The 119,914-nt window shown below is 33.6% G+C and overlaps 12 protein-coding genes and 2 non-coding genes across 21 annotated transcripts; 8 read left to right on the top strand and 6 right to left on the bottom strand.

Moving 5' to 3' along the window:
• The first annotated feature begins 5,327 nt into the window (after window positions 1-5,327).
• LOC129899181 (rop guanine nucleotide exchange factor 12-like) lies at window positions 5,328-8,575 on the top strand. Its single transcript, XM_055974030.1, has 7 exons — window positions 5,328-5,669; window positions 6,441-6,557; window positions 6,642-6,796; window positions 6,892-6,966; window positions 7,069-7,338; window positions 7,433-7,753; window positions 7,937-8,575. The coding sequence occupies exons 1-7, from the start codon at window positions 5,585-5,587 to the stop codon at window positions 8,321-8,323; spliced, it is 1,410 nt and encodes a 469-aa protein (XP_055830005.1). The 5' UTR covers window positions 5,328-5,584; the 3' UTR covers window positions 8,324-8,575.
• A 158-nt stretch (window positions 8,576-8,733) lies between these two features.
• LOC129899182 (photosystem I reaction center subunit VI-1, chloroplastic-like) lies at window positions 8,734-13,660 on the bottom strand. The gene is made up of 3 exons (XM_055974031.1): window positions 13,471-13,660; window positions 12,766-12,892; window positions 8,734-9,164 (listed from the first exon to the last, which is right to left on the bottom strand). Exons 1-3 carry the CDS (start codon window positions 13,590-13,592, stop codon window positions 8,985-8,987), a joined length of 429 nt encoding a protein of 142 aa, XP_055830006.1. The 5' UTR covers window positions 13,593-13,660; the 3' UTR covers window positions 8,734-8,984.
• A 3,296-nt stretch (window positions 13,661-16,956) lies between these two features.
• LOC129900120 (long-chain-alcohol O-fatty-acyltransferase-like) lies at window positions 16,957-18,015 on the bottom strand. The gene has a single exon (XM_055975074.1). The coding sequence runs from the start codon at window positions 18,013-18,015 to the stop codon at window positions 16,957-16,959; it is 1,059 nt and encodes a 352-aa protein (XP_055831049.1).
• Window positions 18,016-25,394: 7,379 nt separating this feature from the next.
• On the top strand, window positions 25,395-29,089 carry LOC129900335 (protein CURVATURE THYLAKOID 1C, chloroplastic-like). The gene is made up of 6 exons (XM_055975297.1): window positions 25,395-25,684; window positions 27,466-27,560; window positions 27,928-28,014; window positions 28,361-28,423; window positions 28,588-28,625; window positions 28,915-29,089. Exons 1-6 carry the CDS (start codon window positions 25,579-25,581, stop codon window positions 28,967-28,969), a joined length of 444 nt encoding a protein of 147 aa, XP_055831272.1. The 5' UTR covers window positions 25,395-25,578; the 3' UTR covers window positions 28,970-29,089.
• Window positions 29,090-33,473: 4,384 nt separating this feature from the next.
• LOC129899449 (long-chain-alcohol O-fatty-acyltransferase-like) lies at window positions 33,474-34,843 on the bottom strand. Its single transcript, XM_055974422.1, has one exon. It carries the CDS (start codon window positions 34,811-34,813, stop codon window positions 33,755-33,757), a length of 1,059 nt encoding a protein of 352 aa, XP_055830397.1. The 5' UTR covers window positions 34,814-34,843; the 3' UTR covers window positions 33,474-33,754.
• A 1,863-nt stretch (window positions 34,844-36,706) lies between these two features.
• On the top strand, window positions 36,707-39,083 carry LOC129901089 (protein CURVATURE THYLAKOID 1C, chloroplastic-like). The gene is made up of 5 exons (XM_055976206.1): window positions 36,707-37,554; window positions 37,922-38,008; window positions 38,355-38,417; window positions 38,582-38,619; window positions 38,909-39,083. Exons 1-5 carry the CDS (start codon window positions 37,363-37,365, stop codon window positions 38,961-38,963), a joined length of 435 nt encoding a protein of 144 aa, XP_055832181.1. The 5' UTR covers window positions 36,707-37,362; the 3' UTR covers window positions 38,964-39,083.
• A 5,046-nt stretch (window positions 39,084-44,129) lies between these two features.
• LOC129898581 (golgin candidate 5) lies at window positions 44,130-61,345 on the top strand. 3 transcript variants are annotated; one of them, XM_055973170.1, is made up of 20 exons: window positions 44,130-44,263; window positions 44,476-44,671; window positions 46,677-47,758; window positions 48,545-48,616; window positions 49,623-49,697; window positions 50,798-50,912; window positions 53,930-53,991; window positions 54,077-54,124; window positions 56,228-56,512; window positions 56,590-56,649; window positions 56,733-56,816; window positions 56,920-56,985; window positions 57,057-57,155; window positions 57,233-57,451; window positions 58,178-58,289; window positions 58,579-58,790; window positions 59,031-59,090; window positions 59,213-59,326; window positions 60,876-60,950; window positions 61,038-61,345. In XM_055973170.1, exons 2-20 carry the CDS (start codon window positions 44,524-44,526, stop codon window positions 61,071-61,073), a joined length of 3,024 nt encoding a protein of 1,007 aa, XP_055829145.1. In that variant the 5' UTR covers window positions 44,130-44,263; window positions 44,476-44,523; the 3' UTR covers window positions 61,074-61,345. The 3 variants fall into 3 exon arrangements, with proteins under 3 accessions (XP_055829145.1, XP_055829147.1, XP_055829144.1); XM_055973172.1 differs by lacking the exon at window positions 44,130-44,263 and adding an exon at window positions 44,284-44,390 and having other exon boundaries at window positions 58,585-58,790; XM_055973169.1 differs by lacking the exon at window positions 44,130-44,263 and adding an exon at window positions 44,285-44,390.
• A 4,667-nt stretch (window positions 61,346-66,012) lies between these two features.
• Window positions 66,013-74,128, top strand: LOC129899490 (probable plastidic glucose transporter 3). 4 transcript variants are annotated; one of them, XM_055974478.1, is made up of 14 exons: window positions 66,013-66,077; window positions 66,536-66,687; window positions 67,142-67,253; window positions 67,373-67,440; window positions 67,786-67,918; window positions 68,332-68,431; window positions 68,496-68,608; window positions 68,872-68,965; window positions 71,082-71,235; window positions 71,324-71,467; window positions 71,558-71,631; window positions 71,781-71,869; window positions 72,273-72,387; window positions 73,428-74,128. In XM_055974478.1, the coding sequence occupies exons 2-14, from the start codon at window positions 66,591-66,593 to the stop codon at window positions 73,608-73,610; spliced, it is 1,476 nt and encodes a 491-aa protein (XP_055830453.1). In that variant the 5' UTR covers window positions 66,013-66,077; window positions 66,536-66,590; the 3' UTR covers window positions 73,611-74,128. The 4 variants fall into 4 exon arrangements, with proteins under 4 accessions (XP_055830453.1, XP_055830454.1, XP_055830451.1 ...); XM_055974479.1 differs by having other exon boundaries at window positions 66,045-66,062; XM_055974476.1 differs by lacking the exon at window positions 66,013-66,077 and adding an exon at window positions 66,086-66,341.
• Window positions 74,129-75,143: 1,015 nt separating this feature from the next.
• LOC129899542 (protein PLANT CADMIUM RESISTANCE 8-like) lies at window positions 75,144-76,767 on the top strand. The gene is made up of 4 exons (XM_055974544.1): window positions 75,144-75,514; window positions 75,936-76,007; window positions 76,169-76,381; window positions 76,506-76,767. Exons 1-4 carry the CDS (start codon window positions 75,334-75,336, stop codon window positions 76,586-76,588), a joined length of 549 nt encoding a protein of 182 aa, XP_055830519.1. The 5' UTR covers window positions 75,144-75,333; the 3' UTR covers window positions 76,589-76,767.
• Window positions 76,768-86,523: 9,756 nt separating this feature from the next.
• Window positions 86,524-90,725, bottom strand: LOC129901481 (transcription factor bHLH68-like). Of its 2 annotated transcripts, XM_055976675.1 has the most exons (8): window positions 90,345-90,725; window positions 89,473-89,863; window positions 89,139-89,213; window positions 88,919-88,984; window positions 88,299-88,364; window positions 87,895-87,963; window positions 87,198-87,242; window positions 86,524-86,989 (listed from the first exon to the last, which is right to left on the bottom strand). In XM_055976675.1, exons 1-8 carry the CDS (start codon window positions 90,521-90,523, stop codon window positions 86,861-86,863), a joined length of 1,020 nt encoding a protein of 339 aa, XP_055832650.1. In that variant the 5' UTR covers window positions 90,524-90,725; the 3' UTR covers window positions 86,524-86,860. The 2 variants fall into 2 exon arrangements, with proteins under 2 accessions (XP_055832650.1, XP_055832651.1); XM_055976676.1 differs by lacking the exon at window positions 87,198-87,242.
• A 6,916-nt stretch (window positions 90,726-97,641) lies between these two features.
• Window positions 97,642-97,756, top strand: LOC129901933 (U5 spliceosomal RNA). The gene has a single exon (XR_008770012.1). It is a non-coding gene; the product is annotated as a U5 spliceosomal RNA (small nuclear RNA).
• A 2,278-nt stretch (window positions 97,757-100,034) lies between these two features.
• On the top strand, window positions 100,035-101,308 carry LOC129900315 (aquaporin TIP2-1-like). The gene is made up of 3 exons (XM_055975265.1): window positions 100,035-100,210; window positions 100,423-100,673; window positions 100,881-101,308. Exons 1-3 carry the CDS (start codon window positions 100,084-100,086, stop codon window positions 101,250-101,252), a joined length of 750 nt encoding a protein of 249 aa, XP_055831240.1. The 5' UTR covers window positions 100,035-100,083; the 3' UTR covers window positions 101,253-101,308.
• A 615-nt stretch (window positions 101,309-101,923) lies between these two features.
• Window positions 101,924-101,997, bottom strand: TRNAN-GUU (transfer RNA asparagine (anticodon GUU)). The gene has a single exon. It is a non-coding gene; the product is annotated as a tRNA-Asn (tRNA).
• A 449-nt stretch (window positions 101,998-102,446) lies between these two features.
• LOC129900631 (uncharacterized) lies at window positions 102,447-109,990 on the bottom strand. 2 transcript variants are annotated; one of them, XM_055975645.1, is made up of 14 exons: window positions 109,779-109,989; window positions 107,205-107,625; window positions 106,495-106,586; window positions 106,081-106,239; window positions 105,595-105,931; window positions 104,785-104,903; window positions 104,621-104,693; window positions 104,333-104,553; window positions 104,191-104,247; window positions 103,977-104,112; window positions 103,606-103,728; window positions 103,356-103,526; window positions 102,918-102,977; window positions 102,447-102,842 (listed from the first exon to the last, which is right to left on the bottom strand). In XM_055975645.1, exons 1-14 carry the CDS (start codon window positions 109,820-109,822, stop codon window positions 102,723-102,725), a joined length of 2,133 nt encoding a protein of 710 aa, XP_055831620.1. In that variant the 5' UTR covers window positions 109,823-109,989; the 3' UTR covers window positions 102,447-102,722. The 2 variants fall into 2 exon arrangements, with proteins under 2 accessions (XP_055831620.1, XP_055831622.1); XM_055975647.1 differs by lacking the exon at window positions 102,918-102,977 and having other exon boundaries at window positions 109,779-109,990.
• Window positions 109,991-119,914: the final 9,924 nt, after the last annotated feature.

Below are 119,914 nucleotides of genomic sequence, written 5' to 3'. Positions count from 1 at the left end.
TACACATGCCTTTTTGCTAAATTGATTAGTAATGGTATTTCTGATATTTTCAAAGTTGCCATTGATCTAAAATACCATCGCCAAAGATATGGTATGATTTTGTGGTATTATGGAACAACCAAGATAATCGATGGTGCAATCAGCGAGAGCGAGGTAACAGGAACGGTTGAAACGATTGCCAACAGATCTGGTGGATCACGCGTATCAAAAAAGCAGGCCCCTGACACCACCAATTTTCCTATGCCAAGGTCAAGGCGATCAGTTTTCAGATGAAGGATGTTAACCATTACTTTTGTTTTTTAGTTTTACGTTTTTGATATAAACAATCAATTGTCACACTTTTGTTTTCTAGATTAGTAACTTTTCCTTCATTCGTATTATGATTTTGAGGCTAAACATTCAGCTGTTACGTATGCTTTTCAGCTATAATTTAAATGATTTATTGAAATTATAAATTTCTCTTCAAGATATTTGCTTATCCACCATAATATTACTATAATTCATTTTTCATTCAAGTTTAATACTATATTACATATCATCTATATTGTAGGATACAAAAATCCAAATTTTATTATATTTCAGTTTTTCCACAAATTTCACACAATATTTTCAGTACAATTATATTTTAAGATAACTTATTTTATTAGAATTCAGTTTTTATACAATATTATAGATCAATTAGAATAATTCGAATTTTATTTGCATTCAGTTTTAATATAAATTTCATAAAATATTTCGATATATTTATTTTATAGATAACCATATTTGAGTAGAATTCGTTTATCATTCAAATATCATATGAAATTCAGGCAATTTATACCATTTATATTTCAATAGGGCACCAACCATGTATATAGTAATAAACAAAAACAATAGAATGGATATGCCAATAATATGTCAACAATTTTATTGACATACCATTTATATTCCAATAAATTTCATTTAGTAACAATTTTTATCTCACATACCATTTATATTCCAATAGGACACCAAAGATTATTACATTTAAGATTTTCTACAATTTTCATATAATTTTTCAACACAGTTCCTTTATCGGATAACTTATTTTATTATAATTCATTTTTCATTCACATTTCATATAATATTATAGCTCAGTTATATCAGAATTTGTCAACTCGTATGTCAATGATATACAAATTTAAGTTCACACCAAATTATATACGTTCAACAATCACTAAATAATACGATACACAAGAGACCAAACAAGTTTCATACACAAAAATAATTTAACATGACATATTGTTATAAATTCATTATCAAAAGAGCACCAAAACATGCAAACGACTGATTGTCAAAATAAAAATAATAATATAAACTTAATAATTATTAACTAACTTTTAGGAACATAAAAATCCCACACGTCTACCTGTTATGACCCTCTCGATGACATTGACTGCAGTTAACCTTACTTTTCTTAGATTTAAAATTACCAACTCCCTTCCAACGTACTATAGATGGCTTGTCTACCTTTCTCCTAAAATCAGACAACATCAATTTAGTTTCCACCAAGTATCTTGTATATCCCATGTACTTTCGCACGGAAGAGGCTTCAATGGGATTGCGTATGCATCTTGAAAATTCTTATTGCTATAATACTGAGAGCAATAATCTTCTTCATGCAAACGTCTGTATCTAAGAACAGCAATGGCATGACTGCAAGGCATCTTATCTTTTTGAAAGCGACCACAACTACACTTCTTGGTACGTACACACACAATATACTGCATAGCTCCATCGGCAACGGCATGTAAATGTTGTGTTCGCAGACTCACCTAAAAAATTTCGTAAAGTCAAATAAATGTTAAATAATACTATACAAACGAGATTAGACAGTTCATACCTTCATTCTGGTAGACAACTCAATGTTTTCTTTCAGTTTGAGGTCATATTTAGTCGTTAGTTTTGATGTGATTTTTGCAGCCTCTTCAGTGTGCTTCGCATTTCATGCTTGTATGGTTATCCTCATGAAATCAAGCAGGAATACAATAGGGAGTCTACTAGCCAACCTGTTAACGTTATTTACGGACTCCGCTATGTTCGAAGTCATCGTTCATGTTCTGTTAATCGTGGAATGAGCCCTTGACCATTTATGATATCCGACCTCAAACAAATAACCTCTTATCCTCCTATCTATCATGTCTACTCTTCCCATTAATTCCTCAAGCTCCTGCAGTGTGTAAGCCTTCGTCATGGCAAAAAAAATCTTCTTTAATTCCTTTATATTTTTATGAAAGTTATTTAGAACATTACACCAAAGATGCCAAATGTAGGCATGATGATCTAATGCAGGATACACTTTTTCAATAGCCTTCCATAAGCTTTCATTCCCATCGGACATGAAACACATATTCGCTCTCCCTCCAAATACTTCTCTAAACTTCTCAAAAAATCAAGTCCAAAATGCATCATTCTCTGAATCCACTACAGCGTACACTAGTGGTAGGATGTGACCTGTCAATATAACAAAAAGTATCACTCAAAAAATATACAAAACAGAATACAAACTATACACCAACAATATACCATATTAACTATAAATTACAACAAATTACATACCTCCTAGATTCATAGTACTTGCAGTTAGAATTGTCCCACCATATGCTCCTTTCATTCCGACCCCATCAACAGCCACTACCAATCTACAATATTCCCATGCCCTTATAGAAGCTTCCAACGCAACAAATGCATACAAAAATGCATCACCTTCCTTTCTCTTCAAATTTACAACTCACCCTTGGTAGATTTCCTCCAAAATATATAAATAACCTGGAAGTTTTGCGTAAGATTCAGTAGGGTCATCTCACAGCATTTTTATTGCTTTTTCTTTAGCTCTCCATGGCTGCATATATGTCAATGAAACACCGTGTAACTTCATCATATCCTCGATAATGCCCTTGGGTGTATATGTTGTCTTTGGATCAACAAATTTATCCAATATAAAAACAACCACGGCGTCTGTTATTCCTTGATGCCTTGCTTAAATCCTATCTCTAGCCAAACACGTGTGATTACCACAAAAAAATTGGATTTTGAAGAGTCCAGATTGATTCAAACAGGGCGCATTCATATACTATGAAAAATGTTCAGTTGGACACCTAATGTAATAGTTGTTTAATCAAAAAAAATTATGAATATAATTAGAACCCTAATTATATACAAAATATAAATTTAAAAATATAAAATCTTTACTTGTATGACTTAGATGTCTCGTATTTCTCGAAAAAGTGATTCGATTGATGGGATTTGGTATGAGATCAATGATCTCGATGAGATTGATAGTTCATTAAAATCTAACCAAGCCGCACTGGAATGTATCACAAGGAATCGAAATTTATGGACTACTATGTAGTGCCTCATCACCTCCATAAGTGTACTCTTATTTTTGTACACTTGTTTTGCTTCCACCGACAAATTTGAAATATAACTAATTATAGCAGAACCATCTTCAGTCAATCCCTCAAATTCTTGCACGGGGTTCATACCTACCAAATGAATCGACTTATTTGAGTATAAATTTATGTTGCTTTGTCGTTCTGCATTTGAACTTTCCACTCGCTCCAACATTAAACCACATTCTGGCATATCCAAAGCCCTGTTTTTTAAAATAACACACAAAGGAAATTTGGCAAAGAAATCATTGTTAACTTTTCTTTGGTCCAAATACACACGTACACCCACATATTACGTATCATTATTGGCGGACACCTCTCACTCACGAGATACTTGATCTTCAATCCATCCACAGATGTGTCCACTCCTAATTGTGACAATATTGCATTAACAAGGCCATCGTACAAAGTATTAGCATCATATATAACATCCTCCATTTGAAATCCAACATATTTACCCGTATACAAAATATATACATAACTTATACAGAACACATACAAACTAAGATCACATACCCAAAAAAACAAAAAAAATTACATTATATTCAATTTTTATACAAAATTTGTGCATAACTTATACAACATGGATATCACTTGTTCAAAACTTATGCATAATATATTCAATACTCATACCAACGTCTACAACACATCTGTTGATATATTCCTCAAATTTAACTACAACAAATTCATACAACTTTTACTATCACCAAAAAATTATCCACCATGCACATTTTCAAACTATATAAAAAAAAAGAAATTTCCACAAAAGATATACAAAAAACTTTATACTACAAAATGTATATTAAAATCTTACAAATAATGAACGTCATATCAAACCAGATTTACAAAACTCTCACATACAACTTATTATTTAATCAAATTTTATACATTATTCATACAACATATATTCACATAAATTCAATCATATATTGCTACAAGTAAACTTAACCCAGATTTTCAACATTTCGAATCAACAAACAAAAATTTGGCTACTAATAAAGTTATGCTGAAAATGAAATTTCGTTATTCAATCTTAAGTCCACTGAATTTGTCATTTCATTAATTACAAATTCATACAAATATTATTTAATCTGAATGTATTTTAGGCATAACGTTATTAATAGCCAAAATTTGTGTTCATTCAAAATGTTGAATATTTTACCATCACTACAAGTAAACAATAAAAAATGTAAATTTTTCATCACAACCTCCATTTATAATGAAAACGGAAACCAAATTACTGATACCTGAACAATCCCATCTTCCACTATCTTGAACAAGTATTGATAAAAATCTTTTAATTTCCATGATAAATAAAATGAAATTACTTTCAAAATGTTGGAAAGTCGTTGAATGAAGGAGAGAGAGAAACGTTGGAGACAAACATTCAAATAAAAATTTCAGTTTTTAAATATATCTTACCAGATTTGAAACTAATTGAGAAAATAAAGAAATTTAATATAAAAATCAGTTGTTAGAGTCCTAATTGAATGTTGATTCTGTATTACCATTAATATATTCATTAACATTTTCGTTTCTTTATTACTTTTTTTTATTTTGCATTATTAATAATCTAATTAATGTATAATATTATCTAATATGTTACAACTTAAAAGTTTTTTAATGCTAGAAAGTTATAATCTAATGTCACAATTCAAAATTTCTTATATTAAATATGACATTTACTAAATTTTCACTTGAACTTGTCTTTTTTAGCTTTTAATCAAGTTGGGTGGCCTGACTTTTAAAGCAAAATAGAGCCATTCATTGGCTTATAACACCAACCCAATAGCAAACAAACAAATGTACAACCCAATTACACACACACATAATTGCATTGTATAATTAGTCAAAGCAGAGGACACTGACAATTACATCCTTTTTCCATCATTCTTAAAAACAAACATGCACCCACGTTCTTCCAACCATTCACTTAAACTAAGAATTAAACACCAAAAGTTCCTCCCCACAATTATCCGAAAACACTTTGCCTCTATCCCTTTCTCTCTGTATCTGTAGAAACATAACCTTTTTCTTCTCCCACTCCATAACTTCACACAAATTTTCATTCCTTTTCACCTAACAAACAACCCCATTTCATTAACTTTCTTGTAATATGGTCACAAGCTCCATTTTTTAAGATACATTTTTATGGAATGTGTGAAAAGTGAAACATGATTCTTGAAATGAACAATAATTCAATGGCTGGATTCAAGTCACGTTTGGCCAACGATTCAGGGGTCACTAGCCCTCGTTCAGGTAAGTCATTTTCTTCGCTTTTTAGAAAATTCACAATCTCTTTTTTTTTTTGGTGTGTGTGGATGGATTCTTGATTTTGTTCATTCTCCATGAAACACAAAACTTTAGTCAATTGTTAAAGCTTCTGAGGTCTCTAATAATGACTAATTTTCAAAAAGATCTATATTTTTCCAATATTTCCTTTCTGTTACCCTGTGACAATGTCAGGATTTTCACTAAGGTTATTCACAATATAAGGAAATACATGTATGAAGAAGCCAAACGGATTAACATCTAATATAGGTATAAAAAATAATCTTAACCTTCTATGTATTAAGTGTAATTTTCGATTAAAAAAGGGGGGGCCCTAGCTCCGCCCCTGCTGTCACCCTTAATGCTTTACTTTTGAAAAGTAAAAATTGTGATATGCTTGAGGGTCTTAAATGATTGAACATGTCTTAAAACATTAATTAAGGTTGTCTAGCCAAAGCTAACAAAATGTTCCATTTATCCTTTAGGGGTAATTAACCAGAAAATTTTCATTTTTGGGTGAAAATTACTTAGTCAATGAATCGATATATAGGATCTTGATATATTGTAGTCAAAAGATGTGGTTTGCATGTTGTATGCATTCAGGGGCGGAAGCAGAGGAGTGCAAGGGTTTCAAATTATATGAACTATATATATTAATAGGGAAAAAATGATTTTTCCCCTTATATGTAAGTTGTTGAATCCCCTGACATAAAACATTTACCACATTGCTGAAACACCAACTCTTTTGGTCCTATTTAGATATGGAGTTGATGAAGGAAAAGTTTGCAAAATTGCTCCTTGGTGAGGATATGTCTGGTGGAGGAAAGGGTGTCTCGTCTGCGCTGGCTTTGTCAAATGCAATCACAAATCTAGCAGGTAATCATCAGTATATAACTAAAACTTGTTGTTTGTTACTAATCTGAGAAGTCAACTTTTCTTATCAATGTCTGGTATGTGCAGCTTCTGTTTTTGGAGAGATGAAAAGATTAGAGCCAATGCCAGCTGAGAGAAAAGCCAAATGGAGAAAAGAAATTGGTTGGCTTTTATCTATCACGAATCACATTGTTGAATTTGTTCCTTGTAAACAAATATCAAAAGCTGGAACAAACATGGAGGTACCTTTACCTCTCTCCCTCGAATTCTTTGTTGCATATTTCATATATCTAACGTACAACAAGAGTGATCGATCAGACGTTCATTTCTCTATCAGATTATGGTGACAAAGCAGCGGTCAGATCTTCAAATGAACATCCCAGCACTACGCAAGTTAGATACAATGCTTATTGTAAGAGATATGAAGTTCCTTTGTTTTCGTTTTCCGTATGTCATTGTAGAATGATCTAAAATTATCCTGATTGATGCTTATGCCTGGTTTAATGACCAACAGGATTGTTTAGATGACCTTTACGATCAAAGTGAGTTCTCCTATGCATCAAAAGATGATGAATCACAGGAAGGAAAGGACAGCAGGAAAGATGACAAATGGTGGATACCTACTCCTAAGGTTTCTTCAAACGGCTTGTCTGATTCTATGAGGAAATGGCTGCGATTTCAGAAGGATTCAGTAAACCAAGTTCATAAAGCAGCCATGGCGATAAATGCTCAAGTCCTTTCAGAAATGGAGATCCCAGAAAGTTATATAGAATCCCTACCTAAGGTATGAAAAAGGAAAAAAAGAAATCATGAATCTCACTTTTAACTTACTTCAAGCTTGTGAACTTGAGTTAACATTTTCCTTTTACTATGTTTAGAATGGGAGAGCAAGCCTAGGAGATTCGATCTACAAAAGCATCACCGATGAATACTTTGATCCAGATTACTTCTTCACAACGATGGACATGTCTTCAGAACATAAAATTTTAGACCTCAAGGACAGGATCGAGGCTTCTGTTGTTATTTGGAAAAGAAAGATGAATGCTAAAGATGGAAAATCATCCTGGGGTTCATCTATTAGCTTTGAGAAGAGAGAAATGTTTGAAGAAAGAGCAGAAGTCATCTTGCTAATTCTTAAGCAGCAGTTCCCTGGAATTCCTCAGTCAACACTAGATATTAGTAAAATCCAATACAACAAAGTACGAAGCATGCACATTTTGATTTACTTTCAATTTCATATTCTAGAGAATCTAGACTTGTTTTCTTTGCTTCCATTAGGCGATTTAAGTTCTTTGTCGTTATGCGATCATCCATACACTTGAGGATCTAGTTCTTGGACTTCTTCATGAGTTAATGGGATGAGATTTTCCTTGATTTTGCAGGATGTGGGGCAAGCTATTTTAGAAAGCTATTCTAGAATAATAGAAAGCAGGGCATTCACAATCATTTCACGAATTGAAGACGTTCTCCAAGCAGATGCTATGGCCCAAAATCCTTCCAATGGAGAAGTACAGAGACCACTATCAGATAAAGAAGCAGCTGGGAAGCTTAACTCTGCAGATAATGGAGCTTCAATGACACTTTTGGACTTCATCGGTTGGACACCTGATCAAGAAGACAACAACACAAAGAAAGATTTGAAGGAGGACCCAGCTTATAAAGATATTAACGTGAAGATTAAATGCAACCCTCCTAACATAGTCACCAACAAGAGGTTTTCTTACCTAGAGAACTTAGGTATGTGTAGAAGTCCAACAGCCCGTCACTAATTGATGGCACTGCAGAATTTTAGTTTACTCATGAGGACTGCCAGCAGAATTCATGGAAGTGTGAAAGCTTGTCCTCAGACGTACATATTGCGATGGATTACACCCATCTAGGATTTAACTAAGCCATTCCTTTTGTAAGTAGGGAAAATTTAGTAGACTTATTGGGTCTGTGGCACTTCTTTTGAAGTGATTTACTATGTACAAGATGTCACCTTGTTGAAAAAACGAAGGGAATTTTTGATTTTTTGCAAATAGTACTATGTAGTTTGTATGACCTCTGGTCGTTAGATTTATTGGAAAGGAAGTCTGTAATACATGGTGTCCATACAGTTAAACACTACCATTCCTTTATCAGTATACCTTTCCTTTCATGTTTTCTTAAAGGAAAGAAGCGATTAACAGTTATCTGATCACTGGATGAAAACTAATATAAAGCACTGAATTGACATGCTGAGAACTATCTTGGCAAATTATTGTTTACATCCAAGCAAAGATCAATAAAAATATCATAAGTTACAAAAGTCAGAAAGCAATGCTTTGCCAAAGGATTTAACTTGCTGTAACAAAGGTCTGAGGTAAGCTTCAATTTACACTTACAAGCTGTGACAGATGATGCATCAATTACAAAATGAAGGTCAAGAAATTTTGGATTGGGAAGCAATTAGATCTTGCCACGTGGCCCGAGCTTAGGTGGTAGTTGGGGGCCTTTCTTGATTGGTAGGATATCCCCTGATGCAGTTGAACTGAAGTAAGCAAGAGTTGAGCCACCTCCCAATATCAAGAACTTGAGCAACAGACCTCTCTTTGTGAAAGGAGCAGCAAATGTCTCAAAGAATTTGCTCTACCAAATACAAAATAATAGGAGAAAGACAGTTATAACTCAGCAATGTTCTGGCGAATCGATGCTGCAACTAGCTAGTCAATGATGAGCCAACATACACAAATACAACTACTCAACACAGGCATGACAAGTAAATGAAAAAAAGGGGAAGCTCGGTGCACTAAAGCTTCCGCTTTGCACGGGTCCGGGGAAGGGCCAGACCACTAGGGTCTATTGTTATATGCAACCTTACTCTGCATTTCTATAAGAAGCTGTTTTTATGGTTTGAACCTGTGACCCCTTAGTCACATGACAACAACTTTACTAGTTACGTCTAGCATGTCAAGAAGCATTTTTGCAATAAAGAAATGTGGGATGTTTTTCTAAGGGGAGAAAGACAAATAATATGTAAGACCCCGGAAGTTGAAAAACGAAACGAAGGGAAAATTTTAAGAAAAGGAGACTGACTTCAGGTTTGACGAGTCAACCTACGACCCATAGGAACATCTACAATTCGTAGAAGTTAATCGTATGAGTGGTTCAGGAGGTGGAAAATTGATCAAGTCTAAGGGAAGGTCTACGATTCAAAATGACGACTCGTAACCCAAACGGCGACTCGTAATGATGAGTCGTAAAAGTGATTCAGAGGCTCAAGTTTGCAGGCCTGCAGGACGAGTGGGTTTGACGACTCATAGAAGATTCGATGAGTCGTAAGGTGGACTTGTATGATGGGTCTTGAGGGTTGAATTATAACCAAACATCAGTGGGGTTTGACGATTCATTTGTACGACTCGTAGGAGAGTCGACGACTCATAAGGATGAGTCATAGGGACCAAGTTCCATTACAATAGCCTATGATTTTGGAGCATTACTTTGACGACCCGTAGACCAAATGACGAGTCGTAGAAGACATTTGTAGTGTCGTAAAGGGGTGATTCTTTATTGTGCATAGATGTTAAGGTCAATTCTTAGGTGTGGGAATAGATTTGGATAGGTTTTAAGGTCACAAGAATTCTCTAGCACAAAGTCGAGTTGAAAGTTTCTTTACCAATTGAGTTTTGGTGAAAGATTTTACTTTGGTCAACTTAAAACTATCATATCTCCTATAATATAATGAATTAGGCATTCCATGACCTATATAATTAAAGGTATTTGAGTCCTCTTTCCAACGGCACCAAGTTTGCCTCATTTGGAGTTTGGACTAAAAAGTTATGATCGTTTTACGAAAGACTTCCAAATCAGAAATATTACGACCTCGAGTTACGACTCGTAGGAACAAGTTACGAACCGTAAAAATGTTTACGGTACATAAATATAAATCATAAACAAAGATCAGAGGCTCATTTTTTCTTCTTTTTCCAAGGTTTGACAGGACGAATTGGGTCTACGACCCGTAAATACTTTAACGACTCGTAAAGAGTGATTCATAGGGTCTTCCGATAAGATTTTTATGAGGGGTTGTTTAGCCATTTCCCTATAAGTTCTTCAATGTATTTGGATGTTTTTGGGACTAGGTTCTAAATTATTGACTACCCTAAGTATTCCAAAATTCTCATTCTCTTATTAACTCTCAAAAATCACAAGTGTTCTCTTTCAAGGGCTCCTCTCAAAGGTCTTCTCCCACACTCAAGTTAGGATCTCAAGCTCAACAAGGTTTCTCTTCAATTTCTTAGTAGATTCAATCAAGGTATGTAGGAATTGATTCATGGGTTCGTTTCACCCATGAAGTCCCAAGGTTTTAACAAAATTTCTTTCAATTTCAATTGATTATGAACCTTAGTTTTGATGAATTGTATTGGGCTGATTTAATTCCGTTTTTAGATATTATCAATGATCATTATATGCATGTTTTCATATGAATTTCATGATTTTAAGTTGAATTATGAATGTCCATGCATGAAGCTATTTTCAAGTTAAGATTATAAAGTTAAAGCTAATTTTTATGAATAGATTATGAGTTTAATAATCTTCAAGTAAAGTTTTCATGATTTAAGGTTAAGATTATGATTTTTATGATGAAAGTTATAATGATGATCAAATTTAAGATCAAAGAAGTTATTATGATGTGATAAGTCCATCTATCATGCATGCATGTTTTACCCTAAGTTACAAGTATAAGTTATGATCTTGAGTTCCAAGTTATATGCAACGAAAGTTTTATAAATGTGTTTGACAAGGTCTACAAATGAGTTTAAAGGTGCTTTTTGCAAAGAAGTTTTATGAATGATGATTCTATAATGTCCAAACAATTTAATGATAGGGTGAATTAAGGTCCTAAAGATATTTTACGAATAAAGATATGTGATGATGAAAGGTCTACATTCACATTACATGAGATAAAGTTAAGGAGTTATTCTATGATATATTATGTTCTTATGAAGAGTGAACGGGTAGTAGATATGGCCCCTCCACATGATGATTGAGTTTATGTTTTATGGTTTGTCTATTCTGTTGAGAGTTTACCTAGCACCGAGTGGACCTTAGGATAGGTATTATCTCCCGTAGCAAAGGCAAGAGACCCGTAGAAAGATCTCATTGTTCTATAACTACGTGCCACCATAGGATAAAGGATCACCCGTAGAAGAGGCTTGATTCCTTAGAGGATCACTCGTAGAAGAGGCTTGATTCCTTAGAGGGTTGCCCGTAGTTGAGGCCCGATCCTTCATGTAGCTTAGTGGATCCACTTAGGCATATAGGAGTCTACCTTGGCAAGTAGTCTCCCCTTTTCCTATGATATATGGGTAAACATTGGGACTCCATGGTATAGCTCACATGGTTTATGTCGGTTAACGGTCGCTATCACAAAAGGTATAAGGTCCCTCTTTCAATGTTCAAGGTATTTCTTACTATGGCTAATCTGTCTTTTACAAAGTAAAGTATGAGATTTAAAGATGACTCTCAATATGATTTAAGATCTTTACTACTACTTATAAACTTACAAGATCTTTATGATTTTCCATTATGACTTATAGTACCCATGCATTGTACAAATTTCTTTTTTTTTAAGATTGCATTATGGTTTTAATTGACATTAACCTTACTCATGATGCACTATTACGTATAAATGGTTCACTTATCATGTGTTCTAACCTTAATCATTACATCATCGCTTTTATGTCATGCATTGCATTCCTACATGCTTAATACATTCAAACGTACTAACACATACTTTTGCCTACATTGTGTTATAATGTAGGGCTTGGGACCACCCTACACACTCTCGTGGCTAGATAGAAGATGTTTTCACTTGATTTGGTAAGTCCTCATGCTTCGGGGACTACCTATTGAACTTATTTACTCTCTTGCTACTTTTAGACTATGTTGCTATTTTGAGACGTTCTTTTCTTGTTTGGGGAGTTAGTGGCTTGTTCTATGCCCCCATATATGTTAGTATGATAGAGGCATGTTTAGACATAGAGTTGATGTAGTCCGTTTGGACATATGACTTGAGATTTCGTTTTCAATTCTAGACTTCCATGATTGAGATTATTCTTCCGCTTATTTTTATAATGTTTTATCTTACCTTATGAATGCAATGTATGCTAAAAGGATTGATTAGGATCCTTCAAGATTTCGATCGCCGTATTACGATTAGGCCCTAGGTCGGATCATGACATAATACCTGAAGGGAGTTGTAGGGTGAAGGTGCATCTGATCCATACAAGTCCCACTGACCAGTTGTGTTGCCCAAATCCTCCAAGTCAAAGTATACACTCTTGTCACCATATTTTGCAACCACAGCACCAGCCCTACACGAATTTATCATAATCAATCAAAGCAATAAAGAATGCTTACAGGCACATAACTCATCTTTAATTTCTATCTTTAAAAGCTCAGATGAATATAATAATATTTCTTAACATCCTCAAGATAAATCGGTGCTGGTGAAAGGTAGCAGGTGCTCGGTGGAGTAAATTAAGATACGCGTAAGCTGTATAGACACCATGATTATTAAAAATTAACTAATTATATGTATGCATCTTTTTTTATACATGTACATAGTTTGTAAAAAAGTGCTTAGCCCAGAGAATTGAACTATTTGGCCAAACTTTTAGGAAAAAATAAATACTTTTGAGTAGTAGCAAAAGTCTATTTTTCAAAATTGAAAAATAGTTTTTTCCTAAAAGAACTTCTGAAACTTTAGTTAAATACAATTGTTTCTCTAATATTGACAAATTGCTTTGCAAGTTGATTGTTAAACACAAATTGCTACTCCCCCAAAATACTTCCGATAAAAAAAAATACTTTTTCAAATTAATATGCAGATTTTGAAAACTTGATTAAACAGACTACTAAAATCTGAGACATCAGCCATCCAGTACCTTACCTGGATTTAGATGGCTTCAAATTGAGGCGAGATGATTTAACATTTAGTTTAATACCAGCAATGGAGCTTCCAGGTAGGCCCTTGACACTACTGGTGGGCTGCAGTGCAGTAAGAGTTGCCATTATTGGGACTAGGAAATTAGCTGTATCTAATGTGGTTTAGCAAATCATCTGATTGTGAATATGTTTGGTTTTGTTGAATCTTTTTTTTTTTTTTTTGCATGGATTCCAACATGACACGTTGGAAACTGGATATATTTCTAGAGATTTGGAGTCCCATTTGAGTGGTGACACGTGTGCCCAGGATGGATAATTCTCGTATGCAATCCGATCCTCTTTTAAATAAATTGTAAATTTTGTGCAAGTTTTCTTGAAATTCAAATATGAACATGCGTTTTACGACCATACTCTCTTCATACTTATAAGTTATAACTTGTACTCCCTCTGACAGCAGATTTAAAAGAATATTTAGGGAGTAATTTCATAAAAGGTCACTCAAGTATATGTTCATATTACAAAAGTTATTTTTCTTTATTAACTAAGACTAGTGTATTCCTACGCCTTTCGGGCGGTTGTAAGAACAATTAAAATAAAGTTGAATAGTATGTCATTATTTTTATTTAAAAAGCTAATTTTGATTAATCCAACATATTTTTATAAAATTTAATAAATAAGCTAGAATATGATTAATCCCTCAATTAAGAAAGACAACAGAGATTGTATACAACATTATTTCTGTATATCGAACTGTATACACACAACATTATTTTTTAAATAAGCTAGAATATGATTAATCCCTCAATTAAGAAAGACAGCAGAGGTTGTATACAACATTATTTCTATATATCTAACTGTATACGCACAACATTGTTTTCTTGCATATTAGACTATATAGAAATTATATATCAGTGTATACGACACTGTTTTTCACCTATATTCCGTATATACAGCTCAATATCAATATTCAAACCATGAATATTAGCTTTCTTTCCATGTATCAACTTTTCAGCAATTTGAGCAAGATGATGGGAGACTCAAAACTCAACAATATGCAAGGATGGAGTGCAAAGATGGACTCGAATCGATATCACATGCACCAAAATAAAATGCATAAGCATCTACTCAGTTTAAGCTAAAATTCTTCAAAACTTTTCAATTACAAACAGAAAAAAAGAAAAACATTTTTAGAAACTTATTTTGAAGGGGGAACACAATACTAAGAAGATTTCAAAAAGAAAAAATGAAAAGAAGAAGATAAATATTATTTTAGGCCATAAAAAAATATTATATCACTTTTTTTTATTCCTAACTTTATATTATATATAGATTTTTTTAATATAATTAAACAAAATGGGTAAAAACTACTTTTAGAAACACACAACAAAGAAAGCATGGTCTAATTAAGAGAAAGACGTGACCTTTTAAATTCTTAGAAACGCTGATGCATGAATAAGAAAGAGAGAATTATTTATTTAAAAACAAATTAATAGAAAAAGGTCAAAAAAAGAAAAGAAAAAATATAACACCTTCCTTAATCTATGAGGCATGTTGCATCAACTCTCTTAATCTAGCTTTAATATATATATATAGCGAGATTTGATGTAAATATTGTATGCAAATAACTTATTACCCCATTATAAATCAAAACAGAAAATTTTTCTTATAGGTTCCAAAATAGATGAAACAATTAAAAAAATCACATTATTTGAAAATTATAATCATCTTTCAAAAATAACACATCCATAAATAACCAAAAATGATTAATACAATTACATCTATTGAATTAGAAAAATTTTAAGCAAAAAACAACAGTGAAAAATAATTATCCTCAGGCAAATAACAAATCAATGAATTACATAAAAAAAAATGTGATAAATAAATTGCATCAAAGTACCAATTTTCTAACTAGGCTTAAAAAAAAACTAAGTTGTAAAAGAAAAGAAATGCAAAAAAACTTACCTGCTTCAAAATGAATGACAAATATCATTTGGTAAAATAGGAACTTGTTAGATATTGTACTACTTGGTGGAGTATATATAACTTCCACACTAAGAGATTTTAAAGATTTAATATTATTAATTACTAATTAAAAGTAGTCATAAAGATAAAGATGAAGAGATGTGAGTTATGAAGATGATTTTTTAAAATAGATTATTTAAGAAAAATAAGAAAAAATGTCAAAAATAGAAGAAAAAAATAAATAGGATCCTTGGCTAAAAGAGGTGCCACATCACTTTTTTAATATCTAGCTTTATATTATATATAAATTGTTAAATCTGTAAGAATGTCTGAGTTGGTACAACATATGGTATTTCATAATGGTGGTTAGGGATCGATTCTCCCTATCAACGTCGCTTTCTAAGGCGAGTTGGTCACTCGGAACTTACCTAGTGCAGTTTATATTTCTTGTGTGGTTTGCGAACTATTACACATGAGGATTTCTTTCTGAAAAGCATTGTAACAATTTTGTAACAAGGTGCGATTTATATATTGTGATTCTTCAATGTAGTTAGTGTTTCATAAACATGTGATTGCGCTATTAAACTAGTGAAATAGATTTAATGATCCTACATACACAGGAACAAATTTACCCAGTGCGCACCCGAAGAATAGCAATTACGTGTTTTACTAGAGATTCCGAAAAAAAAAAAGATTGCTATCTATTGAACACTTGATCTTAGCTAAAAAAAAATGTCAATCAGACACAAGTGGCTGGCATGGAGCATGTACCACGCCTCTTTTATTTATTTTTTCCTTATAGCAATTTAATGTAAGAAATTGTTGAGGCCTTAGATTGAGAATACTCCTCTTCCAAAATTTACAGCAAGTCATAGGTAACTCTGGCCAGTTATACAGGTTTCCTTAACACTACTCAATACCATTGTGATGGAATTTAGATAAGTGGAAGCTGCTTTGTTTTCTGATTCTGTAGAATTGGGCTTTCCAGTATACACTTAAAACAAAACATGAATTGGAAATTGACTCAAGATATTAGCAGACCACTCCATGCGATCGACATTAATTAAATAAAATCAACTAGTTTTATGAATCAGTTTTCCACAATTAATCACCAAGAACCTTATTTTTCCGTAAAAATAAAAATCTCTAATTTCGTATAAATGAAACGTAAACTAATAACAAGTTTGTAAGATTTTTGTCATGTTATTTGTCTTTACTCAATCGTATGTTACATTGCCGTGAGAAAATGATGATAAATGTCCTTGTGCAGAATTATTTTGGTGCCTAACATATATACTGCTTGAATAATAATGAGTCTTATATGTATGAAAAGTGTATCATTTTGGTCCTAACGGTAGGCAGGAGTAATTTGCTTAATCACATGACCCGTAAAAACACCAAGCACATAACTAAAATTTGCTTAATCACCAAATAACTAAAATAATGCCGAATTTAAATACAAGGGCGTACCCTATTTCTTAGGAAAAAATGGAGCTAACTCCATCCCAATATAGGGTACTTACAAAATCTAAATTCCCAAAAGTGGCAGCAACCTATATTTGACCAAATCTACCATAACGTAGTACTCATTAATGGCTTTCTGATCTAACTCATTCCTAATAATCTGTGGGAAAAAGAGCCAATCGCCAGTCCAAGCCACAAACGCCAATGTGAGGACGCCGGAAACCACTCTGTTCATCTGCCAGCCGCCATGAAAAAATTTCTTCGCAGTAACTTCAATACACACACAAATCCCTTGCAAGACGAAGAACCAAGTCACTTCCCATGTGGGTCTCGCGCGCGAGAGGTAATAATAGATCAATTCATGCATTAGCCCAGATACTAAAAATGTAGCCAAAATTGCTGGCAAATTAGCCAATTCCTTTCCTAAAGAACAAATTGAAATAGCCCTAACAGGGAAATACACCGCCGGGCGTAAAATCCCCGGCACCATTAAGTTCCATCTACGGCCCCAAAAGTCTTGAAGTGAGGTGGCAAGGTACGGGTCGTTGAACTGGGGCTCAATTTCTAGCCCTAAAAGAGCTCGTACTGGGACAACTGTGATTCCAAGAACCAACTCAACTGCTAAATAAATATGTAAGCAATAAAGAACCAAAATTACATTTGAATGAAAAAGTTCTCTGTAATTGTATGCTCTAATTATAGCTGCCAAAATGATTATTTTCCCCCAAAACAAACCAGATACTCTTTCGGTGCTCTGCACGGACTGAGTTAAATTTTTGAATCCGTCGCTGATAACGTATTTGGGTTTGACAGGGAGAAGAGCAATGGAGAGGAAATGAAGAAGAGGCAAAGAAGAGTAAGAGGATAAAGGTCCTCGATCGAAACAAAAGAGGAGCAGCTTGAAATTGGCGAGCCAAGCGAGGTAGAAAATTGTGGGGGCACCAAGATGGAAGGAAGAGAGGTCAAGAGGGAGGATAAGGAAGAAATAGACAATAGGAAGAACAAAGAGAAGCCTAAGGATGCCGCTAGGAATGCGGGTTACGCAGTAGTAACAATAGCATAATGCTCCAATAGCTGCAAACCATACCCGGATGAAATTTTGGAGTTCAACATTTACATCCATGGCGGCCGATAGCTATTCTGTTTTGATCTGCTTTCTCTCTCTTATTTTTAGCAGCCACAGATTAGGAAAAGTGGATGCTCAAAGACTGCCTAATCTTGGTCTTTAGGTTAATAGGAGTAAAAATGCAAAAAAACATTTTTTAAATAAATATAAAGACTATAGCACTCGTTATTCCAATGATGCACATGTGAATACTGGATTATCTATTTATGTGCATACTATACAGCCATCCTTCACGGATGAAAGCTAGCATACAAAGAAACTCCAATCACTGAAAATCAATAGATATTACTTCCATGCATTTTGTCTTATAATAACATTATTTTTTGAATGCAAGTATTTAATGTAAAAGTTGGGGCTAGAGTTCTCCATCAAGTGTTTAAGAGAGCAAAATAGAGACGTAGATGTTTTGATTATTTAATATTTTTGATGTGACTGAAACGGATACTTTTTAGAAAAATATCTAATTATAATATTAATACAACTGATCAACTATCGGTCCATATTAGTGAAACATTTTATCATTATCAATTTAATTTTTATTTTAAATAGCATACTTAATAAAAAAAAAATTAGTAGCATTAGGAACAATTTAATTATATATATATATATATATATATATATATATATATATATATATATATATATACTGAGTTTTATATATAAGAAATTAAATACTACCAAATTACTACTATTTTACTTATTACGTTTACTAATATATAGAAGGCCAGGGGCTTTTCTTTGTTTTTGTCACACCCCGGGAGTGTACCCTAGACGTAATCGGCACTCAGAAATCATTTCTGGCTCCCAAGCGAACCACATAGCCTGATCACACATCCGTTCATTCAATCATTCAGCGGAAAGAAAAAAAATTAAGAATAATTTAGCGGGCAACTCAAATCACCCATCCAACTCGAAGAATAAAGGTCATGGGTCAACAGATCAACTAAAATACTTGTCATTAAAATAATTTGACAAGAATAACTCAAGGATAAGAATACTCAATCGACTCATCACTATCTAGTCTATGAAGCCTCTATCACTACTATCTAATTGGTGTCAATGACATGTTCATGGCTACCTCAAATCAAAATGAAAAGGGCTAACTCGATGCAAGAATACACAGATGGTGTCCTCCAAATGTAGGGGAGGACTCACCAATACGCTGAGTGTGAAATAGATCCCCAATGATGCTCCTAATTGACGATCTCTTAAACCTGTCTCTGCATCATGAAACGATTCAGGTCCAAATGGACGTCAGTACGTGGAATGTACGAGTATGTAATATGGCAGAATGAAACATACCTCAAGGAAGAGTAGCAACGGTCCAAATATCTCAAATCAGAAAGATAAGAGAGACTCAACAAGGCGTCATAAGTCTAAAGTAATAATACATTTTTAGACAAAGACTAATCATATACCATACAGTCCAATCCAATCATACACAATACAGTTCAATCAAATCATTTACAATTCGATCCCTTTCAATCATGTACAATCTGATTATATACACTCAACTCAACAATCAACTCAATAATCAAATCCAATCTAGTCACATACCATTCTATTCAATCCAATCACAATTCATCTACTCCAATCCGACCATATACAATCTACTCAACATTCAACTCAACAATCAGCTCAAAGGACTCAGCTCAGTAAATATGCAAATCAAATTATGCAACGTTTTACAATTCAACTCAAAGGACTCAACTCAATAAATATGTAACAACTCACTCAAGTGTCCTAAGTCTAACAAAAAATAGTTTAGACAGGACTAACTCATAAGCATATAGCAACTCACTCAACTCAACTGACTCAGAGTACTATCAAGACCTAAATGGGAGTTTCTCTTAACCGACAACCATCACTTATGAGCCAGTAAAAGTACAACAAACTGACGTTGTTGCCGCATCCGTTCATACCTTGCCAGGGTATGAACGAATCAACCAATCATGGATCCAATCCAACCAAGTCCTATAATGTCAAGACAAAACTCTCGGGGAAGCATCCGACTTTAACGGTTCAATCCCCCCTACGTTTGGCAACACAGGTATTGGGTTCGAGTATGGACTTTACTCTTGCCCAATTCGATGCTCGATACTCCTCCCATGACTCCATGCTCATAAAACTCCTTCAATCATCTCAAACAAGCCCTCATAGCTAGTTTCATGTGGAACATTGCCACCTCATCAACTCTGTTCTCATTTCAACTCAATTAACTCATAATGACAAGTCTCATTGGACCTTCTTTCAAATCGACTCATCTCAAATCATCAAACTCTTCTCTTTAAAAATTTATACAATCTCAACTCAATGAATGCAGAAAATATTATGTACATTAAAATATAATTTCAACTCCTCAACTCAAACTCAAAATAGATACTTTAATGTAAAAATACTCAACTCATTTAAAGGCTTCTCATACTCAACTCATACTTAAACTCTTTTCTAAATCAAAGATAAAACTAATAATTCTTTAGACTCAAAATAGTGTGTAAATAGTTTATGAAAAAAGGTTCACAAATAATTTATTTAAAGCTTCTCCTCAAAAGATCATTTATTTTCGAAATATTCCTAAGACTCCAATCAACTCAAATTATGCACATCATATACCACAAAATCACATCAGACTCCAATCCACTTCATCACACAACATCCTCATCAACATAACCTCCTCATTTACGTCATCGTCAAATATCATCATTCACATCGTCATCAAACATCATCATCATATATCATCATTCACATCATCATCAAACATTATCATCACATCATCATCAAATATCATCATCACATCAATCATCAAACATCCACTCCGAAATCCTTATTTTAGTCTTATGTTCATTTTATAGAAAAAAAGGACATTCTTAACTATTCAATTCATTCTTTTCATTCCAATCAATACATACATACACACAACTATCCATCTCAACCTCAAGACATTTATGATAAGAAATCTCATTTTGGGTTCATGTGAATGAAACGTGAACCCATACCCTCAACAAAACTCAACTCAAGAATATCGTCAATGCCTATAAATCTATATACAAAGATACATTCGTAGTTAATAATATGAAAAATAACTATTTAGTAACTCAAGCCATTAAAAATGATCAATCAACCATTTGTATCTAAAAACATTCCATAGTTTAGGAAAAACTTCCAAGAAAACCTTTCTAGAAGGTGCAACTCTTTCACAACTCCTAACCAACACATCTATGGGCATATGGAAGAACTAAAACCATATTTTAGGTTAGCCTTACATACCTTGTTTGAAGACTTTGAAGAAAACCTTGTGGTTGGGTCTTCAATGGAGGACTCAAACCTTGAAGCTCTTGGAACTCATCTTGTTGGAAATGGAGAAGAAGAAGAAGAGAGAGAGAGAGAGAGATTTCTAGGGCTTTTAGAGAGAGAGTGAGGGATTGAAAATGATCCCAAAATGTGTTAGGACTGATACAAATATAATTTGGGTAAGTTCCCAAATTACCCCTCCTCAAAAGTTTTGAAAATAGGCTAAAATGCACCTGGCGGGATAGTGGCGCGTCGCGCCCTTGCAACGCCAGGCTGATTACGCCTAAAACCTGCACACCTCGTAGTGGCGCGCCGCGCCAAGGATCAAACTACTGAGGCACATTCTTTGCGCGATAGTGGCGCTTCGCGCCCTTACAGCGCCAAGGCCAATATTTTCTGGGTTCTGGAAATTGGCTTGAAAGACCCTGTACACCTTTTAGTGGCGTGCCGCGCCAAAGCCCAAACTACTGAGGCATGTTTCTGGCACGATTGTGGCGCATCGCGCCACTGCGGCGCCAAGCCCAGTTTTTCAGCAATTGCAACCCAGGCCTGAAAATCTCTGCTGTGCTAGTTCATCTTAGGATCGTCATATCTTTTGACTCTGAACTTCAAAAATTACATTTTTGGTGGCGTTGGAAAGAAGACTCGACGACCTTTAATTTGGTAGGTCGTGGGCCACCCAGATTGTCGTCTTTCAAAAGATAGGGTCATTAGAAGTCGACCCTATACACGAACTCATCCTAAAACTTAACCACGATGAATCTTTTGGACTTAGCTTGGTCCTAGGGGTCCTCTATGACCCCACATCACCTCCAACACTCTTCAATTACTTAGAAACTCATCCTAACTCATGTGAAAAATTTCAAGTCCTCCAGTCCGAGTCTACATTCACGTGAAGAAATATTCGAGTGTTTGCGGAAAAAAAATCCGGGGTGTCACAGTTTTCGCCTGACTATATTTTGTGTAGCTATACACGTGCCCTAGATTTTGGGTCGCTTAGTGCTCTACTTCACAGATAGAAACGACACATATTCACTCAGCTCAACTTTTCCCTTCCATGTATGTATTTTAAGGAAAACAGTTTGAACACGGTCTTCGAATTTTTTGGATTTTCTTTGTGCGGTTCAGCGAAAACTAAATTACGGGGTTTCTTTTTTGTTATATTAGAAAATTGATTGTTTGGATTCCACGCTGGTAATTCTCTCTGTGTGATTTATCGAGAAAGAAATTATGGGCTTATTTTTTAAAATTCATTGTTTTGTTTTCGTCTCTCCTTAGTTTGGTAAAAAACAAACATTCTTCAGTTTTCAATTGTTAAAATTCTTCTATAATTACTCTTCTTCACTCTATCTCTTAATTGTTCACTACTTGCTTTTTGCTAAACGCTTCACCCTGCCTTTGATTTGCCTATAGGACATAAAAGATGTGTGCATGTTAGTTACCCTTAAAAGCGAAAAGAACCCAAAAAAAACCACCCAAACACCCTCTAATTAGTTATTGTATTACACTTAGGGTTTGAAAGTGGATACATTTGGGATACAACACACAATGGTAAAATCACAGGCAACTAAGATCTACTAACTCGAAAAAGAGAAGGGGTGAAGATCAGAGCGGAGAGCTTATCAAACTAATAGTTGCATTGATAATTATCTTAAGTCTCAAATATCTAGCTATATTCAATAGATTTTGCACTTTATGACACTTGGGTGTGCTATTTATTTTTTATTTTTTTAACTATCTTTTTCTTTATTTACAGAACATAATAGATTTTTTCTCAAAGAACATGGTTCAACAGAGCCATGGAGAAATCTGCAACGCACATGTGATTCATGCTGACCTCAGTGAACTTGGAGCTTTGGATGTGAAGTACCTTAAATTGGCAAAGCTTGCTGCTGTTAGCGTTGATTTCCCCAAAACTGCAAAACCTGTCACCAACCTCATGGTTGTTCAAATAACTTGCCGCAGCTATTAAGTGGATGAATATTATAGCTATTAATTACTTTTCAATAGCACAAAAGCCAATAGTTTGATGCACTGTAGCTAACGTTCGTTATTGTTGGGCCCGTGGCGTCCCTTATCTAGTATGATAATAGATGTGAAATTTAATACATGAATACTTTACTCCTTATACAACACCTGTGTTGTATATGATGTTAAAAGCTTTTTCAGTGCACTAGTTTTTTAAGCGCTTCGTTTTAATAGATGTTTAGAATTATGCATATATATTAATAATATAAAAATTATTTATGAGAGAATATATATATTAGATTAACTATGCATAGTTTAGTTATTCGCGTATAATTAGTTATTTTATTTTTTATGAACTAAATTATTTATATATTAAATGTTGTATAAGTTATACTTATTATGTTTACTCACAATATTCTTCTGCTATGTATAAAATTTAATACAGAAACAATTTAGCTCCTAACAAGCTACCTAATGACTCTAAAGAGGTGTAAGAGCTTATTTGAATGAATTTTTGATTTTGATTTACAAGCCATAAGTCATAAGTTATAAATTTTAATTATGACTTTTGACTTATTTTTATTATTTTAGATTAAAATTAAATATTTATTAATGTTATAAAATAAACTAATTTAGCAAATTAAGGAGAAGAGATAGTGAGAGAGAGAGAAAGCAACAGATGAGAAAGAGAGATTAGAATTCGTATATATTTTTTATTGTCAAAGTATGACATTTTATAGCCAAAAAAGACGAGAAAGACTAGGGGCAACTTGCCCACTTTGAGTGGGCCCTACATAAAAATGACATCCATTTATTATATTATATCATAATACTCTCCCTTGAATGTCCATATAAAAGAAAAACTCTAGTGAAAGAACAAATATATATATATATATATATATATATAGTTATTTTCAATATTCATAAATGTCGTGCCTCATTAAAACCTTACTAGGAAAAACTCAGTGGGAAAAAACCTAGTTAAGAAAAAAGAATATACACATCTGGTAATACGTCTTTGGTGCTGCCTCATTAAAAACCTTACCAGGAAAACTCAGTGGGACAAAACTTTGGTTAAGAAAAAAAAAGTACAACACGTATTTTACACCCCTTGATGAAAACTTCATTTGATATTTTAGAGACGACGCATTCCAATCTTATATCTTAGCTTCTCAAAAATTGATGTTGATAATGCCTTTGTGAATAAATCTGCAAGATTATCACTCGAACGAACTTGTTGTACATCAATATCACTATTCTTCTGGAGATCATATGTGAAGAATAATTTTGGTTAAATATGTTTCGTTTTGTCTTCTTTTATGAAGCCACCTTTCAATTGAGCTATGCACGCGATATTGTCTTCGAATATAACTGTGGGTACTTTGACATTATTTTTCAAGCCGCATCTTTCTTTGATGAACTGTATCATCGATCTCAACCACACACACTCTCTACTTGCTTCATGAATTGATATTATTTCAACATGATTTGAAGAAGTAGCAACAATAGACTACTTCATAGATCGCCATGATATAACAGTCCTCCGTGTGTAAATAAATAGCTTGTTTGCGATCGAGTTATATGTGGATCTGATAAATAACATGCATCTGCGCAACCTTTGTTAGTATAAATCAAACATATATCAATAGTAACTTTTAGATATTGCAAAAATTTGCTTGATATCATTCCAATGTCTTTGCGTTGGGGATAAACTATACATTGCCAGCAAATTAACGGTAAATGTTATATCAGGCCTGTTTGCGTTAGCAAGATACATAAGTGCACTAATAACACTGAGATATGCTATTTCAGGACCAAAAAATTCTTCATTCTCTTCTGGATGTCGAAATGGATTTTTATCCACTTCAAGTAATCGAACAACTATTTGAATAATTAATGAATGTGCTTTGTCCATGTAGAATCGTTTTAATTTTTTTTCAGTGTACACAAATTGGTGGACAAAAACTCCGTCTCTTAAATAGTTATATTATATCATAATAGTTAGAACTTTTTAAATTTAATATTTAAAAATAATTTTTAATTAAAAAATACTTAAAATAAATTAATAGCAAAAGTCACCAAAGTGCTTTCACGGGTTAATTTTGTGAACCAGAGCTGGCCTTCTGATTCCCACATTCGGCTTTGGCTCTTATTATTGTTGTGGCGTACGTGGCTGCGTGTTCGTCACTGCCCAATCTGCTTCGAATATCATTCTTTCCATCAAACTTGGTCTTCGTATATCCTCAATCTCTCCTTTAACTGTTGTTTCCATTTGACAAAAAACGAAGTTGAAATTCTCAGATGGCTTCAATCGTAGTAGTTAAGATGCATCCTCCTCCGCCCTCCATCAATGGAAGACAAACCCTTTTCGGAACTGTTCACTCATCTACTCTTTTCGTCCCCACCAGTAAGTTTAAGTTTTCTTCTTCAACATCCGCAATTACAATTTCATTCTTCTCTTCTGAACTGTGTGGCCTGGAAATTTTTGTTCTGCAATTAGTCTTATTGAAGTATAATTTTGAGGTTGTGTTGCAATTTCACTTCAGTATTATAACCGGGATTGTACCTTTTGGCGAGGGGAAATGACCCGTTTTACTAGGGTAAACCCATCGTCCCTTGACATTCACTATACATTTCCCGAATTTATTCCTTTAATTATACACTTAAGTTTTAGTTCCTTACACTTATCGGTTTTATTTCTTTTAAGTATTTAAATAATTATTAGATTTGGTCTCTTATTCATTTTTTATACAAAGTTAGGTATATATTAATTGAATCTATGCGTTAATAAGATTAAATCTTTAATCTATTTTTTCTGTTGTTTCTCTCTCCTACTACTTTTTTTTTTTTTAAAATACTCTTATGAAAAGAACAATAACCTTAACGATTTAAAATTAAATTAATGAGGAAAGAAAATATAAGTCCTAATTTTATTCAATAGAGGATAAAATGAAGCATATTATTGCTATTAATGAGTTGAATATACTAAAATTTATTATAAAAAGAAAAAAATCATTACCCGTTAGGCGTGAGGAGAGATTTATTTATATTTAATAGAAACGAATTTCTTACAATGAGAATAAAATTAAAAGTTCTATTCTCACATGTTTTGATTTCAAATTTTGTACTCCAACGACTTTCTTGTAGGGAATTTATTTAATTATTTAGAAGTTGAAATTTATAAAATGGTAGATTTGCAACTTTTATTAGATTTTTTAATTTTGAAATAGATCGGTTTTATTATTCTGTTCGTTTTATTTTACGTAGAGAAAGTTGAGTAATAAGGAAACATAGTTTATTCAAGTTAAAAGTCATTAGCAACAATAATATGCTTTATTTTATCCTCCATTGAATAAAATTAGGACTTATATTTTCTTTCCTCATTAATTTAATTTTAAATCGTTGAGGTTATTGTTCTTTTCATTAGAGTATTTGGAAAAAAAAAGTAGCAGGCAGAGAGAAACAACTGAAAAAATGGATTAAAGATTTAATTTCACGAATGCATGAGTTCCGTTAATATAAATCTAAATTATTTGTATAAAAAATGGATAAGAGACCCAACATGATAACTATTTAAATACTTAAAGGACTAAAACTGGTAAGTATATAGTTAAGAGACCAAACATGATAAGTTTTTGAATAGTTCAAGAACTAAATCCGGTAAGTGTATAGTTAAGAGATCATTTTAGACCTATTTCGTGCCTTTTTATGTCATTTTCTCGTCATCTGGAGCACTTCATAATAGGGAGAAAAACATGGGATGATGCTACATTTCACTAGAGATACTCAATGAAAAAGAAATATTGTTATTCCGTATTTACTAATAGATAGAAGTAAATGAGCCTGTGAACGAGGCTATCCTGAATTTGTTATTGACTTTTGGCTGCTATGGAGGTGAATGAGCTTGTAAATAGAACATTCACGAAGATTCATTTGATTGACAAGATACAGGTCTCAATTAACAGTTATAATGATACTGGGAGAATCTTAACCAGGTAAGATTGACATAGAAAGCTTATTGAAGATGCCAAGTCATATTTAAGATTCTTATAGATCACCTTGGCACTTATGATATTCCTCCTGCTCAAGTCATGCCGCGTCTCCTCCTTGGTTTGTTTTCATGCTTTCAGATTCAATCAGTAGTACTGATATTTTACAGATTCCTTCCGACTGTTACTATTTCTATAGCAAGACAAGGTCACCTGGCCATCACAGCAAAGGCTACGAGTGAAAGTTCTGAATCATTATCCTCCCCAAGTGTTGTTAAATCAGTAAAGAATATTGTGAGTGTCCTTTCTGTCCCTTTTCTATTCTCATAGCTTGATTCGTATAGTTCATTGTAGTGAAACTCATAACAAGAAACAGAATCAATCCACTGCTCATTTCTCTTGGGAAAAGACTCCAAAATGGAGCTGTCAATTAATCTTCAGATTGTTCCATTCATGGTTTGCACTTTTGCATTGTTGCATTTTTGGTTGATCGCATAAGGGCAAAGATTCCATGCTACACTCCCCTTCATCCCCCTCCCTCTAGAAAAAAAAAAGAAGAAAAAAGTCTGGACATTGACACTTTAAAGCAACATAGGTCTTATGACCTTTATTTGTTATGCTTAGATTGGTTGAATGGCATCTTGTTTTATTGTGGAAACAGTGGGACAAACCTGAAGACCGGATTGCTGTAATTGGGTTAGGAATTGCTGCTATTGTTGGTTTGTGGGCTTCTTTGAATTTTGTCACGGTAATTTTTGTTGCTTTATTATATATAGATGCTGGAGTTATTATATGTCCATACAACATTGAGAAGTTTAGAATATCACCTCTTTGGTGGTTGACAAAATCTTTATGACCATATCAATCAGCAATACCTATCCAAGAACATATTGAACTCCAATAACCCCTGTTGGAAATGACCTCATACTAGTAGTTTTACATCATCCGTAGGCCCATAATGGATGGTCGTTTTCTTTTCCAGTGTATTCGCAACAAGGATGTAGTGTTGCTCTAAATTATACTGTTGAGAGATTCAAATTTTTGTTTTTGAGAATTGTGAATGTACTGTTTTTTTTTGTTTTTTTTTTGAGTAGGCAATCGACCGCCTGCCTATTGTTCCAAGTGTGTTTGAATTCATCGGGATATTGTTTTCTTCTGTAAGTACTGAAGCACACTTATTTCCTCCTGTATTTATTGACGAACAATAGAAAGATTTCTGTCTCCTTTATTCTTTCAGGTGTCAAATAGTGAGTTCGATATGTTCTTATTCTGATTTCCTCGGCAACCATTGACTTAACGCATTTCCTATTCTCTGTTGTAGTGGTTCATATACAGATACCTCTTATTCAAGCCCGACAGGTAAAGAACTCTATCAAAAAGTACCTTTTCTCTTAGCTAGTGGCTCCAATCTTACTCCCTGATCCGTCCCCTCTCTTAGCTGTGATGTCTGTTTTGCACATATAACAAAGACTAGCGTTATTTGTATGTCCGCATTTTGTTTTCATGCTTCTCCAAATTCTTCATGCAAATGCTAGTAATATTTTTATACTGATGGTCCGACCATACACATTGAATTGTTTGCTTCACTTCGGTCATAATTGATATTATTGTGCTCCACCTCACGTGTTCTTTATTTTTCCAATGACAGGCAAGAATTGTTTCAAGCTATCAATAAATCAATATCAGATATCTTGGGCCAGTGATCTGAAAATAATAGGATGATACAATTCATGTTGTACTTCTGTATCCAAGCATTACCAAAATGCTGAATCATTTTACAAATGAAATGATATTTGCAGAAATGAGCAACCTTTTTTTTTTCATGTACTGCGACTTCTTACACCTATAATTTGTTAATATGCCTTTTGCCAACTGGAAGTAGAGTGCTTTCATCATCCCTCTCTCAACTTCCTTTGGTTTTCTACTGTCTGCCATAATCATTCTGATCCAACAATGGCTTCGCCGGTTCAGCAGAACTTTTGAAAAAAACAACACTAATCTATATACATAATAAAGTTAGATATAGACAAGGTGATGTGATATCTCTCTGTGGCCTCCATTTCTATTTATCTTTTTTCTTCTTTTTTGAGCATTTTTTAGTTTCTCCTCATTTTAATGTAGTTATTATTTATATAATTGTTGAATAATTGATGTTTTGTTGTAAATATGTTATACTAATGTTGATGTCCATAACTTCAAGGTGTAATTCTATCATTATCTTTAATAATACCCACACCTCCACCACCTCCTCATTTATTTTCTATATACACCCCTTGATCTCCCCACATTCTCAAGGATTAATGCCATGTTTATTGTCATCTCTTTGTATGCCTTTATGTAACAATATAAATAGATGTCTTGAAGATTTTGTTATACACTTGAAGATTTGGAAAACACTTGATATTCTTGGAAGAATAAGAAAACTCTCCTTTCTTGTCTCTCTTCATTTTTTGTATACTTGTATTACTTATTATATATTTTTCGTATCTATTGGATATTGTTAGTATTTTTTACTTTTGGTTTAAAGTTTCAATATGTATTTGTACTTTTGTAATAACTTTGAGTAGTGATTGTTTTCTATGTTGAATTGAGACTCTAATGTATGTGTTTTCGTCATACATTTATCATTTTTGTATAGAGAAAAATTTTATATGCTCTTGCTTTGCCTTGATTTTTTTTGTTAAATAATTTCTTTGTAATTTTTCACGGTTATAATTATTTTCTATTAACTCTTCTGAATTTATAAATTTTTCATCAAATAAGTGAGGTAAATTTATAGTAATTAATCTCAAAACGTTTTTTTCTTCAAAATTCTTAGTATCTTTCCATCTTTTCATTCATAATACTTAACAATTTATTTTTTCATTTAAAAAAACTTAATTTTTTCATTTGAGGAAGAAAATTAACAATACAGAAAAGATCAAGAGTCGAATGCTTCCAGGGAGAAAAAAATATGTCAAGACAAAAATAATGACAATTCCATCACCATCTAGATCATCATCATCTTAAAACTTGACTTGTATTAGAAAGGTCATGCCAACACATTCCTATTCAATAAGCTAAATATATGCATTCACAATTTCTAGATATTTTTAAGTTAATACATAATCTTATATAAGTATATACAAGATGATATAATACCTCTTTATAAATTAAAATATCATTACACCCTTCATCCACTTAATACTATAATTTTGAAACAAATTGGTACTTAATATTTATAATAGAAGGTTTAGTTCAATTTATTTTATTAATACGTCATAAAATTGTTCTACTAATTTGGGTTAATAGCTTATATATCGAGTTAATGAAGCACGTATATCTTGCCCATTGCTTTTTCAAAAATTCCTCAAATAGATTGAACATATTATTTTCGTTATACTATTACTTTGTGTATTTATGAATCTTTAAAACAAAATAAACTTCATAACTTGATCAAAATATTTGAACACCGTTATATTTACACCTACCTACTAAATGAATATCCACATTTAATGAAACATGTTCATTTAATCTTATTATGTCATGAATTCATAATATTAGACTAGTGAATATGATTAGAAAACTAATAAAAGTTTGTTGTGTTTTTTTTTAAGGTGATACAATGAGGTGTGTTTTTTGAGAAATTTTTGATATCATGTTTTCATTCAACTATTTCTTGAGTAACAAAGACTAAATAAATAGATAACTTGGGCAGACAAATATATAGTCAAAGATTTTTTAACAAGTTATTTTTACACATATTATTTCATATTTGCTTAAAATAAAATATATATATATATATATATAATATTTTTATGTAAATATTGGTTTAATATTTGAAAACTTAAGGTTCGAAAAAGACATTTGATGGATGTTATGATTTCTTCTGTTTAGATAACACGTTTGAAAGAAATACTTAAAATAAATTGATTCTAATAAAAATATACTTTTTGATAATTTCAATATTCTAGTATTAGAAAGAAAAATAGACCGTGATTTGATGAGCATTGGTCCATTTATAATTAGAAATCAAACATTTTTTACTTTACAAGAAATTTTTAAAATTGAAATTGTGTTTGATTATACTTTTTCACAAATGATAGAAACTAGCATTTTATTTGAAATTCTGAATATGGAGTAGTCGAGAAGTTTTTCAAAATAATATTTTAACTTCAAGTTTAATTTGATTTTTTCATGGTCAAAATTAATTTTCAAATAAAGTAAAAACAATTCCAGAAAGAAAGTTAATTTATATTTTTTTATGACCAAACGGGTGATGTAAATTTTTACTCCACGCAAAGCGCGAATAAGTTCTCTAGTATACATATATATATATATATAGAGAGAGAGAGAGAGTTAAATATACATTTTATATCACACTTTCTTATGTTAGAACTCACTAGTTTACATTTTGGATCCTCCACTGGCCATATCCATGTCAAATTCCAATGAGACTTGTGTGCTTAGGCGAAGAAAGAGAGAATTATTTATTTAAAAACAAATTAATAGAAAAAGGTCAAAAAAAGAAAAGAAAAAATATAACACCTTCCTTAATCTATGAGGCATGTTGCATCAACTCTCTTAATCTAGCTTTAATATATATATATAGCGAGATTTGATGTAAATATTGTATGCAAATAACTTATTACCCCATTATAAATCAAAACAGAAAATTTTTCTTATAGGTTCCAAAATAGATGAAACAATTAAAAAAATCACATTATTTGAAAATTATAATCATCTTTCAAAAATAACACATCCATAAATAACCAAAAATGATTAATACAATTACATCTATTGAATTAGAAAAATTTTAAGCAAAAAACAACAGTGAAAAATAATTATCCTCAGGCAAATAACAAATCAATGAATTACATAAAAAAAAATGTGATAAATAAATTGCATCAAAGTACCAATTTTCTAACTAGGCTTAAAAAAAAACTAAGTTGTAAAAGAAAAGAAATGCAAAAAAACTTACCTGCTTCAAAATGAATGACAAATATCATTTGGTAAAATAGGAACTTGTTAGATATTGTACTACTTGGTGGAGTATATATAACTTCCACACTAAGAGATTTTAAAGATTTAATATTATTAATTACTAATTAAAAGTAGTCATAAAGATAAAGATGAAGAGATGTGAGTTATGAAGATGATTTTTTAAAATAGATTATTTAAGAAAAATAAGAAAAAATGTCAAAAATAGAAGAAAAAAATAAATAGGATCCTTGGCTAAAAGAGGTGCCACATCACTTTTTTAATATCTAGCTTTATATTATATATAAATTGTTAAATCTGTAAGAATGTCTGAGTTGGTACAACATATGGTATTTCATAATGGTGGTTAGGGATCGATTCTCCCTATCAACGTCGCTTTCTAAGGCGAGTTGGTCACTCGGAACTTACCTAGTGCAGTTTATATTTCTTGTGTGGTTTGCGAACTATTACACATGAGGATTTCTTTCTGAAAAGCATTGTAACAATTTTGTAACAAGGTGCGATTTATATATTGTGATTCTTCAATGTAGTTAGTGTTTCATAAACATGTGATTGCGCTATTAAACTAGTGAAATAGATTTAATGATCCTACATACACAGGAACAAATTTACCCAGTGCGCACCCGAAGAATAGCAATTACGTGTTTTACTAGAGATTCCGAAAAAAAAAAAGATTGCTATCTATTGAACACTTGATCTTAGCTAAAAAAAAATGTCAATCAGACACAAGTGGCTGGCATGGAGCATGTACCACGCCTCTTTTATTTATTTTTTCCTTATAGCAATTTAATGTAAGAAATTGTTGAGGCCTTAGATTGAGAATACTCCTCTTCCAAAATTTACAGCAAGTCATAGGTAACTCTGGCCAGTTATACAGGTTTCCTTAACACTACTCAATACCATTGTGATGGAATTTAGATAAGTGGAAGCTGCTTTGTTTTCTGATTCTGTAGAATTGGGCTTTCCAGTATACACTTAAAACAAAACATGAATTGGAAATTGACTCAAGATATTAGCAGACCACTCCATGCGATCGACATTAATTAAATAAAATCAACTAGTTTTATGAATCAGTTTTCCACAATTAATCACCAAGAACCTTATTTTTCCGTAAAAATAAAAATCTCTAATTTCGTATAAATGAAACGTAAACTAATAACAAGTTTGTAAGATTTTTGTCATGTTATTTGTCTTTACTCAATCGTATGTTACATTGCCGTGAGAAAATGATGATAAATGTCCTTGTGCAGAATTATTTTGGTGCCTAACATATATACTGCTTGAATAATAATGAGTCTTATATGTATGAAAAGTGTATCATTTTGGTCCTAACGGTAGGCAGGAGTAATTTGCTTAATCACATGACCCGTAAAAACACCAAGCACATAACTAAAATTTGCTTAATCACCAAATAACTAAAATAATGCCGAATTTAAATACAAGGGCGTACCCTATTTCTTAGGAAAAAATGGAGCTAACTCCATCCCAATATAGGGTACTTACAAAATCTAAATTCCCAAAAGTGGCAGCAACCTATATTTGACCAAATCTACCATAACGTAGTACTCATTAATGGCTTTCTGATCTAACTCATTCCTAATAATCTGTGGGAAAAAGAGCCAATCGCCAGTCCAAGCCACAAACGCCAATGTGAGGACGCCGGAAACCACTCTGTTCATCTGCCAGCCGCCATGAAAAAATTTCTTCGCAGTAACTTCAATACACACACAAATCCCTTGCAAGACGAAGAACCAAGTCACTTCCCATGTGGGTCTCGCGCGCGAGAGGTAATAATAGATCAATTCATGCATTAGCCCAGATACTAAAAATGTAGCCAAAATTGCTGGCAAATTAGCCAATTCCTTTCCTAAAGAACAAATTGAAATAGCCCTAACAGGGAAATACACCGCCGGGCGTAAAATCCCCGGCACCATTAAGTTCCATCTACGGCCCCAAAAGTCTTGAAGTGAGGTGGCAAGGTACGGGTCGTTGAACTGGGGCTCAATTTCTAGCCCTAAAAGAGCTCGTACTGGGACAACTGTGATTCCAAGAACCAACTCAACTGCTAAATAAATATGTAAGCAATAAAGAACCAAAATTACATTTGAATGAAAAAGTTCTCTGTAATTGTATGCTCTAATTATAGCTGCCAAAATGATTATTTTCCCCCAAAACAAACCAGATACTCTTTCGGTGCTCTGCACGGACTGAGTTAAATTTTTGAATCCGTCGCTGATAACGTATTTGGGTTTGACAGGGAGAAGAGCAATGGAGAGGAAATGAAGAAGAGGCAAAGAAGAGTAAGAGGATAAAGGTCCTCGATCGAAACAAAAGAGGAGCAGCTTGAAATTGGCGAGCCAAGCGAGGTAGAAAATTGTGGGGGCACCAAGATGGAAGGAAGAGAGGTCAAGAGGGAGGATAAGGAAGAAATAGACAATAGGAAGAACAAAGAGAAGCCTAAGGATGCCGCTAGGAATGCGGGTTACGCAGTAGTAACAATAGCATAATGCTCCAATAGCTGCAAACCATACCCGGATGAAATTTTGGAGTTCAACATTTACATCCATGGCGGCCGATAGCTATTCTGTTTTGATCTGCTTTCTCTCTCTTATTTTTAGCAGCCACAGATTAGGAAAAGTGGATGCTCAAAGACTGCCTAATCTTGGTCTTTAGGTTAATAGGAGTAAAAATGCAAAAAAACATTTTTTAAATAAATATAAAGACTATAGCACTCGTTATTCCAATGATGCACATGTGAATACTGGATTATCTATTTATGTGCATACTATACAGCCATCCTTCACGGATGAAAGCTAGAATACAAAGAAACTCCAATCACTGAAAATCAATAGATATTACTTCCATGCATTTTGTCTTATAATAACATTATTTTTTGAATGCAAGTATTTAATGTAAAAGTTGGGGATTTTAATTAAAAAAGACTTTTGAGTTATCTATTTGAGGATATAGGACACAAGTTTTAAAAATTGAGTAAAAGGGACTCTAGTATAATTAGGTATTAATGAGTTATGCTAATTTAAAAAAAATATTTTTATACACCCCAAAATTTTGTTATTTACAAATAGGTCCAACATATAAGAGGGTTGTAAAAAACACCTAAACAACTTAGGGTTGTTTAAATATCTTTTGGTTGTTTGAACTAAACAACTTTTGGTTGTTTAAACAACTTCTGATTGTTTGAACTAAACAACTTAGGGTTGTTTAAATATCTTCTGATTGTTTGAACTAAACAATTTTTGGTTGTTTAAATAATTTTTGGTTGTTTAAACAACTTATGTTGTTTGAACTAAACAATTTAGGGTTGTTTAAATATCTTCTGGTTGTTTGAACTAAACAACTTTTGGTTGTTTAAATATCTTCTTGGTTGCTTGAACAACTCATGTTTATATAAACATTTACAACATATCCTCTCTTCTGTTCTCTTCTCTTTTCATCAATTTTTTAATATAATTTTCACAATCAAATCGAAGTAAAGAAAAAAATGAGAATGACAACATCCGAAGAAGAAGATGAAAACACAAAAAGTTTAAAAAGAAAGGGAAAAACGGAGAAGAAAAAAAGTAAAGAAGTTCAGGAAGAAGAAGATGAAAGAAAAAGAAACAAGAGCGTTTAAAAAAATGAAGAAAAGAGAAGAGAAGAGAAGAGAGGAGGAAAATGAAGAACAGAAGAGAGAAGAGAATAGGAAAATGGAGAACATAAGTTTAAAAAAGTGGAGTAAAATGAATGAAAATTAGGGTTTTATTAAAAGTTTTTGATCTTTTAATTTTTACCCTAAACTTTTAAATATTCTAATTCAACCCCATCTCTTCATAATTAACATCTAATTAAAAATTTATAATAAAAAAAAATTAAAAAAAATACAAATCTCCTATCCTTCATTTAACTCTCAAAGGTCCCTTTTACCTTATTTTCTCAAGAAAATATAAGTCCTAATTTTATTCAATAGAGGATAAAATGAAGCATATTATTGCTATTAATGAGTTGAATATACTAAAATTTATTATAAAAAGAAAAAAATCATTACCCGTTAGGCGTGAGGAGAGATTTATTTATATTTAATAGAAACGAATTTCTTACAATGAGAATAAAATTAAAAGTTCTATTCTCACATGTTTTGATTTCAAATTTTGTACTCCAATGACTTTCTTGTAGGGAATTTATTTAATTATTCAGAAGTTGAAATTTATAAAATGGTAGATTTGCAACTTTTATTAGATTTTTTAATTTTGAAATAGATCGGTTTTATTATTCTGTTCGTTTTATTTTACGTAGAGAAAGTTGAGTAATAAGGAAACATAGTTTATTCAAGTTAAAAGTCATTAGCAACAATAATATGCTTTATTTTATCCTCCATTGAATAAAATTAGGACTTATATTTTCTTTCCTCATTAATTTAATTTAAATCGTTGAGGTTATTGTTCTTTTCATTAGAGTATTTGAAAAAAAAAAGTAGCAGGCAGAGAGAAACAACTGAAAAAATGGATTAAAGATTTAATTTCACGAATGCATGAGTTCCGTTAATATAAATCTAAATTATTTGTATAAAAAATGGATAAGAGACCCAACATGATAACTATTTAAATACTTAAAGGACTAAAACTGGTAAGTATATAGTTAAGAGACCAAACATGATAAGTTTTTGAATAGTTCAAGAACTAAATCCGGTAAGTGTATAGTTAAGAGATCATTTTAGACCTATTTCGTGCCTTTTTATGTCATTTTCTCGTCATCTGGAGCACTTCATAATAGGGTGAAAAACATGGGATGATGCTACATTTCACTAGAGATACTCAATGAAAAAGAAATATTGTTATTCCGTATTTACTAATAGATAGAAGTAAATGAGCCTGTGAACGAGGCTATCCTGAATTTGTTATTGACTTTTGGCTGCTATGGAGGTGAATGAGCTTGTAAATAGAACATTCACGAAGATTCATTTGATTGACAAGATACAGGTCTCAATTAACAGTTATAATGATACTGGGAGAATCTTAACCAGGTAAGATTGACATAGAAAGCTTATTGAAGATGCCAAGTCATATTTAAGATTCTTATAGATCACCTTGGCACTTATGATATTCCTCCTGCTCAAGTCATGCCGCGTCTCCTCCTTGGTTTGCTTTCATGCTTTCAGATTCAATCAGTAGTACTGATATTTTACAGATTCCTTCTGACTGTTACTATTTCTATAGCAAGACAAGGTCACCTGGCCATCACAGCAAAGGCTACGAGTGAAAGTTCTGAATCATTATCCTCCCCAAGTGTTGTTAAATCAGTAAAGAATATTGTGAGTGTCCTTTCTGTCCCTTTTCTATTCTCATAGCTTGATTCGTAGAGTTCATTGTAGTGAAACTCATAACAAGAAACAGAATCAATCCACTGCTCATTTCTCTTGGGAAAAGACTCCAAAATGGAGCTGTCAATTAATCTTCAGATTGTTCCATTCATGGTTTGCACTTTTGCATTGTTGCATTTTTGGTTGATCGCATAAGGGCAAAGATTCCATGCTACACTCCCCTTCATCCCCCTCCCTCTAGAAAAAAAAAAGAAGAAAAAAGTCTGGACATTGACACTTTAAAGCAACATAGGTCTTATGACCTTTATTTGTTATGCTTAGATTGGTTGAATGGCATCTTGTTTTATTGTGGAAACAGTGGGACAAACCTGAAGACCGGATTGCTGTAATTGGGTTAGGAATTGCTGCTATTGTTGGTTTGTGGGCTTCTTTGAATTTTGTCACGGTAATTTTTGTTGCTTTATTATATATAGATGCTGGAGTTATTATATGTCCATACAACATTGAGAAGTTTAGAATATCACCTCTTTGGTGGTTGACAAAATCTTTATGACCATATCAATCAGCAATACCTATCCAAGAACATATTGAACTCCAATAACCCCTGTTGGAAATGACCTCATACTAGTAGTTTTACATCATCCGTAGGCCCATAATGGATGGTCGTTTTCTTTTCCAGTGTATTCGCAACAAGGATGTAGTGTTGCTCTAAATTATACTGTTGAGAGATTCAAATTTTTGTTTTTGAGAATTGTGAATGTACTGTTTTTTTTTGTTTTTTTTTTGAGTAGGCAATCGACCGCCTGCCTATTGTTCCAAGTGTGTTTGAATTCATCGGGATATTGTTTTCTTCTGTAAGTACTGAAGCACACTTATTTCCTCCTGTATTTATTGACGAACAATAGAAAGATTTCTGTCTCCTTTATTCTTTCAGGTGTCAAATAGTGAGTTCGATATGTTCTTATTCTGATTTCCTCGGCAACCATTGACTTAACGCATTTCCTATTCTCTGTTGTAGTGGTTCATATACAGATACCTCTTATTCAAGCCCGACAGGTAAAGAACTCTATCAAAAAGTACCTTTTCTCTTAGCTAGTGGCTCCAATCTTACTCCCTGATCCGTCCCCTCTCTTAGCTGTGATGTCTGTTTTGCACATATAACAAAGACTAGCGTTATTTGTATGTCCGCATTTTGTTTTCATGCTTCTCCAAATTCTTCATGCAAATGCTAGTAATATTTTTATACTGATGGTCCGACCATACACATTGAATTGTTTGCTTCACTTCGGTCATAATTGATATTATTGTGCTCCACCTCACGTGTTCTTTATTTTTCCAATGACAGGCAAGAATTGTTTCAAGCTATCAATAAATCAATATCAGATATCTTGGGCCAGTGATCTGAAAATAATAGGATGATACAATTCATGTTGTACTTCTGTATCCAAGCATTACCAAAATGCTGAATCATTTTACAAATGAAATGATATTTGCAGAAATGAGCAACCTTTTTTTTTTCATGTACTGCGACTTCTTACACCTATAATTTGTTAATATGCCTTTTGCCAACTGGAAGTAGAGTGCTTTCATCATCCCTCTCTCAACTTCCTTTGGTTTTCTACTGTCTGCCATAATCATTCTGATCCAACAATGGCTTCGCCGGTTCAGCAGAACTTTTGAAAAAAAAAACACTAATCTATATACATAATATAGTTAGATATAGACAAGGTGATGTGATATCTCTCTGTGGCCTCCATTTCTATTTATCTTTTTTCTTCTTTTTTGAGCATTTTTTAGTTTCTCCTCATTTTAATGTAGTTATTATTTATATAATTGTTGAATAATTGATGTTTTGTTGTAAATATGTTATATTAATGTTGATGTCCATAACTTCAAGGTGTAATTCTATCATTATCTGTAATAATACCCACACCTCCACCACCTCCTCATTTATTTTCTATATACACCCCTTGATCTCCCCACATTCTCAAGGATTAATGCCATATTTATTGTCACTCTTTGTATGCCTTTATGTAACAATATAAATAGATGTCTTGAAGATTTTGTTATACACTTGAAGATTTGGAAAACACTTGATATTCTTGGAAGAATAAGAAAACTCTCCTTTCTTGTCTCTCTTCATTTTTTGTATACTTGTATTACCTATTATATATTTTCCATATCTATTGGATATTGTTAGTATTTTTTACTTTTGGTTTAAAGTTTCAATATGTATTTGTACTTTTGTAATAACTTTGAGTAGTGATTGTTTTTTATGTTGAATTGAGACTCTGATGTATGTGTTTTCGTCATACATTTATCATTTTTGTATAGAGAAAAATTTTATATGCTCTTGCTTTGCCTTGATTTTTTTGTTAAATAATTTCTTTGTAATTTTTCACGGTTATAATTATTTTCTATCAACTCTTCTGAATTTATAAATTTTTCATCAAATAAGTGAGGTAAATTTATAGTAATTAATCTCAAAACGTTTTTTTCTTCAAAATTCTTAGTATCTTTCCATCTTTTCATTCACAATACTTAACAATTTATTTTTTCAATTAAAAAAACTTAATTTTTTCATTTGAGGAAGAAAATTAACAATACAGAAAAGATCAAGAGTCGAATGCTTTCGGGGAGAAAAAAATATGTCAAGACAAAAATAATGACAATTCCATCACCATCTAGATCATCATCATCTTAAAACTTGACTTGTATTAGAAAGGTCATGCCAACACATTCCTATTCAATAAGCTAAATATATGCATTCACAATTTCTAGATATTTTTAAGTTAATACATAATCTTATATAAGTATATACATGATGATATAATACCTCTTTATAAATTAAAATATCATTACACCCTTCATCCACTTAATACTATAATTTTGAAACAAATTGGTACTTAATATTTATAATAGAAGGTTTAGTTCAATTTATTTTATTAATACGCCATAAAATTGTTCTACTAATTTGGGTTAATAGCTTATATATCGTCGAGTTAATGAAGCATGTATATCTTGCCCATTGCTTTTTCAAAAATTCCTCAAATAGATTGAACATATTATTTTCGTTATACTATTACTTTGTGTATTTATGAATCTTTAAAACATAATAAACTTAATAACTTGATCAAAATATTTGAACACCGTTATATTTACACCTACCTACTAAATGAATATCCACATTTAATGAAACATGTTCATTTAATCTGATTATGTCATGAATTCATAATATTATACTTGTGAGTATGATTAGAAAACTAATGAAAGTTTGTTGTGTTTTTTTTTTATGGTGATACAATGAGGTGTGTTTTTTGAGAAATTTTTGATATCATGTTTTCATTCAACTATTTCTTGAGTAACAAAGACTAAATAAATAGATAACTTGGGCAGACAAATATATAGTCAAAGATTTTTTAACAAGTTATTTTTACACATATTATTTCATATTTGCTTAAAATAATATATATATATATATATATATATATATATATATATAATGTTTTTATGTAAATATTGGTTTAATATTTGAAAACTTAAGGTTCGAAAAAGACATTTGATGGATGTTATGATTTCTTCTGTTTAGATAACACGTTTGAAAGAAATATTTAAAATAAATTGATTCTAATAAAAATATACTTTTTGATCATTTTAATATTCGAGTATTAGAAAGAAAAATAGACCGTGATTTGATGAGCATTGGTCCATTTATAATTAGGAGCCCGTTTGGATGAGTTTAAAAAGTAACTTTTATGTATGAAGTGCTTTTAGAACTTTAAAGTGCTGAAAGTTATTTTTATAAATAAGCAGTTGAGTGTTTGGATAAAAGTGCTTAAATAAGAAAAATTATGTGAATTTTAGGGTTAAAAGAATAAAAAGGGTAGTTTGGAAATTTAGTTAAAATATAAGGGATATAAGAGTAATTTTCTTGGTAAAAAAATGACTTTAAGCACTTGGAAAAAAAAAAGTTAGGAATCCTAACTTTTCATTTTTGACTGACTTTAAGAACTTTCTGGTTTAAAGTTAGCCTTAGGCAAACACGTCCAAAAGCTGAAAAGAGGCTTTAAGTTGATTTTGACCAACTTAAAGCCAATCCAAACGGGCTCTAGAAATCAAACATTTTTCACTTTACAAGAAATTTTTAAAATTGAAATTGTGTTTGATTATACTTTTTCACAAATGATAGAAACTAGCATTTTATTTGAAATTCTGAATATGGAGTAGTCGAGAAGTTTTTCAAATTAATATTCTAACTTCAAGTTTAATTTGAATTTTTCATGGTCAAAATTAATTTTCAAATAAAGTAAAAATTATTTCAGAAAGAAAGTTAATTTATAATTTTTTATGATCAAACGGGTGATGTAGTTTTTTTACTCCATGCAAAGCGCGAATAAGTTCTCTAGTATACATATATATATATATAGAGAGAGAGAGAGAGAGTTAAATATACATTTTATATTACACTTTCTTATGTTAGAACTCACGAGTTTACATTTTGGATCCTCCACTGGCCATATTCATGTCAAATTCCAGTGAGACTTGTGTGCTTACGAGAAGAAATCGAACGACAAGAGATTTGTCATTGAGTACTTAATTACAAGTCAATATGACCACTCCAGAGTTGAAATTCTAAGTTGTTTAAGATTTGATATTTATTTAATTTATATATGGTTAGAATTTATTTGTCTTGGTTCATATTGGAACAAGTTTTTTGGTCTAGTAACATAATAGTTTTTAATTTTAGAAAACTTATATAGGATGAATAAATACATCTTGTCTAGTAATATAATAATTGATTAATCATCACAAAGAAAAAACTACCTCATTAAATAGACATACACGCATGCTATATTTAATAATATAATCTATACTATCAAATAATTACCTATTATCTCCTGATTTGGAGTGAGATACATTGAGATACATCCTTAGCCTAAAATAGAGCTCTTAATTATCTGTCAACTTAATTTTCTACATAATTTATGACTTCACTTCAAATCACCACACTCTCTCTCCTAAATTTTTCCTCCCACTATTCTTCACCATTCCCTCTCCCCCTTCCCCCTCACGTGATCTTCTTCTATTAAACCACCTCTATTACTGCACTTTCAAAGCTCGCCAATGGTCATAACTTCGATTCATTGACGAATAAATCCCAAAATCAACTTATTAATACTTAGAGAAATCTAAATCTATATATTTTTCCTTCAAGAATTGTTCGTTATTCGTGTTCGTCCGTCTACTTTAAGGTGAGTTTTGTCAGATACATAAAGTAAGTTATACTCACCTCTAAGACTGCACTTTCAAAGCTCCCTTGTGGCCATGGCTTCAATTTTATCGATGGACAAATCTAATCAATTTATTAATACTTAGAAAAATCTTAATCTAATTATTCTCTTCTTCAATCACTGTTCCTTCTTCGAGTTCGCCGACTTTGAGGTGAGTTTTATTATAATATAGAGTAAACTATATCAAATACATAGAAAAACAATTTAAATATACAAAATGAACAAATCAAATACATCGAGTCATTAAGTACATGTTAGATACATAATTTTTTAATCACATTCATAGAAGAACTGTTTAGATGCACAAGATAAGCAAATTTGATACATCTAATCATTAAGTACATATAATATACATAGAAGAAACTATATCTAATAAAATAGTTCAAATACACAAAAATAAACATATCAGATACATCTAATCATTAAGTACATATTAGGTTAACAGAAAAAACTATATCAGATGCATAAAATAACAATTTAGATACACAAAAATCCATATTTTGAAAAAAAAGAGTGTAAGTTTGGCTGATGCTCGGATTTTTTTGGAAGGATTTCGATTTTATTAGGAGTTGTGGTACGGTAGATGCTCCAAACTTGTTATATGCATGATTTCCTCCTAAATTTATATCTTCCAGTTACATTCCTTATTTATATACACTTAGTTATATGTATTGCAGGTTAACATCTTCTCGACAATGAAGCTTATCCCCCATCGTTTCACTAGCTGACCTTGACCTCTTATATCTGATATATATATGTATCTGAATGCATCAAATACATGTATCACATGTGTGAATTAGATAGAATTAATAATAGAGACAATTTCAATTATATATAATAAACTAATTAGTTTACAACAAATATAGTCATGTTTTATTTACATAAAAAATAGCCAAAATTATATGAAACATACAGTGACTATACAATATAACTTGCCAAAAGTCATAAAAAATATATATTGACTATACAATATAGATTACTTATACATGGTTATACACTGAATATACATTATGATACACTCAAAAACTAAATATACATTGACTATACATGCCTATACAATGAATGATCATTTTTTTTAATAATTACTTTTATCGAATGACCATGTGACGTAATTATCCCTTAATAATATTGCAAATACAATAATTAACTACTAAAGTAACGGATAAGTGTTTGTTGCCCAAAAAAATAACCATGTACGAAATACGAATACAAAAAGTTTCCAACATTATTTAACGGTCAAGATATCACAAGTCAAGAGTTCCAATTTATACGCCGTTAACGTTTACAAGTTTCAAGCGGAAAAACAGAAAAAAGGAAAGAAGAAAGACGGTGACGGTGGACGCTGAAGTTCACCGTTCCTGCAGATTGATTTCTTTTACGCCCTTTACAAATCTCTCCGCTTCCCAAAGGTGGTTTCTTCAATCAATCTAATTTTCAATAATTTCACAATACTGTTTTTTTCTTCTTAGTTTCGTTGCAACTATCTGAATCGGCAATTATTGAATGATGGGATCTGATTGAGACAAAACAAAATTTGTTCGTAAATGTTTTTTTTTTGGGAACAAATTGCTGCTATATGGATGATTACTAGGATTTTGACAATGTATAATTCATTTTATAGGATGAAGGAGCTTGCCATGTGATTTGAGCTTTGGATCGAGTCAAAAAGATGGCGTGGTTTAGTGGGAAACTTGATTTGGGGAACTTGGATCTTGCCGGTGCCGTGAATAAGCTCAGTGAGAGTGTCAAAAACATCGAAAAGAATTTCGACACAGCACTTGGTCTCGAGGATAAATCTGAGTCTAGTAGCAATGAAGGTATCTTTTGGATCGTTATATCATTATTATTACATTCTCAAATTTTTATCTCATACGTTTATGTTAATCCTAAACATTAGTTGTGTTCAGCTATACATATGTATGGTTTTTTATAACCTGTGCGGACTAGCTTTCGCACCTCCATTAATTCCCATAGGACACAATGCATTTTATGAAAATTAGGATTCTTTAAAACTAGAGGAGTTTGTTAAATCTCACACTTATCACTTTACTAATATGAAGTCCGTAACCAGACTAAAAAGTCTTGGCGAACACCCGGTCCTAACGTAAGTGTAATCTCAAGCAGATCATAGATTCTGGAAAGAATTTCATAGCACTTATTGCCTCTATAGCATTCTTGCGCACGTTACCTAAGGTCTGTGAACAATGGTGTGATTGATTTAGTTTGAGGTCACAGCTACATTATTAGAACTGGCTTTAGAAGCTGCCTACGATCTCTCAGATGTATTATGACTTCTCTATTACTGCCCTCATTATTTGGTTGGTGCTTGTGAAATTTGATTCTGATTAGGCCAAGAGTGAATGCATATTTCAGTATGTTTTAACTTCTTATTGCCTACGTGTTTGGGCATCAGTAGTCTTAACTCCTAATAGATCTCGTGTATGCTACAAACACTGATTAATAAATGATGGTGAGATTACATAGTTCAAGTCTTGCAATATCCAAATATGTGAATGGTTTAGTGTAAAGTTGGTCCAATGCTTTCAACTCATATTTGACCCTCTTATTACCCATAACTGACGCATTTTTATACTGTTTAAAAATGGGTTGAACCCATATTTCACCCATTTTTAGTATCACTCACCCAACCCGTTTAAATATGGGCTGGTGGATGAAAAATGGGCTCATTTTGCCAACACTAGTTGGGAGTAAGCTCTGATGTGAGAGTAACAACATCATGTCAGAGTTGGTTTGGGTGGCAACCATAGATCTTGGATTGCAAGACCAAGATAAGAGGTAATTACCGCCTCTCGGATCTCCAACATCAAGAAATTCAGAGATGAGCGAATGAGATGATATATGGGGAGAATATGGAAGTATCAGACCCATTGGTTGTCTGGGGTTATCGTCATTAATAAAATGGTGGCCACGTGACATCTCAATACTGTATTAATGATTGAATTGAGTTCCACAGTTTAGAAATAGTGAATGTCCTTAAAAGGCTGTGACAAACCTGTTAATACATAGAGAAACTTTGGATGACATTGGTTATCACATAGGAGTCGTTTGGTGGAGATAATAAGAATAATGTTGAATATGGTGTATTAGTAATGTTGGTGCTGAGATTATTTCTTATGCAATGTTTAATTTAGTGTATTAAAAATAACATGCATTGCATATTTAAAATTATTTGCTTACAAAAATACCCTGCACAAATACAATGGAAAGGATGTGGAAAAGGTTTGGAGGGGCAATTGTGTCTTTATCCATGCTAATGCATGCACTAAAATCCCTTGCATTGCTAATACTATGGTTTCCCATGTATTAGTTATGCATAGCATAATACCAAATAAAGTGAGTTGAAAAAGTGTACCTAACAAGGTATTAATAATACATAAAGCTAATGCAAATGCATCTTACCAAACGACCCCATAGAGTCATATACAATCCCTTGCATGGTGGAGAGTGCAGTAGCTTGGGAATGGAGTGATGCTTTCTATCTATGATGTTAGAAGATTCCAAATATATGTATGACATAAACTGAAGGCATCCGTTTGTTACTTACACATTCAGACACTTGCACACGTACACACACATATATGTATGCATGTATATTTGTGTGTGTGTTCAAACACCCTCTGCAAATATTAAGCAAATGTTGAATTTCTTTGCTGCTTGTCTTACCATATTCCATGCATTTATTTAAGTCTACTTAAGTATATTAGATTGATGCATTTCTTAGGAAAGTCAAATTTCACAGCTGACTGATTTATTTCAATGCTTCCCTATTTTCTTGTTGGCAATGCTTCGATTACATGCCAGCTTCAGGATTATGGCCTTCAACTATGGATAGGAAGGCCTTATTTGATCCTGTCATGTCTTTTATGGGGCAAAAAAGTGAGGAGACTGCTGAAGAATCTGTAGAGAAAGCTGACTCGTCAAAACCCACCTTGCCCACAGGGGAAGTAGTTGAAGATTCAGCTGAATCTACAACCCAACGTGATGTGGTTTCTAAAGAATCAAAAGAAGAAAAAAGGGACATTATTGAAGAAACTAAATCGGTTGAAGAAGCAAAAGATGCTGATGAGAAACCGAACCAAATGATAGCTGCTGAAGAAGAAACTGAGGAGGCAAGAGCTGTTGATGTCAAACTGGACTCTGCTATGGAAACAAAGTTTGATCGGGAGGAACAAAGAAGTGTTACTGGACCAGATGAAAGAAAATCTGAAATTAATTCATTTTCTGAAGCATCGAAGGTCAATGAGCATGATCAGGAAACATCTCCAGGAATCCTCCAAAAGAATATTCCAGAGGAAGAATCATCTGAAAACCTCGAGTTGGTTGCTTCCCAATCATCAAATGCTTTATCTCAAACTGAAGTTGGTATCCCGCTGCTTGTTGATTCACAGGAAAATACCGGTAATGACAGGGAACAGAAGAAAGAAGTCACTGAGGAATCTCCTCCTGTTCAATCACAGGATGCATCAAATGACCCTGCAGACAGGGAACAGCAGAAAGAACTCACTGAGGAGTCTACTCCAGTTGAATCACAGGATGCATCAAGTGACCGAGCAGATAGTGGAAGACCTTCTGTTTCAGATTCTGTAACAGTCAGTGAAGGTGAAAATTTTGAAGAGCATTCTAACAGGAGCTTCCTTGGTGACCAGCACACAGATGAAGGTCTGAAGAGGGTATCTGATACGGTTTTGCCTGAAAATGAGTTGGTTAGTAGACCTATTGAGGCCACCCAGCGAGGAAATGATCATGAGACTGGCGTGAAAGAACGGTTGAGCTCAGGAAGCAACTGTTCAGATGTTACAGCTTCAGTGGTTGAACTGGAGAAGCTGAAAAAGGAAATGAAAATGATGGAAACTGCATTACAAGGAGCTGCTAGACAAGCTCAGGTATGTCCATATGCTATTTTAACGGGAATTTATGCACCTGTTGTTCCTCAGCCTCAGTGATAAGATATGATAAAATGCTGAACCCAACAGGGCAGTATCAAGGTTCTGAATCTACTGACGTTACTTGAGGATATGAATCTTTTTGTTGTCTGCACCTAAAGTAGGCGAGTCCAATATTTCATGTTGTATTACCTAAAGATTAGCTGAATCCCACTCATCTTCAATTATTTTTCCCAGCTTGTGAGGTCATGGATAAAAGTTGCTTCAATGAGTTGAATTTTCACTAAAAATAGCTTCAATTAAAAAAGTCTTGATTTGAACCTTGTGTGTGTATCATTGACACATTTCATTGATATTTTCTTGTACTTGTCAAATGACATAGTTTACCATCTTGAGGTCTCAAATGTCTGAACAAATGGATATTCTTTCCGTAGTCCGTGGATCCTTTCTAAAGTTGTGGAATTTATTGGCACAAGATGTTGGTATACGCCTAAAGATGAGGCTCAGAGGGAAGCTAAGACCGTGTAGCTTTATAAGTTCAATTGCAATTATCCCTTTATTATTATGCAGGAAGGTTATTCCAAAGCCAATAATAAATATATATTAGGATTTCGGGTGATTCGGACTAGTTTCTCCCATTATGAATGAACTCCTCAATATCCAAACTTCCTGTTATGCCACATACTTGAAAAAAGAATTCAATTGGTGTGTTAGACCCCTGATTTTCAGTTCTTGTTTATAAAATGATGAACATTCAAAGAGATGACATGTCATTGTTCTCCTCAGGCAAAAGCTGATGAAATTGCGAAGTTGATGAACGAGAACGAGCAATTGAAGGCTGTTACTGAGGATCTGAGAGTAAGTTCCCATTATTTTAAAGTTCCTTTCGAGGCTATTAACTCAATTTGGTGCTGTCCGCCAGTTTTTCAAATGGCATGAGTCGAAGACATACTATAGTTCCTGTTGTTTCAGGATGAATTAACCATTTCATAAATTAGATTTCTATGATTTTTCTAGTGTTGTTTTTCTGCTTGTTATTTGATAATATTTCTTTCTCTTCTGCCCTTGCTTGCAATTTTCTTCTAGATAGGTAATTCTGGTATGTGAGCCAGATATTGTGTAAGCTTCTGTGCTTACTGGTCGACTCATCTTAACTACCAGCTAATTTGTTAAGCAATTTTTAATTAGACTTCTCCAGACTAGATGTGTGTAGAGCAGGAAGAATTGCTTCTGTTGCATAGTGTCACATGACTCTCATCATTGATCATTTTGATTAAACTGCTCTCACATCAATAAACGTTGCATTTTCTCTTAGACAAATCCTAGCTTCTCTCCTGTTTGTTAGAGGACTTGTGCTTTGTATGCTCTTACATTCTCTCAGAACTGCTAGGCAGGGATGATTGTTGCCAAAATTTTCTGTACTTAAATTGATACAGGAAACTAGCGGTTCTTTTTTTTTTTCGTTATCAAAAAAAGAACTGCTAGTTTCCTTTATCAATTTAAGTACAGAAAATTTTGGTGACAATCATCCCTGCCAAGCAATTATTCTGTTGTTCATTTTATCTTCCTTTAATATTAATATCATATGTGTAATTGGGTCTTTATTGCTGCTGGTTGGGATCAGCATACCACGTGCCAATGCATGTGTGTTTTGTAATGGATATGGATTGGAATTTTAATTCTTTTGTTAATTTTATTTAAACTGGTGAGTTCCAATGCAGTTTCTAAAACTTTTTTCTAATTCCTCCTCCCCACAGCTTTCCTCTTATGTGTATTTTAGGTTCATCTTTCATCCCTCAAAATTCCCTTCTATGTGAAACTCCACCAATTTTGTATCTCTGCTTACACACACTGTTTTTTACAGAGGAAGTCCAATGATGCAGAAATTGAATCTCTGCGGGAAGAGTACCATCAAAAAGTTTCTTCTCTTGAGAGGAAGGTATGAATGTGTTCACATGAATGTTTCAGCTTTAACTTCCATTGCTAAGTGCTTGCTTTATGACTTGCTCATCAGCCTTTTCACATCACAGCAGTAACATGAATTCTTGAAAGACAGTTTGTTTGAGCTTTCACCTTGTTGCATAGTTTTGCTACTTCATTTAGGCATCACTATATTGTGCAACTTCATTTTATGCCTATAACTTTATATTTTATGCTTGGTGATTCGATAAAATGCTTGTGTGTTGCTTAGACTTTTAGTTTTTAAATGGTTCTAGTAGACTATAAGGATGCAGGATTATCTTGCTGATCTTTAATGGTTCGAACCCCTTTAATGTCAATAAGACCTTATTAACTACAAATATGTATTGGGACCGGGAGCTTGGACCCTCGAAAATCCGCATACTTCCACAGGAGAGCATTTTTTGGAGAAACTCCATACTCTTCTTTTAGAGTGCTTCTTTCTCTTTTAAAAAAAGTAGAAGCAGTTTTTTTATACTGCACAGACATGATATTGGAAGAATAAGAGAAACATTCTGTATTGGCTGGTAATATTCCATCTTTTCCAAGTTAATTGATAATTTTGAAGAAATTACACCATCCTTCCTGAATTTCTATTTTCTGCGGAAACCTCATGTCTATTTTCTAAAATTGCAGTTCCCCAGTTATTTTTTTTTAAAAAACCAAATCCTCCTTTACCATCAAGTTTAATCTGTCCGTAGCAAGCTTGATGGCATGATTGTTATTTGTTCTTTTAATATAACTCAAGGACTAATTAGTATTTCTGTTTCTATTAGATAATTCTTTTTTTTAATGCTATGCACTGGTTTCCTTATTAGTTGTAATGTCTCCTTCATTTCCATATTTCCTTTTTCAAACTACTTTGAAACGCATTGCTTGAGCTGAGGTTTATCAGAAACGACCTTTCTATCTCCATGAGGAAGGGGTAAGGTCTGCGTACACCCCTCCCTAGATCCCACCTCCACTGGTGGTATTACACTCACTGGGTATGTTGTTGTATTAAAAGGGAAAATGGAATGCGTCTTAACATTTTAGTTAAATGTGTTGCTAATGATATTTTTTGATACTCATTTATTTCAGGTTTATGCTCTCACCAAAGAAAGGGATACACTTCGCAGGGAACATAATAAGAAGAGTGATGCTGCAGCTCTTCTCAAAGAGAAGGATGAGATTATTACTCAAGTAATGGCTGAAGGTATGACAAACTCAAACTCTGTCTCTGAAAGTGATTTTAATACATTACACTTTCATTTGCCTTTGTTTCTCATGAAGCTTTCCTATTATATGTGACATATAAGATAATTATTCAGTTAAGAACAAGGTACATTTTCATTAATCTTAGGTGGTATCTTTGTTTCTAACTAGACGAAAGCTTAGATACCATACTTATGCTAGAGCGTCGGTAATACTTGCCGATCAACCAAAAAAAGGGGCAGGTCATACGTGCGGCAATTATGTATGTATAGATGGAAAAATGAGTGGGTTGGACTGAATTTAAGAAAAAGTTGGTTATTGACCCACCCAAAGTTAGCTGAAATGGGCAAAATGCAGATCATAACCCAACCCGCCCAATTCTTACTAAATTTTAATTGCTTTATTTGTTCTTTTTGAATCTTTAGTTCCTTATAAAATTATTATTTTTCTTTTTATGACTATTTATTAATATATATCAAAATTAAATAAATTTCTTTTTAAAAATATTTTGACAAGATTTTTAATGGATCCAAACTTTGATGGGCTGATATGAGCAGAGCTAATAAATGAGCGGGTCAATAATTAGCCCAAACTTGGGCGATCAATAATTTTTCCACCTCTATATGTATGTAGGTTCAAACAAAGATTTGAAACAGGAAGAAGGCTCAATGGCGATGCTGTAAGAAGTTGATGCAGTGTATTAGGAATTAGGATTGAGAAATATTCATTTTACATAATCTTGCTAGATTTGCACACTTACATTTTGTGAAGGGCTTGATAGTTGCATTAGTATTTGAATGCCTTTTGAATTCTATTATGATGTCTGATGATGCAATTTAAGAGTTCCCAATATTGAATCTGAACTAGGGGTGTGCATTGGTCAGTTCGATTTTAAGTATTATCGGTTCTGTTTATCGGTTTGTGGTTTTTAAATACGCTAAACCAATAAAATATTTTTTATCGGTTATTGGTCCTTAACGGTTTGGTTTTCGGTTTAACCAATAAGAAAATACTCATAAAACAAATATATAACTTCTCCAACAATTTGATGCAACAGGACAATAATGTAACTTTACATAATGCTCATAAAATAGAAACAATAGTAACTAACATAAAAAGAATTATACAAGTGCAACACAAATAAAAGAACTAGGACAATAATGTGAATTGAAGGCTAAAGAGCAAAGGTAGTAACCAATAAGCAATTGATATTAATATTTAACATTTATGTAGAGGTAAAGTAGAATTACTATAGTCTTCATGGGTTATCGGTTTATCCAATAGCCCAATATAAAAAACCAAAACTGAACTGATAACCCGATAACTTTTTTATAAAATCATTAAAAATCCGTTAACCCAATAACCCAACAACAATAAACCAATAACATTTTTTTTCGGTTCGGTTTTTGCACACCCCTAATCTGAACGGTTCATTTGTGTGTTTTTACATTTCTTTTCTGAAAGTTGTGATCTATAGGTTCCTCTTGCAATTGTTTTATTTATTTATTTAGGCTTGTAGGTTGGTGGCATCTTAAAAGAGCACAGGACTACAAGCCACCTTAGACTTTGCTATGCCACTTTGAATTATCTCAAAGGTATACTAGAGGTGTAAACTGATTTGGACCAGTTGAAGTGCGGGTTGAGAAAGAAAGAGACAGTAGGCAATGTATTCCTTGGCACTCTGGTTAACTAAATTAAGGTTACTTGGAGAGGTTAGGACACCGGGCCAATACTAGACGGGGCTCACCAGTCCTTAGTTAACCATGACTGTTGAAAGGTGCATGCTAAAAAAGAGATGTGTAAAGACCTAAACCACATGGAAAGAAATTGTTTCAAAAGTTGTACAATCTCGTGGAGCTTAGCAGGTTTTGCGAAGAATAAAACCCAACACAGTAAAAGATCCATATGGGTGATACCAATTAGCTGAGATTGTCTTAAAAAAAAAAATTAGCTGAGATTGAGGCTTGGTCATGTTGGTAATTTTACATTAGGTTCTGTGTGTGATAGTCTTTTTAATCTTGTTAGAAGTTTGTATGTTGTTTGAAAGATTTCTAATGCTCGAGAACCTAACCTTGAATACTCGAATGAAATGGGCTCAAATTGATAGCAGGATTGATATAGCCAACCACAACTAGCTTGGGACTGAGTCATAGTAATAGTAGCTTAGTATTTTGTTTCCACTTACAGGCTTTATGAAAGATTCTGATACATGTATTAGAAATATACATTCCATGTCTTCATGTCATACTTGTATCTTACATGATACTGCTGGATGGTAGATATGATACATATCAGTAGCGTGCTTGACAGCTAGATGTCTGGTGGTTGGAAATGACTGTAAAACCACTTAATTAGGAAAAGGCCACTGCCTAATAAGTTCATTATAGTCGATGGCACTACCTTTTTTCTTTTTGATAAGGTAGGTTTTAACTGTGCTACATTAGCAATTTGGGTTTTATGAGTTCTCCCTTTGTGTCCAGAATTTTATCAGCCATGAGCAGTGATCGTTACATGGGTTTCAAGATTTTACACCTATAGCTGCGTCAAGCATTCTAAAGCTTTTTAACTACATGGTTATTTAGGCTCAGAGGGATTCCATCTGTTCTCCAATTTTATTCCATTAGGAAAACTGAAATTCAAGATGGGTCGAAATGCCTGTTTGGGTGTAGTCTGATGATTGGACAATCTGAAATGCAGTCATGTCCTAAAGTATGGGTTCCATGGAAGAACTCAAGTTTGTGCATGCTGGAAGTTGCATGATATCCAGACTGTGAGGAACTTCCTTCAATTTTGTGCTGCTGTACCTGAACCTTTGGCTAGAGTGTCGTTTTCTTTTTATTGGTAACCGTTGACTTGAGTCTCTTTCGTACACAGTTTAGTCCCTGGTTGACATGTATATCAGACTTTGGAGAAATATCTTGATTCTCTTAAAGTTTGTATAAGCTCTATATTCAATAAGATACATATTTTGGGCTCTTTTTATGCCATTTCAATGTCCAAAACTTATTGTTTCTCCAGGTGAGCAGCTTTCTAAAAAGCAAGCTGCCCAAGAAGCTCAGATGAGAAAATTAAGGGCACAGGTGTGGAATCAGGCATACTCATTATTCCATTTCAGAAAGCATATTTATAAGTTTTAACAAATCTTCCATTTGTTTTGAAAGTTAGATCAGAGAGCTTGAAGAAGAGAAGAAGGGATTACATACCAGGCTTGAGGTCAGTCATTTCTAATTGGCGCAATAATCTGATTGTAGATATTGTAAGGGGTGACAAGAGGTGCCTGAATTACTTCCAGCTCTCTCCTATTATCGTTAATGTGTTCTTTTTATGTTAAAATGTTGAATTTTTTGTTTTCATTGTCACAAAAATGTCATTCTCCGAGTTTTCAGCTAAGTTGTTCTTAGTTTTAACGTGCCTACTATAATAATTTGAGAGTAGAAATATTTTCTAAAACTAATCCTAGCTGCAGCTGAAGTTCATCTGATAAGGGGAGAAGTGTTCAAAATCTGTTTGGTATGAATGAAACTATTTGTGGAAGATAAGTCCCTTTTTGGGGTTTTATTGGCAAATAATATTTTCCATCAAAAGGGGGAAAATGTCTTCCGTTACATATGTATGGAAGTTATTTTCTGTCACAGTTATCACAACTTCTCTACTTCAAATCACTGCTCCGACCAACATTTCCACATTATAATAAATCTTTATACTTAAAAAATTTCATCAACTATCGATTTACTAACATTATTATTAACTCTTTGATAAATGTCTTTTTTATAGAAACTATATTTTATGCATCAATGAACCACCGGGAAGCATTTTTCATAAAGATATTCATCAGAAAATGACTTTATCTACATCATACCAAACACATTTAATATTTTTTGATAGTTCTGCTTGGATAACTTGAGTCCACTTCAGAAAGATATTCTTTTTACCTGGTCTTTATTTTAAGTGAGGTAGCCTTTTGTCTTGGAAGTTGCCTTTTTACCGACTGCTTGAGTAGAATCACACAAGATGAGCCCAACTTTTGAAGGAATACCCTTAATGAAATTTGGGTAACTTGTAATTTTACTGCAATGTTCCCTCATTGGGAAAGAAATAGATCTTGGGGCTAACTCAATCCCAAAAGTTAGTTAAAGAGGGGCAGATTGCCCAAGACCATATAAGGTGACTGCCCATCCCTTTTTCATTCGATGTGGGACTCTTCAACATCCCACCTCACGCCCAGGACTGGACATCTGGAGCATGGGCAATTTAATAAGGGGACCAATAACGGGACACAAAAATTGGGATGGTTTGATACCATGTAAGAAATGGATCTTGGGCCTAACTCAACTCCAAAAAGTTAGCTCAAGAGGGGAGGATTACCCAAAACCATATAAGGAGAGACTCTTCAATAGAGCTGTTTGTATTTTTACTTGGAAAAAAAGACAAATATACCCCCGAACCATCGTAAATGGTATACGTATACCCTTCGTTATACTATTCAGACATCAGTGTCCTTGCCGTCCAAATTGTGGAGCGTATAAACCCTTCACACTAACAGACAGACACGTGTCTAAATTAAAACCCACCCAAATATTTCTAAAAACCCACCCACACCAACACCCTCTAAGATATAACCAAAAACCCACAAATCGAATCAATAGTTGTGAAAAAGAGCCCCAAAACCCTAGGATCTTTTGCGTTCTTCTTAGATCTTTCTCGGCAATCGGATCTAACCTCTGATCATAGGTATCCTTGTTCTCCATCCTCTCACGTTGTTTTCCCGATCCGATTGCCAAGAAAGATCTAAGAAGAACGCAGAAGATCCTAGGGTTGTGGGGCTCTTTCTCACGACTATTGATTTGATTTGGGGGTTTTTGGGTTACATCTTAGAGGGTGTTGGTGTTGGTTGGTATACAAATATTTGGGTGGGTTTTAATTTTATAAATATCGGGTATAAGCATAGGATTATGACACGTGTCTGCCCGATAGTGTGAAGGGTATATACGCTCCACAATTTGGACGGCTAGGACATGATGTCCGAATAGTATAACGAAGGGTATACGTATACCATTTACTATTCTCGGGGTATATTTTTCCTTTTTCCCTTTTTACTTCAATGTCCCTCATTGGATTGTTAAAGGAACTTAAGAGCTATTCTTAAACAGTTTGTAAAGTATTGTCACTTAACAAGCGTTTTTTTTTGATGAAAGTAAAGGATTGTCACTTAACAAGTGTTTAGTTGCGGGTTGATTGCTTTACGTTTCTTATTTATTTTTTGTGGGATCATGGTAGAAGTTATGATTTCAAGTTATATGCTTATGCCTTTCCTAGGTTGAAGAGAACAAAGTAGAGAGTATAAAGAGGGACAAGGCAGCAACAGAAAAGTTGCTTCATGAAACAGTAGAAAAACATCAAGCAGAACTTGCAACTCAAAAAGAATACTATACTAATGCTTTAAATGCCGCAAAAGAAGCAGAAGCTTTATCTGAGGCACGGGCTAACAACGAAGCTAGAACTCAACTAGAGGGTTGTCTCAGAGAGGCTGAAGATCGTGAAGCAATGCTTGTTCAGGCACTTGAAGAATTAAGGCAAACACTTACCAGAACGGAGCAGCAGGTTTATACTTTTGAATAATGTCCTATCGGGTTTTGTCCATCTAATTTCCCAGGGCCTAACATTTTGTTCACCTGCAGGCAGTTTTTAAAGAAGATATGCTGCGCAGAGAAATTGAGGATCTCCAGAAAAGATACCAAGTATAACTTTCTTTTTTTGCAACTATTTCTGCTTGACTACTTAATTATGTTTCCTTTACATATACTTGGTCTTCTGTGTTTAGGCCAGTGAGCGTCGATGTGAGGAGTTGATAACACAAGTTCCCGAATCTACCAGACCTCTTCTCAGGCAGATAGAAGCCATGCAGGTTCGACTGCAGCTGAGATATTATTTTTCATATCCTATAAATGATCATGGTATATGGACCGTTCATTTAATGTCTATGTAATATGCCTCTTCATTGATTACAGGAAACAAACGCCAGAAAGGCTGAAGCTTGGGCTGCTGTTGAGAGAACTTTGAATTCACGTCTTCAGGTTTTAAGAGAAACGTATATATACTTTATTTATAGTTGAAACTCGAAGGGATTCTTAATTTTACTCTGCAGGAAGCCGAGGCAAAAGCTGCAACTTCAGAGGAAAAGGAGCGATCTATTAATGAACGCCTCTCTCAAACCCTATCCCGAATCAATGTTCTTGAGGCTCAGGTTCTGTCACCTATTGCTTTGATGCTGCTTCCATAGAGCTTCTCCCCAGGAATTTGCTTACAAATTTAGTATTGCAGATATCTTGTCTTAGAGCTGAGCAGACACAGCTAACAAGGTCCCTTGACAAAGAGAGACAGAGGGCCGCAGAGAATAGGCAAGAATATCTTGCTCTAAAGGAGGAATCTGAGACTAACGAAGGTCGTGTGAATCAGCTTGAAGAAGAAATTAAAGAACTCAGAAGGAAACACAAGCAGGAATTACAAGAAGCATTAACTCACCAGGAACTCCTGCGGCAGGTAACCATATTATGTTTTACTTTCCTATTAATTTGCTGTGTCAATGCCTTTTTGCATCGATGGTGTTTGTGGTTTTACATGCAGCATAATTTTAATATGATCAAGATGCTTCAATCGAAGAATATGAAAATCTCCTTTTGTCGATTTACTCAATTTTTTTATATTTATCAGCTAATGGTTGGCCTTCTCGGCTTTTGAATTAGTTTATTCTCTTTTAAGTTTTCAGATCTGCTGAAATGGTCTTTTAAGCATGTACCTAATATGTGGCTGTAAATTTCCTGTCACCTGTGCTTTGCCACTACAATTGTCATTGTTCCCCTTTAATCTTGTCTTCAATAGCATCAAAATATAGACAGATAAGGAAATTCTTTTTGTATAAGCAAGGACACAAATTAAAATTGTGTCATTTAGCGTGCCGGTTCAATTACCAACAGTTAGAGCTGCAGGTGAAGCTATTCATCCATGTATGGTAACTTTTTATATGATTTGACTATATTTTTCTCCTATTCTGAAGTCAGTGTTTCTCAACCTTGATGGTGAGGGAAGAGAAATGTTACGTAGGATGGAAGTAGAAGGACATTTATATCACATATGTATTGGTGGAATCTATCTAGACTGGATTAATACATGGAGATAACATAGGGTTGCTTGCAACTTTGTTATTGATGCTTTGATTTTATTAACGAGAAGTGCAGGTCTAAGTCAGTTGTCACCAATGTTTTACAGGAGTTGGAGAGGGAGAAAACTTCTCGTTTGGATCAAGAAAGGGCAGCTCGTTCTACTAATTTTGTGCCTGATCAAAGCCCACTAATGAAGCAGAAATCTGGGATAGAAAATGGTAGCTAATACCAAATTTAGTTTTCAGTATGATGCTTCATACATTTATGTTGTTGCTATTGTTCTCTTCTCCATTATGTATAACATGGTTTCTTCACTACTGTATTCCCCTTTCCATACTTGATTTTCTTATGCTTTACTTAAGCCAAGGGACTATCGGAAACAACCTCCCTACCTTTACAAGGTAAGGTAGGGGTAAGGCTGTGTACACCACCCTTCCCCAGATCCCAGTTGTGGTATTACACCGAGTATGTTTTTCTTGCTGACGATGTTGTTTAACAATCACCTAGTTGCAGGAAGTTTGACACGCAGACTTTCAAGTGCTAGCAGCTTGAGTAGTATGGAGGAAAGCTACTTTCTGCAAGCATCTTTGGATTCGTCTGACAATTTATCTGAGCGTAGAAATGCATTAGAGGGTAATATGAGTCCATACTTTATGAAGAGCATGACACCTGCATTTCGCCAGAAAGATGGGGAACTTGCGTCCTATATGTCTCGACTGGTATGGACCCCCTGACTGATTCTTTTAAATAGCGTATCATCTGAACTCATGTTATAATTTTAAAGTATTAGTTGGCCTCTTTTCGCTGTGTGGTGTTAAGTTTATTCAGTGGTAGCTATAATCTTAGTAACGAACCATAAGAGCTAAAGCTTATAGTGCTCTGTTCTCATGCAAGATATTTTTCCTTTCGACTAGTTTTTTCCATTTGGCCTCCTAGTACTAACTTATTGATTCTTCCAGGCATCTATGGAAGCCATCCGCGACTCCCTTGCTGAGGAGTTGGTTAAAATGACTGCAGAGGTGAACTTTTTTTTCCAGATTCTAACTTCTTTTTTCTTTTTCACTTAGAGCCTTCCCTTAGTGATGTCCCTTTTTTGGATAAGGAAATCTTTATAAATAGAATGTCTTTTGTATTTGTTTAGTGTGAAAAGCTACGTTCAGAAGCTTCAATGTTGCCTGGCATCCGAGCAGAGCTAGATGCACTTAGGAGGAGACACTTTGCAGCTCTTGAATTGATGGGTGAACGTGATGAGGAGGTACAAACTAATTTTTTATATATGATTCATGATTTTTCTCTGGCACTACTATGTTTCTTGATGATCTCAAATTTGGCTTTATAAAGGGAACTTCTCTTTGCTTCTGTATTACTCATTAAAAAGCAACATCTTTATTTGGGAAATCATTATATCAGGATGTGGACACTCTGGAATTTTTTGAAATCCCTCAAAATGTGATGTGGTGTGTAAATCACTTATATGAACTGTATGAATCACCTCAACATAGTGAGTTGTACATTTTGGACGAGTAATTTGTGCACATTCACCTTTCAACGTTTTTGTAACAATTAGTTCCCTTGTGTTTTTTGAAAGGTCTGGTTTCATTTTTAATTACTACTCCTTTTATTTTGGATGATCTGTGCAAATTGCCTCCTAAAATATGACTTATGGTGAAAAGAAATAGTTATACTTCCCTTACCTTTGCCTTTAAAGTCTGCTCTACTAGAGGTCTCGTTTTGCTTCGATTCCCAGGTGTACTGATTAAGAGTATTATGACCCAGTTGATGCAGGATCTTGTCGTCCTTTTCTATATCTTACTCAGTTCTGTTCTTTTCGTTGCATACATGAGTATATTCCTTTATAATCTTTTAGATTTATATTGAATTATACCTTTAAAAAAAGATGTATATTAAATATCAATTGTGCAAGTTATTTCAGTGTTTTCAAGTGCATGTTAGTGTGCAAACACTTGGGCATCAAATAATTACCTGATTTAGTTTATGGGGCATTGTAGCGATGAGTGAATTTACCTGTTTTCTCCATGTCTGGAGATCATTCTTACTTCATTCTAGTTAGATATCATTTCAGTTTCATCTTTCTTTGTAAAATTATCGTATCCTCTGAACACATTGTAAAGAATAGACTACATATTTCTTTTTCACTCATTTTTTTAAAATAAAAATTTACCTTTTTTGTACCACTAAACTCCCCGAAATATAAAGTGCCCTCTTCTCCTCCAGCTTAGCACGATCCACTCGTAGCATCTGCCGCCATATATGCTATTTTTACTCCATTATTGTTGAAAGTGTACCTCATACACTCTCCAGGTGTTATATACTCTAGAAGTTCCTTTTTCTACTCCCCTGTATACACATTTCTATCTCTTCCTTTTCGCTCTTCCTCTATTTGTTGATTTGTGTTCTTCCTCCTCAAGCTAAGCGCAGCCCTCCATTTACAAACCAACACTCCTTAGATAGTGGTGAAAGTTCTTTAAACAATGGAAGTATTATACATGTTATGGGCTTGGCTGATGTCCGCTTGATCATCTTAATTTCTTGTTGTTCAATGTTATTCCATTATACTTGAATTTGACACAGGACTTTGCAATAGTTATTTGGCCTTTCTGCCACGTGCAGTTGTCCAAAGGGAGATTAGTCGTGTTGGGATGCAACTGGTCAAGTATCCCTTATTTTGTTATTTTTTAGATCAACTGTCCATTTGAAATATAATCTATGTCCACAGTGAAGTAATGATTTTTTTCCATAGTGCTCTTTGAATTGCTTATTCACTGTACGTGTACTTGTGATAGTTGGAAGAACTTCGTGCTGATATTATTGATATGAAGGAGATGTACAGAGAGCAAGTAAATTTGCTCGTGAATAAGGTATTATATCATTGCTCAATTATTTAATTCATTCCTTTCCTTTGCGAGTACTGGAAAATCCACATTTTACTGTCGATAATCTTGCAGATCCAGGTGCTTAGCTCATCACTGAGTGCCACCTGACAGAGCTGATTTGTTGATGAGTGGTTTTTCTGGTCTGTTGCATCTTGGAAGGTGCTGCAGTGTACGTGGTGTATCACATTGATTTTGGACACGATAATTCTTATGTCACCGGTTTTTATTATAAATCTATAGAGAAACTACCTTTTACAGGTTTATTATTGTAACTTTAAAGTGAATTGTTGTATAGCATATTCTTTTAACAGTGGCGTATTGGCTTTAAGCTTTGTTCCCAAGTTCAATTAATTGTTAATGAAATTGTTGGCTGCAGCGAACATGTTTTGCTCACGTGCTAGTAGGAATGCACCCTGAGCAACGGTCCGTCTAATTTTCAGATCAATTTTGAATCTGAAAAGAAAAATAAAATTACCTATGTGTTATATTCAAATTTTACAGTGGTCTTTTGATATGAATTCAAAGAAGAGAATATCATAGAAGATACAAGTAAAGAAGAGAAATCAAACAACACAAGTTCGAGAAGGGAATACAATTTTCTTATAAAAAAATTTCTCTGTGGTTAGAATGGATTAGTCACCCAGTTAACAATTTAACACTTATGATTGGTTTTCTGGTCATAATCATTTTGTAAGGGTAATGAAGGAAAATGATTAGGCTATTTAATGAATGATTTAACATTTCTGATTAAATTTTCTCTCAGTTTTTGAAACACTATCATCAGGAGGTTCATTTATTCTTGGTGAATGTCCCTTTTTTACTCTGGTTGTAAATTGTGTAAATGGCGTGGGAAGATTCAAAAGTCTTATCAAATGGTATAAGTTCTTTCTTATTTGGGAAAATTATGGAATTAGGCAAGAATTTCAAACTTATTTAGGAAAAATAGTTATAGTTTAAAAATATTATAATATACCTTTATGTGTTGGCTTTATAGCAAATTATATGTTTATAATTATCCTCTTAAAATATCTCCTATTTTCATTCCCCCTCAACCCTACTCTTTTTTTCTATTCATTCTTGCTTCTCTCTCCTTTCATTATATTTCTTTCCCGCTTCTCTCTCCTTTCAGATTTTTTCTCTTTTTTTTTTCCAAAACGAAAAAAATCATACAAAGAGATTTCAATCAGAATCCCATTGAATTAGGTATCTTCATTTTGGGTATGTATTTATTGAGATTTCATTGGCATTGTTTTTTTAGAAAAAAAAAATACAAAATCAATGTTCCATTTCCTTCTAAATTTTTTTTAAAAAATTAAAATCCTCCCAAAATCGATTTTCATTTTTAATTTGAATCTCCAACAAATTTAGAATCTCCTTGAATCAAGTAACTTCCTATTGGGTATGTATTCATTGAGTTAATATCGACATTGTTTTCTTTTGGGTTTGTATTTTTGTGTTTAAATTTATTCAATTTCAGAAGAAATTTTCTGCTGGATAGGTATTTTTTGAGTTAATCTCGCTATTATTTAGGGTTGATTTTGTATTCATATTTATATTGTATTTGTACTCATTAGATTATATGTATTCAGCCGAAGGTCTCCTCACACCCTACTTGTAGGATTCCACTGGGTTGTTGTTGTTGGTAATATGTATTCATATTCATATTGTATTTGTACTCATTAGGTTTTGTAGTTCTGTAGTTGATTACATGCTTAACTCATATGTATTCATATTTATATTGTATTTGTATTTATATTCATATTTTGTATTCATTAGTATTTTCATACTTCATTTTTTCATATGTAAGTTGTATTTTTATATGTCAGTTATATTTTTATATGTTAATTGTATTTTTCAAAATTTTGTATTTAATTAAGCTTATTGTATCCATGTGTATTCAAAATGATTCATTTCAACAAAATCAAGGTCTATGTTGTATGCTATATTTCAATTAAGTATAATATATTCATTTGTGTTTAAAGTTAATTACCAATCATATTTGTATTAAAAAAATAAAGGTCTATTTCGTATGTTGTATTTCAATTAGGCATAACGTATTCATTTGTGTTCAAAGTCAATCACCAATTGTATATGTATTCAAAATAAAGGTATATTTCGTATTTTGTATCTCAATTAAGCACAATATGTTCATTTGTTTTCAAAGTCAATCACCAATGGAATTTGTATTCAAAAAAGACCATTGTGTATTCATTTTTTGAAATATCAGAAAACTGATTTTCATGTCACCCCCCCCCCCCCCAAAGCATGCTCCATACATGCAGTGTTATAGCAATAATGATATAAAACATGAAAAGCAACTGGGATGATGACTTGAAGAACAACTGCAGTTGTGCGATTTTGTATTATTTTTTTAAAACAAATTAAGCTTTCCAATTGAAAAAATAAATTGGATCGAATAATTTCAAGTAAAACCTCTCGAGTACTAAAAACAACTCAAAATCTGTTGGCGTACCCAAAAATACTTGCTAAGATATATTGCCACTTAAATCTTTGTAATCTCCAGCATGCTCCAATAGATAATTTTTGGCCAATTACTCGCTGCGATCACAAGTAAAAAAGGCTTCAATTTGATCTATCCGTAATTTTCTAAGAAGAACGATGCTGAGCTTGTGTGATTTTATATTCCAATTTGCTTCTCTGATCGATCCGCAATTTTAAATTTTCTTGGAAGAACGATGATTAACTGATGAGATTTTGTATTTCAAATTGCAGCTACTTGAGAGTCCTCTATGAAACGAAAATATTTGAGGGAGTAATTTTAGCTCATTTACCGTATTTGAAAAGATTTCATCCGCGATTTACTCCAATTAGTTAATTTGTATTGGTATTTTTTTCTCAGATCCAGCGGAAAAATACAAGGAATGCAATGCATATCAAATCAAAAGTTAATTAGTGAAACTATAGCTAAGCATTCCTATTTAAGGCTTAATGTTTGTTGTTTATGAAAATTCCACTTCTTATTTTCAGCTAAAATAGCGAAAACTACATCGTTTGTCCAAACATATTACGTTCCTATTTGTCCATAGATTTTAGAAGTTGAAATTTAAAAATTTGAGTTTTTGAAATCGTGTTTGCATGTATTTTATTTGATTTTTTTTGAAGTCTTGTGAGTCAAAAACCGATGCAGGGTAGTTTTTGAATTTTGATATTTTTTTATGACAAATTTTTAAAATCTGAACCAAAATTTATAGTCGAATTAGATATTTGAAAATAGTTTTACTCCTTTTGTTCATATTAGATGAGCATCTTATTAAAAATAATTGTCAAATATTATTTGATCACTTACTAAATTAGGATAGAATTAATTAAATTATTTTTTATTTACCGCTACAATTAATATGACCTTTGAATATGAACAATTTCCAATACTAGCTATTTATATATGCTCTATGTACATTTTTCTAACTTATTTTTATGTGCATTAATATGAACAAAGGATAAAATAGTAAACTTGATCAATTTTTTTTTTAATGATTTCTTAATTTTTAAAGGCAAACGTAGCTACATTTCCCATACTAATTTGTTATGATAATAACATTTTTTTTTCTTAATCTGTCCAAAAATAATGTTACTACTTTCTTTATATTTAAAATTTTCAAATGAAATAATTTACGCTCATACAAATGTAAACATATATTTATTTTAGATTATAAATTTCATTTTTTTTTAAAAAGGATGAAAACATCGACAACTTTTAAATTTATCAGTATATTTCATTTAAGCACTTAAATTATGATTTTTTTCCAATTGAATACTTAAGCATATAATAAATGCTTCTATTATACACCTCAATCCAAAATTTAAAATACTCCTGCGTGTGTTTTTAAGTGTACATAAAATTTATCACATCAACATCAATTGAAACATGCTTTAGGAGTCATTTGGTGTGAAGCATAACATCAAATAATTTTAAGATTAAATTATAGTGCTATTTAATTTATTATTTGGTTGGCAAGTCTGGAATAACTTATCCCAGAATTAATAATTAGTACCGAAATAAGTTATCTTTCCCCTTGGGTGATGTAGTAATTCTGTTATAACTTATCCCGGAATAAAATGACAAATATATCCCTTTAAACCCATTTTATAAATCACTTTTCACATTCATATATATTCACATAATTTTTAATACTATGTATAATAATATTCACAACCTTCTCTACTCCTTGTTTTTATGATAAACCTTCATATTTTTCTATTAAAAAATTACACTCTATAAATATAATTTTTATTTATGAATTCATTTTACTAAATTCTTACATTTATTTATATTTTAATTTCTTTACTACTAAATTACGCATTTTTAGTTATATATTCTTTAGTCACTTGAAAGCTCGTATTTTATATATCAGTTAAAATAAAAACTTTAATAAACTACAATTTAAGAGTGATATGCATTTAAATAAAATGATATAATAATAAATTCTTTTTTATTTTAACAAATTTAAGATGGAAGTTCTATTTTAAACGTAAATAAGATGAAATTTTTATGTTTAAATATATATGGTACCATAATGAAAATGGACACAAAAATATGTAGGCTAAATAAAATAAAGTTTTATTTCTAAGAATGAATAACTAAATCTTGCCAAGACAATATAAAAAAATTAAATAAAGTGAAGGATATTTTTGTAAACAAACAACTTGTTCTTTAAATTTATACAATATATATTATTTTGAATACAAAAAACCAAACAATCAATTGAGAAATAATCTGAGTATAATTTATTTCATCATAACTAATACCAACATAATTTATTTCATCATAACTTATATTTAAACCAAACGACCCCCTTAAGGTTTTATGGCTTATTGAGGTTAATTCCAATTTATTTCAAATGATTAATTTAATAACATAATGAATGTTTATAAATACAGAATAAAAATATTTTAAATTCTTTAGTAAAAAATATCTAACGTAGAAAAATTTAAGGCGTTAAAGAATGTAGTTGGCCATCCAAAAGTTATGTCGCATATAAAATATAGATTGAGGAGTACTAGATTGAGAAGGATGACGCGTCAGAACATGATAGGAGGAAATCGAAAAGCAGAGAAAAAACAACAACATTGCAGCAGGTGTCCGTCTCAGAGGTCTCATGCTTTCGAGTCCGTCATCTCTGTTTTTCTTTTTTTCTTTTTCCCTGTTTTCTCCTTCCTTCCTGACTTCCATGGAAACACTGTTTGTTTGCTTACAAGTGAAAACACGTAAACACCCTTTCTAAGATTTCGCCTTTCCCTTTTGCATTAACACGTTTTCCTTTTCACTTTTTTCTTTCCCTCTAAAACCTCACTGCCAATAGCTAACCACTCCATTTTAGTCTCTCTTTACTGCCTCCCAAAACGTTTTTTCAGGAGGTAATCACACACACTCGCTCTGTCTAGATGTGCTTATATCTTAATGGTAGATAATTAGGCACTGAAATGCCAAAGGATTGTACTTCTGTTTTCCCATTTTTTATTTGAAAGATTAGATTATTTTTTTTCGATTTATGATAAAAAGTATTGAATTGTCGGTTACGATTTTGATATCAGATCTGGGATTTGGGCAGGTTGATGTATATGATTGGGATTTTTCTTACATTACCATAGATCAGATCACTCAGTATGAAAGGTGGTCGTCTTGCTGATGCTTACTCTATGTACAAGCGTGCATCAACTAAAGACCAGTTCATTGATTATGAAGACAGAGAAGAAAATCTAGGTATGCCTTATACTGTTTTCTATTTATTTGTGTTGTGCGAGCTCTTTTGCCAGACAGATCCAAGATTTAGAATCGGTTAGCTCCAAATGCAGCCTATTCTAGTACAATTTTTTCGTTTTTTTTGGATATGTATATATTGTACGAGCAGAAAGGAGCATGTTAATTTTGCTGCAAATTCATCCGGGGTGCTCACGAGATGGTTTTTTTTTTTTAGGTTAATGTTAGATCATGCCAAGATCTATTTCTCTCTGTTGTTCCAAATGATGAAATCATAAAGTTGTTATTTTTATTAAGATTTGGCCAACTTGATCGAATGATGTCATTCATTTTCCAATTAATAGTATTATACTCTTCTAATGTACCATCAGCTTTGAGACAACTATAGGACATAACATAATAAGGATATAATTTTGTTTAAATTGACTTTTGATTCTTCTTCCTTGTGTCTATTTAGATCGTACCCAAAATGGTGTGTGGAAAGAAATTGGAAACCCCTCATGGAAGCGGCCGTTGCCGCATATACTGGTGGCAATTATATCATCACTCTTGTTTGGCTACCATCTTGGGTATGACTCAAGTTTAGTTTCTTTCATAAATCCTACCTTTTTAGTTGGTTGAACATTGACCTTGTCTACTATTTCTTTTTTTCCAAACTTGGCATTTTATTTTGGTTTTGCTTATTCAGGGTGGTTAATGATACTCTAGAAAGCATGTCTTTGGACCTTGACTTCAGTGGCAGCACCTTGGCTGAAGGTACTATACACCATATACCTTAAAGATTCCCCCGCGCCCCAGCTCCAGCCACCTGAACTTCTGTGTCTTCGCCTCTCTAGGCGGCTCCTTAATTTTGAGTCGGTGGGGGCATCCACTACTCATTTGTGACAGTGCATGCTACATTTTTGATAAATATAGATATAATTTTTTATTTTTATTTTGTTATATATAAAGAGGTTGAGTCCAAGGCAGTGATGTTAGTCGGACCTATTGTCTAATACTTGCATCTGCCCTTGCTTCTTCAAAGAAGATCCTCTTCATCTAGCTGCTTAGTTCATTGCTTACAGGGTCCATCTGATATGATAATTTTATTTTCAACTGAAGGTCTAGTTGTGAGTACATGTTTGGGAGGTGCTTTTTTGGGCTCCATATTCAGTGGTTGGATAGCAGATGGGGTTGGTCGTCGGAGAGGCTTTCAATTGTGTGCTCTACCAATGATAATAGGTGCTTCTATGAGGTAAAACCTTGAAAAACTTTTTACTAGCTATACTAAGGCCTTTTCAACTTGAAATGCTACTGTTTACTTTGTAATACCGTCCAAATATTGTGAAGTCTTGAGTCCTCTTCTATTCATTGTATAACCTGACTAGGATGAATGGATGTTTTAAAAGAAAGTGTCTAATCCCTTAGGGGATGTTTAGTCTTGCTATCTTTTGCATTGGCAAAATTTCCTGCAGACTTATTCTTAAGAGTCTTGTAAAGGTTGTTTATATGGCCTGGGGTGTTTGAGTTTTCTTTTCCTGTTTAAGTTATTGAATTATATAAACTGGAGTGAATACGAGAGGGTGAAATCAGAAACTCTTAATTCAATTTTATTTCAGTACGAGTTTCCGGAAATTAACTGAAGGTTCTTCAACTGCATAAATGTAGTGCTGCAACAAATACTCTTGGAGTTATGCTTCTTGGAAGGTTATTTGTTGGAATAGGAATGGGCCTTGGTCCTGCTGTTGCTGCTCTCTATGTTGCAGAGGTATGTGATATTATCTTTTGCTCGTAATTCTATCTTTTTAGTTACATTTAATTTGTTTGACCAGGTTTCACCAGCTTTTGTTAGAGGCACTTATGGGAGTTTCACTCAGATCGCCACATGCCTTGGGCTCCTGGGATCTCTTCTCATTGGAATTCCTGCCAAGGATACTTCTGGTTGGTAAGGATTGTGTGACCTTTATCTTCTTTTTTTTTTAATTATTAAAATCAATTGGTAGGTCTGGCTGATATGAATGAAAAAAATGTACTATTCCATTTTATCCAGTCACTGTTTGGAATAAATTGCCTTTCTTCAGTTTGAGACTGCTAAACTGCTTTTTACGGGAGCATATTTAGAATAAGTCGATTATCTTACATGTTTATAGCATTCCGTTAATTACAGGGTGATGTGTAACTATAACTACTTCTAAAATGATGTCACAGGTGGCGAGTTTGCTTTTGGATATCCACCATTCCTGCTGCATTACTTGGTGTTTTGATGGAATTCTGCGCTGAGAGTCCTCACTGGCTTGTTAAGGTTGGTTACTCGGCTCTTGAATCATTGAGTGTCTTGCAGTGGATAGAAAAGTGGCATTAGCAAATTCAGTTTTTTGTGAATGTTGCAAATAGTAAAATCTGCTGACAGTTCAAATTCACTAGGTCATCAATCTGCTTACAATCCATATGTGGGCAGTTCATTTATAAACTACTGCTTGGTTCCTGTCTTGAATATATATTCAAATCTGTTCTATGTACTCATACTCTAAATTGTACCACAGTCCATCGAAGGTTGGGTGAATGAACATACCGATTATTTTAAGCGTCTTTCCACGTGAATGAACATACCGATTATTTTAAGCGTCTTTCCACGTCCCTAAAGCAGAACTTGTCCATTTTTCTTGGGCCTTGGCTGTTTTAGGTGAATCCCCAGTTACTGAATTTCATTCTTATTGTGATATTGTGATGTTGTTTGACTTGACACGGAGTTTAAGCAAGAAAGAAACACTTTTGAAACTTCTGGTCTAAAACAAGCCATATATGTTTTTGTGGCTATAAATCATCTCATTAAGTGTAAAATGAGCATTTTAGTGTCATTCTTTTTTGGACTGACTAAGTAGGAAAGTGTGTCACATAAATTTGGACAAATGGAATATCTATTTAACCATGTTCTCGTACAAGCAACATAAAGAAATAACTGAAGGCGATATAATCTGCACAGCTTCTAACAACATTATCCTGGTTGCTTTCTCTATACATTGATGGGCTTGTGAGCTTCCTCTGCACAGTAACTTAGCAGGTTTAAGTACAACTCTACTATTGAGAGAAACATTATTGGTTCACTCCTGCCACAATTTGTCTTAGGGCCCTGATACTTGATGTAATTCTAGATGCAGAAACAATAAATTGAACCACAATTAAACAAGCCAGATAAGATACAAGGATATGATTAAGAAATAGAAATGAGGGGAATAGACTTTAGAAGAAAAGAAGGTGTAATCTAACAATTAATTTATATTAATCATTAGTTTCAATCCAAGGGGAAGAGAAATGAACTCATATCTTATAGTATCCAAGAAAGGTTCAATGAAGAGATACTAGAGAATCCTCCCATAAACTTCACACAAAGAGTATTTCTCTATCTTCAAACTTAGCTAATCCTAGTATGAAGACTTAAAAACTATTTATACTAGTCTTGCAAAAATACCTAAATTACAAGAATAATCAAATTATTAAAGGGAAAATTACACCTAATAGACCAATTGTGAAACTATTTACCCAAATTGGACCCAACCCAAGCTATTTACCCTTAATAGATTCATGATCCAAAATATTTACCCACTTACCCCACTTTTTTTCTTCTAATTTCGCGCATGACGTCATGCTGATGTCAGCATCATTGCTCCTCTTTGATACCATCAGAGTGTACTATACTCTGATGATATCAAACAGTTTCTTCTTAATACCATCAGAGTATAATATACTCTGACGGTATCAAGAAGGAACAGACAGTGCTTTAGTGAAACTGCTTGATACCATCAGAGTATATTATATACTCTTATGGTATCAAATGCGCGAAATAGTGAAAAATAAGGGGTATGAAAGTAATGGGGTATCCAATGGTAAATAATTTCCTTTTTTGGGGTATAAAAATAATTATCCCATTATTAAAATAGCCACTTGAGCGTGTAGTGGCCTTGAAGTCTTCCGTCCATGCTTCCTTTTAAGTCCCCGAACTCATGAGGTTGAAAGAATGCTCCAAAGTCCTTGATGACCTTTGTGGTTATCACTTCCCTCATAAGTTTATTTGAGCATGTTATGAACTTTAAAAGCTCTTTTAATGAATCTTCCATGACACTTTGAGCTCTTCCTGGATGATTGGAAGCTTCCATATCCAAGATAGCCTACACCCTCGTTGTTGATATCAATCTTGCTACCTCAATTTGCCCCAATACTACAGTCAAGACTACACCGTATTCATACCGTAAAAAAGTTAGCATGTTGTACTTATCAAAATAAAAGCTGGTATATTATTATGGTGCTTCTATGCCGGATCTTCTTGAATTAATGTCAATTCTGTGTTCTATCATTTGCAAACACTCAGCAGCTTATGGCTCTCTTATGTAACTCACATTTTGTCTCTGGACTTTATTTAGAGAGGGAGAATTGATTTAGCTGAAGAAGAGCTTGAAAAGCTTATGGGAGCATCACATGTTAAATATGCCATTGCAGAAATGTCAAAGACAGACAAAGGAGATGAGGTGGATAATGTTAGGTTCGGAGAGCTACTGTATGGTCGTCATTTTAAAGGTATAATTATTGATGATGTGTTCTCATTCTGTCAATATTTTCCTGTGTGAAAAAGTTGATGAATTTTTAACTTTTGCTGTTTGGACAGTGGTTTTCATTGGGTCTGCCTTATTTGCTTTGCAACAACTATCTGGAATAAATGCTGTATTTTATTTCTCTTCAACTGTTTTTAAAAAGGCTGGAGTACCTACAGACACTGCAAATACATGTGTTGGGATTGTAAATTTAACAGGTAACATATCCCCTCTCTACACAAAACATGTATAACACTCTTGAATCTGTTAGTGATTTCTCATTTCACTGTTGTCTATAACATCTACAGGGTCTATTATTGCAATGATTTTGATGGATAGGCTTGGAAGGAAGGTGCTTCTAATTGGGAGTTTCTTGGGCATGGTAACCTAATCTTGTTTGCTCAATCCGATATCAATCAGTAGGAGCATGTAGTTCCAAGCATACGTCTGCACTTACCTTGGCTGGTCTTAGAATCGTGTCACTATATTTTTCTTTCGCATGCTTAAACTTCTGAGATGTTTTTGGTGCAGGCAGTTGCAACAGGTCTTCAGGTAGCAGCTGCGAGTTCATTTGTACCAAGCTTTGCAGTATTATACCTATCAGTTGGTGGGACCCTACTGTGAGTAATCCACTTCAAGATTGTTGTTGTAGTAGTTGATGCATTATTGATAGGAAGGACTAGAAATGTTCGTTATACTGTAATGATTAGATAACTATCTGAGACTTATGACTCCTTCCTTCTGGGAAAGTTTATTCTTTGTCCAACAAAGAGAAGTCAGTAAAGCAGCTAAGAGATGAAGATAAGTAGTTCCGGTACTGCTTCTGTGGATGACAGTTTTCAATTGCATACTAGAAAGAAGTGTCATTATGTACTTGTTAACTGTTGACTCTGGTTAAATCAATGAAAGATGAGAGAATTTTATGCTATAGGTAGCTTTGCTGACTATTAAGAAGATAATTACAAATGCACTAAAGCAAAGGCTGGTTGATTTCTTTCAATAATGGGAGATTATTTATGTTAGGTATGTGTTGGCATTTTCTTTGGGTGCTGGTCCAGTCCCTAGCCTCCTGCTGTCAGAGATATTCCCTGGCCGGATTAGGGCAAAGGCAATGGCTTTATGCATGGCTGCGCATTGGGTACTTTCATCCTGCTCTTGATATTTTTGTTTTTTTGCAAATTATTCTCTTTTCTTTGTCCTTGGATGAAGAATATCAAACATGTAAGGATCTTTAGAACTTTGTGTCTGATTACTCTGATCAGTATATGACACAACATATTGTTCTTACGCGAACCGTTCAAGTCTTAATAACTTCTCATATCAGATTCTTCTTTTGGTCTTTCTTTTGCTTCTTCCTCTTCTTTTTTATTGTGTGTGTGGCACATCTCCCATTGGGTACTATATGTTCTAGATGGCACAACGAGTCGCTGCTAAAATGAAAGCATCAGCCTAAATGTATGCAGGAATTTTCATCCATCATAAATCACGGGGTTTGAGTACCGTGCAACATTGACCCTCGGATATCAACAAAAATACTATCCATCACGAGTAAGAGAGCTGTTCTGTCTGCACATTGCATCACAAAAGGATCTCCTTGTTCTAAGCAGCCCCCCCTCCCCCTCTTTAAACTGCCAAGAATCAGAAAAATAAACCATTTAAAGTGATGGGGGAATCTAGGGGTATCCTCATTCATCCCAAAACCTTTAATGCACAGTATTCATTTTGTATTCTTAACTTCAAATATGAATCTAATCTTTGCACATGACCAACCCTTTGATTCTCTGACGAGGTGTTGGATGGTCAAAGTGTTTTGTGCTTAAAATAAGTCTGCCCTGAAGACTTTTGAGTTTTGACATTATTTAAGGGAGATCTAAGTATATACTGTTCTAGATACAAATTGATATGAGATCATCTTTTACATCTCAAAAAGGAAAAAAATGAGATGAGGAGTACTACTTCTGTCCTCATTCACATTGTAGTTCATGCGTGGTTCAGCTGCAGCATAATTTTAAAGTGTTCTTGGCACTTGCCTTTTTATTATAATTGTTGTGTTGTTATCATAGCTTTTGTTTTATCTGAAATTTCAAGAAAGTATCATATATTTTGTTAGACTGATGCTTTAATTTTTCATCTTTTCTTTCCCAATGTATTCTCATAGCGTATTTTGCTCTTTAACAGGTCATCAATTTTTTAGTCGGCCTTCTGTTTCTGCCGATGCTTGAGCATCTTGGACCACAAATTGTATATGCAATCTTTGCCAGTTTTTGCTTGTTTGCAGTGGGCTTTGTGAAAAAGAATGTGGTGGAAACAAAAGGAAAAACATTACAGGAGATCGAGTTTGCCCTTCTTCCGTCTCACTAGTTGGTGACTAGATCACACCCTATACTAAGTTCAGATTGGAAAATGTTAAGGTCCTAGTGATATCCAAATTCTTTGCTATAGCTATTTCTTGATTTGTGCAATTTTGGAGTGTGTTCATAGGCAGGAAAGGCAGCAATGACGAACAATCAAGATAAAGATTGTGACAAAGCAAGTTTTCATAGGACAATTGTCACTGCATATTTTTGCTGCTTCTGCTCACTCCACTGGTCGATGACTATTGTGTGAGGGAGCATGCATCTGCCTCAGCCAGTAGTAGATCACATATATACTACAGAGTACCTATTGTTGCTATTTTTGTATAGCCTTTCTTTTAATTGTTGCCTTGATCTGATTTTTGTAATTAGCATGGCACAGAAAGGCTGCTCTGAACATTCCTTACAGAAATAATGTTACAGATTTTAAAGTAGTAACATACTAGTAGGCTTGGTAGCTTTGCTGTAACTAGAAAAATTGGTAGTATTGTCGTACACAATTGATTAATGTTGCTGAGATTTTTCCATATTTATCTTCAGCAATGATTCTGTTATGTTGCTATAATTTCCAACTAGTAGTTAGGAAGCCAAACTGTCAACTATTTGGATCATCCCCATATTTTCTCAATAGAATGATCTACTCTAATTCTCTAGTTGGTGTTTGGTACGAAGGAAAATGTATTTCCTGGAAAATAAGTGATTTTTAAAATGTACTTTGGTGTTGGCAAGTAGGCAGAAATTATTGTATTGAGCATTTGTATATAATCTAGGCGAACATGTCTGGAGTGTTCATTTTTTGGTTGTACCATGTATGCAAGATACAGTTTCGTGATCATGCCATAATGCAAAGCATGTACAATCTAGTCATATGTTGACTTTATTGTTATATAATGATGATATAAACGTGTCTTGTTATGTGAAATAGTGGCTAATTAGTATGGACATTATTTATTCAGTCTGTTTTAATGCACTACACGTCTCTACATTGTAAGTTGACTTTGAATAACTACATTCCAGAATGTTGTTATCTTTCCGTTCATTTTCTAAATTAACGGCAAGTCCTACATATGACCTTGGGTATTTTCCTAGCATAGGGATAAAGATTGACTCTGCAGAGAATACGTGAAGAGTGAAATCGGATACGAGGAAAGTCTAAATAACAATAACAATAACAACATATTTGGTGTAATTTCACAAGTCAGATTGTCAGATCTTACCCCTACTACAAGATATAGATATTGTTTCCAAAATACCATCGACTCAAGTGTGCAAATCAAAAGGAGGATAGTCTAAATATGTACAACAAAACTGAAACTATTAAAAAATGCAAATCAAACAAACAATATTGAAAAGGAAAGTTATACTGATCCTCCTCCCAAGATGTAACTAGCTACCAAACTTGCCTAGTGGCACATGAATACATAGCCAACTTGGAATAAAATGGTCTTGGAAACTTCCAATAACGAGACTCTATATTTGAAAATTCATATTCTATTTTACCCCCTTAATTTTGTTCATTTCTATGATATTGATGATACTATAATGTGAAAAGGACACTTTTGACCACAGCTAATCTGAATAATCTCTCATTGATTGTTTTTTTTCCAAGTCAAAGATGCCATCCACTCTGTACATATCACACAAAAACCCTTTCCTACATATATATGAAAGAGCTCATTGATATTTCTTCATCCTATACTAAGGTTTAATTGCAAATTTTTCTGGATACAATGGGAAGAGTTGAAGCAAATAATGAAGGAGAAACCTCTCAGCCAGAGAGAGGTGAACCAGTTCCTTCACAATCTCAACAGTACCAAGGAGTACAAGCTGTACATCAGTCACCATCACACTTACCAATTGGAGCTCCTTGGAGCACTGGCTTATTTGATTGTCATTTGGATCAAACTAATGGTAATTAGAATTTTATCTCGGTACCAACTATTTATGTGCTACTATGCTGATATTGTGTTCTGCTTTTGCCAATGAAATTTTATTATCTTTTCTGCATTTGTTATATAGTTACTTTTAGATTGTTAAGGGTGATGCAATTTATTGATCAGTTGATGACAAATGTTCTTAAAGTTGTTGATCTGCTTCTAAATAACATTCTTGTTTGTGTAGCTGCTATGAAAAACATTTGTTATCATAAAATCCTTGATCCGTCTCTAACAAACATGCTTATTTTGTGAGGCTGTTGTGATAAATGTTTACTGACTTAAAATCGTCCAATTGCCTCTACAGAAATTCTTGTTTGTGAAGTTGTTATGACAAACATTTACTCACTTAAAATCCTTGATCCTCTTCTAAAAGATCATTCTTGTTTGTTGTGCAGCTGTTATGACGGCATTCTTACCTTGTGTAACATTTGGACAAATAGCAGAAGTCCTTGATGCAGGACAAATGAGTAAGTTGTCAAGTCGCCCCCCAAATACTTTTTATACTGTCAATATATAGAAGCTAAACTTTTTCCCTTTTTATCCTTTCGTTTCGAGAATAAACTGTGGTTGCTAGCTTGTGCTATGAACTAATACTAAAGATTCTTTTTTTTGTGTGTGATTAATGCAGCATGCCCTTTGGGGACTTTCATATACATGCTGATGATGCCTGCTCTTTGCTCTCAGTGGATCATGGGCTCAAAGTATAGAACCCAATTGAGACAAAGATATAATCTAGTGGAAGCTCCTTATTCAGACATAATTTCCCACATGTTCTGTCCATGTTGCTCTCTTTGTCAAGAATTCAGAGAGCTTCGGAACAGGGGACTTGATCCCGCTCTAGGTATGTCACACATAATACAATTAATATTGTACTGTGTGTATCGTTCATCTAAAAGTTTAAACTAATAGATGACGATGAGATTCTAATTCACAATCTTAACATTGTTCTAATAAATGTTGTGCAGGGTGGAATGGTATAGTTGCTCAGCAGCACTATGGGAACCAACAAGTGAATCAAGCACCTCAAGTACAATCCATGTCAATGTAAAATTCAAGATTGTGATTCTTTATTTGTTTGATTTGAGGTTGTAGTGTGTTAGTCATTTTTTTTTTATCAACAACCAGATTCTGTTCATGTTTGAAGTTGTATCCTTAAAACTCAACCATCTTGTTGGCTGTGTTGATTGTTTGAACTATGTCTTTAGAACTTCATTTCGATTTAGATTATTATTTTACTCGAAGCAAGGCCTCTGGTCTATGTACTTGCTACAAATAACACCACCAATCAACTATCCATCAATCCCAAACTAATTAAGATCAATAACAAGAATCCTCTATGATCATTATGCTTTATGTGAACACATTTTATTCCAAATAATATGACTAACTAAAAAAAATATTTGTTCACTAGGAAGCATAAAAACCAAGCCAACAAGAAAAAGAGTTCCATGCTTCCACAATGTATATGAAAATTGAGTTTGCAATGGACCAAATGAAGATTTGGCATCTATTCGATGGACCGGATTAATTTCATGCCTAATCTTATCTTTACACAAATAGTTATACAGATTTACTGTTTACTTTTTCTAGTCGGTATAATAAAATTATTCACGATCACACACATATTATACATGAATTATACATATATTATGCATTCATCGGCTATTTTTAGTTTAACTCTTGGATGGACAACTATTTTAAGTTAATTCTTCAATCTTACTTGTTAAGAAATTGAACTACGGAAGTACTAAGTATACTAGTTGGGTCCCTAACTTGGGCCGCCATATTTTTCTTGTCGTCCTTCTTTTACTTTATTTTACGTCTTCAACATTGTCATTTTCTAAAATTTGTTTGTTTAGAATGGACGGAAAGAAAATAGCAAAAAAATTCATAAGTAGCGCTATTAGCGTCCGTTTTTACAATATATAGTGAAGTTTTATTTTATTTTTAGATATACAGATATGTGTATGTTATATATCGTCTATAAAAAAGTTGAAAAAAGTTCTAGCTGGCAATTTAGAATTTAAACTATATAAAAATTAATAAGGAGGCCGAAAACCCTATTTATGTTTGTTATGTGCACATATATATAAAGTTTCCATCAAACTTGAATCTGCAAATTCATGATTAAATGCACTATATATAGATGGTAGATTAGTGCAGTATAGTCAAACATAGAATTAATGTTTAGATATGTTTCATTCACTTTAAAATTTAATCATTTAACCTATCTTAATTAGTGAAATTAACCTAAACACTTACTAGTGAAATCAGAAATTGATAGTACATTCTTTACAACTTTAGAGAACAAGGACATATATACGCTAGTTGTTTGTTGGATATAACATTGATGTTTTTTTTGGATATTCTAAATCACGGTTCTTTCCTCCTAATCTTTTAAGATAGTTCTATAATTGGGTTTCCAGCTACTGACTGACAATAGACAGGTCCATTATCATCATTATATTCCAAACAAATAAACACAATAAGGAATAAAGTTAGAATGAATATATTTTGTTTGATATAATACCATAAAAAGGTAAAAAGAACTAGTAGTACTTGTCTCAATGCAATACTTGTTGGGGTCTATTATATATAATATAGTATATGCTATCATTAAGAGAATATCTTATAGTTAGATTTTGTTTCCAGGTAAGTTGAATTAACCAGCTGGTCATTTGATGGTAGATCAAGAAAATTCAATACTCTAATTAAAACTTGTACGATGCTTGTTGGATATATCCAATATTGTAGCTGAATTAAATGATCGATCAATTCACCATGCATAAATAATAAATTGACTGAATGTAGAAAATCTTTTTCTATTGGAAGATCGGTTTTTACATAGAATTATTCGTTACTGACTATTTTCAGCTTCAATATTAAGAAGAACGTTTCATTCATTATGAAATAAAAAGTGATTTGACGCATTAGTAAAACGTTCGGCCGCCTGGCCACTTACAAATAAAAAGTGTTAGTAAACTGTATTGTAAATATTAAAAACAGTAACAATAACTAAAGGTAATAAAATACAGAATCTGAAAAATTAATGCAGAAACAAAATCGAGCCCACTGAATGCACAGTGTGTCCTTAAGGAAATTATTCCCCTCAAAGTACCTGAGGTTTTGGAATCTTTCCTCCCAGGATAGAACGATTTACTCACCAAAGTAGAGGTACTGCAAATCTTTGATGACTGCGAACCACTTGAAGGATGTATATCACACGATTTTAGGAAGTGCAGAAAGAAGAAGAAGAAGATGTTATTTCAGAATTTTTGTATGGAACATTCTGAGGATTAACAGATATATATATAGACTGTTTACACCTTTTAAGAAAAGGCACCTGTTGGGAAAAGGTTTGTCTGTTGAGGAAAAGTTTGCAACTTTTCGGACAAGGTTGCAACCTTTCAAAAATCCGTTGGAAAAAACGGAGGGAAATTTTAAATTAATCCGGGAAAGAAACGGGTCGCGAGTCACGATTTTTTCCACTTAATTAATTAAATAAATAAATAATATTAATTAATTAAAAATTTAAAGAAAATTTGGTCCAAAAAAATTATCAATCAATCGACCAAATCCAAATCCAAATCCAAATCCAAATCCAAATCCGAATCCGAAGCCGAAGCCGAAGCCGAAGCCGAAGCCGTAGCCGAAGCCGAGCCGAGCCGAAGCCGAGCCGAGCCGAGCCGAGCCGAGCGAGCGACGACAACGGCGCGAGGGGAGACCCTCTTCTTGACCCTTTAGCAACATGAAGGAGTGCTTCTACTTTTAAGTAGGAGACTTTTCATTTCCACCACCTATGTGGGACCAAAGCTTATTTAATAAAGCAAGAGAGAACATATCATTTCCTCTTCACTTCTTTTTCCCTCAATTTCCCATTCAACCTATCAATTAAACCCAACAATCCCCCCACATGAATTGGGAATGTCTACAAAATAAAGGAATGCACGGATAAGTGTGTGATATACAAGCGAAGATTAATTGCATCTGGATAAGTAGGTTTCCTTTTGAACTTTTCATAGTGAACTTATATAGGATATACTCGATCAATCGGTAGATGCGATATCTTTGAACCGTCGAACTTTGTTGTATAACTAGACAACATAAGTCACACAATCAATCATCAACAATCTATGGTTCTCACGGTTGTGTTCGTTTCAGCCATGAACACCGCCTGGTTTCGTGAATGCATAGAGAATGGGCCTTTACCGTCATTCCCCTTGAAGCGGCTTATACTTCACATTCACATAGGTGATTTCTAAACGTGTAGTCCTATAGACACACTATCTAGTCATTTTCCATCATATTTAGATAATCATTAAAAAACCTTTAAAGCTTTATTAACTCATTAAAAAGCCTTAAGGTTTTATCCTTTGTTTCTGAACATTGTCATCATCACGAGAATGGGTTGAGTTATTTGACAATGTTGAACCATCAATCATAACTTTGTTTGATCTCTTTGAACCTAGTTCTTGGGATCTCTAGTCTACTAGGTAGAGTTACCGCCATGTTGACTTGTCCTAGGCCTTAACCCCATTCCCCTCGATGATCTTTCAACAGCTTCTCTAGATAAGCCTTTTGTTAGTGGATCCGATACATTATCTCTTGACTTTACGTAGTCAATAGTGATAACACCACTAGAAAGTAGTTGTCTAACAGTATTGTGTCGCCGTCGAATGTGACGCGATTTTCCATTATACATAACATTTCCTGCCCTCCCTATTGCAGCTTGGCTATCACAATGTATACATATGGGTGCCAAAGGTTTGGGCCAAAATGGAATATCTTCCAAAAAATTTCGAAGCCATTCAGCTTCTTCACCAGCCTTGTCTAAAGCTATAAATTCAGACTCCATTATAGAGCGGGCGATGTATGTCTGTTTTGATGATTTCCAAGACACTGCTCCTCCACCAACGATGAAAACATATCCACTTGTGGATTTAACTTCAGATGATCCGGTGATCCAGTTTGCATCACTATATCCCTCAATTACTGCGGGATATTTATTATAATGCAAAGCATAGTTTTGGGTGTGTTTCAAATACCCCAAGACTCGTTTTATTGCCATCCAATGAGTTTGATTGGGATTATTCGTGAATCGACTCAACTTGCTAATAGCACATGCTATATCTGGTCGTGTACAATTCATAATATACATCAAACTTCCCAAAACTCGTGCATAGTCCAATTGTGAGTCACTTTTACCTTCATTCTTTTGAAGTGCAAAACTTACATCAATTGGAGTTTTTGCAATATTGAAATTTAAATATTTAAACTTATCAAGTATATTTTCAATATAATGTGACTGTGATAATGCTAGACCTTGTGGAGTTTTATGGATCCTAATTCCTAAGATTAAGTCAGCAACCCCTAAGTCTTTCATGTCAAATTTGCTGGCAAGCATACGTTTCGTAGCATTTACATGGGCAATGTCTTTACTCATTATCAACATGTCATCAACATATAAACAAACAATGACTTCATGATTTGGAATATTTTTAATGTAAACACATTTGTCACACTCATTAATCTTAAATCCATTTGCCAACATTGTTTGGTCAAATTTTGCATGCCATTGTTTAGGTGCTTGTTTAAGTCCATAAAGTGACTTAACAAGTTTGCACACTTTCCTTTCTTTACCTGGAACTACGAAACCCTCAGATTATTCCATATAAATTTCTTCCTCCAATTCTCCATTTAAGAAAGCCGTCTTAACATCCATTTGATGAATTTCAAGACCATATACAGCTGCAAGTGCCACTAACACCCGAATAGATGTTATTCTTGTTACCGGCGAGTATGTGTCAAAGTAATCAAGACCTTCTTTTTGTCTATAACCTTTGACCACAAGTCTTACCTTATATTTATCAATAGTGCCATCAGCTTTCATTTTCCTTTTAAATATCCATTTTGATCCTAAAGGTTTATTTCCAAGAGGAAGATCAACCAATTCCCATGTATGCTTATTCAAAATTGATTGAATCTCACTATTGATTGCCTCTTTCCAAAATGCTGAATCAGAAGAAGACATTGCAGCTTTAAATGTTTGAGGCTCATTTTCAAGCAAGAATGTCACAAAATCTGGTCCAAAGGAAGTAGATATCTTTTGACGTTTGCTACGCCTTGGATCCTCTTCGGTTGATTTACTTTCCTTTTGAACTTCTCTTGGTCGTTTAGATCTTTCACTTGAGGATTCACTTTTAGTTTTATACGGATAAATATTTTCAAAAAATTCAGCATTATCTGATTCAATTACCGTATTAATTAATTTCAGGATTGTCTGATTTGTGAACCAAAAATCTACAAGCTTTGCTATTTGTAGCATAGCCAATAAAAACACAATCCACGGTCTTTGGTCCATTTTTACCCTTTTGGGCAAAGGAACTTGGACCTTTGCTAAACACCCCCACACTTTGAAATATTTCAAGTTGGGTTTTCTTTCTTTCCATAGTTCATATGGAATAGTTTGTGTTTTGCTGTGGGGTACTCTGTTGAGTATTCGATTAGCTGTAAGGATAGCTTCCCCCCACAAGTTCTGCGGTAAACCGGAACTTATTAATAAAGCATTCATCATTTCTTTTAATGTTCGGTTTTTCCTTTCCGCAATTCCATTTGATTGAGGTGTGTAGGGAGCAGTAGTTTGATGAATAATTCCATATTCTAAACATATCTTTTCAAAAGGAGATTCGTATTCTCCACCCCTATCACTTCTAATCATTTTTATCTTTTTATTCAATTGATTTTCCACTTCGTTCTTGTATTGCTTAAATGCATCAATTGCTTCATCCTTACTATTAAGCAAATATACATAACAATATCGAGTGCAATCGTCAATAAAAGTTATAAAATACTTCTTTCCACCACGAGTTGGTATAGACTTTATATCACAAATGTCTGTGTGAATCAATTCTAAGGGACTAGAATTCCTTTCAATAGATTTATAAGGATGCTTAGCATACTTAGATTCAACACATACTTGACATTTTGATTTATTGCAATCAAAGTTAGGCAATATATTTAAATTAATCAATTTTCGTAAGGTTTTATGATTGACATGTCCTAAACGTGAATGCCATAAATTATTTGACTCAAGTAAGTAAGAAGAAGCTTGAACTTTATTATCATCAACTACCATTACATTTAGTTTGAAAAGACCCTCAGTGAGGTAGCCTTTTCCTAGATACATTTCATTCTTACTGACAACTACTTTGTCTGAAACTAGAACACACTTGAATCCATTCTTGATAAGAAGGCCGACAGATACCAAATTCTTTCGCATTTCTGGAACATGATACACTTTGTTCAGTGTCACCACCTTGCCGGATGTCATTTTCAGAAATACTCTCCCATATCCTTCAATCTTAGCAGTTGTAGAATTTCCCATATAGATCGTCGCATCAGGTGCTGTAGGGGAATAAGTAGAGAAGGCTTCTCGGACTGCACACACATGCGAAGTAGCTCCCGAATCAAGCCACCATTCTTTGGGATTACCTACTAGGTTGCATTCTGATAGCATTGCATACAAATCATCGATACCTTCTTTATTTTCCACCATATTGGCTTGTCCCTTTCTCTTATCCTTTTTCGGAAGACGATAATCTGGAGCTTTATGTCCAACTTTCCCACAATTATAACAATTGCCCTTGAACTTTTTCTTGTTTTGCTCCTGATTCTTTCCAAAAGGTTGCTTCCTTTTCTTATTCTTTGGAGCAGCATCTTCAACGATGTTCGCTCCCATAATTGTTGAATTTCCACGCGACTTCTTTTCTGCTGTTTTGTTATCTTCCTCAATCTTGAGACGAATCACAAGATCTTCCAACTTCATTTCCTTGCGCTTGTGCTTTAGATAATTTTTGAAATCTCTCCACGAAGGAGGCAACTTTTCTATCATCGCAGCCACTTGAAATGCTTCATTAACTACCATACCTTCAGCAATAAGGTCATGAAAAATAAGTTGCAGTTCTTGAACCTGGGTTCCAACAGTTCTGCTATCTATCATTTTATAGTCTAGGAACTTAGCAACCACAAATTTTTTCAAGCATGCGTCTTCAGTCTTGTACTTCTTCTCAAGTGCATCCCACAATTCTTTAGAAGTTTTCACAGCACTGTAGACATTATACAAATCATCATCCAAAGTACTTAGGATAAAGCCCTTGCATAGAAAATCTGCCTGTGTCCATGCCTCAGTAATCATAAATTTTTCATTGGCCGGCATATCATCAGCGGGCACAGGAGGGTTTTCGTTGGTGAACTTCTGCATACCAAGAGTGGTAAGCCAAAAGAACACCCTTTGCTGCCATCCTTTGAAGTTGGCTCCAGAAAATTTTCTTGATTTTTCTGCTGGTGGCACAGAAGTGCGGCTTGTTGCAGCAACAGTCGCAGAAGTAGTAGCAGTATCACTTGTCATTTCTTTTCACTGTCAAAATAGATAAACTGTCTTAATATTTCAGAATATTAGACCTTTTACAAAAAACAACGATGAAGTTTTTATACTCTTCAAATCATTGTACAAGTATGAACTTTAATATTCCAACGAAGTTTTTATACTCTTCAAGTCAGAATATTTATTTCATACGGAGTAGAAAACCACACAGGTTTTAGTCTTCAAAAGTATAATATAGTTTAATCAGAAAAACAAAATAACGATAATTTCCTTAAGATTGTTAGTAAACTGTATTGTAAATATTAAAAACAGTAACAACAACTAAAGGTAATAAAACACAGAATCTGAAAAATTAATGCAGAAACAAAATCGAGCCCACTGAATGCACAGTGTGTCCTTAAGGAAATTATTCCCCTCAAAGTACCCGAGGTTTTGGAATCTTTCCTCCCAGGATAGAACGATTTACTCACCAAAGTAGAGGTACTGCAAATCTTTGATGACTGCGAACCACTTGAAGGATGTATATCACACGATTTTAGAAAGTGCAGAAAGATGAAGAAGAAGATGTTATTTCAGAATTTTCGTATGGAACATTCTGAGGATTAACAGATATATATAGACTGTTTACACCTTTTAAGAAAAGGCACCTGTTGGGAAAATGTTTGTCTGTTGAGGAAAGGTTTGCAACTTTTCGGACAAGGTTGCAACCTTTCAAAAATCCGTTGGAAAAAATGGAGGAAAGATTATCAATCAATCATATCAATTGACCAAATCCGAAGCCGAAGCCGAAGCCGAAGCCGAGCGACGACGACGACGACGGCGCGAGGGGAGACCCTCTTCTTGACCCTTTAGCAACATGAAGGAGTGCTTCTACTTTTAAGTAGGAGACTTTTCATTTCCACCACCTATGTGGGACCAAAGCTTATTTAATAAAGCAAGAGATAACATATCATTTCCTCTCCACTTTTTTTCCCTCAATTTTCCATTCAACCTATCAATTAAACCCAACAAAAGGTTGGGGCAGGGACAGGTATAGGCACCATATTATAACTTGCAAATGGAAATTGAAATTGGCCACAATAACCGGGGTGGATTGTCAATGTAATATATGTATATTCACACGAATCAACTAGTTTTTGTGAAAAATTATATATTACTATTAAGAAATTTATTAACTATTTAATGATAAATTCAATTGTTATTATATATTAATAACTTGAGATTGCTATATATAGAAATTCATAAATTTAAATTTTTTGAATTAAAAACTTCGGCTACTGTCCATTCCAAACTGTCACTATCTGGCTTTGAAAAAGAATTCAAAACACATTGTTAGTTCTTTTAAAAAAGTACAAGTAGACAATATAATGCTACTATCTTTTTAAAAAAAAATAACTATATATGTTTTAGCTTGATCATGAATTGATGATTGTATTGAACCATCTTTAATCATATACAGTTCTTTTTTTCTTTTCATTGTTTGTTAATCATCTTAAATAATAATTGTCAAAGCCTCAAATCTTTTACAAACATTTCACTTTTTGGATGTCCCAAGACACTATTGATATTAAATAATGAATGCATAATTGCTTCTTGACTTTTTAACATTGCCATTAACACACAAGTACATATATCCCAGCACGAATCTTAATTTATTGTCAACTTTTACAAAAGGATAAAATTAAGAATTAAATAGTTTCTTGTCATCGTGTCATATATGTATTTTATTGAAATTCCAAACAGAAATTATTGGATAGAGAGAACTACTAATAGTTTCTTCATTTTAAAATTGTTTACCTTTTGCTAGTGGAAATCGAAAGTGGAATGACCTAGGCAATTAGAAAGTTCATTAGTCGAGGATAGATCCTTAATTCCGCCGCCCCCACAATATATAAATTACTAAAAAGAAATTACTGTTAATTTCGTGTCAATATATTAGTGTGTGATTTAATTTAATTTAATTAGATGATTCTATACTATGCATTGATCTAATCCAAATTTAATGTAACATTCATCATTCCATTTCATGAATGGCTAACATTCAACCCGTAACTGACGGTGGAAAACCAACGATAAGTAGTGAGTGCACGAGTGTGTATATATATATTTATTTATTTATTTTTGTCTCGAACTCAAATTATATACAAGTATAGGAATAAAGAAAGGGATAGATAAATTCATTTATCAAAGTCATTCTTCTTATACTCCGGCTTTGAGAATAGAAGTGACTCTTTTATTTAATTAATTCTCTTAATTCTATATGTAATTCAAGACTTTATTTGTGTTCGCAATGGCGATTTTTGATGTTATTCAGAGGATCGTCTCCTTAAGAATGGAAATTAGGGCGTGCTACCTAGCATTATTTGGTACCACTTCATGAATCTCGTCATTTTCATCAAACTATTATTTACTTGTTGGTATTTAAGCGATTATACATGCAATTTTGACTCAAAGTGAAATATAATTTTGATCTAAAGTCAAAAGTTTAATTACTACATATGTTTACTTGAACTAATTAAATCTGCAGTTGATTCTAAGGATCGTTCCAGAGAAATTTCTCAATCATAAAATAAAGAGTAACAAGTTTAATATTACGGTGTGCTAGAAAGATAAAATTCTTGAAACGATATGTAGATTGTACCTATGGATTTCCAAGTTACATATACACAACACTTATGAACTAGATTGTAGTGTTGTATGATTATTCAAGAAAATAGGCCCATATTGTACATTGGACAATACCAAGACTTTATCCTTGACCCGATTACAAATGCAAAATAGCATCACAAACAGTCAGCTCTGACTTTCATACTGAGAATGACTGCTTGTGATGTTATATCATTCATTCCATGAGGACACTGCAGAGGGTCCGATCCTTCTTATCATCAGTTCCTTGTACATCGTCTCAACATTTTTACACTGTCAGAGTATATAACATCAAAATCCTCCGCCGAGAGCTGGAGCCCAGTAATCGGCACCAGTATCGCTTCCTATATTTGCCATGCAAGAAATAGGAACCAAGCATAACCCTCTACTCCTTAAATCCATCGCTTTGTGCTGAGAAACCTATAGAATATTTACAAATTAAAATCAGGTCACTTTGCTTAAAAGATAATTATAGGGAACTCAGTGATTAGTAATGTCATAGAACAAGTAACAAGTAATCTGCGATAACAAGTTAAATTACGTACATTTATAGTGTAAAACTTAATTTATTTGCTAATTTCGACACTAGTGATGGCGCATGCATGCATTAAATAGAATTATACCGTACCTGCTTATATGCTGGCCTCCTTTTCAGAAAATTACCATCCAAAAACTAGATGAAAAGGAATTAGAGAATTCAAATCAGTATCTACCGGACAAGAAAGTACTGGGATCCAAATTCAAAACTTTAGCCCTAGCTAGTCTGTTTTAAAAAGAAGGGAGAATGTGACATTTATATATTTAGCAAGTTTTTAATTTTAAAATTCTCATTTTTACTCTTAATAACACTCCCATATAGGCATGGCATAATGTTTAAACCACAATTTAAAGGGTATTTTTGGTATTTTACTATATTAATTTAAGACTACAAGAATTAGACGTCGTATTAAAATAGATGATGGGAGTTTCTTTTTGACAAACTCATATATAGTTGAAGAAGTCCAATTATTGTTGAGAAGTTCATTTCACCTTTAAGCCGGTCACTTTATATGAACATAACATTTTGATAACTGTTGCTTTACAAATGTAAAGCCTCCCATAGATAGCTTTTGGTGTACTGTTGAGGGATCCAATAAAGTAGGCATTTGTATATCAAGCTATTTGGGCAGTAAATACTATTTTCTTGAATTCAAGAAAAAAAAAAGATTAATCTTCATAATTAACGAATTAATCACATATGATTAGTCAGTCGCACGTGTATAAATGAGAGATTGAAGAGGAATTTTGGTCGTGCATTGCAAAATGTGAAAAGAATAAATGCTTACATTTAGTGATTGTTGGGGAATGTGACCCATGCTTCCTGATGCATTGCCCAAATATGGTGAGCTTAATGCCTGCATATATAGTTGCACCACAGAAAAGAAAAATACATAAAGAATTTACTACACTAATGAAAAAGAGCTTCTCAAATAGATCGAGACTATTGTACTCGAGATAATTTTTAGGGGAAAAGATCTGAAACTCCTTAACTTTGCAATTTAGAATTGATATATCATTCATTACAAAGATGATTCACATATATTTTTATCATTACACAAATGACTAAGATATACCCTTACCAATATATACCTAGATCACTTATATATGGTGATCGAGTTAAATTAGTGTCGTTGGAAGTTTGAAATGCACACAGCATGCTTATGAAAAACTAGGTCAGAAAAAGAAAGACCTGAATTTGAGCCTGAAGGAATCTGATGTAGCCAATAGCTTCTGATAGGACGGAGGCTGTATCAGTCTGCAAAAGAGAAACATGACGTGTCTGTCTCACTAACCAACACAAATTAAAGCTCATATTCTCTCTTTTTCTTTTTGTGTTGAAAAACTTTAATTTAGACAGGCCTTGATGGGTAAGATCACTAAAGCAAAAGGGAATCTAAAATTTGTTAAGTTATTTAATTTCCATTATAATTATATTCCTTTAAGTTAATTAATCTATATATATAGTACCATTTCAAAGTTATTCTAATTTGTTTATTCTTTTCAGTGATCCAGTACTGCCATCAGTATGGGAAGGAGGCTAATTAATACGCAGCACAGGTTATGAGATAGAGTAGTATTCTCTAGAAAGAGTACTAAGGTTAATTAATTTGATTAACTTAATTATATGACAAACATTGACACCATTGTAAATGATTTTTACATATCAATTAGTCAATTATACGACGGTGAATTTATTTTGGGCCTTGTGTACATTACTGAGTTTGGGTAGTGTCTCAGTTCTAGTGTGACTGATCTATCTGTGCATTTTAAAGCGTAAGAAGTTACCACCTAGCTAGTTAATTACTTTACCTTTCCAAATGGAGAAACAAGTTGGTGGAGTGATGTTATTCTATCTCCTAGCTTCTCCTTCCTTACCTGAAATTAAAAAGAAACAAAATTCTGTTAATTAAGGACTTTAATTTGCTAATTAAGTAAGTAATACTTGCATATTTTTCAGTGAAATTAAAGTTTTTTGGTGTACAAAAATTAGATAGAGGAGAAAGAGTGAGATAACAATAACAATAATTGCCTTTAGAGATGGTTGAGCTGAAGAGTGTTGAACCCTAGCCTTCTTACTTATCCCACCACTGCTTGTGCTGTTACACTTTTAATGAATGCATAAAAAATTAAGTCAATAAAGTCAACAACAACAAAAATGCCAAAATTTTGAGAGTGAAAAAAAAATCACTAAGCATCTCTACTTTTAGTGTTGATTAAATTCGTAATGCTAATCATGAATTTATTTTTGGCATTTATATATAAATCACTTTTTCCTTTTTTAGAATTTTAATGATGAATCCATTGACTTATAATAAATGTAAGATGAAATGGATAAATCAACTTTTTACCCTTTTTTTTCTTACCTCTGACGAATTATGATCTGGATGACTTTGATGCTTGTGTTCCCCTTTGTTATTAGAGAAATTCAAAAGGTTATGGCTTAAACCCGTGGTAATACAAGAGCTAGCTGGTGATGGTAAATCTTGTTGAGACCAATTAGAAGCAATTAGAGGTCTCGTAAAATGATTCGTTGCTAATTCCATTTTTTCTTCTAGTGACGACGAAGCTTGAAAGACATGATGATGATGATAATAGTACATTTGGGCCAACTCTGGCTTTACATCAGCAACAGGAACCCTAAAATTACTAGTTGATGATGTTGGATGGACGGAATTCAAACTTTGGTCTTCCGAATTCCCGGCATCATGAAAAGGACTTATACCAAACTTTTCTTCATCACCAGAAAATCCACTCCTGCCCAAACACAAATTAGGAGAATTACAAGCAAAAATACAAATCTGTGGATTTTAGCTAGGATGGATTCTCAATGTTCAATTCAACCTATTACTTACTTTTTCTCCTCCAACTATATATAAAACTACTGCAAAAACATATGCCTATGACTAATAATTTTGAACCTACACAATTAATCTAGATCTTGTATCCGCCTTTGTCTAGCAACAAAACTTGAAGAAACCAAATGACAATTATTTGCTCAACCAAAGGGGAAAGTTGTCGAAATTTTGCTAGCATGGGAAGTATGAGTTAGGTAAAATTCAGTAATTTTTAACACACCCTATATATTTGCTGAGAAATTCACTAAAAATATATGCATATAATAAACTTCAAATTCGAAACTATAAGCTTCAAATCCTGAATCTTAGAATTGAACGAAGCTAGGTAATTAAACATGACAAAGAAAAGAGAGAGAAAGAGACTACAGATTTATATTTACATAAGTAGTTGGCTCAATGAACGAGGGAAATCTTGATTTGGATTGTGAGGTGCTCCATAAAAATGTGAAGAAGTAGAATTAGAAGAAGAAGAGATATGTTGATCAAGATCATGAGATTGTGGATGCATGTTTCCGTTCATGATCATGCTCCACCAATTAGTAGGGTTTCCAGCCATCATTTGCTACTAATATTGATCGATGATGATTATTAATTATCGCGCTCTTCTACCAACACAAATTTTCGATCTTGTTTTATCTCTCTCAATACTTTTTGTTCTTGGACATCACTAGTTGTCTATTTTTCCTTTTTTTTGTGAAAAAAAAGGGGACTTTCTTGAAGGACTTTCAACGCTGTATTATATATCATTGTCAAGTGAGTAACATTACTTTGTTATAATAGTAGTATTTCTTACTTGTGGGGTTGAAAAGCTTTTGTTATTGTATTTTGTTTTCTCCCTTATTGATACCTTCTTTTAATTTTTTTAATTTCTTGCTTTAGCTTTATTGTAAAGTGGAGGCACAGAAAGTCTGGTGGGTCAGGCCCAAAAACAAATGCTCGTGGAGTATTCTTTTTTTCTTTTCTTCACTTCATTGACTTAAGAGTGGTAACTGAAGGATTGTTCTTTTCTGTTATTAGCTATACAGCTGCATTCTCTGATCTTATCATGTGAAAAAGGAGAACGTTCTTTTTCACATCAACAGATATATATAGATATTTTACCCTCGCCACTATTCCAACAGTTGTACCTTGTCTTTGAGGAGTTTTTGACTTAGTATTTTGTTATAGAGAAATTTAATTGTATTCATAACATATATAACATCAAAAAAGTTTTAGTTAGATGATAATCACCTAAAAGATAATTATAAAAAACTAGATAGATGAAAAATAAAATAAAGTATCTATTATAACATTTTAAATTATAGTAACTGTGTAAAAAATACTTTGTGGGGTTATGTGTACTTTTTAAGTTTTATTACAGAGAAGGCTCTTAATTCCATCCTTTCGAAAAGAATTCAAAAGGCAGTTCTAACGTCATAGACCCTTCAAGATGCTGTAATTTGAAAAAACATCTAGGGGCAATCTAGTCCGTTGCTTAATCACAATTAGGGGTGTCAAAACTAATCCATGAAAATATAACCTGTCAACCTGCTCAAGTTTGGACTTGTCCGATAATTAACTCAGTCCATTTAGTTAACTAAATTATAAAGAACAAATGAAGAAATTAAAATTTAGTAATAATTGAGCGGATTGGATTATATAACTTACTTGTAAGCACTTAGTTCATTTCAGTTCAATCCCTTTTAACTCAAATAATTAAATATCCGCTCATTTATTAACTCAGAACATTTTAATCCACTCATTTAACAACCCTAATTATAGCACTTGATTGTGAAGAACAAATTATAATGATTAATAGTGGTCCGCTTCAGTAAACCTTCTTCGTTAAAACGAGAAAGAATTGTCATTTGGTTTGTTATTGGAAACGAGAAAGAAGGCGATATATTTTAAGTTTATAACGCATTAGTAAACCATTCTTCTTTTTTCTCTAATTTTTCAATAACGGTAGTATTCATATCAAACTTACCTATATTAATTATGTTGGATACCTATTATTTTATCCTAATTTTTTTAAAACTCCACATAACTAAACCTTGTATAACTAATACCTACATAACTTAACCTTGCATATATAATTAATACTTGCATAACTCTAACCAGTAACCAAACGGCCCTTTAGTGTTTTCGTCTCACTGTGGTCCTACCAGCAAAAATTATTGCAGGTGCTCTTTAATTTCCTTTGTATCTTAAGGTTGTACTTAATATCAAGTTTAGTATTCTCTTGTGGTTTGGAAAGTGTAGCTTGCATTTAGATCACTTCTTCGACCGGAGTCAAGCAAAAAGGGAAGGAAAAAAAAAGGATGCTCAAAGAGAGGTGATGTTGATGAATGGAATAGCTCACATGATGAATAAAAAGAATTCTGGGGTCCTTACAATCCTCCCTTTTTTTTCAGCTAGCTTTTGAAATATACGTTAGATTCAAGGTCTAATTTAATATAAAGAAAAAAGCTCAATTAACTCCGATTTTGCAAAATCACCTAAACACTTTTAACACTTTTCAATTGGAGTTTTGGATCAAATGTACTCTTTTTGCTCCTTCTTCTTCAAGAACGCTAAGAACACATGAAGAATACTAAGAACTTCAAATTTTCAACTTCTTCAATTCTTCACTAGATCGCCTCAAATTTCAAGAGTAGTGTCCCTCTAAACTAGATATCAAAATTCAATATATTTTGAGCTCGAATTCAACCTAACTCAACAAGACACAATTTTTTTTCAAAATTTCAAAACTTTAACCTCCTTTAATAGTAGAATTTTCTCTACAACTCTAAATCACTTGAAATTTTCAAAATAGACTCAAAAAATACTAAGGAACAAGGGTCTAGTGTCAAAAACAACAACAAAAATATGAATCAAAGCATATTTTTGAAATTTTGAGAATGATTTCCCCTTTTCAAGTAATGTGGAGTTTTGGAGAAAATTCTATCATTGAAGGATGTTGAAGTTTTGAAACTTTGAAGAAATTTAAGTGTGTCTTGTTGAGTTATGTTGAATTCGAGCTCAAAAGATATTTAGTTTTGATATTTAGCTCGGAGGGATGCTACTATTAAAATTTGAGGTGATTTTGTGAAAAATTGAAGAAGTTGGAAATTTGGAGTTCTTGGTGTTTTTCATGTGTTCTTAGCGTAACAATTATCAAATTTCTGAAATAAAATCTTCCCCCCTCCCCCTTCCCTCCCTCCCTCCCAAAATAAAAAAGTGAAAACTATTCATGATCAAACGGATACTGACGTTTAATTCCTTATTTTTTGAGACATGAACAATTGATGAATGCTCTTGCATTATCGTATACTTCTAGTTCTAGTAGATAGCTAATGGTTGATTTCCCTTCTATTGCCTATAAACTTTGCCTAAAGATTTGCAAGAGGAATATTTTCCACTAGAGGATTCTATTAGCCTAGGTGTCTATATTGATTGAATTAGGAGGTGATTAGGATTTATTCTTGTTATTATTGCCTATATTTTATCAATATTGGTGTCTAGTTTTCTATCTTTCAATTTCATGTTATTTTCTATTCCATGTTCTGAATTCGAAAATTATCAACCACGAAGTCCCAATGAAATCAAATATTATGATGCCATTTCAAAAGTCAACTGACACAAACTTTTTTATCTTAGCTAATTTGCAACTTGACAACCTTATGGAATTGAAACATTGCTGCTTATTTCATCCCTAAAAATTAATTAGGCTTTTCGCCACAGAACTTGACCCCAGTTAATTTCAATTTTTGATTCGAAATCAATTTTATTATTTTTTTATGAAATTTGTATAAAATTTCAAATTTTTTAAAAAGCAGGATTTTAAATTTCAAATTGTGATTTCAATAAAAAATAATAATGTAAACTTGACCAATAATTATATTTTGTTAAAAAAAAAGGCTCATGTTTGATTTGAATAGATTGATTGTATCATGTGAAAAAATTATATTAGAGAATAACTAGTTATTACTATTGTTGATTTTTTGGAGTAGTAAATCTTTGTAAAATTATGTGCATTTAAATGTTTGTAATAACATGTAATCGCACAAATCTATTTACAAAAAGAACATTAGAGATATACAATTTATTAATGCGGCACATTAGAATATTCCGATATCTTGGATAAACTATGATTTGCTCATTTAAAAATTAAAAAAATTTTGATAATTTTCACAATGAAATTTTAATGCTTATGAGAAAAACTACAACAACTTAAGAAATTTAATTACATATCAAAATAAAATTTCAACTTTAAATCAACATCGATTTAAACTGAAATGGCCCTTTAAGTCAAGAAGACTTTGAAGGTTCACAATAGACTAAAGTGGATATTCAAATAGAGGATTTGGAAGAGATGGCCAAATTGCATGCCTTAGCCGACATTAATTGCATTCTAGCCTTAAGTTTAATTATATTAAGGGTTACTTTTGTACTATTCATAGCTAGTTCCTATAAATAGTAAAGATAAGGGTTAGTTCCTTAATTTTTCGGATATGAATTAACAAATGTAAATACTCTATCCATCCATTTTTACTTATGTGTTATATTAAAAAATTAATAACCATTTTTATATGTTTAATTTAAAAAATTAAGAGATAATTTATTATTTAATTTTTAATTTACCCTTATTATTAGCTATAGTCATTTTTTTCAATATATTTCTCAAAACATTGAATTTATTATATTCAAATAATGATATAATAAAATTGTTATTTTATTTACTACTTCGAAAAGAATATATCAAGTCAATACTAAATAAGTAAAGATGAATGGAGGAAGTAGTTTAGTAGCTAATGGGTGAAATCCCTCTTGTTGCTTATGAACTTTGCCCTAGGATTTGCAAGAGGATACTTTCCTCTTGATGAGGATTCTATTAGCCTATAGCCTAGTGTTACAGATTTAGACTTCGATTAAGACCTGTGTGCAGCACTTGGCAATTTACTCACGAATCTTTTACTATCTTGCAAGCTTAAGTAAGTCTTTTAGACTAGATCGCTAGGGGAACACTAGATTTAAAGAAAGACAAGAGAGCTTTTATGAAGAAGGTTTTGTATAGTGCTTTGGTAGATTCTTTCTTGCTTGATTGCTTGATTGGTATACAAATGAATAACCCTTTCTATTTATAGTACTCCCTAGGGGTTAAAGTATAAATAATAATTTCTTTACAAGTCCCTCTATATTTATAAATAAGTCCTCTGTCTAGAGTACTCTATACAACTAGAAAATTTTAAGGATTTTCCATGCAAATCCATGGAATTCTAAAGTCTTCCAAGGGAATTCTCCACATGTCTCTAGAACCTTCCACTATGAACTAGCCCTTTTCCTATGTAAGGCTTCCACATGGGCAACTTTGTGCCATGTGGCACTTACGTGGCGCTTATGCAGAGTGATGATGTGGCGGGTCGTTATACTCTCTGCCACCTGATGTTGCGACAACGGCCTTGCGCTCCAAATTGATAGTGTCTCGACGTTCTCCTGGCGCATTGCTGCTACATAATCTCTCAGATCTTATCTTCAAATAGTCATAAGTCCTTCTATTATTTCCGTGTAGCTTTCTCCGATGTTTTCCCCATCTAATGGACGCGAAACACGACAATGGCTTTTTGTCTCTCTCCTTCAAAACCTATAATGGTTTTCAAAAGCATCGATCCCTCTTTCTTGAGCTCCTTCACAAGCTGTTTGGACGATAGTTGAGCTTGTCCTTCCTTCTTTGGTACGTTAACCAGGGGTACCATACAAGATTCCTCTTACTCTATAACCAAGAGTTGTTGGAGGTAGGGGTCGATCACCGTGTGGCATCGATGGAAGAATTCCTGCCTAAGGATTATATCAAAGATATCTAAGGAGGCGACAGTGAAGTTGGTCCTACCTTGCAACTTGCCCGACGTGATGTCCACTCCATAAGCGACTCCGCACATGGGAGTTAGTGAGGCATTGAACGTCTTCAGGCAGGTGTTGCTTGGACCATAGCTTAACCTCAACCTTGTTGCCATAAACTTGGTCATGATGTTGTCCTCCGCTCCGGAGTCCACCATAGTACGAGCTGGCCGACCGTTGATGGATATGTCTACATACTGTGCGGATTAGTCTCCAGCCTTCTCTGTTTGCTTCGCAATGGCTCCGCATAACCCAATCATGCCCAGCTGTGTTGTGCTCGAACTCTGCCCCTGGTCTTGCACCTTTTTGTCATTTTGCTCATGTAGAATAGCACCAAGGTTCTTCATCTCCGAGCACCTAGCATAGCCATGAGGACCTTCACATTGTAGCAGTTTCTTCCTTTCATAGTCTGCTCCTTCTTCTCGGCATAGCCCTGTAATCCGCCATTGGACCTGTTGGCGTCATGGTGCTTGGTGAGATGGTGTTTCTCCTTGCTTTTTCTGCGATTTCCCCCACCTTTGGTATGTCTACTCCTAGTTTCTTTGCCCTTGCTCTTGTCATGCCTGTCATGACTAATGTCCGTCAGGGCTTCGACTTGTATAATGGTCTCATCGATGGTGCTGACCTGACGATGCTCCAACTCCCTCTTAGCCCAACTTTGCAGCTTCATAAAGTGAATGAGCATGTCTTCATCTGTAAGGTTGAGGATTTGAAACGTAAGGGTAGTGAACTCCTTCACATAGGCCCGTATGCTACCCATTTTCTTCAACTTCTTGAACTTGCATTTGACCTCATAGATGACATTATTAGGTAAAAAGGCCTTCTTAAACTCTTTTTGAAGCTGCTCCCGGGTGTTGATGGTGCATAGTCCCTTCCCGATCTCCGATTCCTTACGCTTCCACAATAACATGACCATCTCCGAGAGGTTTAGCATGGCTGTGTTGATCCTTGTCTTGTTACTCTTCACTTTGTTGCATTTAAAATTATAACGCTCGGTGTTATTCTAGCCTAGACTAAGTTCGACAACCATGAGAAAGATTGATGAATTGGACTGAACAATAGACTACGAGGGAGGTCTACGATTCATAGGTTGCTCTACGAGTCATAGAAACGGTTCGTAGACCTCGCCAACACTTCGTGAAATTTCGATTGGAAGAAGCCTTCATACGAGCTACCGTTACGATCCGTAATTATTCCTACGAGTCATAGGAATGAATCGTAAAGTGTAATTGGAAAGAATCACTATGAAATTTAGGTAAAATGTACTAAGTTAAATGACCCAAAAATACAAGCCGAATGCACACATTTTTGGTTTTAAAGATGACCCAAATATACAAGCCCAATATCTTCACCATATGGGAAAGAGTAGGAAACCCATACTACCACAGCCCATAGTGTTAGTCATTGTTTTTTTCTTCTTCTTTTTTGGGTAAAAAAAGGCGTTATATATATTTATGTATTACGCAGCAATATAATAGGGTTAGCTACATTGCTTGTAGCATTACATGCTAAGTTAGATCAAGGTTTATACAATTAGCGCTACCGTGTCTAATAAAAAAAGTTCCACTAATGTCTGCTTGTAGTATTTCCAAAACAAACACTAGGGGAACTGTCCATTCTTCACAAAAATATCCTTGAGCATTTTTCCCTTCTTTGCTAACAAGTCGGCTACCCTGTTTTGCTTCCGCCCTTCATGCTTGATCTGGGGGCCTCCCCAGCCGAAGGAGTAGCTATTTATGTGTTAGTCATTGGTGACACTAGAAGTTTGTGAAGCGAGCGTGTGGAACTACTATATAAGATTGTAACGGGCTCTAGCGCCTTTAACACGCAATGAGCACATAGTGAATTATTCTTTTGCCTTTTACTAAGGAATACCGTGAGCTCATTACAAATACTGATATACGCCTATTTTTGAAGGAGAAATCCCGACAACACTAGTCTTAATTATTCAAGAATTTTTTTATCAATGTCATTATCCAAAACAATTCTGCTATGCAAAATTGGTAAAATTTCAAATAAATAAAAAATCCCTTATTGGTGTTGCTCTACAACATAGTTTTGCAATAATTATTGTAATGTTTTTTTAAAAATCAGATTATCAATAATTAAATTTTATCATAATGATTAAATTGTACGAGTGATATAATGTGTAAATATTTCTTACTCAATCAGTACATACCGTTCAAACATTAAGACCCTTAATTTAAGGGTGTGTTTGGTATATATAGGAAAATATTTTCCAATCTTCTCATATTTGATTAGTCAAAATATTTTTTCTAGTAAAATAATTTTTTTTCTTTTGTTGCAAAAGGATCTTTAGTTTATTTATTTGTAACAACTAAGTTGCAAGTACATGCAACGCAAGTTAGAACCATCTCCTACTATGGTGGGATCATTCCTACCCAGGGCGAATTTCCTGTGTATTATATGGTGCACGTGAATTATTATCTTTTTACAAAATTATATATTTTATATACATAATTTTTAAAATTAATCCAATATTATCTACTGGCATTCATGCTATAAAAAGATTTAGTATTGATGCACTTGATTAAAAATTAAGTTATTTACCTACATGAAAAAGAATCAAATTTCACTTAATGCATTTTTTCTCCCATCTTTAATAGTGCTCTCTATTTTATAAACCCTAATTTCCCTCTTATTACTACTAACATCATCATTTACTGCTATTGTGCCTCTTAAGGACTTCTTGGAGTAGGTTGATCACTTCATTAAAAATATTTTTATTAAAAAAAACAAATTTTGTAAAATGACATTCAACAATATATTAAATCCAAAATATATCATGACTTGGATTACAATGACGTAAATAATTTTTATCCACATATTTTGAGAAACTCCAGCAAATTCCATCACACGCACCCGATTCTCCATTTTCATGGTCCGTGGGTGCACATTGTAGACCAAATTACCCCCCTCCTCATTATATAAGTCATGCAGATATCACCAAATCATTTCATAATCAATATTTAATTTGTTCACAAGGGCCACCACCGAAAATCTCTTAATAACGATCGGTTCACATGGATGATCATTATTATTTTGATCGATGAACTTCGAGACATTTCTAAAAAAAGGCATATTAGTGACAGCTAAGTTTTGTAATAAAACACATGATTGGATAATATACATGCATTGAATTCCCCTTATAACAATTATAAAGAGGCTCGTACTAATCTTGTACTCCCTTGTGTATCATCTCAAAATACGTTGCTATATTTTTTATTTATATACCCATTAGAAAATATTTGAAGTCATTTATTATTTATTTTATATATATCTTAAAATATTTTTTTTTTTTGTCATTGCATATTAATTGAGGTATTTATAGTTAGACAATTGCCACAGTGACAAATATTTTAAGTAAGGACCAGGGGAGGATCCAATGTTGTGATATTGAGTTATCTAAACCCAATATTTTCAAGTGGAGCTAAAAGTTCGGTTACCACGGATTCAAAGGAATTTGGTAATTTTTTCATAAATAGGTTATTAGTATCAAGAAGTCTATTGAATATATACAAATATTAGCTTTAGAATCCAGTTATAAACTTATAATCACTTATAGTAGTTATTCTTAATAAATTTAGATTCATAAAATTAAAATTTTGGCTCCGCCTCTAAATACTCTTGAAATAGAGTATAAATTTATACGTAAAAGTTCAATAAACTTATAACCATTAGTAAATATGAACCCATAACTAGTTAAAAATTATAATAAATAAATATTAAGAACATAACCTTAAAAGTCGAAAGATCAAATCCTAGTTTTGCCTCCAATGAGTACAAATATTTGGGATAATTACAGTAGATAACCACTCGGTCATTTTAATTACCAAAAAAATGGTCATTCAGTGTATCTTTATGTATACTCAATATATGTTTCATGTACAGAATGTATCATAATGTATATTCAGTGTATAACTCACGTATAAGTAATCTATATTATATAGTCAGTGTATAATATGACTTTTGCGAGCTATATTGTATAGTCATTGTATATTTTCTATGATTTTGATTATTTTTTATGTAAATAAAATATGACTATATTTGTTGTAAACTAGAAAATAGTATACTATATATATATAGTGCAAAATTCATGAAGTGCATTAATTGACATACAACATATTTTATTGTTATATTTGCAGTATATATAGGTGACAAACAAAGGACTCTTGGGGTCATCCAAAAGCAATATTCTTCTCTCTGTCTATTATATTGCAGTATAATTAATTTGCTCTGAAAATGCCTTGTATAGCTTTTGGTCGTTTTGACGATTCTTGCAGTTGGGGGTCTATTAAGGCCTATGTTGCTGAATTTATCTCCACCTTGCTTTTCGTCTTCGCCGGTGTTGGCTCTGCCATTGCTTACAGTTACTAACTCTTCCTTTTTCTTATATTTAATTTGTTTATACATACTTACGTATCAATGAACTATTTTGAATATTTAACGATAAATCCAATTATTAATTTGAGGTCGTTGGGAATCTATAGATTTTATATGCTAGTACATGCAACGTTTTTTGGACCAACATAATTTGGGAATTTTTGACTTTGATAATTAATTATTCCAAATTTTCCGCAGATAAGTTAACATCAGACGCGGCTCTTGATCCTGCGGGACTAGTTGCGGTCGCAGTTTGCCATGGATTGGCTCTCTTCGTAGCCGTTTCTATTGGCGCTAACATCTCTGGTGGTCACATTAACCCCGCTGTTACTTTTGGTTTAGCTCTTGGCGGCCAAATCACCCTTCTTACCGGCCTGTTTTACTGGATTGCTCAGCTTTTGGGCTCAATTGTTGCTTGCTACCTCCTCAAATTTGTCACCGGAGGAATGGTAATTAATTAGTTCTCAAATTATATATGATTCTCATAGCCGATTCCAACTTATTTCAAATTGAGGCTTAATTATAATTTATTGTTGAATGTATGACTAATATTAAGTCTAATAAAAAACGTCAAACTAATCATATTATAATAATTGATCGATTGAATTTATCTCAAAAATATCTAAATCTTTTCTTCTTTTTTTTTCTCTCCGCAGGCTATTCCAATCCACGGTGTGGCAGCTGGTGTAGGAGCTACTGAAGGAGTTGTAATGGAAATCATCATCACATTTGCATTGGTGTACACTGTGTACGCCACAGCAGCTGACCCCAAGAAGGGATCATTGGGTACAATTGCACCCATTGCCATTGGTTTCATCGTTGGTGCCAACATTTTGGCTGCGGGTCCATTCTCTGGCGGTTCAATGAACCCAGCCCGCTCTTTTGGGCCTGCAGTGGCCAGTGGCAACTTTGCTGGTAACTGGATTTATTGGGTTGGACCACTTACAGGTGGTGGATTGGCTGGTCTAATCTATAGCAATGTGTTCATGAACTACGGCGATCATGTTCCTCTCTCTAGCGATTTCTAAAAAATTGTTTGAATTTGATTGTGTTTGCTACCTAATTCGCCTTTTTGTAATAAAAGAAATAAGAAAAACAACGATTTTTTTACTTGTTTAACATTTTGTCATGTTGTCTTGCTTTAACTTCTAGCTTTTGTTGTGAATATTTGTATCCAACTTCGATGAAATGTTCGAAATGGTGTACGAAGATGAGATTGTATCCATTCATTGATATATCATATTGTTGTGCAATTTATCTTTTGAAATTTATAGTTTCAGACATGTCATATTATTTGTATAGCTTTAAAACCTTGTCATTATACATAAAATGAGAAATTTAATTTAAATCATTTCAAATTTAAAACGCTATTGTTTTTTTTAAACGAACTATAAAGAAAATGTTGTTGTCCGGAATGAGGAGTATTATCTGTCACTAACTGTTGTTGATGTTTGGCTTAATGATTATCACTTTGTCATATATACACTTTCCTAGATCCGTTTGTCATGGTGTTGAAGCTCAAGTTTTCAGGTACCATAATCTTTTGATCCTTCTAGCCTTATTTACAACTAGTAAATTCAACAAAACATTAAAGTTATATATGCAATCAGCCTACTCAATGACCACAGACTTGCTAGCCGAAAATAAAAAAACACTTTTTGGGGCAAAAAGTAAAATATGAAGAATGATTTACTGCCAACGCTAGAGGAAGGGGTTGAACCTTCGACCTTGTGGTTAACAGCCACACGCTCTAACCAACTGAGCTACTCCAGCTGGTGGTTCCACAATTGCATAATTAATAATTTCTTCAACAAAAGTGAACAGTAGTCTGTATATAATACTTTGTCCTCTCATCCAAACCCAAAAAATGGAAAATAAAGATAATAATCTTTTTGGTTGCATCTTACTTTTTTTCTAGAGGTTCAAAAATAAAATTTTAGTGCCTAAAATTTGTACGTGTAATTAAAAATTTACTCTTTTTCTAAGGAGGTTCGGGTGAACATGCTCACCCCTTTTAGATGCATCTCTGTTTACAATTATGCTGTTTATCTAGGGAAAAAGACTCAATTTAAGAGTCAAAGAGTACCTAAAATATATTCTTCTAGTGTCCCACGTCCGCTTATATTTTAAAAACATTCATCTGTTCCTCAGCCTTGTAGGTTGCCAACTACGAAAATGAAAGTGTCTCCAACTAAAAAGAAGTAATTGCAACGATTAGAAAATTTAGAAACTTGAAAGCTTCGTTGTAAACCATGGACAATATGAACAATTGTCAGATTATGCCTAGAGCAAATACAGTTGATCAAAATCAAAGTTTGCTTCCTCTAGAACTAAATTTAGTAGGATTTGTGTGTACGTGCGCTTGTGAAAAAGTGTTTCCTCTAATTGACAGTTTCTTGCATAGGCTATAATGTGTATGGGCAACTTCTCTTGCCAATTTACAGAAGTTAAAGTTGAATCAACATCATGATAATGAAATTATTTCCCACAGCTTGCATTCACTCTACAACTTTAGAAGAAGGGTTTTCGACCCTGCTCCGAGCTTGGACTTCCTTCTTCTTCGTTCTCTTTAATTGTTTCATTAGATCAAGCCTTTCAGATGAATACGGAGAAGGAATCTGGGCCACAAAGATAACATATAAACAAATTACGAAAAGGAATAATGTATAGAATGATAGATTACACGTAATTACCAAACTGGGGACATATTTCTTGATTGCAGCTAACATTGCTGCATGACCCACCGCGGAAACCTGATAGATTTAACACACTGAATCTTTGAGAAGCTCTTTTCTTTGTGAGAACAATAGGAAAGAAATATTTCACATTGACATTGTGAAACTTAATGGAAGTTGTTCGTGGTGAAAATCTTTTGTACTACTACTAGAATCAATCAACTACCATTAATACAATTTCTTGGAAACAATCATTTAATTTTTGAATTTTTTTTGGCAATCTTGGGAACCAGGATAGACATGACACATTTTCCAGATCATTTCCTTTACAAAGAGGCACTAAACCAGTTCTAGCATAGAACATGAAGTAGACCAAAAGACAAGTTCATTCAGCAGAAAATATAAGCTTAGAGCAGAAGAAACAAAAATCTGTTGTTTCATATAGTTGATCCTTACAGGGATTAGCATTAAGATGGTTATGGGAACAAGGGTAGCTATATCACCCAGCGTTCTCTTCATTTTCTTTCTCTCCCTTTTTGTGAGTTGACGGCCTTTCAACTGCTTTATAAGTAGCTCTAAAGCATCTGATACGTCTGTAAAGAGCAATTCAGTACCCATCCAGATATCCTATAGCATAACACATTAAACAATTAACTACTATAGAGCAAACTCATTGATTTGATTGAATAACTGAATAATAACTTACAACACTTGCAGATATCAGCTTGGTCGTAGATTTTCTTAGTAAATTTTCATGCAGTGGTTTGGGTGCAGTAGAGCATTCCGACTCCACCAGTGTCACAGGGTCCATCACAGCAGAGCTGGTGGCCTGTCATTTGATAAAAGAAATTATCAGTCTATAAAGGGCTTCAGAAACTGATTGCCAAGTTGAAAGGTTGTGCACAATTATTAGATGGCCACTTTTTATGAATAAGGTAAGAACTGTCCACTATGCCTGGAGATATATTTTCTTGTCGGACTGTCAATTTAGTAATCGAGACATTTTGAACCAAGAGTGATTCACTAAAGAATAAACTCAGTATAGCAGTCCCTATTTATTAAATCTGGTGCTTGTACCTGATTCAATCTAGATCTATATTGATGTATTGGCTTCTCTTTCACGTCCAATATGATGGATGAACCCATTCCACCTTTACTAAACAAAGATGCTGCCGCATCAGATGCATTTCTATCAGAAAATTTTTGCACTTCTCTGTTTAATAGGATAGGCAACTCATTATTGGAATGTGCAGCAACAGAAGATTAAATCTCGTCATTAAATCCAACATACCCTGTTCTATCATAAGCTGCCCAGTAGTCCTCCAGACACACAGACAGCAGACTTTGACTAAAGAGATTGACAGAAATCAGCTTAAGAGTGAGCTACATTTATGTTAGAGACTTCCAAATACATTCTCAGAATGATTTGATACCTCTGAAGCAAGAAGTCCAGTAAATTTGCATCTAATGGCTGCTGCGAGGAATTGTTATAGTGGGCGAATCCAGCTATGACATCATAGCATACAGTTAAAACAGTGTACAAAATTATTTCTTTTTCCGCTTGAATTGGATGTTGTTTGGATCTTCTTTTGACACAAAACTTGCTAGCAGATTCAGCATAAAAGTCGAGCCATCCAATTTCATTGACTACTACCTGCGAGAATTGTTTTCAGCAATAATTTATTTCTTTCATATTTTCCAAGTTATTTAAATACTAACACCTCCATGAGGAGCTGATACTCAGAGAGAGTGGAGAATTCTGGATGCAGAAGAAGGCTACCACATTCTAAGTAACTGCAAGGAGAAAACGCAAAATTGTCCAATATCAATCAAATGTACAAGCCATACTGACTAGAGTAAGGAAATTAGGCTCACTTTTAAATACCTCAGAAAATCTTTAGTTTGCTCATCAAGATCCTTTATACCCATTTCCGAGAGGAACAATCTTGTCTCTCTTCCCAGATATGCAAAAAGTCCCAGAGTAGCTAAACTATTTTCTTGAACCTGTCAAATCTTGAAACTACAATCAGTTCAATATATTACCTTTTTTTTGTCATAATTACAAGTAACTGATGCATCCAAATTACAAAATAACCTTCATTGTCTTTATAGCCGGGGCAAACCTTTAATTCCGCCAACTAACTACTCCCTAATATTGTTATTATCAATCTTCCTTTTTTTTCCATAATTATGGTGTTCGGACCAACTTGCGCACATCTCTACTAATTCCACGGGTTACTTGCTACCTCCCACCAACGCAGGTACAGGATAACTCTGTCCATCAAGGTTTGGACAGATGAGAAGAATCACCAGTATTTTTGCCTCAGCTGGGATTTGAACTTGGACCTTATGTTTTTCAACCAATTATCAATCTTTTTATCAAACTTATAGAAATAGGAAGAAAAAGGTGTTTATCAACTCAAAATCAGTTCACTTACCCCAAAAGATATCAATTCAAAATCAGTCCCATGATAGGGTTTCTTTAACATTAAAAGATGGAATTGACAAAATACAGAGAGAATAAAATTTCATGTAGATGTAACCTAATCTCTCTGAATTCAAGACCTAAACACAGTTCACTGACAGAGTTACAGCGAGATCATATGTTGGTAAGTATTTCACAGGTCTTGTGCATCAGTAAAAAAGAAATCATTCACAAAATTAATTGGCTACAAACCAATTAGTAAATGCTAACCTTGTCGTGAAAATTATGCTTGTCTGCAATCACATTTTCTCTGTGAAATGCATTACTGAGTTTTCTTTGAACCAATCCTATCCAAAATTTTACATCTTCAATATTGTTACTTGGTAGAACCTTTCTACCAAAATGGAACAAGAGTTCTTCTTCGAATCCAGCCTTAGCTGCTAAGTAGTGCAATTTATCAATTGAAACAAGTCTATGTGACAAGTTCATTAGCTCTACTAGTGCATCTTCAACCGAAGCTGAAAACGAAGGACAAGAAACTCGTCCTGAACCTAATTTCTGCACTGCTGTGCAACAACTTATTGCCAAAATATTTCCTGCAACACCACTGAATAATTCTGTATTAGATGTTTTATCAACTGAGATATGACGAATATGTGCAATACCAATCAGAAGATTACAGTTCAAGAGTATTCAGTTGCATAATGAAGACAGCTAAATAACCTGATAACAAAGCAATGGTCTTTAAGGACATACCTTCCTGCATAGTCCACAGACCATTTCTTGAATAGGGGAATGAACATTCCTGCAATCCGTGGCAGCTCCAATGTTCTAAACCATTGCACCAACTTTGGATTCCTCAAATTCAACTGACTTTCAATGCGCTCTCCAAGAAAGTCGGTGATTGAGGATAAGCTGATGTAAAACAAGAAGGAGAAGAACATGAAAATAAGAAAAAGGACAAGATTGTCAAATCGTGACATGCAGTTTCCTTCTCCATATATAGAAGACACACAAACACATAGGAGTTCATGATGTCAGTTCCACAACAAACATTATCAAAGCAGAAATAAAAACTGAGTGAGCCAGAAATTGATAAGCTTAACACTTAAATTACATGACAATACACGAATGTCCATTTGTGGAAAAGTTCAAGATAGTCAAACTTACATTTCATGAACAGAAGAAACATTGTTGCTGCGTTTGCGAGAAAGAAACACTTCCACTTCTATTGCTGCTTTGAACATAGCATAAATTGCTACCTGTGCAGCAAAACATGCTTTTATTTGTTGCATAGGTTACAAAGTTTGCGAACTTGGCAATTATTATAGTTATGAGCTAAGGGGTTGTTTGGTAGAGTGTATAAAAATAATGCTAAATAGAGTGTATTAGTAATGCTTGTATTAGTTATGCTTGCATTAATTATAGATAGAATATTTCTTATGCATTGTTTGGTTCAGTGTATTAAAAATAACATGCATTGCATAAAAATATTTATTTACAAAAATATCCTCAACAATTATGGTGGAAAAGATGTAAAAAGAATTTTGAGGGGTAATTGGGTCTTTAATCATGTTAATGCATGCATTAAATCTCCTTGCATTACTAATACCTAGAAATCCATGGTATTAGTAATACACACCTTAATACACAATAGACAAGCATTATTTATACATAACATGAAAAAGTGTACCAAACAAAGTATTACTAATACACCTAATTAATGCATGCACTAATTTTTCTAATACACCCTACCAAATGACCCCAAAGTGTTTAATATGGAATCGCAATTGATATTAACCTTCACAGTTTAAAACTGAACCACAAATGTAGTGTGTCAGAAATCTCTACTAGCAGAACTGCAGGCTGTACTTCCATACCTGATATGCGATGCTTTTATGCCAGGCATGCACATCCACCCCAACCCATGCCATTGCAAGCTCAGGCCCATTTTTAGCCAATTCAAGGGTCTGTACTGCAACTGAAAAACTTCTTGCAGATTCATGCAGTACCCACACAAGACAATTGACTCGGCTGAATTCCAGCTCATCCCTGTGACTACTGACTATAGAAGAGTCCACCATGATAACGTTTTGGTCAGGGTTGCCTGTAGCTACCACTGATTCTAGTGCTTCTGAAGGAATGCATTTCACTGGAATCTTTTGGGACAATGATCCAGAAAGATGTCCTTGCAGAATGACATATTTTACACAGCCAAAACTCTGCTCTTTCACATTTATATTAGATGAACACAGTTTCTTAGAACCAGATTTTGCTAAGTTCCATGATCTGACAATTTCTCTGCAGCACAGAAGATCCATCAGGGAATTCTATTTAATGGCTAAAATATGAAGAATTCAGACATATCAAGGACGTTGTAATCTACCTTTGTATTCTCACAAATATTTATGATTTAGAGATTCTGATGGGGATTTCAATTTAAGAAACCCAAACCTAGTAGCAGCTAATTTGTTAGTGGGATGATTTGCACTCCCCTCACACACAATTTTAGACAACTAAACTGAAGTGGTTAAGTGGAACTTATAACTGGATGAAGGACAACCATCTAAGAAGCATCAAAACTTGCATTTGTCATTTTGGATGATAGTAAAACCTTTTCCTTCCTTCTTGAATTGTACACACTTGAAGACTTATTCACATTGCACTTGTTATTTAAAATCAATCAATAATACTCCACACCAAGCTAGTTGTGGTTGACAGATGAGTTCTCTATATCCATACCATTCTAATCTGGACATATTTCATGTGAAATTTAAAAAAATTATCTTTCAAGGTAAATTAGGAGTTCTCTAAAAGAAGATTTTCTCAAAATCTCACACTTATCTCCGCACTGATATACAAGTCTCTAACACAAACAAAAATACTTTGCCAAACTAGATAGAAGTGTAAAACAACTAAACTTTTTTTTTGACAAAGGTAACAGGTTTGTATATAAATCTTCAGCACTAAGGCTGGGATCCAAAAAATTTACATCACAAAGCTACATACGACTGAGTAGGCTCAACAACCCAAAAAAAATCCTATCTCAGGTCCTATTTCATCTTACAAGGATCCTAGAATGTCTACAATTGCTACTGGATCATCTATATACTCATAACTACAACAATAACAAAAAGTGATAGTGTAGTCCATCTTAATCTTATGTAAAGGACTACTGATACTTTCAAAACATCTCGAATTTCTCTCCTTCCAAATGGTCCACCATATAACTGCAGGGACAATTCTCCATCTGTTTTAGTTTGTACTACCACTCCCTTCCTTGTTCCAGCTTACTAGAGCGTGACCTTCCCTTTCAGGCATAGCCCACCTATGCCTCTGAAACTAGTAAACAGGTTCCATAGCTGGCTAACCACTTTACAATGTAAAAACAGATAGTTGATTGTCTCTGCCTTTTGCTCACAAAAGAAACATCTTGGACACATTTGTATGCCCCTCTTTAACACCAACAAGTTGATACTATATTGAGCATTTGTTTTCACTATGTTATGTTCTCAAGCGATCTTCCTCGGTCTATTTTCTATATGTACTTGTCCCCTTTATCAAACACAATATGGATCACACAGCCATCTTATCGTCCGTATTTATACGACACTTATCTTGTGGATATATGGATCTTAGAAGCCCAACATTCATTCCCACATAATATTCCTGGTTCACAATCTTTCTATAGAAGTTGGCATTCACTATATTAGAAATCTTGCATGTCACTCTTCCACTTCAGGCAATCTCTTTTAATTGTACTAATACATTTTCAAGATTTCATCATTGTACCATTCTTTGAATAAATTGCTTTACATAATCAACAAAACAAAAAAGGAAAAAGAAAGATTCACGTTTTATAAATCAAGTTTTCTTTAACATTCCATTTTAGTTATAACATTGATTCCCAAAATTATTAGTATTAGACAAGATACATGTAAAGAAATGAATCTTGGCTTAACTCAACTCCAAAAGCTAGCTCAAGAGGAAATGATTGTCCAAGACCATGTAAAGAGACCATCCATCCTTTTTTTTCATCCGAAGCGGGACTCTTCACCACCCTCACATCACGCCCAGGGCTAGGGACTGGACATTTGGAGCGTGGGGCGATTCATTATGGTTGGGAAACAAGAATTGGGATAGGTCCTGTTCTAATACATGGAACAAAAAGAAATCCACAGATATACTCCACCATTAACCAATGTTTATTAATTCCCCAAATACAGAATGGGGAGCCACAAATATAAGGCAAAAGCTTCAAGGATTAAACTGATACTTAAGATAAATCTTTATACTAAGCACATTACTCGATTAAGAAATACAAGGCTACAAATCGTTCGCGTTGACTCTTATATTTAGCTGCCAGATTTCAGGATTCAACAATTCGAAGGAATTAGGAAGCATACTAGTAAATATAAAGAGAAAATTGGGAAAAGGAAATAGAGAGAACTTACTGATTGTGTGAAGTGGAAATTCGGAGGGAGAAAAGGGAAGCCATGAAAAAGGCGACGAAAAGGGAAAGAAGAAAATGAATTGGGTGAAAAGGGAGTATTTAAAGGAGCTTGAAGCGAAGGCATCGAGGTAGAGAGAGAAATAAAGCTAGAATTTGATATTGGCAGTTCAATGCCTAAATCCAACTTGGGATTTAGCTCCCACCAGACGTCCCATTTAGTTTGTTACGAGGAAAAACGACGGTTCACTGATTAAGAAGTCCAACAAATTCTTTCTTTGTTTTTTTTGGTTTCGCGGAGTTCCAGCTAAATTCGAATTATTAGGACTGAACATTCGATAATTCGATTCGATTTTGATTTTATTATTTCAGTTTTTTCGATTTATGTATTTATTGTACCGAATATGGAACCAAATCAATTCGGTTCGATTCGATTTTTTGTAATTCGATTCGATTTATTAAATTAGATTTTTTGTGTTATGAACTTACTTACTAGGCTTTTTTAAATTTTATATTATATAATTTTTTACCAGTACTATAAGTAGCTCATATCATAAAAAAAAACTCTTAAAAATTAAAATTATTTAATTTTAACTATGTATTTTTTTTCAATTACTTAAGAAAAATTGAGAGCTCAGCTTCCAATTAGATAATTTTATGGACTATCCTTTTCTCTTCTTGGTTCGCAGGAATACTTTGTTTTCGACATTAAATTGTAAAAGACTTCGAGTTCATTTAATTTGGTGCTCAGTTGGACTTTGCTTGGGGTTGTTTTGAGTAAGTTGTTATATATGTATTTTTGGGGCAGAATATCGAAATACAAAAAATGTATTTATTTAAATTTTCTGTAACTTTCGCAATGCTTATTTCATACAAGGAGTTAAAGATTCTCCTACTTAGGTCATAAGGTGGGTATCTGCACGGTCTGATGAGTTGGGTCATGACAGAAATATCGAAATACATAAAATGTGTTATTGAAAACTGAATCGAAAAAACGAAATTACAAAAAATATGAATTGAAAATAGAATCGAAAATCAAAATATCGAAATCAAAAAAGAAAATCGATTCGATCCGATATTTTGATTTTTTGATATTTATGCCCCACCCTACAAATCACCCACTGCAGAGCCCATTAAAAAATAAATTATTTTTCTATTAGTCTCGTGTGATATACGTATTAAGGTGTCTCGTGTCATACACGTAGTATGATTCGACTAAATTTAAAGTTATGCTGAAAAGTTTCATATTAAAAGATAAAAGCACTTACTAACATAAGCAACAAATAAATTTAATGCATGCCGAAAAGTTTTTCATGTTTGGTATTAAAGAAAATATTTTTCATTAAAAATAATTATCTAAAAAATATTTTCTTAGAAAACAAGTAGGTTTCTTTCTTATTTTATTTGGTAAGTAATCAAAAAATATTTATATGTTATTTAGCAAAATATTATGGGGACGAAAAGAACGGATAGTAGATAGTGGGGGTTGGGAGTGGGATGGTCATGGGTAGGGGTGGGGGTATTGGGTAGAAAAGAATGAATTTGAAATGTTATATATGCAACTTGTTTTTCTTAATTTTATTAGAAAGGTCATTTTTCTCATTTTTAAGTAACTTATTTTTCTAGAAAAAATATTTTTCAAATATTTTGGCCAATAAAATATGAAAAAATTTAAAATATAATTTTTAAAAAATATTTTCCTCCACACCAAACACACCCTAAAGGGTAGAGCATTTTCTAACGAAAGCAATTTGAAATTTTGATAAAAAAATAAAGGAGTGCCTGCCATATTCTTTATTGGTGGGACAACTTTTAATTTCTGCACATTTTTTCCTAATTTATGTAATATGCTTATTTAAGACATGATTATTTTTTAAAAAAGAAAAGTTAGTAAAATTTATGACCTAAATTCAAAGATATGTGTTATAAATTATTTTATTAAAAATAAAATAAAATTTTGAATTTAAAAAATGAGGTGCATCCCATAATTGAAACACAAATAATATATTTTAAAGAGAAAATGATCAAAAATACCCCATAATTTTCATTTATTACTTGACTTTACTTTTATTGTTAAAGTAAAGTTGTTCTTACCCTCGCCGTCTATAAATTGTTCTGTGATTTGAAGAAGGCAAGTGAAAACTCCATCAGTGGAGTTGAGCTAAAGAGGAAGAGAAACAGAAGAAGAAAAGGAACAATAGTGAAGAAGAGGAAGAAGAATGTACAGAAGAGAAGGGGAATTGTAGAGAGAAGAAGGAGAAGTGAAGTAGAGAGAGAAAAATATCTCAAAAAATGAACTTATCATTCTATTTCATTTTATCAGTATATGTATTTATATTTTCTCCATTTGTACATATACATCAACTATACACTTGTACATTTCAACTACATTCTAACTAACTACAACAACTTGCTAACAACCTTTAACTACTCTTAACAATATTCTAACTACTTTTAACCATGTTAACTTGCCAAGTTAACACTCCTCCTCAAACTCATGGTTTGAAGAGGTTCATAACTCCAAGCTGATTCAGCAGTTGTTGATGTTGGGGTTTCCTCAGACTTTTTGTGAGTATATCTGCTAGCTGATCTTTGGTGTGTATGAAGTTAGTTCTCAGCATACTTTGGTATAATCTTTTTCTTACAAAATGGCAGTCTATATCAATGTGTTTGGTTCTTTCATGAAAGATAGGATTTGCAGCAATTTGAATAGCAGCTTTGCTATCACAGAACATGTCAATAGGTAATTCAATTTGGACTCCTAGCTCTTTGAACAAGCTCACCAGCCAGGTGATCTCAGCTGCACAATTGGTCATACTTCTAAACTCAGCCTCTGCAGAGCTCCTGGATACTGTTTCTTGTTTTTTTGATTTTCAGGAGATTAGTGATCCACCAAACTTTACTAAGTATTTAGTGACAGACCTTCTTGTTTCTAGACAAGCACCCCAATCTAAATCACAATAGGCAGTTAGTGTATTTGTACCTTGAGATGACATTAACAACCCAAGACCTCGAGCTTCCTTGAGGTATCTAACAACCCTCAGTGCTGATTTCATATGTGACTCCTTAGGATTGTGCATGAATTGGCTCAAGACTTGGACTGGGAAGGCTATATCAGGTCTGGTCATGGTAAGATACAAGAGTCTCCCCACCAGTCTCTGATACCTTTCAGGATGCTGCAGTGGTTGATCATCAACTCTTCCTTTATGTGGGATGAATGCATCATATTTTACTGAAGTGAGTTTCTTATTCTGTTCTAGTGGTGTGCCAGCAGGCTTAGCTCCTCCTAGCCCACATTCAGCAATCAGCTCTAATGCATATTTTTTCTGAGACATGTGGATCACTTGGCTGGATCTAGCACACTCAATGCCTAGGAAGAACTTCAGCTCACCCAAGTCTTTCATTTTGAATTGCTTTTGTAGATCTCTTTTTATGTTCTCTACTAGATTTGTGTTACTACCTGTAACCAGCAAGTCATCCACATAAACTAGTACTACAAGTATGTCATTTTCTACTTGCCTGGTGAACAGGGAGTAGTCATAGTGACTTTGATGAAATCCCAACTTCAGTAAGGCCTCAGTTAGCTTCAAGTTCCACTGTCTGGGGGCCTGTTTGAGGCCATATAGGGATTTGTAAAGTTTGCAGACCTTGGTATTAGATCCCCCCTGTCTAGCAAACCCATCTGGGATGGTCATGTATACCTCCTCCATCAGTTCCCCATTGAGAAAAGCATTATGGACATCCATTTGATGAATAAACCACCCCTTAGAGGCTGCAAGTGCTACAACAGCTCTGACAGTGACCATTTTTGCCACTGGACTGAAGGTTTCAGTGTAGTCAAGACCCTCTTGTTGATTGAACCCTTTTGCCACAAGCCTTGCTTTCAGCCTTTCAACTTCACCTGTAGATTTATATTTGACTTTGTATACCCACTTACATCCAATAGGTCTCTTGCCAGGTGGTAAATCCACAAGTGACCAGGTGTGATTAGCCTCCAAGGCCTCAATTTCCAACTGCATTACCTGAACCCATTGAGGATCAAAGGAAGCAGCTTTATATGTGGTGGTTTCAGTGATGGCTGAGTAAGCAACCAGACAGGAACTGTAGTAAGGAGAGACATGAGAATAGGAGATATGTGCTGTAATAGGATAGGAGCAGGAGTTGCCTGTAGAGGTGGTGATAAAGTCTTGAAGCCAAGAAGGGGGCTTACTAAGTCTGGAAGATTTTCTGAGAGAAACAGGAAGGGATGGAGGTAGAGGCTGGAGGCTAGCAGGAGATGGTGCAGGAGTAGAAGTTGGTTGGATGGAGTCTGGAGAGGGATCTAAAAGTGTGAGAATTGGAAACATGGGATTAGAGGAGGTCTGAACATCTTTGAAGGGGAAAATATCCTCTTTGAAAATTGCATGTCTATTAACAAAGAGGGATTTGGAGTGGAGATCATAAAGAAGATACCCCTTTTGTGATGAGGAGTACCTCATAAGAATAGCTGGTATGGCTCTAGGGGAGAATTTGTCATGAATATAAGGGTAGGTAGCATAGCAGAAGCAGCCAAAGACTTTGATGTGGGCTAAAGAAGGTGGATGAAGATAAAACATCTCAAAGGAAGTTTTGAATTGTAGTAGTTTGGAGGAAATTCTGTTAAGGAGATAGACTGCAGTAGTGATACACTCCCCCCAGAATTTTAAGGCAATAGAGGATTGAAACTTGAGTGCTCTGGCCATCTCCAGGATAGTTCTATGCTTCCTCTTAGCAACTCCATTTTGTTGAGGAGTATAAACACTGGTCCTCTGATGAAAAATGCCAAGTGTGGACAGTATGTTCTAAAATGCAGCACTAAGAAACTCACTGCCATTATCTGTTCTCAGAGTCTTCACTATTATGGAGAATAAGTTGTGAACCTGTGTGAAAAAATTTCTTAACACCACAATTGTGTCAGACTTAGAGGCTATAAGAAAGGTCCAAGTAAACCTGGAGTAATCATCAACCACAGTTACAAAGTATTTCTTTCCATCATGAGTAGGTACCTTGTAGGGACCCCAAATGTCACAATGAACTAGTTCAAATACAGCATTTGACACATGAAAACTTACAGGAAAGGGAAGTTTAGTTTGCTTAGCAAGTGGGCAAACTGTACAGATATAGTGTTCATTGTCTCGAACATCAATACTGGAGGACTTCTTTATTATATCTATAAGAGCATGACCTAGTCTAAGATGCCATAGAGTAGCTGAGACAGGATTGCTAACTGGAAGGCCACTGCTGCTTGTGGAGAGTGCAAGAACTACACTTGGAAACTGAGTTGAACACCCATTGACTGTTGCATTTAAATTTCCTTCCTTCAGGATGTAGAGCCCTTGATCTTCTTTACCAATCCCCTTGACCTGACCACTGAAGAGATCCTGAAAAACACAGAAGTCAGGAAAGAAGGCTGCCATACATTTGAGCTCTTTGGTGAGCTGTGATACAGAAAGTAGGTTACACTTGAAGTCAGGAACAAACAGAATATTGGCAATAGATTGATTCCCAAGGATTTGTGTGTTACCAACATGTGAGACTGATACAACATTTCCAGTGGGTAACATTACTTGTCTTCTCTCAGAAGGTGGTACAGTATGAAAGTTATTTAGGAGTTCAGTCTTAGAAGTCATATGATTTGTTGCTCCAGTGTCAACTATCCAGCTTCTATCTACATACTTAGACACTAAAACAGATAGAGCACTACCTGCTGTAGCTGTTTTAGCTGAGTGTTCTCCTCTATTTTCACTTCCTTTGGACAGCATCTGCAGTATTTGATTATATTGATCCTGTGTGAAGAAAGCTGTAGGTGTAGATATGTCACCAGCAGATTGTGGACCTTCACACTGAGTGGCTTCAACCTGATTGGCATATGAATTAGGATTAAAGTGTTCCCTCTTTTTATTAGACTTCCACCCAACTGGATAGCCTTTCACTTTGAAGCATTGTTCTTTAGAGTGTCCTCTGTAGCCACAGACCTCGCACACAAGAGTTGACTTCTGGAACTTTTGTGACTTGTATTGGTTGTCATCGTGCCTTATTCTTGGGTTGTCATCACCTTCTGGTTGATGACCAAAGCTGCCACCCTGATTTGGACCATTTCCCCCCTTTTTACTGAACAAGGCAGTGCATTCTATCATTTTAGAGGCAACACCTTCATGACATGCACTTGCCAAGTTTCTTTGGCTTTCATGACCAACAATTAGAGAATAAGCTTTGTTAAGGTTAGGAATTGGGTCATGCATCAATATCTGACCTCTGGCAGCTGAATATGACTCATTTAGTCCCATCAGAAATTCAAGTAGTCTCTGGTGTTGAAAATGTTCTTGAAACCTTTTTGATTCATCACAAGAGCACCCTGGGCATGGCATGATGAAATCAAATTCATCCCACAATCCTCTCAGGTGTGTGTAGTATTCTGTAATAGTCAAAGTTCCTTGAGTAAAACTATGTATTTCTTTGTGCAGTTGAAATACACGCGCACCATTGATTTTGTCAAATCTGTCTTTCAGATCACTCCAAACTTTATGTGCATCACCAGCATAAATAATACTACTTAACAGACCAGGTGTAACCGCATTCATTATCCAAGACAAAACTACAGCATTACACTTTTTCCAGATGTCAAACAACTCTGGTGCAAACTGAGATTTAGGAAACCGTCCATCCACAAAACCTAATTTCCCTTTACCTACGAGTTTAATGCGCATAGACCTACTCCATACAGCATAGTTCTCGGAGCTTGTGAGCTGAAGCGAGATTAAAGAGCTACCTGGAGTGTCGTTGGAATGAAGGTACAGGGAATGATTGTGACCTACAATCGGAGCTTCATAGCTGGTTGAACCAGCTGTTGCATGTGCTCCGTTCAGGTTCGGGCCACCAGTTTTCATGGATCCTACCATAGCTTTACCTGTATGTATCTATTGACAGCTTCAACGCCTCGATCGCTGATTGACTTCTTCTACTGGAGTTTTAGATCGCCTTTTCAAACCCTACAAATCTTGTAGGCTCTGATACCATGAAAACTCCATCAGTGGAGTTGAGCTAAAGAGTAAGAGAAGTAGCAGACGGAAGAAGAAGAGGAACAATAGTGAAGAAGAGGAAGAAGAATGTACAGAAGAGAAGGGGAATTGTAGAGAGAAGAAGGAGAAGTGAAGTAGAGAGAGAAAAATATCTCAAAAAATGAACTTATCATTCTATTTCATTTCATCAGTATATGTATTTATATTTTCTCCATTTGTACATATACATCAACTATACACTTGTACATTTCAACTACATTCTAACTAACCACAACAACTTGCTAACAACCTTTAACTACTCTTAACAATATTCTAACTACTTTTAACCATGTTAACTTGCCAAGTTAACAGCAAGTTTGTAGATGGCAAGGGTAAGAACAACTTTACTTTAACGGTAAGGATAAAGTCAACTAATAAATGAAAATTGATGGGTATTTTTGACCATTTTCCCTATTTCAAATATTATTTAATTTCTAATTTCAAAATTTGTGATTATAGTAATTCATGTAATTTTTACATATGTAAATTCTATTTTAAAAGGTTTAAACGTGAGTTTGATTTACACATATAAGAAATGGAATAATTTTATATTTTAAACGTAATAATTTTATAGAAAGGTGCACCTTTTATAAAAAAAAAAAGAGAGAAAGGGGTTTTCTTTACTTAGAGTGAGCTCGTGACTTAGAAAATGATGAGAAAATGTAAAAGAAAACAATTATTTGGAATACCATACCAAATTTTGATAAATCTTTATTATAATTCATCCATTTATAACTATTTGTGCTGTGATATGAAGAAGGCTTTCGATATGGTTTTATGTAACATAGTTTAGATGGAATCATTGTTGCTCGAAAAGATCAGTCTTACTTGGAAATTTTTCAATGTAACGAATAAATTATATTAAAAATATTTCATACTTGTTATTATGGAAATTAATTCATTTTGCACCTCAATTTAGGTGACTTTTGGATCTCTACAGAAAAATTCGTTGAATAATAAGATTAACACTCCATGTCAAAATCAATTGGTAACATAACCAATTAAGAGAAAAAAGTCCAAATATTGTCACGCTCAAAACTTAAATGAACAAGAAGATCGACTCACAATGTCAAAACTGCTAATGATTTAAGTTTTTTAGTATTGATGAAGCTCACGACACGTATAGAATTAGAAGAAGAAACATATAGTAAATCATGATCATTAATATTTTAATACAATTATTGGAACAGGTTATGATAAATCATGATAAAGAGTGGTTTGGTACGAAGGAAAATGTTTAATTTTTTGGAAAAATAGGTATTTTTCTTACTTATTTTCTAATATTTGATAATGTTTCGAGAACATTTATATGTTATTCAAGAAAACATTATGAAGGTGGGATGGGGAGTGGGGGCGGGTGGTAATGGTCAATTTAGGTGGGGTTTAGGGTCAGTCTATGGTCATTGGGGGTGGAGAGGAGATCACAATAAACTTGAAATGCTACGTATGAAATTTTATTTTTTTGGTTGTGCGGAACTTTTTTTTAAAAAAAAATTCAAAAGATTATAGACTAAACTTATATACCAACACTAAAATTATAAGGGTTACCATTCTCACCTAATTGCCTCAAGGCACTCTATAAGGTAATAGACTAGTAGTCAAATGCAAAAATTTGCCTAAAAGCTGATTGATTTACTAACGCGTGTGGGAAATAGAAAGTACTCCACCCAATCATTTAAATAAAAATTAGTTATTCCCTCCTTTACATATTATGTGATACTGTTTAATTTGACATAGTGTAGAAAAAAAGAAAACTTTTAAAACTTTTAGTATAAAATAATCATTAAATATTTGTGTGACTATAAATCATTTCATTAAGGGTAAAAAAAGAAATTTTAAAATTAAATTATTTTTAATTATAACTAGGTGATATTCTTTTTTAAACGAACTAAAAATAAAAAGGTGTCTCATAAAATGAAATGGAGGGAATATTATATATAGTTCATGTATAATATATGTATAATTAACCTAAGTATAGTCGACATATATATATCTAGATATACTGGTTAAGAAAATAAATGGTGAATTCGATAGGCTATATGTGTAAAGATTCCATAGTGATTCCTAGAGGATTTCGGCCACTTCTCTTTGGGCCTTTTAAGTTAAAACTCTCCATAAATCTTCAAGAATCTACTTGGGTCCAGCATCTAAGGCTTTTTGTAGTAGCCCAAATACCCATGAAACTGTCAGTTCTTTGCTACCTTCTCCAAGACTAAGGATGTGTTTGGTATGAATGAAAATGTTTTTCGAAAAATGTTCATTATTGATGACTTAAATATTTTGGAAAATATTTTTTAAATCAATTTATTTTTTTCAAATTTAAGGAAAATGACTTCCAACTAAAGATTAAGAAAAAAATTAATTTAAAACTCTCCTCCAACCTCAAATTACAATTTTTTTTCTTATCCATCCGCACTTCGACCCTACCTATCTAAAAAAATTTAAAAATTTTAAATTTTTTTTAAAGAAATTTCGAATTGTTTTTATTCCTACCCCAAAATCAGCCCCTCAACTCCCCCACCCCCCACCCAAAAAAAAATTAATATTTTAAAATTTTGATTTTGAAAAATACTTTAAATTTTAAAAAATTCAATTCTCCCACCCCTATCCCTAATCATCCCTACCACCATGACCTTCTCCCCCCCCCCCCCTCCCTCCACACACAAATTAAAATTGATTTTTAAAAAATATTTCAAATTTTAAAAATTTTATTTTTTAATCTCATTTCTATTTCGACCCCCCACGAGCTCTCCCTCTACCCCCATGCACCCCCACAAAAAAAAATTAAAAATTATTTTTAAAAATATTTTGAATTTTGAAAATTTTATTTTTTTACTCGATTCTTATTTCGACCCCCCTTCAAAAAAACAATAAAAAATTTAAAATTTATTTGTGAAGATTATTTCAAATTTTAAAATTTTTTATTTTTCTTACCTCATCCCTACTCCGACCACTCTATCATCCCCCCTCCCCCAGCAAAACAAAAAATTAAAAAAATATTTTTAAAAGAAAATCAAATTCCCATTTGAAAGTTGGGATCGAGGGTTGGATTTCAGTTCCAAAC

The sequence above is a fragment of the Solanum dulcamara genome, chromosome 8, assembly GCF_947179165.1.
Source record: "Solanum dulcamara chromosome 8, daSolDulc1.2, whole genome shotgun sequence".
Lineage (NCBI taxonomy): Eukaryota > Viridiplantae > Streptophyta > Magnoliopsida > Solanales > Solanaceae > Solanum > Solanum dulcamara.
This window is presented reverse-complemented; position numbering and strand designations above follow the sequence as displayed.

Bases quoted from the DNA above. Each gene is read 5' to 3' on its own strand.
- LOC129899181 (XM_055974030.1), top strand. From the start codon at position 5,585: ATGATTCTTGAAATGAACAATAATTCAATGGCTGGATTCAAGTCACGT. The intron at 5,670-6,440 runs GTAAGTCATTTT...GGTCCTATTTAG, and splicing joins GGTCACTAGCCCTCGTTCAG to ATATGGAGTTGATGAAGGAA. The intron at 7,754-7,936 runs GTACGAAGCATG...TTGATTTTGCAG, and splicing joins GTAAAATCCAATACAACAAA to GATGTGGGGCAAGCTATTTT.
- LOC129899182 (XM_055974031.1), bottom strand. From the start codon at position 13,592: ATGGCAACTCTTACTGCACTGCAGCCCACCAGTAGTGTCAAGGGCCTA. The intron at 12,893-13,470 runs GTAAGGTACTGG...AAATTCGTGTAG, and splicing joins TTGAAGCCATCTAAATCCAG to GGCTGGTGCTGTGGTTGCAA. The intron at 9,165-12,765 runs GTATTATGTCAT...TGTATTTGGTAG, and splicing joins CACCCTACAACTCCCTTCAG to AGCAAATTCTTTGAGACATT.
- LOC129900120 (XM_055975074.1), bottom strand. From the start codon at position 18,015: ATGGATGTAAATGTTGAACTCCAAAATTTCATCCGGGTATGGTTTGCA.
- LOC129900335 (XM_055975297.1), top strand. From the start codon at position 25,579: ATGGCTTCAATCGTAGTAGTTAAGATGCATCCTCCTCCGCCCTCCATC. The intron at 25,685-27,465 runs GTAAGTTTAAGT...CTATTTCTATAG, and splicing joins TACTCTTTTCGTCCCCACCA to CAAGACAAGGTCACCTGGCC. The intron at 28,424-28,587 runs GTAAGTACTGAA...TCTCTGTTGTAG, and splicing joins TCGGGATATTGTTTTCTTCT to TGGTTCATATACAGATACCT.
- LOC129899449 (XM_055974422.1), bottom strand. From the start codon at position 34,813: ATGGATGTAAATGTTGAACTCCAAAATTTCATCCGGGTATGGTTTGCA.
- LOC129901089 (XM_055976206.1), top strand. From the start codon at position 37,363: ATGCCGCGTCTCCTCCTTGGTTTGCTTTCATGCTTTCAGATTCAATCA. The intron at 37,555-37,921 runs GTGAGTGTCCTT...TTGTGGAAACAG, and splicing joins TTAAATCAGTAAAGAATATT to TGGGACAAACCTGAAGACCG. The intron at 38,418-38,581 runs GTAAGTACTGAA...TCTCTGTTGTAG, and splicing joins TCGGGATATTGTTTTCTTCT to TGGTTCATATACAGATACCT.
- LOC129898581 (XM_055973170.1), top strand. From the start codon at position 44,524: ATGGCGTGGTTTAGTGGGAAACTTGATTTGGGGAACTTGGATCTTGCC. The intron at 58,791-59,030 runs GTATGGACCCCC...TGATTCTTCCAG, and splicing joins CGTCCTATATGTCTCGACTG to GCATCTATGGAAGCCATCCG. The intron at 59,091-59,212 runs GTGAACTTTTTT...GTATTTGTTTAG, and splicing joins TGGTTAAAATGACTGCAGAG to TGTGAAAAGCTACGTTCAGA.
- LOC129899490 (XM_055974478.1), top strand. From the start codon at position 66,591: ATGAAAGGTGGTCGTCTTGCTGATGCTTACTCTATGTACAAGCGTGCA. The intron at 68,432-68,495 runs GTATGTGATATT...TTGTTTGACCAG, and splicing joins CTGCTCTCTATGTTGCAGAG to GTTTCACCAGCTTTTGTTAG. The intron at 68,966-71,081 runs GTTGGTTACTCG...GACTTTATTTAG, and splicing joins GTCCTCACTGGCTTGTTAAG to AGAGGGAGAATTGATTTAGC.
- LOC129899542 (XM_055974544.1), top strand. From the start codon at position 75,334: ATGGGAAGAGTTGAAGCAAATAATGAAGGAGAAACCTCTCAGCCAGAG. The intron at 76,008-76,168 runs GTAAGTTGTCAA...TGATTAATGCAG, and splicing joins CCTTGATGCAGGACAAATGA to CATGCCCTTTGGGGACTTTC. The intron at 76,382-76,505 runs GTATGTCACACA...AATGTTGTGCAG, and splicing joins GGGACTTGATCCCGCTCTAG to GGTGGAATGGTATAGTTGCT.
- LOC129901481 (XM_055976675.1), bottom strand. From the start codon at position 90,523: ATGATGGCTGGAAACCCTACTAATTGGTGGAGCATGATCATGAACGGA. The intron at 89,214-89,472 runs GTAAGAAAAAAA...ATTCATTAAAAG, and splicing joins CAGATCATAATTCGTCAGAG to TGTAACAGCACAAGCAGTGG. The intron at 86,990-87,197 runs GTACGGTATAAT...AATATTCTATAG, and splicing joins GGAGGCCAGCATATAAGCAG to GTTTCTCAGCACAAAGCGAT.
- LOC129900315 (XM_055975265.1), top strand. From the start codon at position 100,084: ATGCCTTGTATAGCTTTTGGTCGTTTTGACGATTCTTGCAGTTGGGGG. The intron at 100,211-100,422 runs GTTACTAACTCT...AATTTTCCGCAG, and splicing joins TGGCTCTGCCATTGCTTACA to ATAAGTTAACATCAGACGCG. The intron at 100,674-100,880 runs GTAATTAATTAG...TTCTCTCCGCAG, and splicing joins AATTTGTCACCGGAGGAATG to GCTATTCCAATCCACGGTGT.
- LOC129900631 (XM_055975645.1), bottom strand. From the start codon at position 109,822: ATGGCTTCCCTTTTCTCCCTCCGAATTTCCACTTCACACAATCA. The intron at 105,932-106,080 runs GTATGTCCTTAA...AGAATTATTCAG, and splicing joins TCTGTGGACTATGCAGGAAG to TGGTGTTGCAGGAAATATTT. The intron at 104,904-105,594 runs GTTAGCATTTAC...AAGATTTGACAG, and splicing joins AGCATAATTTTCACGACAAG to GTTCAAGAAAATAGTTTAGC.